At 37.7% G+C, this 144179-nt stretch overlaps 4 protein-coding genes across 4 annotated transcripts; 3 read left to right on the top strand and 1 right to left on the bottom strand.

Moving 5' to 3' along the window:
• Positions 1 to 58774: 58774 nt before the first annotated feature.
• Positions 58775 to 101445, top strand: LOC6034014. The gene is given in 8 exon segments (XM_038258870.1): positions 58775 to 59191; positions 83104 to 83586; positions 83589 to 86219; positions 86371 to 86455; positions 93233 to 93454; positions 93526 to 94046; positions 94164 to 94330; positions 98220 to 101445. Coding segments are annotated over 7 exon segments (6234 nt in total). The 5' UTR covers positions 58775 to 59191; positions 83104 to 83130; the 3' UTR covers positions 100372 to 101445.
• Positions 101446 to 108333: 6888 nt separating this feature from the next.
• On the top strand, positions 108334 to 111643 carry LOC6051017 (40S ribosomal protein S14). Its single transcript, XM_038260893.1, has 3 exons — positions 108334 to 108348; positions 111070 to 111489; positions 111635 to 111643. The coding sequence occupies exons 1-3, from the start codon at positions 108334 to 108336 to the stop codon at positions 111641 to 111643; spliced, it is 444 nt and encodes a 147-aa protein (XP_038116821.1).
• Positions 111644 to 112467: 824 nt separating this feature from the next.
• Positions 112468 to 122229, top strand: LOC6034013 (ATP-binding cassette sub-family B member 10, mitochondrial). Its single transcript, XM_038264437.1, has 7 exons — positions 112468 to 112970; positions 113037 to 113243; positions 113302 to 113786; positions 120891 to 121309; positions 121367 to 121466; positions 121530 to 121754; positions 121820 to 122229. The coding sequence occupies exons 1-7, from the start codon at positions 112631 to 112633 to the stop codon at positions 122087 to 122089; spliced, it is 2046 nt and encodes a 681-aa protein (XP_038120365.1). The 5' UTR covers positions 112468 to 112630; the 3' UTR covers positions 122090 to 122229.
• Positions 122230 to 124388: 2159 nt separating this feature from the next.
• On the bottom strand, positions 124389 to 137734 carry LOC6034012 (4-coumarate--CoA ligase). Its single transcript, XM_038262855.1, is given in 6 exon segments — positions 124389 to 124769; positions 124772 to 125839; positions 125898 to 126086; positions 126997 to 127207; positions 131928 to 132314; positions 137474 to 137734. Coding segments are annotated over 5 exon segments (1779 nt in total). The 5' UTR covers positions 132183 to 132314; positions 137474 to 137734; the 3' UTR covers positions 124389 to 124713.
• Positions 137735 to 144179: the final 6445 nt, after the last annotated feature.

Below are 144179 nucleotides of genomic sequence, written 5' to 3'. Positions count from 1 at the left end.
GCAATACAACGATAAAAGAATTATTAGCTTCTAAACAATCTAGTTATTGTGATCATTTTACATGACTACCATTTTATTTACAATACCTCATTTTAAAATAAAACTCAAAAAAGTATTAAAACCATGACAATTTAAAACATCGAACACAAGAAAGAGGGATGCAACAAAAAGTGCCATAGGGAGGAAGGGAGGTAAATTTTGGCCATACTTCATTGTTTGGAGAGAAAACTGCATTTTTTAAAAAACCTTGCAAAAAAACGGAACAATGAAAATAAACAAACGTAGGCACTGACTTAAAACACAACGTGTATCAACTCTTCCTGCAACATTTTGGGCATTTTGGCGCACCCAGTACTTAAAAAAACTAATTTTATCCCCCAATGTGGTTGGAGCCTTCCTCACTCATTACCAACAATGGCTGTATATAAATTTCATCTATTTTTTAGATCCGGATAAAAAAGTACCTACATAAATATCACTAAAGTGGCCATATATCGAGACAGGGTGGCCAGGTCTTTAATGTTTTAGACTCGTTGGAAAGGTCTTTTAAGGAAGGCAAAAATAAACAAAAATTTGTTCCTAAAGCCCTTTGTTAATTTAGCATGCGAAAAATAAAAGACTTAAAGAGAACTATTTATTATCACTTTCTTTGATTTTCATGCAGCACATTGAAAAATAAAAACAACTGTGTTTGGCTAAATTAACTGTGGAATATGCTGTCAATTCAGATACATTATATCGAGAAAGGTCGCTAACCTGCTTTTAAGGTTAATTTTAAAAGTTTGACCGATTTTATGAAACATTTATTTTTGAAACAATTCTCAATTTTGACTTTAGAAGTTTGTTTTCAAACTCAAACATGTTGACACAGTTTTCATAGGCAAAATTTGAGACGATATTTGTCTGATCACGCCTTCCATCGGACGGGGAAGTAAATGTTGGCCCCGGTCTAACCTAGAGGTTAGGTCGATAGCTCCAGGTGTAGGAGACGTCTCCGTTGGTCCTGTCTCGGTGGAATCGCTGGTAGGTAGTTGGACTAACAATCCCAAGGTCGTCAGTTCAAATTCCGGTCCCTGTAGAGCGTATAATATGATTTGATTTTTTTCATAAATTATGCCAATGCTAATTTTGTATTGTGTCCCCACTCCCCAATTTTCAAAATGTCTCCATACATTTGGAATCCACATTGTGGAGACAAAACGAATAATTAGGCTTAGTGATTTTTCACGCTCAAAATTGCAAATTTTACGGGGACCTCAATTTCAACACACCAAATTTCACGCAAATTTCGCGGAACGTGAAAAATGTTAAAATAACTCTGAAAATCTTATGTTTAAATCACAGGAACTGCCTTTTTGCTTCATTATATATTATTTAAATAAACTAAAAACAATTTGAATAAATTTGAATCTGACACAAAAAAAATCTCCTAATTTTCTGAAAAGATTCCACCTGGTTTATGGATGGGCTCTATATATATTTTTAAATAAAATGTATGGCATGCGTATTCTCATTTATTAAACTGTTTTTTTAATATTTGACTAATGAAGCTAAAATTTTTTTGTGAATTTGCTTCATTTTACTGAATTTTATATCAAAGCAAGATTCAACAATCTTGTCCAGCCAAATTAAGTTCAATAATTTGAATAATAATATTATTATTTTTATTCGAAATGAAATTTTCAGCATTTGTTTTTATTGTTCTTGCTCTTGTTAGTGCTTTAGTTATAGAAATAATTGTTCCAAAATAGATTATGATGCAACACACAGCTGAAAGAAATTTCATAACTCTGTTATGAATTGCAAAAAAAACTGATTGTATCTTGATTTTTCACAAATAAATCCGAATTGAATTGAAAAAAAATCAAAATAAATAAAAACAAAAAAGTAGCTTTTTTCTAACTTTTACGGGAATTATCCACCCGTATAATCAAATATCGTTAAAATTAAACAGGACTCAGAAAAATCAGAAAAGTTTTAAAAAGTAGATTTCAAAGAAAAAAAATGCCCTTTATTTCAATTTGAATAAAACAAAGCTTGATTATTTTAATTTCTTATGAAACTATACCTTTGAAATAAAATAGCAGTAAAATTTTTGTTACAGCGAATGAAAATATTACTAAACTAACCTAAAGTAACCATCTCAACGTCCTTCCTCAATCTGATACATGGTGTTTTACTAACAGGCTATCGTTTCCAATAAATTACAAATTACTAGCCTTAGTTAGTTTATAAAAAAAAAATTGAACAATTCTTCAAATGGTACATATCAATCATTTCAATTGTAAACTAATAAAATTTACTTAAATAGTCTGAATGGGTAAAATATTTATCATGTTGTTATTTTGAAAAAAAAAATATATATTTGAGAAAATTGAAAAACTTCACGTTACGCCTTCTTCAAAATCGTCTAAATTCACTAACCCTATGTTAGTAATTTAACCAGGGTATTTCTGCAGTAATTTATAAGATTATTTTTATTCTTATTTGAGTTTGATAAATCATTTTGAGAAAAATAGTTACAGTTTCCTACAAACATAAAATTTCACGGGATTTCGCGGAAAAAGCCAAATTTCACGGATTTCACGCTGTCCGCGAAATCGTGAAATTTTATTAACCCTACGAATAATTATTGCTTAACCCTGTAACGCCACCCAGTCAAATCAATCCGAATTCTGAAACGGAATCTAATTAGAATCGTACACAAATGCCGTTTCAAACGCAACAACCGGTTCGAACACGGAACCGGTTGTTGCGTTTGAAACGGAATTTGTACACAATTCTAATTAGATTCCGTTTCAGAATTCGGATTGAGTTAATTGGGCTAGAGCTGTTTGTTTAGCGTAAAATTTAAAAATGGTTACATTTTGATATAATGCTTCAGACAATTTCATACTTTTACCCAAAAACATTGGGGTACGACTATGTACGACCCCTTTCATTTTCCTGGTCCGAGGTACCCCAATTGAATCTTGATTATCTCCGGTAAAAAACACTATATTTGTCTTCCATCTGACCATTACCTCTTAGAGCAAAGTTTCACGAAAATCGAAAAGGGGCCTGGGTTAACATTCTCCGATGTTGTGTGAGTTGGCGGACAACTACCCATCGAATCTGTCCCCAGTCTAACCTAGAGGTAAAGGCGTAACAAAAATATGAATATGCGTTTGACATCTGAACTAAACATTGTTCCATAGCAGGTGACTTGCCTTGAACATTTTAGAGCAATTTTGCCATCATGAAAGTTTAATTAACAAAAGTCATATTGAAAAGTATTTAAATTTTGTAAAATCCGTATATTTATACCAAAAAACTTTGTATTTTTGGTTAAATGAGGTTAAAACTCTATAAATATGCCGAAAATCACTTTCAATTCATGTTTTGAAAGATTTTCATATATTTTGAAAAGTTTAATGAAGAAAAATCGAAGTGTCTCATTGTTATCCATGGGCTGAAATGAGTGGGGAACGATGAAACAGCCCTGAATTCTGGGTATATTCTTCATTTTGGGCAAACTTAATGAAAGGACATTGTAGCCCAACTCAAGCATGAGCATGAGCATGAGCACATGACTGCCAATGAGCTGCTACTCCGTTATTGACGGATCAGCTGAAGTTACACAATGAACCAACAGATGAGTAGTGGGAGCTAATCATCCTCACTGTATAACCCCTGAAGATCTAATCTAATCTAATCTAATCGAACGCAAGCGCAGCCAGTCCGAAGAAAGCATCCTGGAAGAACTTGGGGTTAGATTACGCCCCAAGTTCTTTCTTGTCAATATTAATTATTGCAGTACACTTGAGTAACCCCGAAGATGTATTGCATAAATTAAAGCGGCCAGGCCTACTGCCTTGCATTAACCGCAGAGACAGATTCTGTGAACGGAGCACATTTCACAGAATCTATAGGGGAGGAAGGATGCGTGGACATACCGTACCAAACGCTCCTGTTTACAGTTTCATATGTGTTTTGTATAATGTGTTAAGTGTAAAATATAGTGTGGTTATATAATCAATTATATATAATAATGCAGTATAATGTTCATTTAATAAAATCCTTTCACCTATATATAATAACCACGCACCCAAGCACACAAACAGCGACACAAAAGAAATGAAAATGAGCATGCAAAAACAAGACAGCGCGTCCCCGTGGCCAGCGCACTAATCTCACTGTATAACCCCTGAAGATCTCTGCTTTAAGTCAATACCGGCGCCCTCATGAGTTATATATTTCACTAGAAAGTTCGTGTAAATCTTTGTCGAGACAAAATGATGCATAATTAATACAGAAGTTTTCCAGAAGAGATGCAGACACTGCTTAAGCAATGTGGCAACCGGGCGATACGCATACAAGGGGGTGTGGCTGCCAATCCCCTGCGTGGTCAGATCAAAATCCCTACGCACTCTCGCGCGTAAGCAAAAAGACCCGGCCTTTTTGGTTATGCAAAAATCACCCTTTTTAGTAGCTACAAAAAAAACATTTTCTTGGCATGACTTTAAAAGTACTTCACTAAACAGAATAAAATTTAACAGGGTCTTAGAGGACCCCAAAACGAACAGAATAAGGCAGATCGGGCCAAAATCGGTTCAGCCAGTTCTGAGATAATCGTGTGGAAAAAATCATGTCTACACACATCCCCACAGACGTTTGTTCAGAAGGTATATAAGGAAGGAAGGTATATCTAGGAGTCGTATTTAAGAAGATCATTTTTCGAGTGATTTTATAGCCTTGCCTCAGGTGAGGAAGGCAAAAATGGTTGAGATTGTTCATCTACACGTCCTTCAAGTGCTCCAAACTAAAAATAAAGGAAATGTTGATACAATTTGGAGAAAAACGAATAGGCTTCATCCATAAAGTACGTCACGCAAAAATCAACCAAAATCCCTCCCCCCCCCCCCCCCTTTGTCACGATTTTCCTATACTTATAACACGCAATGTCACACTTTCTCATACCCCCCTCCCCCCTAGTGCGTGACATACTTTATGAATGACGCCATATTAGTGTCGGAGCTGACGGTGGCTAATACGGCTTTTTGAAAACTCACTCGAGTCAATCGCCATACCCCCTCCCCCCCTTAAAGGTTTCCACGTGGTTTATAGATGGTCCCTTAACTATGAGTAAATTGGTGAGAAAATCACTGCCAAAATTTTTGAACATTTTTCAAACAAAACAATGGCGTTGCAATACAGGGATTTATTACGATATTTTTACAAAGGAAATTCATGAAATTAATCTATTTTTTTCATAATCTAAAAGACACAAAAATACCTAAACTATTTTATGACATGTTTTTTTCAGTAAATCTGATATTTTATTTTCCTTTTCGAAATTTAAAAACAAAACGATGTATTGAAAAGAGTCAATTTCTGAAATCTTGAATTTTGTTCAAACTCAAAAACCAAAAAGTTAATCCATGTTTATAATTAAAAAGCAATAATAATTTTCTTCGTTCTCGAATTCATAAACATAATTAATGGTTCTGTTAATGGATGCTTTTTTTCTTTTTGATAAAAAAATAAATAAAGATAAATCATATCGTTTTACTTTTGAATTTTAATTGGGATAAGAATAGTGGAACAAATAAAAAAAGAAGTTGACTTTATACAGCCCTGAGCTCCTAGGTGTAGATTTATGTTTAAAAAATAAATTAGAAACTTTGGAAAATATGTCTAAATATATGCCAACCAAATAAAAATAATAAAATTTCGCTAGCTCGAGGTTCAGCCATATAACTCGGAGCACTGGTTTTCAAATCTAGGAATCGTTTATTCTATTAACTAATGGGGAGAAAGTTCAAAAACTTGCTCAGCAGTTTGAGAGTGCTCATAATTTCAACTTAAATGTTTTGAGTCCTATTGAAGATCAAATTTCAATAGAATTTCAGAATATTGTTGAACAAGAGTTTTCATTAGATGAAGTTTTCAATACGGATCTGAATAAAATAGAATCTATTATCAAAAAATTTAAAAATATGAAGGCCCCTGGATGGCATGGCATTTTGCCTTCCTCACTGAGGTAAGGCTATAATCCTGCTCTAAAAATGAACTTCGTATAAAAACGTCGTAGACCCACCTTCATGTATACATATCGACTCAGAATCGAAAACTGAACAAATGTCTGTGTGTATGTGTGTGTGTATGTGTGTGTGTATGTATGTATGTGACCAACAAACTAGCTCATGTTTCTCAGCACTGGCTGAACCGATTTGACCCGAACTTATTGCATTCGACTTGGTTTAGGGTCCCATAGATCGAGTTTTATACAGATTGAAGTTTCGATAAGTAGTTCAAAAGTTATGTATAAAAATGTGTTTTCACATATATTTGGATCTCACTCAACTGTATGTAAACTATGTCCGGGTCCATCATCCGACCCATCGTTGGTTAGGTTATCAAAAGACCTTTCCAACGAGTCCAAAACATTGAAGATCTGGCAACCCTGTCTCGAGATATGGCCCCTTAAGTGATATTGATGTACTTTTTTGAAGCCGGATCTCACTTAAATGTATGTAAACTATGTCCGGGTCAATCATCCAACCCATCGTTGGATAGATTATCAAAAGACCTTTCCAACGAGTCTAAAACATTGAAGATCTGGCAACCCTGTCTCGAGATATGGCCCCTTAAGTGATATTGATGTACTTTTTTGCAGCCGGATCTCACTTAAATGTATGTAAACTATGTCCGGGTCAATCATCCAACCCATCGTTGGATAGATTATCAAAAGACCTTTCCAACGAGTCTAAAACATTGAAGATCTGGCAACCCTGTCTCGAGATATGGCCCCTTAAGTGATATTGATGTACTTTTTTGAAGCCGGATCTCACTTAAATGTATGTAAACTATGTCCGGGTCCATCATCCGACCCATCGTTGATTAGGTTTTCAAAAGACCTTTCCAACGAGTCCAAAACATTGAAGATCTGGCAACCCTGTCTCGAGATATGGCCACTTAAGTGATATTGATGTACTTTTTTGTAGCCGGATCTCACTTAAATGTATGTAAACTATGTCCGGGTCAATCATCCGACCCATCGTTGGATAGATTATCAAAAGATCTTTCCAATGAGTCTAAAACATTGAAGATCTGGCAACCCTGTCTCGAGATATGGCCCCTTAAGTGATATTGATGTACTTTTTTGTAGCCGGATCTCACTTAAATGTAAACTATGTCCGGGTCAATCATCCGACCTATTGTTGGTTAGGTTATCAAAAGACCTTTCCATTGAGTGCAAAACATCGAAGATCTGGCAACCCTGTCTCGAGACATGACCACTTAAGTGATATCGATGTACTTTTTGGAAGCCGGATATAAAAAATAGATGAAACTTGTGTACAGCCATTGTTGTGAGGAAGGCTCCAACCACATAGGTGGATTAAGTTAGTTTTTTACATTATGATTAAAAAATTACCAGAAGCATCTTTGAGTACCTTCGTCAAAATTGATTTGATTCAGCACATTTTCCCAGTAGTTGGAAAAATGAAAAAGTAATTCCGATTTTGAAACCGGACAAAAATCCTGCCGAAGCTTCAAGCTATAGGCCCATAAGTTTGCTTTCATCTATTAGAAAGACGCACATTAAGAAGACGTACATGGACATTGTGTGATTCAGCCCAGTACACACTTTAAACATATAACGTCATGATTCGAAATCCGGACACTTAGTAGCATATCATTTTTGTTATAGCTGGCAAAAAATCATGTAATAAGTTGGAAATGTAGAAATATCATCAGGATATAGTATAAACAGTCAGATTAAAGAAAATGCATGCAAAGTATGTCTTTTCTAACAATTTTTTATCACAATTTGAAAATTAAAATCACTTGTTGTGCTTCGAATCCCGGACACTGATAAAAACTGATTCGAAATCCGGACACTTTTGCTTCGAATTCCGGACACTCGATTTAACTTATGAATTGCACAAATATGGACTGAAATGTTAGTGAAAGGCATTCTCTAGCTCTCAAATAAGCTGTTAAAATCAAAACAATTGATAGTTTATATAAAAATTTGTTAGAATTTAAGAAATCGAAACCACACATTTCTGCTGTGCCTTCCCGGTGCTTCGAACGCCTATGAAATGTTTCAAGTGAAATGTTTCGCATTTTTGGTAAATTTTCAATTTTATTGTATTTAATTGTTTTGACATTAACTATAGCGTTCAAACAAACTTTATATAAAAGTTGATATTGGAATTCATCAAATCACACAGTTTTGAGATTCATAATGCGAACTTATATCCAAATAATTGATAAAACAAGATGAAGTGTCCGGGTTTCGAAGCGTCCGGGAATTCGAATCATGACGTTATTTCATGAGAAAATATTTAAAAAATAAATTAAATTATATCAATTATATTTCCCCGATATAAGGCATTTGAAAAAAAATAGACTTGTTCAGCGATATTATTTAAGGATCAACACTTTAAGAGTTTTGTAGAGAAATTGTAAATGTGGGGTAATCGATATATCTAATAAATTCAATGACTCGTATATGCAATGTTGCATATACGAGGCATAAAAGCGCCGGTTTAACTGAATTTCAAAATTGGTAGCAACTTATTTTCGATACTTTTTGTCAGCTTGAAATGTTTTCAGCACGACACTTTGATTTGTTTTTATTTACATACAAAATGAGCATGTTGCGTTCCAAGCTTTTTCCAAGTTCCAAGATTTATATAATAGTTGATAATGTTTTTAAAACATAATTAATTTTGTGAGTTCAATCACAATAAAAATGCTTCGAAAACATCATGGTATCTGATAAATATCTTGAACCAAAAAATAAATTAAACAAAAAAATGTCAACGCAGTGCACGCAATTCCATAAACAAATTTAAAATTAAAAAAAAAATGAATTAACCTGAATTATAAAAAAATTGAACAATAAATAAGTTCGTAAATTATATTAAATTTTTTGACAACTCCGACTCCAGCTCCGACTCCGGGTCTATCAGTCTCCGGCTCCGACTCCAACTCCGACTCCAGGTCCCCAAAAAGACCCGACTCCACCGACTCCGGCTCCGACTCCGACTCCACAGCCCTGCTGATAACATACATGTAGAGTACGATCCGTCAAACAATTTTGGATAATTTTTACGATATAAATCGGAAAATTAAACCGTTTCAATTTCGCAATCGAGCAATTCCAGCTCAAATCGGGAATTTGTCTGGTACTTTTGTACCCGACCCTCTCCGATTTTAATGAAACTTTTAAGACATGTTATCCTAGGCATATATAAGCCATGTTTGTGTATATGGAGCCAATTGTACTCAAAAATTACATTTGAGAAGGGCGTAAGTTATTTAAATATTTTTGTATTTTGTAATTTAAAAATTACTGTATCTCGAAGCCGTTGCTTCGTATCAAAAAGTGGCCAAAGACAAACTTGTAGGAAAATTGATGGGCTTTCTGAAAAAAATACACTGAAAGAAAAATACACGCCAATTTTATGAGAATTTTCAATTTTCAAGTTTACAAGTCAAATTTTAAGGTGATGTCACGATTTTTTTTTCGTTCAAAATTTTTGTGACCTCAAACCTTTATGTCAAACACTGTCAAATGCTTTTTCTATGTCTAGAAGAGCAGCGCCAGTAGAAGAGTCCTCAGATTTGTTGCTTCAAATTAAATTTGAAACTCTCAACAACTGATGAGTAGTTGAATGCCCAAGGCGAAATCCAAACTGCTCATCAGCGAAAATTGAATTTTTATTAATGTGCGTCATCATTCTATTAAGAATTATCCTTTCGAATAATTTACTAATAGATGAAAGCAAACTAATGGGCCGATAGCTCGAAGCTTCAGCAGGATTTTTGTCCGGTTTCAAAATCGGAATTACTTTGGCATTTTTCCAACTACTGGGAAAATATGCCAAATCAAAACATCTGTTGAAAATTTTGACCAAGCTACTCAAAGTTGCTTCAGGTAATTTTTTAATTAAAATGTAAAAAATACCATCCTAACAAGGGGCTTTCATATTTTTAATTTTTTTGATAATAGATTTTATTTCATTCAGATCCGTATTAAAAAACTTCATCTGATGAAAACTCTTGTTCAGCAATATTCTGAAATTCTATTGAAATTTGATCTTCAATAGGACTCAAAACATTTAATTTGAAATTATGGGCACTCTCAAACTGCTGAGCAAGTTTTTGAGCATTTTCCCTATTAGTTAATAGAATATTATCACCATCAAAGTGGCCAGATTGGTCCTAAAGTGGTTTTGGAGATCATGGATGAGCTTGATTTTGCAAATGAGGTACTTTGACATCGATATTGCCCTGTCAAAAATTGTCCTCCAATAATCCCGTAATTTGGCATATTCCGGGTTTCACTGGAGATTCCGGGACCGGTTCCAAAGTGGCCAGAATGGTAGAGAAATGGTCTTGAGAATCACGAATGAGCTTGTTTTTGAAAATTATGAAATTTGATATGCATGTTTACTTCACCAAAATATTCCCTAAAATGCTCCACAATAGAGCGTAATCCAGGTTTCACCGGAGTACCTGGGACCGGTTCTAAAGTGACCACATTGGATCAAAAGTGGTCTTGAGTATAATAAATGAGCATTATCTATCATTCTGGCATGGATTTGACATAGATTATGATTGAATTTTAATAACTGCATGTAAAACATATAGTAAAAAGAAGGCTGAAAAAAAGTTGCTCCTATGGTTTCGGGAATAACTTAGGGTAAATGCCTCTATTTTTTTTTTTTTTAAAGCAAAATTATCTAGAGATCTGTCTGCATCTTTTGCTGTTTAGATATCGAAAATCCGTCCATGGATGGGAGTTTGAGTGTTAATGAAAATTCAATTTTCGCTGATGAGCAGTTTGGATTTCGCCTTGGGCATTCAACTACTCATCAGTTGTTGAGAGTTTCAAATTTGATTCGAAGCAACCAATCTGAGGGCTATTCTACGGGCGATGCTCTTCTAGACATAGAAAAAGCATTTGACAGTGTTTGGCATAAAGGTTTGATTGCGAAATTGAAAAGGTTTAATTTTCCTATTTATATCGTGAAAATTATTCAAAATTATTTGACGTATCGTATTCTGCAGGTATGTTATCAGAATAGCAAATCTGATCAATTACCTGTACGTGCTGGCGTCCCTCAAGGAAGCATTTTGGGTCCAATTTTATATGTTTACAATATTTTTACTTCTGACTTGCCTGATTTGCCCCCAGAATGCCAGAAATCACTTCGTCGCCATCGTGCTAACTTGTCGTACGTGCATTTTGGGCCAAATTGAGTTAAGAACGTCATTTTGTGCAGCTCACGATGCCTCACCTTTTGACCTTCACAGATCCCCAAAATTCGATTTCAATCCTGAGATATTCAACAAAAACCGAAAAAACTCCGTACATTTTTGTCACTTTACATATGAAAGTAGTTTCAATCTTGTCGTGCTATCTTGTCACTCCATGAAAATTGATGTAAGTGCGACAAAAGGCCAAAGGGATTTCTGGCCAGGAAAGTCAGGATGCGTTTGTCGCACGTACAAGTTAGACTACCATAAACATTTGTAATTATAACTCGGGATTCCAGCAACCAACTTCAACCAAACTTTGGGACAATGCACAGAATGGTGAGCCAAACCAAACGTGTTTGTTATTGTTTACATTGCGTGCTCTCGTTTTTGAATATTCAAGGTAAGACATTAAAACGCGTTTTTCTCGGAACGTCAAAATGGCGGGTGCGACAAGATAGCACGACGACGTCGACTTTTTGCTGATGATACAAGCATCTACGCTTAAGGTAGAAGCATTCGTGTCATCACAAGAAGATTACAAAAAGCTTGAATATTTTCAATTCTTGTTAGAAAGAATGGAAAATTACTCCAAATGCTACAAAAACTCAATTTATTATTTTCCCTCACAAACCAAGGGCTGATTTTCTTAAACCAAAAATTCATCACGTTGTAAAGATGAATGAGGTAAATTTAAAGTGGGAGGATCAAGTGAAATATCTTGGACTTGCTTTTGACAAAAACCTTACTTACAAGGATCACATTGAAAGTATACAGGTTAAACACGGAGAGACCGTGCCCAGAAATTTTAACAATTAAAATTGTTGATTTTACTTTCGTTAATTTTAACAAAAACGTACTTGTTACTGCCAATATTCCGTTAGAATAACTAAAATTTAGTATTAATTTAATAACCTGTTTGTTGAAAATGCTAGAGGCAAAAAGCTAACAGATTTCCCGAACTCGAATGAACGTGCTCGACTGTTAGCTTTGGTTTTAGGAAAATCAAAAATTTTGTTGGTTGAATATAATTTACATTTGGTTGAATATTTAAAAGATGAACTTGGGTTTGTTTACGTCTGTCATTTGAAGTCAGGATTCGAACGAGAGCGGTCGATTTGTTGAGTTTGTGTTGTTAATTATGAAGTGAGAGGATGTGAAAGGTGAAACTTACACTATTTAGCTAATGTTGAAGTGGCACATCAAAGTGTTGCAACTGGGGAGGTGGAATTGGTGAGTAGGTTTGTTCATGATTTCTTTGCAGGTGATAAACTATGAAGAGCAAGAGGACGATTTGCCATGAGGACCTCCAATGCGAGTGAGTTGAACATGTTAGAAGAATGTTTGATGGAACGAGAGGGCAATAGAAGGGAAATGCGGGCCGACTCTTCACGGATAGAGCAGCTCGGGCAAATTTAACAAAATGTTGGTTAATCCAAGTAAGTATGGGTTTATTTTTGCACAATAATTTATCTAATGTGATTCTTATTAGAAAACTGAATCATTAAAAAGCTTCGTGCTTACGACGGATAAAATCTTAATGAACCATTATTTTTTTTCCAGAATCATCAATTATTAAATACATAGAAATGCCATGTGTAAGCAACATAAACAACATAAAAAAAGAGATGAAGTAAAATATAAAAAAAAATAAAAATATATAAAATATATAAAAGAAGATAATTATTCTCTTGAAAGTTTTGATGCAAATACGACTGCTCAATAAACTGGTAAGTAAAACTCAAAATATTTTTTTCAGGAATCAAAGTACGTTGAATAAATTGAATCAAATGCAATGAAAGTTTGTTGCCAAAAGTAATTGTTAAATTAATGCAACTTTGGTAAGTAGCATTATTGATATTTCTTCTTTCCTCAATATAATTTCATTTATTTACGTTCCTTTTTTCAGTTTATAGCCGAAATTAAGAATTTTGTATTAAATTAATGTCAAATCCATTGTTAGAATATCCAATTACATCAAAATGAATTATAGTTCAAATCATAGATGAAAGGAACTCCAAAACTCTATTAGGTTATAAGAAACACGAAATTGTAAATTGATTATTTACTAATAAACACTAATTGAATTGAATTGTATTACATTACTAATACATTTTACATGTCTATTTGCAGCAAAAGGTTCACTTTAGTGAAAATTCTGTTTCCAACCACAAGAAAAATAACTAAACCTGAGACCATTGTAGATGATGATGACTTATCGGATGATTTCACAGTGATGGTAAGTGGATACAACACTTAATTTTATACAACATAATAAAAATATAAGCTTAAAACATGGTGAAAATTTTGCTCGATTTCTATTTTTCAGGAATTCATGTTAAATTAATCATCTTTTTTAAATATGTTTAACAAAATTTGTAATATGCTTTTCATTATTTTTAGTTAAATGCAACGTAATTTTTTAAAACATTAATCAAACTTTACATGCTTTATAACAACAGTTAAAAAAAAGTTTTGTTTTGATGCTTTTAACAGTAACTTAACAAGTTCATGCAAAAAAAACAAATTAGTACAAAACGTTAAATTTTTAGGCAGAATAAATGCGAAAATAAAAACACTCAGCATTAATTTGTGAGGCATTATTACAAAATTTACTGCAAATTCAATAAAAATATCGCTAACAACTGCTAGTTATTGACTACATGTACGAATATTTTTCTGAATTCAAGTAAGACAATAGTTAAAATATGAAGTGTACGGACTCGGACTAAATTATGCACGCGTTTACTATTAAACTATAACTTTATTAATATTAAGAAGGGTTTACAAGTAACGACTTTACACGACGACGGTCGGCAGGGAAAGAGATCGACTCGAGATCTGCTCGTGCTCTCCAGGCCTTGTGCTATAAAAGCTATTCTCAGTACCTACAATAATGATACCTACTGACAATTAGGATTCAACTATTGGCAATACTTTTATAGTATACGAGGGATACTACATCTCTCCCACGACAAACTAAGACTCACCACAGTTTCCGGATAACTTTTTGAGTGACTACTGACGACTGACGACATTATGAAACGTTTCACTTGACTCCAGATCTGGTTAATTTTTCTTGCTAGCATTTTGACGACGACTTGACTTTGACGACTATTACTGACGACTGCTACTGACGACTCGACCTTGAATTTCTTTTGAAACTAAGACTATTGCTTCTTCTTCGACTCACTTACTTCCGAGCACATGTTCAGACGAAGTACTTCCACGCTTTCTGACAACTCTGCAACGCGGCGATCCTCGTTTCGGCGGTCATCAGTTTCGAACCAGATTGCTCAGACTCACCTTCGCAGTATGTAGAGATGTGGCCTTTCCTTCCACACGTGTAGCATTTCCAGTCACGCGCCGGACACGTTGCTGGGTTATGATGGCGTCCACACAGGAAGCATGGTCCGAAACCACGACTGTTACTCACCTGACCATCGCCTCTCCTTCCGCCCGTAGACTGTTGACCACTTACCTTTTGAACTCTCGCAAACCTTACCTCGGACTGGCTCAACATTTCCTTGTTCTGGTTCAGGGCGGCCTCGTAGCTCCGAGCAATGCTGCAAGCCTTGTCGAAGGTCAAGCCGAACTCCGTCAGCAGCTTCTTCCGCAGGTTCTCGTCGTTGACCCCCGACGAACTGGTCCCGCAGAGCATCGGACAGGAAAGTCCCGAACTCACACGACTGTGCTTTAGCTTTGAGGTTAACCACGAACTCCGCGATTGTTTGGGACGCGAGCTGTTCACACTTCCCGAAGGCGTATCGCTCCGAAACCACGTTTGTCGTCGGTGCTAGGTGCGCCTTGAATAGTTCAACCAACGCACTGTACGTCTTCTTACGGGGACTATCGGGAGCACACAACCTTGTGGCCAAAGTGTACAGACTTGGACCGGCAACCGTAAACATCACTGGCACTTTTAACTCTTCCGAAGTTTCATTGACCAAGAAAAACATCTCCAGACGGTTCTGGTACTCGTCCCAGTCTTCACCAACCACAAACTGTTCGATCTGTCCAAACATACCAGTCCGGATGACCGGGGCTTGGCTACCTTCAGCTGTTGGTTCCTCTTTCGGCGGCATGTTTCTAGGTTATGTTCACCGCACCACGTGTTCACTTGCCGGACGTTTTATCACTTTTTGCACACGCGACAACCAAAATAATCAAAACTTACTTACGACTCACTTCGTTTATCTTCGTCGCCAAGTTGAAGTGTACGGACTCGGACTAAATTATGCACGCGTTTACTATTAAACTATAACTTTATTAATATTAAGAAGGGTTTACAAGTAACGACTTTACACGACGACGGTCGGCAGGAAAGAGATCGACTCGAGATCTGCTCGTGCTCTCCAGGCCTTGTGCTATAAAAGCTATTCTCAGTACCTACAATAATGATACCTACTGACAATTAGGATTCAACTATTGGCAATACTTTTATAGTATACGAGGGATACTACATCTCTCCCGACAAACTAAGACTCACCACAGTTTCCGGATAACTTTTTGAGTGACTACTGACGACTGACGACATTATGAAACGTTTCACTTGACTCCAGATCTGGTTAATTTTTCTTGCTAGCATTTTGACGACGACTTGACTTTGACGACTATTACTGACGACTGCTACTGACGACTCGACCTTGAATTTCTTTTGAAACTAAGACTATTGCTTCTTCTTCGACTCACTTACTTCCGAGCACATGTTCAGACGAAGTACTTCCACGCTTTCTGACAACTCTGCAACGCGGCGATCCTCGTTTCGGCGGTCATCAGTTTCCGAACCAGATTGCTCAGACTCACCTTCGCAGTATGTAGAGATGTGGCCTTTCCTTCCACACGTGTAGCATTTCCAGTCACGCGCCGGACACGTTGCTGGGTTATGATGGCGTCCACACAGGAAGCATGGTCCGAAACCACGACTGTTACTCACCTGACCATCGCCTCTCCTTCCGCCCGTAGACTGTTGACCACTTACCTTTTGAACTCTCGCAAACCTTACCTCGGACTGGCTCAACATTTCCTTGTTCTGGTTCAGGGCGGCCTCGTAGCTCCGAGCAATGCTGCAAGCCTTGTCGAAGGTCAAGCCGAACTCCGTCAGCAGCTTCTTCCGCAGGTTCTCGTCGTTGACCCCCACGACGAACTGGTCCCGCAGAGCATCGGACAGGAAAGTCCCGAACTCACACGACTGTGCTTTAGCTTTGAGGTTAACCACGAACTCCGCGATTGTTTGGGACGCGAGCTGTTCACACTTCCCGAAGGCGTATCGCTCCGAAACCACGTTTGTCGTCGGTGCTAGGTGCGCCTTGAATAGTTCAACCAACGCACTGTACGTCTTCTTACGGGGACTATCGGGAGCACACAACCTTGTGGCCAAAGTGTACAGACTTGGACCGGCAACCGTAAACATCACTGGCACTTTTAACTCTTCCGAAGTTTCATTGACCAAGAAAAACATCTCCAGACGGTTCTGGTACTCGTCCCAGTCTTCACCAACCACAAACTGTTCGATCTGTCCAAACATACCAGTCCGGATGACCGGGGCTTGGCTACCTTCAGCTGTTGGTTCCTCTTTCGGCGGCATGTTTCTAGGTTATGTTCACCGCACCACGTGTTCACTTGCCGGACGTTTTATCACTTTTTGCACACGCGACAACCAAAATAATCAAAACTTACTTACGACTCACTTCGTTTATCTTCGTCGCCAAGTTGAAGTGTACGGACTCGGACTAAATTATGCACGCGTTTACTATTAAACTATAACTTTATTAATATTAAGAAGGGTTTACAAGTAACGACTTTACACGACGACGGTCGGCAGGGAAAGAGATCGACTCGAGATCTGCTCGTGCTCTCCAGGCCTTGTGCTATAAAAGCTATTCTCAGTACCTACAATAATGATACCTACTGACAATTAGGATTCAACTATTGGCAATACTTTTATAGTATACGAGGGATACTACAAAATATAGCTAGAAATTCGGCCCAGCCTATATCGTTAGATAATTAAAGAAAATATATATCAACACTTACATAAATTATGTCTAATTAAGAAATGTTTTGTTATAAAAATACTAATAATTTGCTGCATGCAAAAATATTTCGGTTGATACAACGAAAAAAAATTGTTGAAAAAAAGTTGAAAAACATTTCCCAGCCAGTCTTCAACAGAATATTCCACAATATTTCAGCTGAAAACAAGAAATTTTTAGTTAATTTTCTGAAAAAAATATTCTAGCAGTCGACTGCTAGAATTTTTTTTCGGCCATTTAACCAACAAAAATGGCAATTCCAAGTATTTTTTTAGTTAATTTTAATTATCGGTGGTCAGCAATTTCGGGTTAACAAAATCAACAATCGATTGTTGAAAAAAAGCTGTGTAAAAAATTAACCCATACTTTTAGTTAAATTAACCAAGATTTTCTTAGATTTGCCCCGGCCGGTCTCTCCGTGAATGTAACAAATATATTAAATGTTTGTATCCCCTTATAAACAGGAATTCTAGACTTTGTCTCAAGAATAAACTGTTAATTTATAAACAAATTTTCAGACCTGCCATGCTTTATGCTGTGCCGATCTGGACAAGCTGTTGCTTAACCAGGAAGAAAAAACTTCAGAGGATTCAGAACAAAATGAAAATGATTCTGAAACTTCCTCCCTGGTTCAGCACCAGTGAACTTCATCAATTAGCCGAATTTGACACTTTGAATGTTATGTCCAATAAGATAATTGATGCATTTAGACAAAAACCATTGCAGTCTTCAGCTCCATTAATCCGCTTATTATATAGTTTATAAGTTAGTTTTAAGGTTGCCCTTTTCCCTTTTGTACATGTAGGACCTCCTACATTTGAAATCACTGAATAGCGAAAGCTACAATAATTCATGAATAAATGAAAGTTGCTAGTATTTAAAATTAAACAATAATATTTTAACTGAATGAATGTACATGGAATAGAAAATCAAAATAAATATAAATTTAAAAAAAAATGTAGGAATCGTGAGTTAGAACCGTAGCTGAGAAAAAAAATTAAGGCAAAAGGATATCAACACCCAAAGTTAAAGAACGAGAGGATAGTCCTCACGAAAAGAAACGTGAGGAAAGTGCTATTTTGCGAGAGTATAGTCCTCTCGCGTGTTCATTCGTTCATTGGAACAGTTCATCCTATTGAGTGGCTTATATGGACACATGACCGCCACTTTGTCACCGAACCACGGTGGCACGGTTCAATATGCCGAAGGTCTTGGGCTCGAGTCTCGGTACCGGTACTTTTTTTTTGATAGATGAACTTTTTTTGAAGATGAACCCATGAGTAAAGTACTCTCGGTAATTTCGTGATTTATCCTCTCAGTTCGCACACAGTACCATTTTACTACCGAATCGTGCTCTTTATTCTCTCGTATGCCAATGCCCAGTTCTGGGTGAACTAATAATAAATTTCAGAGTGTTCACTAGATATCACACTAATGATTTTTTCAAGAGTTTTAAAATATACTCTAAAAAATCTGATGGATCTGTTTGTGAACTCTCAGTTTTACAATTAAAAATAATTATTAAAAATTTGAAAAATAGTACACAAGGCTGGTTGTTTTTGTGTAAAAAAGAAGAGTACACTTTTTTTCAGCACAAAAAGAGTACATGCACTCTTAAAACAGAACTTCTGGTAACAATAAATGGGGAGAGCACCCAAACCTTTTTTTACTCCAAGGAACCTTCCACCCTAGAGTTCAAACTAACGACCTTTGGATTGCGAGTCCGATCGCTGCCAGCTATTCCACCGGAGCAGGCTTGGTTTGGTGTGATGTTTGTACTTTTACGGGAGAGACGCCTTCTACACCTTGAATGACTTAACGGCCTAACAACAACCATGGCTGGGACCGACGTTTTACTTCCCCATCCGCTGGAAGGATGGAGTAGATGGGAATCGAACCTATGGTCAAACAAACTTTGAGAAATATTTGCAGCAGCAACATATTTTGAAAGCGAATTTAAAGTCACAATGATAAAATGAAATGGATTCGAGTTTATGAATTTGATTAATTATCTTGCAAAATGGTAACCATCCATTTCTCCCCCTTTCACCATCAAATGTATCTTTTCCTGTCGGATTTTTCCTGATTTATTGACGGCACTAGTAAGGTTTGTCATTTTTAACATGGTTACTCTGCATATATATGCCGGGACCCGTGGTGTAGGGGTAAGCGTGGTTGCCTCTCACCCAGTCGGCCTGGGTTTGATCCCAGAAGGTCCCGGTGGCATTTTTCGAGACGAGATTTGTCTGATCACGCCTTCCGTCGGACGGGAAGTAAATGTTGACCCCGGACTAACCTAAAAAGGTTAGGTCGTAAGCTCAGTCCAGGTGCAGGAGTCGTCTCCCTGGGTCCTGTCTCGGTGGAGTCGCTGGTAGGCAGTTGGACTTACAATCCAAAGGTCGTCAGTATGAATCCCGGGGTGGATGGAAGCTTAGGTGTAAAAAGAGGTTTGCAATTGCCTCAACAATCAAGCCTTTGGACACTTAGTTTCGAGTAGGAATCGCGCAATCGAGAACGCCAAGGCAATGCTGTAGAGCGAATAATTTGATTTGATTTGACTCTGCATATAAAGCCTACTGAAACTTTTATCAAAAAGGTTTATTTCTCAGCATAAAATGTTGTTTTAAGCATAATTTTTGAACAAAAATATTGTTATGCCTTCCTCATAGAAGAAAGACTATAATCCTGCACTAAAAATTAACTTTTTTATTATGAGCTCGAAGACCTCGAAAGATCGACTCCATCAATAGGCTAAATTCCAAATTTAAACTCATTTTGACCACGGTTCTAAGTTCTTGAAGTTTCGATAAGAAGTTCAAATGTTATGCATAAAAATGTGTTTTTGCCTAAATCGGGATCGCAATCGTAAGATCTTTCCAGCGAGCTCAAAACGTTGAAGATCTGACAACCCTGTCTCGAATTATGAACACTCACTATCAACACTATCCACTATCCACTACTGTGTACACACTATCCACTATCCGAGTACTGTTTTCTTCCGGACCTAACATACTTTAGATAAAATTTGTATCCAAACCCATCATATTAGCCAAGTGAGGAAGGCACCAACCACCAAAGTGGAATAAGTTAATTTTTTTAAATCAAGTGTGAGCAAAAACCTTCCATCGATTCCCATCTGCTGCAACCTTTCATCGGATGAGGAAGTAAAATGTCGGTCCCGGCCTTGGCTGTTAGGCCGTTAAGTCATTCCAGGTGTAGGAGTCGTCTCCATGCCATAAGTACAAACAACACACCAAACCAAGCCTACTCCGGTGGAATCGCTGGCGGCGGTTGGACTCGCAATCCAAAGGTCGTCAGTTCAAACACTGGAGTGGAAGGTTCCTTGGAGTAGAAAGAGGTTTGGGTGCTCTCCCCATTCAAGCCTTCGGACTCCTAGGTTCGAGCAACAACTTGCAATAGAGACCACAAAAGACCCGGGGGTCGTTAATGTGGATGGTTTGATTTTTTTGTGAGCAAAAACCTACATTGATGCATTAAACTTATTTTTGAATCTATACCGTGCTTTATAACACCAAATTTGATTGAAAGTTCATATAAAAATGATTGGATTCTGAACTCAGGACCATTATACAAAAATGGGGTTTTTTGGTTTTCCCGTTTTCAGGAGATCTTTTTGCGCAACTTTTATTTTACGAAAACTATTATTTTCTTGTTTTATGTGCCAAAAATCCTCAGAAAAATGCAACATCATTTGTAGATGGCGCCTATGTGAAGGATAAAAGAAGAATCTCAACCATACTGACTTTCCATGGTCAATGTTGTTGGAATAATTGATGTTTTAATTAGAATAGGAAATAATTTTAAAATCACTGCTATTTTTCAGCTTAGAATGCATTTAAATTCATAAGATAACTCTAAACGCATAAAAAAAATTCATGAAACAACTCTAAACGCAGTCTGCATGCATCAAATTAATCCCATTGCACAGTGGTCCAGATCACAAAATTAAGTGGAAAATGTATTTTCCGAAAAATGGTTAAGTTTTGGAGCTTTGGTGTCTTCAGAAGAGTTGTTGCATATGGAAAGGGGCAACTTTTGGTTTGGTTGAAAACTAGGGTGGTTCACGATTAGGGTGATTTTGGAAATCTAACTTTACAGGAATATTTTTGGGAATTTTTTCGTCTTCTAGAAAGTTGACAGGCTTGCCAATCCAACCAACTTTGTCGAAGACACCAAAATTTTATCTCGTAATCTACGCCTTCTACGACCAAATTTATAGAAAGCATCTGAGCAAACCTTCAAAATCGATTTTTGGTCATATTTTGAGTTTAAATGATAATTTTACATGGAAACCCAAAATATGACCAAAAATCGATTTTTCGACACTTTGGGTCAATTCTGAGAGCAGATTCAGATTCAGCGGGCAAAATTACATGGAAAAACATATATTTGGACAATTTTCGAAATTCGTTAGGGTGGTCCCATAAGGTTTTCCCTTGAAAATTAGACTTTTTCAAATGAAGATATCTCGAGTTTAAAGAAAAACATCCCTGAGATTTTTTCAGCGTTTGTAGTGCTGAATCTCTTCTTTCAAATGCAACCTAGTGCTTAAAATTTGGCTTGCGCCTTTTCGAGATATTTAAGTTTTAAATTTGCATCTTTTTTACCTTAAAATCGCTGTAACTTTTGACCTTTAAGTCCAAATTGACTTGTCAGATAATAAAAATGTTTGTTTTTTAGAGCTCTAAAAGTGCCCCGAATACCACTTTTCTCTAAAACTTAACCCTGAATTTTCACGTTAAAAAAACTGATTTTTGAAGGTTTGCTCAGATGCTTTCTATAAATTTGGTCGTAGAAGGCGTAGATTACGAGATAAAATTTTGGTGTCTTCGACAAAGTTGGTTGGATTGGCAAGCCTGTCAACTTTCTAGAAGACGAAAAAATTCTCAAAAATATTCCTGTAAAGTTAGATTTCCAAAATCACCCTAATCGTGAACCACCCTAATTTTCAACCAAACCAAAAGTTGCCCCTTTCCATATGCAACAACTCTTCTGAAGACACCAAAGCTCCAAAACTTAACCATTTTTCGGAAATTCTATTTTCCACTTAATTTTGTGATCTGGACCACTGTGCATTGCTAGAATTAACCTCCGTGCGACCCCTCCGCAATCATCCTTTTATAGGTAAATAAATAAATTGTCACACATCGTCGCCGCAGCTCACCATTCAGCGATTGAAAGTTGAAATTATCAGGCCCCTTTTGCGAGACTACTGCCAGCGAGCGGTATCTTGTGAAACACAAGCCTTGTTCGGTCTTTGGCACGGCACACGTTTTCCGTTCACTGCCTGTGCCAACAACAGCAGACCAGAGCAGGCCATGGATGTATCTCTCTCGTGGTTTATATACTTTTCAAAAAAACATGTGCTATGAATGATCCACGGCCGGCGTCACTCACGTTTGAGCTTTGCTTCTTTCTTTTACTACTTCTCAAGAACCTCCACGAGAAGAAAAGGAAAAATTAACCCTTCACCCTCCGGCCAACGATCACCGCGTGTGAATGGTGGTGATTCATGTGAAAGTTTTATTGAAATATTCATACACACGGTCATTCGCTCATTCATACTTGATTTCATCCACTTTCAGTCCGAGCGACGACCAACGCCGCCATAATCGTCAACAACATCCATGATGTGGCCTTTCGATGTGCTGTCCGTCCATCCGTCCGTCCGGCTTCAAGCACACATGGACACAGGGAGCAGAGCACAAGTTCTTATCTCGTTTGTATTATGGTTATATTTATAGTCATTCAACCTCGCTTAATATTTCAACTGACGAATACAACCTCAAATATCTGTCATGATCACAGATAGATCAAACATTCCAAAACTTCATTCAAGTTTGCAAATCTCTCCCGAAAAATTTCAAAAGAATCATTTCCTTCCCAACTCGATTCGAAAGTCGCGCTCGAGCAAAAGGGGAAAAGCCGTTTTGTTAACAACAAAAATAGCTCAACTTATTATGTACGTTTGGCTTGCGACGTGCTTATTTATTGCCTTCTACCCGGCAAACACTTATATACCGGTTCACTCTACGGCTCTGCTGCTAGTCGCGTTATATACGTTCGCTTTCTGGGTTGTTTTGTAGCAACACTCACAGCTCGCAGCTCTCCGATTTGAACATTTTTCTTTGCCACAGGGCAATTATGGGAGCCACGTTTCCTTTATAGCTCATTCCGAGAATTTTCCATGCTAATTTTTCCGGGGTCTTTACAATTTTTAAACTCAATAATATCACATTTTCGCTCAACTTCGTCCAAAAACTCCTTGATTTTTCAGTATTTTGCGAAAGAAGAGTATATGTCTTCGGGTATAAAATTTTATTTAATCAACAAGTCTCAGGAAAAAAGCATGAATTTCCCAAGGGTTCCGTTCGATTACAACTTATAAAAAGCGCTTTCAGCTGCTATCAAGTTTAAAATAGCTTATTAGGAAAAGAACAACTTTGCATTCCCCAATGAGATAAGCCTTTAATTCTGCTCTGAAAAAGAACCTTTTTACAAAAGCTCGGAGTTTCACCATCATGTGAATCTTGTAAGTCACCCATTTTTGGTTAGGAGAGAAAAAGGCACTCGGACAAGTCACGTAGTCGCCTCGTAAGCGGTAGATCGGGGTGAAAATTCCGGCCCGAACCAGCACAACTGGTGATAGCTTCCCTGCTGGATTCTACTGCTTAATAGAGGGAAGGTAGTGTATAAGTGTCAAAAGCTGGACCATGCCAGACACCTTAGGGAGACAACCTACACGCAGAAGGCTTATCTAATTGATAAATAAATAAATATTGTTCTGATGACGTTAATTTATCGTTTTGATAAATTTCAACCGTCAAAACGACAATCATTATTTTTTGATAAACATCTTGATCTTTTAAAAGAAGTTCAGGATGCCTCAGCCACTTCTGTTCTTAATACTACTTGTTTCCGTAGAAAACGGCATCTTACAAACTATTGGGAACGACAACAGAGTCCGTGATCAAAACTGAAAGTACACCTCAGCTACGCTGGAGAAATCGGCGAAAAGAAAATTAGTATGGTTAAGACCCTCTGCAGAGAGCAAACAGTTTTTTTTTCAATTTCTGGACAGAAAATAAGGGCCAAATCTAAACAAGATAGCTTTTTGAAAAATGGCTTTTAAGTAATTGGTCCAGTTAAATCAAATCAAAATCAAATTATTCGCTCTACAGCATTGCCTTGGCGTTCTCGATTGCGAGATTCCTACTCGAAACTAGATGTCCGAAGGCTTGATTGGTGAGGCAATTGCAAACCCTGTTTTTACACCTAAGCTTCCATCCACCCCGGGATTCGAACTGACGACCTTTGGATTGTTAGTCCAACAGCCTACCAGCGACTCCACCGAGGCAGGACCCAGGGAGATGACTCCTACATCTGGATTGAGCTAACGACCTAACCCTCTAGGTTAGACCGGGGCAAACATTTACTTCCCCGTACGACGGAAGGCGTGATCAGACAAATCTTGTCTCAAAATTTGCCACCGGGACCTTCTGGGATCGAACCCAGGCCGACTGGGTGAGAGGCAACCACGCTTGCCCCTAAACCACGGTCCCGGATAATTGGTCCAGTATAAATACCAATTAATTAGACGGAAATGAAAACGGTGGTATTGAAATGGCCTTCTTTAAATCGCCCAAAGTAATTATTTTTGTGAAATGTAGCAACATTAAATATTACCCCAAACCCCAAAAGACGCGCGCACGGTTCTGGGCAATGGGCTTACCCGCCTGACCGGGTTCGGGGCAGTGGCGTTCAGCGAAATGGCCATACAGGGGGGAGGGCCAAACACGTCAAAAGTTATTCCAGGGGAGTTTTGAATGACACCATCTCAATGTAACTAACAAGAGAACCTGAAATCCACATAAACACGCTAATGCTCGTAAAATTCTCGAATGTCATATTAGGGTGTAATCTGGTTGTATGGAAAAAAAATAAAATTGTCCAAATTTAGTGAGCACAGCAACTTTACGGTTCTTTTTGAGGTCGCTAGCAACGCCCTAAAGTTTGGGAACGATTGGTTAAGTCCCCGCTTTGCGCAAAGCGGTTCATTTTTGTATGGAAATTAGTATAAGGAAAATCATTTTTTTTTGGATTTTGATATTCCAAAAATCCACGTTTTAAACTACATTACAACCGTATTCATATTCGGCTGCTCTGGAATGTGGTCTACAACTTTCCCCAAGAGAGTATAAAAAGTTCCTATAAAAAGATACAGCGTGTTCAAAACTCTTCTAAAATATGTTTTTTAGATACAGCGTGAAACGTGGATTTTTTTTAAATATCGAAATTCCATAAAATGATTTTTATTTTTCTATTTTTGATCGCCGAGTATTTTTACTTTCTTTGTTTAGATTGATATTTTTCGGCGAATAATAACACAATTTTTAAACGTTTTTTCTTACGTTTCGGCCTACTTTTCTCCTTTCGGCCATCATCAGAATCTGTTTAGAACAAAATTACAAAATGTTCCGATAAGTGCAGTGCTTCTGGGGACGCGCAGTCCTGTTTTTCACAATAATTTTTGTCTCTTTTGTGTCGCTGTTTGTGTGCATGAGGTGATTGGTCATTATAATTGAACAATGACATCATAAGTGCAGTGCTTCTGGGAACGCGCAGTCCTGTTTTTTCGCGATAATTTTCGTCGTAAATGATCGTAAAAATTTATTCCAACTGGCAGTTTTAGTATTAACTCATCAAACTATCGACTTTATGAAAAGTAAAGCGTCAGTTATTTACTATTTTTGAAATTTGCTCGCGTTATCTAAATTGTAAAAACAGTAAAAATATACTGATAAGTCCAGCCCATAGCACTACTGCTCGGCTGGCACGCGCTCGATAAAAAAAAAACTTTTTTAAATTATCAACTATCTATCTTTCCGCAGCCGGCTGCCTAAGATTTAAAATTTTCAACCGATAAACAAAATGCTCATGGTCACATCACTGCCACTCGTGAATCCTGACCTCAAACCCATCTACTAACCCCTCAAAACTCATGTGATACTTTGTCAGAGATGCAGTCAATTGGGCGGTCTCTATCACTCAAGTATCTGACTAACATTCCCATCCACTTCCCCGTGACCCTACCACTGGTCGTGGCCGGCGCCGGTATTGATCAGTATGATAGGGGCCTGTGAGAAGTTGCGAAGCGAGGAAAGATAGCACCCACTCATCTTCCACGGCTCGTGGATGTAACTTCTGGAGATCCTGGTCAATAACGGAGTAGCAACTGCGGGCCTATGCCTATGCTGGCACCTATGCTTATGCTTAAATTCCATAAAATGATTTTTCCCATACAAATTTATATGGAAAATGTAATCGCTTTGCGCAAAGTGAGGAATGAACCAATCGTTCTCAAACTTTGAAAAGTTGTTTAGAACCCAAAAAGGAACTGAAAAATTGCAGTGCTGGAAAATGGATTTTGTTATTACACCCTAATGTCATGTACTATTGGCCAGTTCGTTCGGTTTCATGCTGGTCAAAAGTAGGGAAAAGTGTGACAAGACGACCATATGGGTCAAGAGGAACAATCACTCGAACGATCATTATTCTTACAATTTCCAATATTTCCAATATGAGGAAATGTTACTAGCAATGAAATTAGTTAATTCTTCTCCCACATAACCACCAAAACGACGTAAACGCCAAAGGACACAAGATTGAATGTTGTTTTTTCAAATCCTTTGTTTTCTTATAACATTTGGAAAGCCCAAAATAAGACTTGGGGTTCGTTTTAAAGTTCATTTTATCAAAATGCATTTTTCCTAGATCAGTATTTATTTGTGTTGAGAGCTTTTAAAAAATCTTGTTCAGGCGGGGCAAGTGTATCATATGGATTTTTAAGTATGGAAAATACGAATTATTGCAACAACGTATTTTATTGGGAAATAAATTAATACATAAAAGTACTAAAAACTAAAAAACACATTTAAAAAAAAAATGTCCATACAAAATAAAGCGATAATTTACTATCTAATTTTGTTTCGTAAAAAATATCAAAATATTAGTAAAATATTATTATTTTATCTAAAAATTAAAGTTACATTTCAAATACATTCTAATCTGATGTGTTATCAAACAGTTGAATTGTTAGCAAATTAATATGTTGTTTCATTCAATGTTTCTCTTGCCCCAACGGGTTGTTCGTCTTGCTCCACTAATTGAGTACACCCAAAGGAAAAATATATCTCAAAATCTGCAACATTGGATTTGCTGCAGAAAATGTCATATTTTATAACATTTTTTGCAGCAAGCCCGTAGATCATTTTTGCCCGCGTGTAAAAATTTCAGCGATCTGCAGTTCTCACCAACACATATAAAGCTGGCCCGTCCCCGAGCAACACTCCAAAGAGAAGAATATGTTGGTGCTCTTTCACTCACTTTTCATCAAGCGTCCATGGCGCGGTGGTAGCGTGTCGGATCAATAATCAAGAAGTTGGTGGTTCAATCCTCGTTCTGCTAAGTGTTTTTTTTGTGAAATACAACCAAAAAGTCGTCGGTAATGTCGATAATTGTCGGTAACGGGCAAAAATGTCATACTCCTATATCGCAAAAAATGCATGAGGACAGATTTCATGCAGATTCTGATATACTTTCATGCCGCCATGCATCACAATCATGCGACTGCCAGTTGGGTGTAGAACGCACGGAAAATCAATGATTTTAAAATCAATTTTTTATAGTACAAAACATTTTTTTATAAAATTGTTCTATCGAAGTCTTAGTCAAGACGTGAAATAAGCCGATTATCAAAAAATTTGACTGATTTAATTACGTTTAAGTTTTAACGAGCATTTCCTTAGCTTGTTATACTTGCCCCACCTTCCCCTATATCAGATTGCACTTTTGCGCAACCCCTCTAAACTTCAAACCGCTGATACTTTTTTGTTGAGAATGAATTTGGCTTGATATTTGGGGTGATATTTAGAAGTAAAATTTTTCATCGTGACGTTTTACGGTTCGCGTCACTGGTAGGCAGTTGAACTCACAATTCAAAGGTCGTCAGTTTGAATCCCGGGGTGGATGGAAGCTTAGGTGTAAAAAGAGGTTTGCAATTGCCTCAACAATCAAGCCTTTGGACACCTAGTTTCGAGTAGGAATCTCGCAATCGAGAACGCCAAGGCAATGCTGTAGAGCGAATAATTTGATTTTTGATTTTTTGATATCTTTTAAGCGATAATAGCTATCTAAGTTTTTCGTAAAGCCATCTAAAAGTAGACATTCCGAAATACTTATGCTGAAAATATCACGAGCGAACACCAGCTATTTGACATATACTTTTAATCAGTATTGTGTATAAGAGGTACATAGCAAGCATATAAGAAAACACTTTTTGCTAAAAATAATCATCAATAATCATGATCAAATCGGATTAATTTGTACCCTTTTACAAAGTTGTAGGAAGTTGAATTTCCTAGAAGAATCTCACACAATTCCCATACAAACTTCAACGCAACAAAAATGGTGGTTTCCTTGCGTTGTAACATCACGGAAATTCTCAATGTTGTATTTTTGCGAGTATTTTACCAATGAGCAATTCTCTACCAAAACCGGAAATGGATTTTATTTGTATTTTTTGATTTTGCTCAAACTTTGTGGGGGCCTTCCCTATACCCAAATATGCTATTTTGTGTCATTGGTTCACCCATACATGTCTCCATACAATTTTGGCACCTGTCCATACAAAAATGGTATGTAAATATTCAAACAGCTGTAACTTTTGAGTGAATTTTTTTACCAATTTGGTGTCTTCGGCAAAGTTGTAGGTATTGTTGAGGACTTTTGAGAAAAAAATAGGTACACGGAAAACAAATTTGAGGATTTTTTTATCAACTTTTTTTTACTAAAACTCAATTTCCCAAAATACCTATTTTTTGATTTTAGAGATTTTTTGATATGTTTTAGGGGACAAAAATCCGCAACTTTTGAGCCATAGAGAAACATGGTCAAAAAATCTGCCGCCGAGTTATGATTTTTTGAAAAAATAGTGATTTATGGAAAAAATCGAAGTTTCATGCAAAAACAAGTTTGACATTATTTTGAATTTGCAAAATTGAATTCGCAATCGAAAAGTACTTTACATATTTTTTGATAAAGGGCTCCGTTTTCTAGATATAGCCACCGAAAGTTTGATTTTAGCGAAATATTTGCAGTTTTTCAATTTTTAAAAATAGTGACCATGAGTGACCATTTCTAAAAATATTTTTTTTTGAAAAGTTCAAAATTTGCTATAAAATTGTCTAAGAGACATTGAAGATTGGACCTCTGGTTGCTGAGATGCAGCGGCTTAAAGAAAAAGAAACACGAAAATTGAAGTTTTCTAAGTCTCACCCAAACAGCCCACCATTTTCTAATGACGATATCTCAGCAATTAATGGTTCGATTTTGAATGTTAATACATGAAACAATCGTGAAATTTTCCGATCTCTTCGAAAAAAATATTTTGAAAATTTTAAAATCAAGACTAACATTTTAAAAGGGCCAAACATTGAATATTACGCCCTGTACTTTTCGATTGCAAATTCAATTTTGCATTAAAAAATAATGTCAAACTTGTTTTTGCATGAAACTTCGATTTTTTTCCAAAAATCACTATTTTTTTCAAAAATTCTGAGTTCAATTTGTTGGGTGGTGACGCGCGGTCAATTATGTGGCATTGTGTGTGAAAAGAAAAGAATTTTATTTCGTGTCTCATCCTGGTTGGCTTGCCCACAAGCAGAAGAAAATCAGTTCAATTTGTTGGGTGGTGACGCGCGGTTAATTATGTGGCATTGTGTGTGAAAAGAAAAGAATTTTATTTTGTGTTTCATCCTGATTGGCTTGCTCAAGTCCTTCCTATATCATCGTTGATCGGGAGGCACGACGTCGTGTGAATTGTTGCATTAAAATAAGTTTAAGTATTACTGTAAAGGACTGTAAAAAAGTCCTTCCTATATCATCAATGTCGTCTGGGTAATCGTGATGAAAAATTACATTTATTCAGTATTTAAATACCTGTGCGCGAGTGTTTTGGTGTGCTAATTAGAAAGACCTTCCCATAGCACCGTTGCTCGGAAGGCTCGCCGACGGGTCTGTTATGAAAGTCCTCCCCATAGCGTCGTAGCTCGGGAGGCATCGAAAGCCAATACCTTATCCTACTAACCCAAAAAAATAATCACGTGATGCTTGAAGGAGATGCTGTGGATTCAACGGTCTCAAGCGGTATCAACAAGTATATAGCGAAAAACTATGTGCTTGATGAGTCTGCAACTTCAACTATCGGACTAACATTCCTCCCTTTTGTTGAACTGCAGGCTTCTTGGGAGGGCGCCGGTATTGACTAATAAAGTCGGGGTCTTCAGGGGTTAAACAGTGAACGGATGGTTGGCTCCCACTGATCATTTTTGATTCATTGTTTAACTTCAGCTGATCTGTCAATAACGGAGTAGCAGCTCATTGGCAGTCAACCATGCTCATGCTCATGCTCATGCTCATGCTCAAATCACTATTTTTTCAAAAAATCATAACTCGGCGGCAGATTTTTTGACCATGTTTCTCTATGGCTCAAAAGTTGCGGATTTTTGTCCCCTAAAACATATTAAAAAATCTCGAAAATCAAAAAATACGTATTTTGGGAAATTGAGTTTTAGTGAAAAAAAAGTTGATAAAAAATCCTCATTTTTTCCGTTTACCTATTTTTTTCTCAATAGTCCTCAACAGTACCTACAACTTTGCCGAAGACACCAAATTGATCAGAAAATTCACTCAAAAGTTACAGCTGTTTGAATATTTACATACCATTTTTGTATGGACAGCTGCCAAAATTGTATGGAGACTTGTATGGGTGAACCAATGACACAAAATAGCATATTTGGTCATAGGGAAGGCCCCCACAAAGTTTGAGTCAAATAAAAAAATACAAAAAATAAAAATGGTCGATTTCGTAGAGAGTTGCTCCAATTTCAATCTACCTAGTTGCAATCGACGAAAAATTATGATCAGTTTTGAAAACAAAAAAATCCTGACCACCGATAATGTTTGATAATATATGAAAGGTTTTATGACACTTTTGATTTTTTTTAATATGATGTGACTAAGACTCCGATTTCCTCTTCAGCCTTCAAAAATTTAGCGACCTGATTTGACCTATTCCAGTTCCAACTCCACAGCCCTGTTTTTTGGTAAATTACCGTGCAAAAATGTTTAATGTAAACAGGTGGCAAAAAATTGTTACAAAATTCAACAATTTCATTCAAAACAAATCTAAAGCATGCTATTGAACAAAGTTGTTCAAATATTTTGTGTGAAACTGACGTTTATTTTAATGCAAATGTATGCTCAATAAATATGGGTCATTCCAGCTGAAGCGGAACAGCATTTGAAAATTACCCTCTCCGATCCTGCTCAAATTTGGCAGGGCTGTTGATACTATCGAAACATGCAAGAATCCCGAATTTCATCAAAATCGGACCACCCCCTCAATTTTTGTACCTCCCCAAAAAATCGACTTTTTGGCGATTTTTGTGCGAAACCCCTATTTTCAAACGGCGATAGCACAAATCTTAGAAGCCGTATCTCAAAACACCCCATCTTATTTTTTTTTATTTGACCTTACCATCGTGTTCCCCGGCCAATTTTACATAAGAATCACTTATCGACAGAAAGGAATATGTTTCGTTCCAGAGATATCGAATTTTAAAGTTTTTAGTATTTGAGATTACCTACATTAGCTTCATTCGCCGCATATACTAGAAGCACTCAGGAGCGCTATTCAAAAATTACTACTACGGCGAATTTTTCGATTTTTTCGAAAAAAATATTATGAAAATTTTTAAATCAAGACTAGCATTTTAAATGGGCGTAATATTCAAAGTTTGGCCCTTTTAAAATGTTAGTCTTGATTTTAAAATTTACAAAATATTTTTTTCGAAGAGATCGGAAAATTTCACGATTGTTTCATGTATTAACATTGAAAATCGAACCATTAATTGCTGAGATATCGTCATTAGAAAACGGTGGGCTGTTTGGGTGAGACTTAGAAAACTTCAATTTTCGTGTTTCTTTTTCTTTAAGCCGCTGTATCTCAGCAATTAGAGGTCCAATCTTCAATGTCTCTTAGACAATTTTATAGCAAATTTTGAACTTTTCAAAAAAAATATTTTTAGAAATGGTCACTCATGGTCACTATTTTTAAAAATTGAAAAACTGCAAATATTTCGCTAAAATCAAACTTTCGGTGGCTATATCTAGAAAACGGAGCCCTTTATCAAAAAATATGTAAAGTACTTTTCGATTGCAAATTCAAAATAATGTCAAACTTGTTTTTGCATGAAACTTCGATTTTATCCATAAATCACTATTTTTTCAAAAATTCATAACTCGGCGGCAGATTTTTTGACCATGTTTCTCTATGGCTCAAAAGTTGCGGATTTTTGTCCCCTAAAACATATCAAAAAATCTCGAAAATCAAAAAATAGGTATTTTGGGAAATTGAGTTTTAGTAAAAAAAAAGTTGATAAAAAAATCCTCAAATTTTTTTTCCGTGTACCTATTTTTTTCTCAAAAGTCCTCAACAATACCTACAACTTTGCCGAAGACACCAAATTGATCAAAAAATTCACTCAAAAGTTACAGCTGTTTGAATATTTACATACCATTTTTGTATGGACAGCTGCCAAAATTGTATGGGTGAACCAATGACACAAAATAGCATATTTGGGTATAGGGAAGGCCCCCACAAAGTTTGAGCCAAATCAAAAAATACAAATAAAATCCATTTCCGGTTTTGGTAGAGAATTGCTCCTATGTAGTAATCCAAAAAATCTAATTTCTAAATAAGGAATGCAGGCAATTTTCGTAGAATTTAGGAATTTGGTACTTTTTTTTGTTTCAGTTTATGGTCCCCTTGGAACGAGTTGTCAAGAAAATAAGACCTTTTCTGTCAAGGAGGGCGATAAAGTTATGGCAGCCTTGTAAGTTTTAGAAAGATATTCAAAGCTTGATTCGGAATGTATCAATAAAAAAGGGTTACTTTGTGTTGTTTGTGAAACATTCTACAAATGATGATTCATTTTTATTTCAATTTACTATTTGTGGTTTTGAGTTCAGGACCACCATTGACAGTTGACACCATCTACGACATTATCCAACCGAGACTTTTATTTTTCAAATAAATTTGTACGGATAAGCTCATGACTCATGACAAAAAACATCGTTCCGACTGTTTTTTTTTTGCGTTTGCTTTCACGCGGTTTTTCCAACATGCTTTTTAACATTTATTGGATACGTTCATTGGTTTTAAAACATGAAAAATATGTTGGAATATTTATGCAATTACGAGTTTTGCTTTCCAGTACCACCTGGGATGCCTTGTAGTGTCCCCTACGTTCCCTTTGCTAAGCAATGAATTCCAGAAGGAAAAAGATCACCAGTTGTGTTGGTCCGAGCTGGGATTTGAACCCCGATTTAACGCTTTACGAGGCGGAAGCGTTACCCACTAGGCTACGTGGCTTGGCCTTTTTTTAAGGCCTTTGCAAATATGGTGTGAGTGTTGCAAATAACTTAGTTTCTATCAAAGGTTTGGGGAATTTCCCCTAATTATCATCTTTTACTACTAATCCCGAAAGATCCGGCTTTCAAAAGGTCGCAAGAAAGTTTGAATCATTTGAGACAGGGTTGCCAGATCTTCAAACATTCATAAACATTTGGAATGTTTTTCGATTACCGAATTAAACGAAGGATCGGAAAAAGTCGACATCGGGGTATCCCTCGATTCCTTAGACAAAAATTAGTAACTGTGCTAATTTTGAGCCAAATCGGTTAAGGTTTAAGAGTCCCTACACCCAGAACTGGGCATGGGCATACGAGAGGATAAAGAGCACGATTCGGTAGTAAAATGGTACTGTGTGCGGACGGAGAGGATAAATCCCGAAATTATCGAGAGTACTTTACTCATGGTTCATTTTCCAAAAAAGTTCATCTATCAAAAAAAAAGTACCGGTACCGAGACTCGAACCCAAGACCTTCGGCATATTGAACCGTGCCTTTGCCGTATGGGCCATCATGGTTCGGTGACTAAGAGGCGGTCATTTGTCCATATAAACCACTCATAGGATGAACTGTTCCAATGAACGAATGAACACGCGAGAGGACTATACTCTCGCAATATAGCACTTTCCTCACGTTTCTTTTCGTGAGGACTATCCCCTCGTTCTTTAACTTTGGGTGTATAGATCGTTGAAGTTTGTATTGGAAAAACAGCTAAAATGTAGGAGCAGATAGTGCAGGTCTCACAAAAAATTGTCCAAAACTGTGTTTCTTGCAGGAAATTCAATTCCAAGTCCAAGGATGCAAAACGCTCCGATTTTTTTTAGTATATCCAAAACTGGGCAGCAACATCCGAGAGAACAATGGCCTCGAGTCGAGAGAATAATGGTTCCATTCACGGACACAAAGAACACGGCTCGAGATGGGTGAATGAATTAATCTCTCGAGGTTCATTAGCAAAAAAAAGTTCATCCCTCAAAACAAAAAAAAAAACAATGTACAAAGTATATGTACAGTCATCCCACATATTCGGAACGGTTTCAAAATCGGCCAATGTTCAAAAAATCATAGAAAATCGATAATTGAACTTGATGATTCGCTTTTACCTTCATTTGAAAGCTTTTCTTGCGATCTTTCGAATGGTGTATCGAACATTTGCAAATTTTAACTTTTATATGAAGTTTTTGAAGAATTACTTCGACCCTTGAAATCCACAAATTCGGAACACTTTTTTCTTACGAATGTAAACAAACTTTGGATCTCTCCAGGAGGACATATTTATTACCAAATAATGTCTTCACACACTGAAACCAATGAAACTCAAGCTTAGTGATGTTTTATACATGGTTTGATAACTTTTTTGTGAAAATATCAGTTATATTCAGGTGTTCCACAATTGTGGGAGGCACAATAACATCCCACAATTATGAAACAGGCCATTTGGAGGCAGTGTTTTGATGCTCTGGACAAAATATTCTTGGAATGAAGTTTTTGTTCAAAAAGTAATAATTTTACTAGTGAAATAGCAAGATAATGTCCAAATGAAGGTTCTAAAAATAGTAAGGTCGACAGAAAAGCTACTTTTTGCATGCTATTGACAAATTATCATAAAAATGTTCCGAATTTGTGGGTGTTCCGAATATGTGGGATGACTGTATATAAGGGTGGGTACGGATTTTGAAAAGTTCTCAGATCAAGTTCTGGTGTGGTTCCCCTTGTAGGGCATACCCATAGGGACTCTCACGCCAAATTTCAGCTCATTTGGTTGAAAAGTGGCTTGTCTCAAGCGGGTTCAAGTTTACATGGAAATTACTATGGGAAATTTTGAATTTTCATTCATTCGCTCCTACAGGCCTGGGGAAAACATGTAGAAACTTCTAGGATGGCCAGAAATGAGCGGAATCGTCTGGAGAACAACTTTCCCTAAGAGACCAGGTCGATTCGTTCAACCCCCATCGAGCTCAACGGCAATACATCCGAAGTTTTTGGAACCTAAGGTTTTCCCCAGAAAAGCATCAAATTTTTCTTAGCATGCTAGGAATGCTTGATGAACACCGCGACGCCACGTGTCAAACAGCTACCACGTGATTGTAAAATTTGCACCATAACAGTTTTTTTTCTTATTTGGAGGTTCAGAATACATCTGAATAGTATCCTGATCACTAGGGTTAGTGAAATTTCACGATTTCGTGGACAGCGTGAAATTCGTGAAATTTGGCTTTTTCCGCGAAATCCCGTGAAATTTTATGTTTGTGTGAAACTGTAACTATTTTTCTCAAAATGATTTATCAAACTCAAATAAGAATAAAAAAAATCTTATAAAATACTGTAGAAATAAACGAGTGAATACCCTGGTAAAATTACTAACATAGGGTAAGTGATTTTTGACGATTTCGAAGACGGCGTACTGTGAAGTTTATCAATTTTCTCAATTTTTTTTTTTCAAAATAACAACTATTTAAGTAAATTTTATTAGTTTACAATTGAAATGCTTGATATGAACCATTTGAAGAATTGTTCAATTTTTTTATTTTTTTTTATAAACTAACTAAGGCTAGTAATTTGTAATTTATTGGAAACGATAGCCTGTTAGTATAACACTTTGTATCAGATTGAGGAAGGACGTTGAGATGGTTACTTTAGGTTAGTTTAGTAATATTTTCATTTGCTGTTATAAAAATTTTACTGCTATTTTATTTGAAAGGTATAGTTTCATAAGGAATTAAAAGAATCAAGCTTTGTTTTATTCAAATTAAAATAAAGGGCATTTTTGCCTTCCTCACCTTACTGAGGAAAGGCTATAAAATCACTCGAAAAATGAACTTCTCAATTAGACCTCCTAGACCCACCTTCATGTATACCTATCGACTCAGAATCAAATTCTGAGCAAATGTCTATGTGTGTGTGTGTGTGTGTGTGTGTAGGGATGTGGGTCTCTGCACCAAAAAATATGCACTCGATTATCTCGACATTGGCTGAACCGATTTTGTCCGTTTTGGCGTCATTCGATCCGTCTTGGGGTCCCATAAGTCGCTATTAAAAATTATGCAGTTTAAGTTATGCTAAAAAAACAATTTTGACTAAAGTTCGGAAGATTGTAAAAAGGGTGGTTTTTGTAAGAAAACCTGTCATGTTATACATTTTCAGAAAGGTATTTGAAAGACCTTTCCAACGCGTCCAAGACATTGAAGATCTGACAACCCTGTCAAAAGTTATAAGCACTTAAGTGTTATTTATGCACTTTTCAGAGGCCGGATCTCAGATATGTTGATGAAACCGTTGTCCGGATCTCTCATGCGACATATCGTTGGATAGATAATCAAAAGATCTTTCCAATGCGTTGAAGACATTGAAGATCTGACAACCCTATCAAAAGTTATAAGCACTTAAGTGTCAGTTATGCACCTTTTGGAGGCCGGATCTCAGATTTTTTGATGAAAACGTTGTACGGATCTCTCATGCGGCATATCGTTGGATAGGTAATCAAAAGACCTTTTCAACGCGTCCAAGACATTGAAGATCTGACAACCCTATCAAAAGTTATAAGCACTTAAGTGTCATTTATGCACTTTTTAGAGGCCGGATCTCAGATATGTTGATGAAACCGTCATCCGGATCTCTCATGCGGCATATCGTTGGATAGGTAATCAAAAGACCTTTTCAACGCGTCCAAGACATTGAAGATCTGACAACCCTATCAAAAGTTATAAGCACTTAAGTGTCATTTATGCACATTTTAGAGGCCGGATCTCAGATATGTTGATGAAACCGTCATCCGGATCTCTCATGCGACATATCGTTGGATAGGTAATTAAAAGACCTTTCCAACGCGTCCAATACATTGAAGATCTGACAACCCTGTCAAAAGTTATAAGCACTTAAGTGTTATTTATGCACTTTTTAGAGGCCGGATCTCAGATATGTTGATGAAACCGTTGTCCGGATCTCTCATGCGACATATCGTTGGATAGATAATCAAAAGATCTTTCCAATGCGTTGAAGACATTGAAGATCTGACAACCCTATCAAAAGTTATAAGCACTTAAGTGTCAGTTATGCACCTTTTGGAGGCCGGATCTCAGATTTTTTGATGAAAACGTTGTACGGATCTCTCATGCGGCATATTGTTGGATAGGTAATCAAAAGACCTTTTCAACGCGTCCAAGACATTGAAGATCTGACAACCCTATCAAAAGTTATAAGCACTTAAGTGTCATTTTTTGCACTTTTTGGAGGCCGGATCTCAGATATGTTGATGAAACCGTCGTCCGGATCTCTCAAGCGACATATCGTTGGATAGGTAATCAAAAAACCTTTCCAACGCGTCCAAGACATTGAAGATCTGACAACCCTATCAAAAGTTATAAGCACTTAAGTGTTATTTATGCACTTTTTGGAGGCCGGAAAACGTTGTCCGGAACTCTCATGCGACATATCGTTGGATAGGTAATCAAAAGACCTTTTCAACAAGCACGAATTGGATTGGGGATCTGGCTACCCTATCAAAAGGTGTAAGCATATAAGTGCCCTGCAATATGAAGACTATCCAATCTAGTGGTATGAATAATGAGTCAAATTGATAAAACACTGAAAAACATCGCCCTTTTGTGTCTATTTTGGATAGCAACATTTAAATGTGAGGAAGGCACCAACCACCCTAGGGTGGATTAAGTTACGTTTTTTTCTTTGAAATCAACTTTTTAAAACTTTTCTCATTTTTCTGGGTCCAGTTTAATTTAAACGATATTTGATTATTTGGATGGATAATTCCCGTAAAAGTTTACAAAATACCACTTTTTTTTGTTTTTTTTTTTAAATTCAATTCGGATTTATTGGTGAATGATCAAAATACAATCAGTTCTTTTGCAATTCATAACAGAGTTTTGGAGTTCCTTTCAGCTGTGTGTTGCATCAAATCCATTTTGGAACAATTATTTCTATAGAGCATTCTACGTGCGTATGTATTGCGTGTACGTACGCGAAAATAAAGTGAGGTTAAAATTTTTTTTTTTGCCAACCTCCTGTGGCCGAATGGTTACGGGTTTCGCCTCATAAGCGGAAAGTCATGGGTTCTTCTCAGGGTGGCAGCCTTAGGTTTAAGTTTAGAGGTAGCAGCAACCGTATGAGTATAAAACGGTTGCTTCACGTGCTCTTCAAGCATGTGATCGATCTTGGGATATTCCTTTGCGCCTCTTCCCAAAATACTTTCATCGTGTCTTCGCATGTAAATAATGCCCAGCCGATCGGTATTGCACTGCAGTCCAGTCGCATTGTCCAGATCAGAGCAAAGGGAACACCGCAAGAGTAGCGCCGCAAAAAGACAATTGTCTTTACAAGACCCCGCGCGGCAAATAATAGCTGCTGGGAAGAGCTTGAAAAATGACACAAAAAATTGTCACCGCGGTTCTAGCGATACATAGCGCACAAGGCACAAGGAATGGAGTTTACAGCATCTGGATGGAACAGCACTTTTCCTCTCAATAGGAACTGTGTTATAGATCTAGAAATGCTTAATAACAGTAAAAATGGGTAACACGATACAATAGTTCTTGTAATCAGGATTCCGTGTCTTAATACTCAAACAGAAAAAAAAGAGGTTAAATTTTGTCAGCCAGCAAAACCAAATGATGCGCTAGTGTGCGTACGCGAAACGTCATAAAGCTCTATAACTAAAGCACTAACAAGAGCAAGAAAAATACAAACAAGTGCTAAAAAATTCATTTTGAATAAAAAATTTAATATTATTTTTAATATGCTAAATGTCGCAAAAAATTCAAATTATTGAACTTACTTGCTGGCTGGACAAGATTGTTGAATCTTGCTTTCAAATTCAGTGAAATGAAGCAAACTTGTGAAAACTTTTTAGCTTTATTATTCAAATATTAAAAAACAAAACAATTCAATAAATGAGAGTACGCATGCCATACATTTTGTTTAAAAATATATATAGAGCCCATCCATAAACCAGGTGGAATCTTTTTGGAAAATCAGGAGATTTTTTTAATGTCAGGTTCAAATTTATTCAAATTGTTTTTAGTTTATTTAAATAATATATAATGAAGCATAAAAAGCAGTTTCTGTGATTTAAACATAAGATTTTCAGAGTTATTTTAACATTTTTCACGTTCCGCGAAATTTGCGTGAAATTTGGTGTTTTGAAATTGAGGTCCCCGTGAAATTTGCAATTTTTGAGCGTGAAAAATCACTAAGCCTACTGATCACCATGAATGATAATTCTATGGTTAAAAAAGTAATAAAAAGTATTTTTTATAGGCGATGATAGTCCACGTGGTAGCTGTTTGACATGTGGCGTCGCGGTGTTCATGAAGCATTCATAGCATGCTAAGGAAAATTTAATGCTTTTCTGGGGAAAACCGTTGGTTCCGAAGACCCCGGATGTATTGCCGTTGAGCTCGATGGGGGTTGAACGAATCGACTTGGTCTCTTAGGGAAAGTTGTTCTCCAGACGATTCCGCTCATTTCTAGCCATCCTAGAAGTGTTTACATGTTTCCCCCAGGCCTGTAGGAGCGAATGAATGAAAATTCAAAATTTCCCATAGTAATTTCCATGTAAACTTGAACCCGCTTGAGACAAGCCAGTTTTCAACCAAATGATCTGAAATTTGGCGTGAGAGTCTCTATGGGTATGCCCTACAAGGGGAACCACACCAGAACTTGATCTGAGAACTTTTCAAAATCCGTACCCACCCTAATGTATATGCAAAGTGCTAATAACTTTTGATTTGAAAGTTCTTTCGATTATCTAACTAACGACAGGTCGCATGATGGACCCGGACATCATTTTTATTGAAATATCTGAGATCCGGTCTCCACAAAATGTATGAATTACACTTAAGTGCTAATAACGTTTGATAGGGTTGTCAGATCTGAAAAGTTTTGGGTTCTTTGGAAAGGTACCTTTCTAAAAATGTATAACAAAACGGGTTTTCTTAAAAAAAACACCCTTTTTACAATCTTCTGAAATGTATAGTCAAGATCGTTTTTTTAGCATAACTTTTGAAGTACTTAACTAAACATGCTGATTTCAAATAGAGACTTATGGGACCCCAAGACGATCCGAATGACCAAAACGGTCAAAATCCGTAAAGTCAATCCGGAGATATTCGAGTGACAATTTTTTGTCCACTCACCTACACACATCCACACAGACATTTGCTTAGAACATGGTCTTGGTGGTCAAATTAAGAAGTTCATGTTTCGAGTGATTTTATAGCTTTTCTAAGGTGTGGAAGGTAAAAATAATGTAAAACTTTTAATGGAAATTATAAAATTCAGTTTCAAATTGCATTGAGCAAAAATTATTGATTAATATCGCCGATGCAAATATTTTACAGGAGTTACAAAAGTTTTTGTTTGATTTTATAGGATTTTTCTTCAGAAAAAGCAACCACGTGGGCCCTATCGATTGAATCGGCCCTAATCGACTCAAGCATGCGAAATATAAAGGACATAAAAAATACTTTCCACTCCCAAAGGGAATTAAATCCAGAAATATTGGTGGTAGTCACTTTTCATTTTACCACTCATTTTTGTAAATGACAGTGCCACTCGTCTACTAACCCCCTCAAAACTCCTGTGATACTTTGTCAGAGATGAAGCTGATTGGGAGGTCTCTATTCTCAAGTATCGGACTAACATTTCCATTCACTTCCCACTGATTCTACTTCTGGTGGTAACTATGGGAGGGAACTTGCACTTGAGGTACGATAACAGATACTGTGCTTGATGCTTTTATTCAAAACCGGTGACAGAAATTGGCCGGACTCTTAATAACTGATATCTTCAATTTTACTTTACAAAACCGTTATTTTTAACATTACTTAAGTTTGTTTTGTTGAGCAATCGATTTTTGTAAGTAATATTGCCTTCACGCATTTTAATCACTAAAAATTAAAAAAAGATACAAAACCTAAACAAAACTTCTTATCTGTGTATTTTTTGTGTATCGCAGTGTTGAATACAATTGACATCTCATTTTCAGAAGAAATATATTGTCGAATGCCACCGGTGAGGCACAATAGTTCCAGAATTTCCCATTTTCATCCTGTCGTCGTTACATAGATTTTTCAGCAAATAAGTTTCAGATTGTTCAACAATTACAATCCATTATTCAGTTGTTTGAACAGGCTTTTTCTTAACAAACAACACTATTTCAAAAGAAGAACGCAACTTTATTCTTGTGTATGTGTGTATGTATGTATGTATGTATGTATGTATGTATGTATGTATGTATGTATGTATGTATGTATGTATGTATGTATGTATGTATGTATGTATGTATGTATGTATGTATGTATGTATGTATGTATGTATGTATGTATGTATGTATGTATGTATGTATGTATGTATGTATGTATGTATGTATGTATGTATTTGAACCCCCCACGATGTGTTTTGTAGAACAAACTAATTATAAAAAAGAGGAACTAAAGTGAACCTAAACTGATACTTTTTTATGAAACTTGTTAAGAAAACTGATCTTTACAATGTAATTGATTCTAAATGATTTAAAATGTAATGGTTTTATATGGCAGAGGATTGAAAATAGTTGTTTAGGGTAGCGTAGTCATCAATGAGACACTTTTGGTTTTCAACTTTCAATGATTTTTTGTATTTTTATCATCTGCATTTTTCTATGAGCTTTTTGTTACATTTTCTTTCTATTAAAGTGTTCTAGCATTGACCAAAATATGAGATCGATCTGATGTCTACAGCCAGAGTTATTCAACTGTCTCATTGTAGACGCACTTGGCAGAAACAATGAGACAGGTGGGGAACAATTAGACACTCTATAAAAATCAAAACTTTTCGAGCTAAACATTATGTTTTTGTGTTGTATCATTGCAGGTGACTTGGCTTAAACATTTTAAAGCAATTTTGCCAACTTGAAACTTTAATTAACAAAAGTTATACTAAAAGTATCTAAATTTTGTAAAATCCATATATTCATGCCAAATAACTTTATATTTTTGGTTAAATGAAGTTTAAACTCAATAAATATGCCAAAAATCACTTTAAATTCATGTTTTGAAAGATTTACAAAGATTTTGAAAAGTTTAATGAAGAAAAATCAAAGTGTCTCATTGTTACCCATGGGCTGAAAAGAGTGGGGAACAATGAGACAGCCCTGGATTCTGGGTATATTCTTAGTTTTGGTCAAAACTGATGAAAGGACATTGTAGCCCAACTCATTCCCTATGAATAGTCGAAAGAAATCTGAAGAAAAAATAGTTTTTGTGTTAATGGCAGCCTATGAGCGAAAGTGTAATTTTTGTCCATAATTTACTTTTACACCCCAGAATCAAACATTTATGATTAACTTTGCAAGGGAGCGTCCATAACCAAAGCCACTATTATGGCAAACGTGTATCAAGTAGACACACCTTTCCCCCAAATATGAGCCTGATTGGTTGAAACTACGACTTGTGAGAGCCATTTTATCATTGTTCCCCGTGTCTCATTGATGACTACTCTACCCTATGCAACAAGTTGCAAAAAGAGGATTTTTTCAGCACGAGTCGTACATTTATCCAACGAGGTTCACCGAGTTGGATATATACGAAGAGTGCTGAAAAAATCAAGTCAATTCCAACAAACACTGAGTGAAATTTTAAGTCAAATTTTCATGTATTTTGTCAATAAATCTCTTAAATCAAAAAAATGTTGAAAAGTGTTACTATTCGAAACAAGTGCTGAAAAGTTCAACTTTTCAGCACCCATTTGAGTGCTGAAAAGTAGAACTTTTCAGCATTTATTTTGAAAAGTGTTGCTATTCGATTCTGTTATTTTTGGTACAGAAAAGTAGGCTATTTCGTCGTTCAAGAATGACAGGAAAAGTGAATAGTTTCATGACGGAATTGAAAAATTAATTTGGGAAGCCTATTAAGTAATAAACAGATCATTATTGAAATGTTCTACAGTTTAAATTGTTCATTGCTGACATTTATTTCCGGGCAATGTGTTACTGTATAGCGAATATCGCAGAGGTCCCTTAGCAGGTTTAATTGATGGCAAACCTATCAACATGCATGATTTCATACCTGAATAAGTCACGTGATTGCAAAAAAACTCTGAAGTAAGCAAAGCCGTACCATACTGGTTTTGATATCCTGAAATGACACGTGGTCGTAAATTTCGTTGCGAATGCTCCCCACAAATACAACTGCACTACAACTGTAAACATAAACAAAGAAGAAGCCTATGTTCAAGCTCATGCGTGAAGTTTTCTTTATTGTTCGTAGACTAAATGATGGGCGGCCAACAAAGGCCTGAACCAGAAAAATAACCGAATCGAAGTTCCGAGATAATGTTTCTTTGAAGCGCAGTGATAATGTCAGAGTAAGATTATTCAATATTTGGCATGTGCCATTCATAGTTACATTTTTTGCAATTCCAAAAAACAAACACTGAGTGAAATTTTAAGTCAAATTTTCATGTATTTTGTCATTAGTTATTGATAATTCGTCGCTAACATTTCAAAACGGTCATAAACATAGTGAACCACGACTGTGAGGAAGAGCATGTTATGACCAGTGCTGTTAAATGTTTAAATTAACGACGTTTAACTTAACGGAATCGTTAAAAGTTAACCTAAACGTGAACGCGAACGGAGCCTACGTTGATCTTAACGAGAACGTGAACGGAGCACGTTAATTAACGTCGTTAATCAACGCGTTAATCCTTCTGAGGCCCCGACTATGAGAGCCTGTATCTCCCAAACGGTAACATCTAGCGGGTTACTTCCAGTTGCATTTTACGGACATTAACTGTGACTATACGTTCCCGGTGAGATAATTTGTCCAAAATTACCACCGGTTCCGGCAACGGAGCATCCGTCAAGCATGTTTTTTAAGGCTTTTGTCTTTCAATCGACATTTGAGCCAATGTTATGAAACGTTGTTTGTAGTACATAGGTACACTGACTACCTTGGGCCAGTTCAGGGCATCTGTGGCCACTCGGAACCGATTCCATGGTACCACGCAAATGGTTCCGATGATTGTGATATTCAAAAGTCGACATGTTGCTTATCAAATTTAGTGAAATGAAACTCATTAATCATCTATTATCATGCCGGTGTCCTTTGACCCGATCGGACCACTCCGGAACCGGTTACCGGAGACCGGAGGAAGTGTAGTGAGTATAGGAAAAGTCCTTTCATGCGACATATCAAACTTCATGAAATTGAAAATTATAACCAATGAAGGCCAAACTGACGTCATCAGGGTTGATCCTTCCGGAATCGGCTGAACCGCAAGATCGACAAATTTTCCGCGTGAAATATTGGCGATTATGCGATCGCTGGATGCGGATTTTGTTTTGCACCGCTTCACTACAGGTTCCGACACCTGCTGACGGGAACTTCACGTCGAGTGGCCGGAGGCCCCGCGGATGTTCCGATGGGGGGACATTTGCCGAACCGTAAGAGTTGGGGCAATATGGGTATCAAACTTCATGGTTTTTGATACTGGACATGAAATTTGGAGACAAAAAATTTAAGAACATTTGCAATAGAGCAGTTCTCTCAGATTTCGGTCATTCGATTTTTTTTTGTATTTTTTAATCCGACTGAAACTTTTTTGGTGTCTTCGGTATGCCCAAAGAAGCCATTTTGCATCATTAGTTTGTCCATATAATTTTCCATACAGTTTGTCAGCGAAATGGCACAAAAACGATGCATGAAAATTAAAAAATCAGTATCTTTTGAAGGAATTTTTTGATCAATTTGGTGTCTTGGGCAAAGTTGTAGGTATGGATACGGACTACACTGGAAAAAAAATGATACACGGTAAAAAAATTGTTGGTTTTTTATTTAACATATTGTCACTAAGACTTGATTTGCAAAAAACACTATTTTATTTTTTTCTTCATTTTTTGATATGTTTTAGAGGACATCAAATGCCAACTTTTCAGAAATTTCCAGGTTGTGCCAAAAATTCTCGTGGCGCGGTGTTTAGCGGCTTCGGCTGCCCTAAGTAACTATGGGGCGCGGGTTCGATTCCCGCTTTATCCTCCTGGCCTTCTATCGGATGGGGAAGTAAAACGTCGGTCCATTTGCGTTAAAGAGGTTTTAGGTGACTCACCACAAATAACCTTCGGACGCCTGAAAATGAGCAGAAACTTGCAACAGAGCCCACAAAAGACCCGGGGATTGCTTTGCTTTTGCTTAAAATCTTTGACCGAGTTATGAATTTTTTAATAAGTACTGATTTTTTCATAAAATCGAAATATTGGTCGCAAAAATTTTCCAACTCTATTTTTCGATGTATAACCAAATTTTCATTTAAAAAGTACTTTAGTGAAATTTTGATAAAGTGCACCGTTTTTTAAATATAAATATTTTTAAATACTGTATAATAGACTGTGGTTTGGTTGAGCGTTTTAGAAGAATGCATTACTATGAATACAAAGAGATGAGTTGTTCCTTTTAATTCCGCTATGTACTTTAATATCTCTGGAGTTTTTTTTTAAAGGACCAATAAACCAAATGTTCAGTTTCTGCTTTTTGGGTGCTTTTTAATACTCCTGACTCAAGGCAGTTCTAAAAACACCCAAAGAGCAAAAACTGGAAATTTGGTTTATTGGACCTTTTTAAAAAAAAAATTCCAGATCTTGACTTATACGTATTTCGTCTACTTCTTGCAGACTTCATCAGTGTTCTGTTCTCGACGAGTCATCTCTTTGTATTCACTGTATCATAGAGTTTTTCAGCCGGAGGCTGATTCAATTCTTACAGTTTGTGAAAAAAGAATTTACACCCATTGGCCACTATGCACATTTTGTGATGAAACATTTAAAAAAAATATAATGTTAACAGAAACCTAGTGCGTTTCGTTTAGATACCCATGCCAAACATTTTGATACAAAAAGCTCATGAAAAGATGTTGTTGTTGTTATTGATTTTATTAGGGGAACTTTAACTCTATGGGTCATTCGCTCCCGATATGAAAAGACGATTTCTATAAAAAGTTCTATAACAAATACTTTTACAAAAATCAAAAAACGTGCAAAAAAAGTTTGTACACCTTTCGACAAATTATCAGAAACAAAGTTATTTGTTTACAAATCACCGTAAATCCAGTCTTCAGACTCCATATAGACATCCTTGACTGATTAAAAAAATAATTTGGATTGAGTATAAAGTTTACTCACTACTTACTATAACAGATTATATAACTCTGGAAATTCTATATAAAACTTATCAAAACTTAATTTTTCAAACTTTTAATTCAACTAAATGTGAATATATTGCAATTGAGTCGCTAAATAAACATTTTGGAGTGGGTATAACAACGTTTTGGGGGTCTTTTTATCGATAGAATAGAGTTTTCGTTGGAAATTCGTACCAATCCGGAATTACGTTGTCGGAAAATACGCCGGCTCCGAATCAGTCTACGATTCACTAATCAACCTATGTGGCTTCGGAAAGAGCATAAAATTTCCGATCTTTTGATACCCAAACTAGGTGTTTTATAAAACCCACGTTTTAAAATACCTGAGCAAATGGCATTTTTTGGACCACCCTATTTCGGATAAGAGCACCCAAATCGCAAAACAAAAAAATACGGGTCTAATTATTTGGGTCACTCCAAAGTTGATATAACGTCGATATAACTTGAAAACGGTGCACTTTATCAAAATTTCACTAAAGTATTTTTTGATTGCAAATTCGATTTTACATCAAAAAATCAAAGAATGAAGTTGAAAATTTTTTGCGACCAATGTTTCGATTTTTTGAGAAATCAGTATTGATTCAAAAATTCATAACTCGGTCAAAGATTTTTTGCCCGTTCAGGAAATTTCTGAAAAGTTGGTATTTGATGTCCCCTAAAACATATCAGAAAATAGATAAAATTAAAAATAGTGTTTTTTTTGCAAATCAAGTTTTAGTAGCCACCGTGTATAATTTTCATTCAGTGTAGTCCTTATTCATACCTACAACTTTGCCGAAGACACCAAATCGATCCGAAAATTCCTTCAAAAGATACAGATTTTAAATATTCATATATCATTTTTGTATCGGCAGCTGCCAAATGCGTATGGAAAATGATATGGATAAACTAATGATGCAAAATGGCTTCTTTGGGCATACCAAAGGCATATAAAAATACAAAAATCTAATGACTGGAATCTCAGAGAATTGCTCAGCTGCAGAAGTTTTGTTCAAGAGCAAGAAGCTTTTGTTGCAGAAAAGTACGGGAACGCTCTACTACCGATTTTGTGCAGAATTCTGCCGGCACAGGAATATACCTACTATTTCTACTGACAAAATAGTCACTTTTCATACAAACAACTTAAAGGTGGGTACAACATGAAAACAATAATTTAGTTAATTTAATTTATTTTACAATTGATTTATCATGTGATAGAAAGTTTAATAGTTTGGTTGATTTTATTGTAGTTTTCAGAAAATCACATTTAATTTTACTAGCGATAAATAAGACGGTTTTTATTCTATTTTCGTCGTCTTTTCCGGCTATGTGATCAAAAAAATCTGTTCAATTCCAATAAAAAAATGTTTGATCATATTTTTAAAGAATTAACATTCATTACAATAAGTTTTTAAGCTGAGTTTTCAAATTAGGGTTATAGGATTTTTAATTTATTCGAACAGGAAAACAAAAACATTAACTTAAGATCGAAAATAGAAAACAAGAAATTTTCAAACCTCAAAGATCAATGGTTTGGACTTCGAATTTCTTATTCAATAATTATGAATTTGTTTCAAAAATGTGTGATATTTTATTCTTTTCTCTTCTTTATTTTTCACATTCAATTATCAGTGAGATGGAAGCAGAGTTATCTGCATTTTTTCGTAGAAATTTATAAAATTCATTTCTTTTACTGCATACCTGCAAGATTGAATTAAGTATCCTGATCCTGAATACATTTTTTTTATAATGCGCTTAAATAAATTTGAAAAGTATGCTTCATTACTTTTTTCAGCACTTGTTCCAAAATCATTATTAATAAGTAAATGTAATAAAAAGTATCCGGACCGCAACAGCTTTAGAAAAATCCTGCTCTAATATCTAACTAAATGAAACATTTTGAAAGAGGTGTGACACCACGAAATACACGAAAAAATGGTCAGTGACATCGATAAAAATTGTTATCTCATACACTTAACAAGTTTACTACAATTTATTACGTAATGCCTGGGATATATTTTTGCACGGTTCTATTAGGGGCAACCCATATACCTTGTTTTTTTTCAATTTCAGACCCCTACATTCTCTCTTGTGGACAGATTTCCATACAAAAAAAAAACACACAAAACAATAAAATATGCCAAACCACTGCATTGTATCCAAATTCGAAACTTTTAGGTGATCTTTAATATCTTGCCCCTATTCAAATTGCTGTCCTGATTTACTCATAATAAAGCTATTTGAAATTTCACTAGATGTAACCTTTTTGTAAAAAGCAAGAAAACACAAAAAATATTAAAAATATAGTTGTGTTGATTAAAACTAAGCGTCACCCCTAAGCCAAAAGCAGCTCCTACGTAAGACACTGTTGTACAATCTAGTGTGCCTATATGTTTTCCCTTTTTGTTAATTTTATTGGGTTATTTGAAATAAGTTCTCTAGAGAAAATGTAATTATTGTTCTTAAGCCTAATATGGGTAAATCGATCTCGGAAATAACTTGTACAACAAAATGTAACATAAATTCATTAACAATGACGTTTGCGCGTAAAAGCATTCAAATGTTGAACTTTGCCTACACGTTTTTTTGTAAGTTTATGGATAGCATAGCATAGCATAGCATTACGGGTCTGCACCACGCTGTAGGGGGTGCCACAATGGTCAATTCAATATTCTTAGACAATTTGATTGCTGCCAAATATAAAGTATCTAAGAACGTAAATTTTCACGCTGTGCTCCAAGGATACGCTCATACAGTCCCGTGGGGTTTTTGGTGGGGATGTTTTTGTTGTTCACTAGTGGCAAAAGTGCAGGAACCCATGCGACCTTTAAAAGTGAACGGAACATTTTTGGGAGGTTTGGAATGGGGGTTAGAGGAATTTCACCTGGCCGATGAAAATGCTTGAATGCATAATGTTTTAAATGATTTGGAAGTTTGTAACTGTAAATGTGAGTCTGAAGTGTATTATCTAATTAGCATATAGTTTTGTAATGATAATAAAAAATAAATATAATAAAATATAGTTAAAAGAATAAATATAATAAATAAAATCAATATGATTCCAACAAGCTGCAAAAAATAGCAGTTATTTAAAATATAAATGCTCCAGATGGTTCCCATGCTGTTATAGAAAATTTCGTTAATTTCAGCAATTTGATCGTATATGGTTTGCGGAGATGGTATGATACAGGAAAGGAATAGGATAAGGAATAATATGAACATTTAAATAAATCAGTTAGAAGATACATTTGCTTGTAGACAGTTAATGTAAAATAATTCCAGGAAGCTGTAAAAAATAACAATAATTTAAAAACTATCACTCCATATGGAATCACAAATAAAACAACAAAGACACAAGAATCCTAACACGCGGCTTCGGACCTTCCACAGAACTCCGTCCCAACTGGCATTTTTTGGCAGTCGCGAAGAGTACACCAAAACAACATTTTCTCTTAGGTGTGCAAAAACCTGAGTATTTTTTAGAAACACGCAGAAAAATATTTTGTAGAATCAGCCTGTACGAGGTTTGATTCAACAAAATTTTGTTGAATATAATCAACGCCGATTTTGCGTTGAAACAAACCTTGATTTTCTTAATACCACAAAAATCTTTTGTTGTTTTGAAAAAGTTGCTTTGACGTTTAGCGTTGATTCAACAAAAATCCGCAAAAATCAAATCGTTTTGTTGATTCAAATATGCCTTATTTTGCTGCGTGAACCCTTGATGTTTATATATCAAAAGATCGGGAGTTTTATTGCTGTGTGCGGAAAACTTTTTTTTAAAGATCTATCCTTGTTTTATGCGGTATCTAAAAATCAGCCTCGTATGGAAACACCATATCTTTCTTTTTAATTTTGATCAATTATTTTCAAAACTGATGATCAAATTTAAATGAATGAACTGGATAAAATAATTAATTATTTAATTTTGAAGGATATCTTTACAAAATGCTTGGAAATGTTTATAATTTCTCCTCTGAAATTAAAGTTGCATTAAACAGTGTATTAGAAAATCTTAATTGTATGTGAAGAATTTTCATTTTCTTTAAACGCGTTGCGTTCAGCAGTTCCCGTAACTGCGTAATCGCGGAAAATTTCTAACCTAACGTCACGTTCCAAGTAGCTTTATTAAGCAACTAGTAGGTGTAGCCGATACGGTAAAGAAGAGACGCTGCTGAAGCGATTTACTGTGAAAGAGAGCTCCACTGGCTGGGAGAGCTTTCGGTTGGAATGTTCATAAACTCATGTCTTTCTTGCACACCATAAGAATGCTAATCATCAAAGTATCGGGGAGACCGCGTAGTAAACGGGCAAGAATCTTCCGTTTTATGTTTTTCACTTCGGATTTCGCCGAACTGCGTCCGAATCCGAAGATGACGACAATGCTCAGAACGCTCACTGAGAGGGAGAGAGAGCTTTTTTTGTATTATTTGTAATTTGCTATTTAGCATACACAGACAGAAAGGAAACAGGTTTTTGGCATGTGATCAGAATGCAAAAAATATCAAATCTATCTTAAAATGGTCCATTGACAGTTGCAATGTCCACTGCGGAAGCTGCAAGAAGAAGAATCAACTTTTCATTTGTTATATTCATTTTCTTGACCGAACTAAACACAATCGCCGTGGTATCGAAATCACGAGAGAACAAAGAAAACGCGATTTGGAAACGGATATGGATGGGGACTCTTCGGTTTTCTTCGCAGTACCAGAGAATGTGTGTGCCGTTGTGCAGTGGAGTGCGTTTAGTACTGGCATCGTACAATTTTAAAGTATCAAAAGTGCTGTGAATATTTTTTTAAAACATAGTTAATAAATGTGACACTTTTTCTTCTGACGTCTTATATATTAGTATGCTTTCAAACTCAACAATATCGAATGAATTCCAGAAGTAACCGTAAAAAAGTCTAGATATCGACTCAGAATCAAATTCTGACCAAATGTCTGTGTGTGTGTGTAGTTGGATGATGATCAAAATAATTGCGCTCGTTTATTTCGGGACTGACTGAACTGATTTTGTCCGTGTTGGTCTCATTCGATCCGGCTTGGGGTCCCATAAGTCACTATCTATTAAGGATGATGTTTAGTTGTGTACTTCAAAAGTTATGCTTAAAAAACGATTTTGACTTGAGTTCGGAAAATTGTAAAAAGGGTGTTTTTTTTGTAAGAAATCCCGTCATGATATACATTTTTGGAATGGTTATTAAGAGGCGGTATTTGTAGATTTTGCTTGGTTTGTTCTAGAGGTCGTATCGAGGTGCTCCGATTAGGATGAAACTTTCAGCGTTTGTTTGTCTATACGTGATATTAACTCATGCCAAATATGAGCCCTCTACGACTAAGGAAAGTGGGGTAAAACGGGCATTGAAGTTTGAGATGCAAAAACATTAAAGATCTTAAAATTGCTCGCATTTCCGTAAAACCTGATCTTTTCCAACTCTCTTGGATTTAAAACGCCAACACTTTAAATAAACATAGATTTTTCCGAAGATTCCGAATAAGTAAAAATTGAGACCATCATATAGTCTAGAGGTGGGCAAAAAAGAGCGAGCCGCTCAAAGAGCCGATTCACTGAAAAGAGCGAAAGAACAAAAAAAGAACCGCGATTCTTTTTTAATCTTCGGTCTTTTCAAAAGACCGGCCCAAGATGGCATGATTTTTGTAATAAATATAATTTATTGAATTTCAAAAATAAATTGTATTAAATTTGTTTTTGAGAATTCAAAATGCAATTTCAAATATTTCAATGCCTATAAAAAAACCAAAAAAAAATTTTTTTTAAACAACTTGAAAATATTTTGCCACTTTACAACTGATTATAAATAAAAGTATTACCGGAATTGTGGGTCTCGTGGCGCAGGGGTAGCGGCTTCGGCTGCCGATCCCGATGATGCTATGAGACGCGGGTTCGATTCCCGCCTTATCCACTGAGCTTCTATCGGATGGTGAAGTAAAACGTCGGTCCCGGTTTCTCCTGTCTCGTCAGAGGCGCTGGAGCAGAAATCCCACGTTAGAGGAAGGCCATGCCCCGGGGGGCGTAGTGCCAATAGTTTCGTTTTTTCGTTTTCGGAATACAAATTTGACCATTTCAAATTGCATAATATCATCAAAAATCTTCTGAATAGTTTAGAAATTTTGGAAAAAAAATCCTTCTGTCCAAATTAAATTTAGCGTTTATAGACTTCATCGATTAAATCAGAATGTAGAAAAGAGTTCACAGAATGTTTTCTCCAAATAAAATATCAGCATTAGTTTAATTCTTGCAGAAATAAACGCAATTTTAAAATCAATAGCAATTTTTCCAACATCCTAGATTTAAGTTTGAATGCCATTCAATTACTCGAATGTTTAGGTTCGAGTAGAAATCTTGACATAGAGACTGACAAGACCTGTGGGTTTCAAGGACATCTTCTCGTTTACAGTTTTATTTTTTTATCAAATTATTTGTAAAAGTCCTGTGTGAAATAACTTTTGAAATCACACGATTCTTAAGAAAAAACATTTTGATCAAAATTTTGAAAAGAGCGAAAGAGCCGTTCAAAATAGCGGCTCTTTTTAATGAGCGAACGAAAATGAGCGGCTCCTAAAAAGAGCGGTTTTGCCCACCTCTAATATGCTCCATGAAATTCCCTAACTTTTGACCTATGGGAGTAAAGGTGTTGGAGGCTGTTGCGAAAAGATATTTGAGCATTACAAAAAATCATTTTTAACAATGATTTGCAAAAGCTATGAGAAAAAGTAAAACCAATCTCGAATGTTCATAGCCTTTACAACACCTTTCGAATGCAACTAAGAGATTTGAAATTGATGAAGTTTTACGAAAATGCGAGCAATTTTAAGATCATCATCAGGTTGACATTTTTACAAAATTTTTAGATAATATTCAACCTACAGAATTTTCAACATTCCAAAATTTAACTTTTATTTGCTGTGAACCCTTCAAAATGCCAAAAGTGTAAATATCAGAGCCAACCATCCGTTCACTGTTTAACCCCAGAAGACCCCGACTATATTAGTCAGACCCCGTAACGCGGTGGTCAAGGGGCTTCAACTGCTGATCCCTCATGTCGTCGCCATCGTGCTAACTTGTCGTACGTGCATTTTGGGCCAAATTGAGTTAAGAACGCCATTTTGTGCAGCTCACAATGCCTCACCTTTTGACCTTCACAGATCCCCAAAATTCGATTTCAATCCTGAGATATTCAACAAAAACCGAAAAAACTCCGTGCATTTTTGTCACTCTACATATGAAAGTAGTTTCAATCTTGTCGTGCTATCTTGTCACTCCATGAAAATTCATGTAAGTGCGACAAAAGGCCAAAGGGATTTCAGGCCAGAACGCGTTTGACGCACGTACAAGCTAGACTACCGTAAACATTTGTAATTATAACTCGGGACTCCAGCAACCAACTTCAACCAAACTTTGGGACAATGCACAGAATGGTGAGCCAAACAAAACGTGTTTGTTATTGTTTACATTGCGTGCTCTCTTTTGAATATTCAAGGTCAAACATTAAAACGCGTTTTTCTCGGAACGTCAAAATGGCGGGTGCGACAAGATAGCACGACGACGTCGATGTGTGCTGCGGGGCTCGGGTTCGATTCCCTACCATCTCCTCTGGGTGTTTTGTGTATGTCCCGTTTAGTTAGTAAATTCAGTCTAAAAAGACGGTGTGATTGTCCATTCAATACCGGCGCCTTCCCAAGAAGCCTGCAGTTCAACGAAAGGGAGGAATGTTAGTCCGATAATTGAAGTTGCAGACTCATCAAGCACATAGTTTTTCGCTATATACCTGTTGACACCGCTTGAGACCGTTGAATCCACAGCATTTCCTTCAAGCACCACGTGATTAGTTTTTTTAGTTAGTAGGATAAGGTAATGGCTCTACGATGTCTCGCGAGCTACGATGCTATGGGGAGGACTTAACATATATTCACCCGACGTCGAGCCCTCTGAGCCACGAAGCTATGGAAAGGTCTTTTTCAACACAAAAGAACTCGCGCACCACGCAACGTTTTTGCTGAATAAAAAAAAATCGAACGCGACACATCCGACGAACTCAACCAACAAGGTCTTTCCACAGACAAACAGACGTAAATCATTGAACTAATTTCGCTAAAATCCATCAATCACTAAATGCAACAAAAATTCAATAGTAACTAGCTCAATCTGGTGGCCAATTCTAAAATTGAATGTTGCTATACAAAAGAGAAAGTGAAAGTGTTAGTACACGCAATCTTTCATGTGGTAGTGAGGGTAGGGAAATTTGTTTACTAAAACCAACATGTGGGTGGAGCAGCAGCAAGGACAGCCGAGCTATTTTGTTTCAGGACAAATCGAGAATTCAAAATATAACAGTCAGCACCGAGGTCAGCACTATTGCTGCTAGTGACCAGCGTGACCGGTTGATTGGCTTCGGAAGCCCGGTGAGTGCGATCGGTTCCTCGCATGATCAGGACCAGTCTTCTCCGAGAGGCAGAAACGAACAGCAAGTGTTTTAATTTTCCTCTGCCAACAAAGTGTCCACTGGATAAGACTCTACCGACATGTAAGAAAATGGTTTTTTTTTTGACGAGTCAAATTGAATGTTTTCAAAAGAAGGTTCACCTCGCAGGAAGGTGAGGAAATTTTTGGGTGGCAGGAAAATGGTAAAGCCGTTATCAATAACATGTCTGGCGGAGATTCCCGATAGAAGTCAGATAATTTAGCCCTGAAATCATTACCCGGGCAGACGGTAATAACAAAATTAATAATATTTCAATAACAAATCCTGTTAAAATAACAAAAAGTGTTATTATTTTATCCTGAAGTTCAACTTCAAAAAGAAAAAATAATAACAGTTTCTGATAAAATAACAAAATTTGGTATTGAAGTGATATTATATTGAAAATGTTTAATAACACGCTAATAAGAGGAAATGTTATACATTTCAAAAACTCTCCTAATAACAAAATTTGTTATTCGTTCGGTATACTGACTTAGAAATAAAATTATCATAAATCGCACAAATGGAAATGTTTCTAAGTGTCCATAACACAATCTGTTATAATTTTTTCTTTTATTAAATATGTTTAGATCTTTGGGATAATTTTGTCTAATTTCATCGGGGTCATTATTTTGGTCATGAAAAAGCTAAAATTATTCTAAAAAGTTGAAATTTTGAAAGTTGTTTTTTTTAATTATTTGATATACCCCCTAAAGGACTTAGTTTAAAATGATTAGAACTATGGGTTAATTTTGACCAATTTTGTCAGGGTCATTATTTTGGCCATGAAATGGGGTCCTTAAGCTAAAATTATTCTAAAAAGTTGAAATTTTGGAAGTTGATTTTTTTAATTATTTGATATACCCCCTAAGGTACTTTGCTAAAATTGGCTAGAACTATGGGATAATTTTGACCAATTTCGTCGGGGTCATTTTTTTTTGGCCATGAAATGGGGTCCTTAAGCTAAAATTATACTAAAAAGTTGAAATTTTGAAAGTTGTTTTTTTTATTATTTGATATACCCCGTAAGGGACTATGCTAAAATTGGCTAGAACTATGGGATAATTTTGACCAATTTCGTCAGGGTAATTTTTTTGGCCATGAAATGGGGTCCTTAAGCTTAAATTATTCTAAAAAGTTGAAATTTTGAAAGTTGATTTTTTTAATTATTTGATATACCCCCTAAGGGTTTTTACTAAAATTGGCTAAAACTATGAAATAATTTTGACCAATTTCATCGGGGTCATTTATATCACCATGAAATGGGGTTTCAAGCTGAAATTAATCCGATAAAATTAACTTTTGAGAGTTCATTTTTTTTAAATTTTGTTATATTCCCTAAAGGAATTGATTTATTTATTGAGAATTTTTGAAGTGTGAATAACAAAAACTGTTATTATTTTCACAGAGCCAGGAAGTCGGAGCTGACGTTGAAGTTCGAGCTGGAGTGAGACCTCTGAGACTGCATCGGATTCATCAAATTTTCAGCAACTTTTACTTGGAGTCGGAATCTATGAAGTCGGGTATTTTTGGAGAGCTGAACGTCATATCCTGCATCCAGAGTCGGAGTTGTCTTCAAAGTATGGATTCAAAGTCGCTTGGAGGTACCCGACTCTGCAGCTCTGACTAGTACAGAGGAGTTATGGCAACTGCGGGTTTATTTGCAAATTACAAATAAACCAAAACAATAACTTTTTTTGTTATGGAGACATACCAGTTCAATAACATTTTTTGTTATTATGCTGCTCCACCTCTCCGCACAAAATAACAAATCTTGTTATTCCTTCATGATTCCTTCTGTGTTATTGGTTTGTTATTGCAATAACAACATAATAACAGTTTAAGTTATTTTTCGAACAAATCTTTGTTATTGATTTTTGTTATTTTAACAACTAATCCGATCATTCCAATAACATATTTCGATCTTCTAACAATATCAAAAACTGACCTTCCCAAGTTATTTCCGTCTGCTCGGGTATCCGATTATGCGTGCGGAAAACCACCCGTCGCGTTCCGTTCCCGATCTTACTCAATGCACTATCGTTAACATTATTTCGTTTTCGTTTAGCATTAGTCTTGATTGTAATGTATACCCGATTTTTTCAAATTCTAACACGAAGTTTGGATCAAGATGCAAAAAATCGTTGAACAATTTTTCTCTGCATGTCGTTTCTCATCTTTCACTGTCTACAAACAAAGGCAGAAATATTTTGGCGCGCTAGCTGAAACGTCAGTGTGATATGCGCTCTGACTGTAGCGCCATCCCTTGCTGGTGGACGTTCCGAAAACTTCATTTAAATTCAAATCAGCCGTTATATTCCTGATTGATGAACATAAAAAGAGATTTACGTCTGTTTGTCTGTGGTCTTTCTGTTTGCCGGATATGGCATTGGTTTTCGATGCCCCCGAGCTACGATGCTATGGAGAGGACTTCACCTGATTTTTTGAAAATTGTCGATGTTCTCTAACGCGAAAAGGTTTTGCAAAACATCTGAACTAGTATAAAATGCATTTTAAAACACTTTTTGCATTCAAGTGTTGAGACTATGGCTTGCTAGATGGCTTGTTATTTCATTTTTTATATTTTTTTGGCACAACAGCAACAAAGCTGTTAACAACAATATTAAATTAATTTCATTTTTTGAGATGAAATGGGTAGCTTTCCTCGACTAAAAAAACGTTCTTTTTGGTTATTTTCGTTCCTAACAAACTTAATAAAAATCTATTTCTGAACTCGACAGATAGCTTGCTATCGTCCTATCTTTCGTCTGCAACACATAACTTTCGTTAATTATGCTTATTTCCAAAAGCTTCTCGTTTTGATTTAAAGATAATAGATAATATATTATGAAACCTTTATTGTGCTCGAAGTTTCTTCGTTTGTCTTGTTGATTTTGTGCAACAATAAAACAATTTGAAGATAATTTGAAAAGCAATTTAATAGAGAAAATGCTTATCAATGATTTGCTATTATAATTTTCTATGAATTTTTTAACGGAACCAGAACTAGAACAACAAACAACAAAGGCTTTGAGGGGGAGCTTCTCCCTCGTTATCCTTTTCGATTACGGCTGGTGGCTGTACTGCTAAACGCGTCTTCCGCCACTGTGGCAGTGTCAAAATGAAAATACAAACATACAAACACAAGCAAACGGCACAAGCCATTTTTGCTGGTATCAGTGGTTTCTCTCTTTTTCTCTCGCGTGCCGAACCCCTCACACACACCACACGAGGAAAATGTGAAAACGTCACTTTAATACAAATTTCGCTCGGCAGCATTAGCGTAGTGTTAAATGAGCGTTCTGTTGGTGTAGAGATCTCGCTCTGTTGCAGCACAAAATCGTCCGTTTGTTGGATGGATTTTGTAGTACAAATTACGGTTTCGAACGGATACGGCCGTATTGCTTGTTTTCGCGATTCGCCTGTTCGCTAGTTGGACGTTTTATTTTCGAAAAGTTGGCTCTCGGAGTTTGTGCTGACGGCGATGGGATTTTTTCTTATGTACATGTGCCGTGCGTTGTTTGCATGTACATAAGCCAAGTGTGCCGAGTTGAGCACGTCGGGAGAGAGAGTGCGGTGAGAGACGATCGCGTCGCGCGGTGGCTTAGGGTGTGAGAGAGTGTTTTGGGCCATCCGCGGCACCAGCAACAGTGGCCAGTTAGCAGCACCTTTTGTACATAGCTGAAATATATCGGTATGTAAAACTTCCTTAGTTCAAACCTAGACAACCCAATAGAATAACAGGGCAGCGAATGACCGAAAGGTTAAAGCTGCCGGAAATAAAGTAATTAACAACAACAATAGAATAACAGGTTAATGAATTGAGTACTGATATCCACCAGCGATTTGATAACAACAAACACAAACACTAAGCCAACCAACTCGACCGAAAAGGAAAATGGGGTAGGACTTTCCTAACCTGCAACATTTCCTTTTTAGTCTTCATTTTCCCCGATTGCCCTTGAATCCTTTAGTACATCGAAAAAAAAACACGTACCACGTAAGAGGTCTTATTGATTATTTATTTGTAGGTCAATACTAGGATCGCAATCCTAGTTAGTAGCTTTCATTATGTAACTTCGAACCCCCAAAGTCGCGTTTTCCTTTTATTATATTTTCTCAAAAGTTTTATTATGATTCTTGTTGTTATTCTTCTCGCTTCCCCGTTTCCTTTCGGCTGTGTAGGTAAGCTCTTCGATGGCTAGAGTGTATCGCAATTCATCGTGCTTATATACCACATAGTCGTCGTGTGTCATGTCATTAAAATGCCTCCATGTACCCCAATAGTAGTCATGCTTTTAGTAGACCACAACAACCAGTGCCAGAGCTGTATTTCATTGTATTGGAGGAGAGTCATGGTAGGCCGAGAAGTTTTCACTCGTCGCTGTTGGTAGCCCTGCTGCTGCTGCTTCGCGTATGTGATTTTTTTGAAAGGTTGGCAGCGCCGATCTGTTAGCGCCGCCAGCTGAGATGTCCGTATTTAAGGGCCGGCTTTTCAGTGCTTCGCTGCAGACGGTTTTCCCAGCACTTGCGTAGTGGTAGCCGTGAATGCAAAAGCCTTTCCCAAACATAAGGGAAAGAGAGTTGCGGCTAAGAAACTTTGCCTGAACGGTGCTTACTTTTCCGATCGTGTGTGCCTGTGTGTATTGAGAGTGTTGTTCGTGTTCGGACGAGGTCGCTTTGTATGTGGAGCAGCATACTTCTTGTTCTTGCATCTTCGTTGTGCTGCATCTCTGCACTTTTTTTTTCGTTGCACATTTTCATTCAGGTTGTGTTTTCTTCTCTGCGTTTGGTTTCGTTTTGCGTAGTTACAAATGGCAGATGAGAATAATTCTCCTCTCGAGGTCTGCATCTGTACTCTGTTGTTTGTATTTTCCCTTACGTTTTGGAGAAGTTTCTACAGCAAGGATTCGACGCCGAATGAAGTTTGATTTAAAATTCTGTTTAAGTGTTGTAGTTATGAATGGATTGCACATTTTTAGCACATGCCTATCAAAAAGAAATCTGCCTTCCTTTGAGAGTGTTCTTTTATTACGTAACGCAGCGGTTCTCAACTTGGGGTACATGTACCCCTGGGGGTACCACGATTGGTCTCAGGGGGTACCGGAAAACAAACCCTGTAATGGATGGACATTTGAAAAATATCCAAAACACATTTTTTAAACGAAGTTTAATTCTCGAGTTTTCGCAAATCGACTTCTCATTGCACTTTCAAACTTGACTTCTCATTGCACTTTTTGACTTGGTCTATTCATACAAAAGTGCCATGATTTTTTTTCGAAAATCTGTCTTAAGATTGGATTTTCTTATCACCGAACTGTGGCAATGTTGTTAGTAAGGTTTGCATAGATTTTTTTTATAAATATTTTATTTTATATTATATGTGTTCAAAGTTAAGATAGCTGCTTGTAGTGAAAGACATACGAATTACTGATTTATTTTTTAAATAGCTTAAATGAAAAAAAAAAATCAACTTGCAATCTTTATGTTGTTTTATGATATTTTTAGAAATAGCTCCGTTTCAGAGTTTTTAGATTTTTTATATTTTGTTTTATTTCAAATTTGTTCAAAAGATTGGTAAAAGATTCAGATTTTTCCTATTTTGAACAATGTTTATCCGATCTTTCGTTGCATAAATTAAAATTTAGCTCTCATTCTGCCCCATTTTTTTAATTATTTATATCTTGGAAACTGTTGATCATTTTTTAGCGTTACGCAAATATAATTTATTTTTTTGCATAATTTGAAATCATATATTTTACTAAAACATATCATGTTTTTGATTTTTTGGATCAAAAAATGTTTTAAAAAATAAGAGAAATTTCTCAACTAACCTTTTTTCAGGTTTCTTTATAAAATAATTGAAAACAATTATATGTAACTTGAAAACAATGCACATCATTACAATTTAATAAGTACTTTTTGATGGAAATTTTAAATTAAAACTCAAAAAAGGTTTTTTTTAATTTTTAAGTATGAATTTTTGACAGTTTCGAAAAAAAAATATATTTCGAAATTGGTAGAAACCTTCAAATGTTTTGCCATTTTCAGTAAATGGAATATCTTATTAAATTGGTTTAGGCTGGTACAAATATTTTTAAAAGTTTTTGTCACCCCCTTAAAAATTGGCCCGAAAAATCAGGGGGCAAAAAAAATATTTTTACAATAAACTTCAAAATTTCAATGAAAATTTAAGTGCAACCAGCTGAAATAAAATTAAAATACATTCTTCTGCGTTTAAAATCATTTTTAGCATGTTTGGGTTTATTAATAAATCTTAAGATTTTTTGAAAATTTTCGATGCAAAATCTTTTTTTTTTTTCGATACAATTTTTGTTTTTGTCAGATCTCAGATTTTTTGAAAACTAATGATTGTAAAACAACTAAACTAGTGTAAAATGCATTTTAAAACACTTTTTTCATTTAAATGTGAAGACTATGGCTTGTTATTTAAATTTTCATAATTTTTTTATTTTTGCCCCCTTGACCTCGGCCAGGGCCGAGGACAAAAACTTTTTAATATTTGCATCGGCCTATAGGAAATTAAAACTGGAATTTTCAGGAAAAATATTTTTCTAATATTTTTACCAAAATTTTATCTTTTAAACTTCAAACAAAGTATTTGGGGATTTTTAAATAAAACATTGAACGCATTTTTGCTGAGATTCGCTTGACGTAATAAAATTAAATTCGCACATTTTCAATCTGAAATTTTGTAAGAATCACATTGTCAGCCAGTTTTTATTTCAGTAACAAATTTTAACGCAACTTATTATAAAGATTCATTTGAAGAAAAAAAACTGATTCGAAAAAATGGACCAAACAGATGTTTCCAAAAATCTCAAGAAACAAGCCTTAGGGACCATCCATAAACCACGTGAACATTGTAGGGGGAGGAGGGGGGGGGGGGGATTGACGATTGTCCAAGTTTTTTTTTGTATGGACAATTTGGGTTGGGATTTCCAAAAAAGTGTCCACGTGGTTTGTGGATCACAAAAAAATCGCTGTCTTTTTTATTATCTAGCTCTAGGAAAATGCTTTTTTTTAATTTAATAGACATAAACCATTCAAATTTGACTAAAAAGTAATTAATTTTTTTATTATAAAATTTTTAAGCCGAGTTAGTAAAACGAAAAAAATACAAAAATAATGTTTTTTCATTATTCGATTCTTCGAAGCCTCATACAAACCTTCGGATAATCCAGGCTTCGTATAATCGAGTCTGGACTGTATCAAATTGGTGGTTTTTTAACAATTTTCGAGAAAATAACTAAAAATCATTTCTCCGCAACGGCTGAACCAATTTTAGCTCACCTTGTTTCTAAAGAAAGGTTATTAGAGAAACAGCATATAATTCCATTGTGCCTCTAATGTTGGCATATCAGCAATTTGACGTTCAATTACAGCGTACAAAAAGCGTTTTCAACTGCGGCTGAAAGATAAATAGCTCGATAGGAAGTGAGCAAGCAAGTATCTATAAGTTTTACAAAATAAGTTGTTTACATAGTAAAAATGTGCACATTGAATCCAGTTAGGAGCGAGTGTTTAACCTGTCAAACATATGAGAATTTCTGCTAGTTAGTTTTTTTTAACAAAAAATAATACCTTTTGTTTGCTGCTATAAATGCTACAAATGAAAATTATATTTCACTTAATTTACTGATTATTCTTTTGGTGAATCCTTGTTCGGGATGTGCTTCGTTTTGAAGAAAATTTTGCAAATTCAATTTCTCAAACCTCAGTTAACAAAGGTACACTGGATTGTAAATTCAGCTTTTCGAAATTTATACAAATTAAAAAAAATGAATTCGTAATTTTTGCATTGAAAAAATTGTCTCAACATTCCTGTATTCTGTAATTATTCTACAATAATTCTTTTTGCGTTTATTTTAAGAAAATTTTTGAGTACCGTCAAATTCCAATGTTTTGTACACATTACTGAAGTTTTCCTTATGATAGACTTGTTTCTGACATTAAGGGGTTATATACATGTAAATCGACAAAAAAGTCAGAGGTTGATGTGAGCACACACTTAATTTTATTTAAAATCTGTTTTCAGGCCATTAAAATATACATTTCTATCTATCATTAAAACAAATTTGAAGAGATTTGGTTTTATCATTGCCGAGATATAGTTTTTTGAAGAAAGCAGTTCAAAAAACGGGTGCCACGATAACTTAACACTGCCTTGACCAAATCGGCTCAAAATTTTGGGAAGACTCGTTAAACCGGTCCTGTGAGCATGACGTAGGCCGATTTTCAAAAAACTTATATTAATATTATGTTATATTATTGTGTTTTTCATATAAAAAATCATCAGTTTTTGATTTTTGATTTTTTTTTTCAAAGCAAAATTTTAAAATCGGGCTTCGTCATGCACACGGATGTATGCATCTTGAGAGTCTTCACCCCAAATTGTAGCCAATTTGGTCCATCCCATCTCGAGATATCGTGGCACCCGTAAATCAACTCGATGTTTCGAGAAAAACGTTCAGAAAGTTTGACAGTCCGCTTTGCGCACGGCAAAATGTTGAGCCTCAAATCGTCTCTAACTAAGTTTAATTATGTAATATCTTCATGAAGCTTTCAGGAGTGATTGAAAATCATCATTATAGTGGAATCAATAATTTTTTGTAATATGACATTTTTTAATTTTTTACATGTATGTAGGATTTTATCATTTCTCTGAATATTTTTTCAAAGTCAGGTGTGACCTTAACCTGACTTAAAAAAAAATCAGAGAATTCATTAAATCCTAACTTTCTTAGCTTTTCTGCAACCAAGCAATTTCGTCAACATCTTTTGAGATCCCGAAAGCTAGTTCCATAAGTGGTACTAAATGCATGATGATTTCAATTGGATTTTAATCACACTCCTTCGCATCTATCGCTGATCTACCTCGTTCAGCTATTTTCTATACTGCTTTCTATTTGCGTCGCGCGTCGCTTGCATAGCCATTTGCGAAAAATGCTCTTCCACTTGTCTGTCTGGGCGGTGGAGCTGCTGCTGATGGAGACCAACCTGGGAGAGAGATTTATTCGAAGTACTTTTTTTCGTCTCTCTGCTGTCGGGGGACGGTAGCGATAATCGCAATAATGCCAGCTCAACACCAACATGAAATCAGGAAAAAGTGTAATCTGCATGAATGAGGCGCTGTTGTTCTCTACTGGAGAGAAAGAGAGTAATGTGTTTTAATTTCATTCCGTGCTACTACCCGATTTTCATATTCTAAGTACATGCTAAAGTGAAGAGAAAGGGGGAGATTTTCAATGGCTCAGTTGAAAATGGCACACAGCAACTGTTTATAGGGGTCTCTGAGCATTTGCTCGTGTGTGAGCTCGTTGACACTAGGGTGATCTGTACTACAAAAAGTGTCGAGGATCGATCCATGAATGTAAGGGTTCAACCAGAAATGACTTTTAAAACTCAAAAGTAAAGCAAGCATTCCAAATAACATCAAATATTTTTTTCGTAGAAATATATTTGGATGATCCACATTTTCTCAAAATATGAGAAAGTAAATTTTTCGGAAGGACACTCAACAAGTTGCAAACCAAATTTTAGCACAAGTCGTTCATTTATGGATAGATATAGAATAGATAGATAGAATAGATCAGTGCCTAAAAATAAGCTTTGCAACGAGTTGAACACTACATTTTTTGCAATTTTGAAAAACATTCTTTGAAATAGATTTTTCTAATGAAATGTATGTTTCCCCACTTTTATGTTATTTTCCGTCAAGATAAACTCCAAAACAGTATCGAAATGGATTAGTTTTATTTTTCCTAAACAAAAGTGGAGTAAATTTCCTATAGTACCTTACTAATTTCAGGCGAACCTTAGCGAAAAGAGATCATTTTTTTCCGGCGAAATTAATTTTTTTTCTGCTTATTGAATTTAAACTGGAGTATGTGTACGGTTGTTTGTGTCATGAGGACAAATTTGCAAAAGAAATATTATGCAATTAATATTTCTAATGATTTTAAGTTGCTTTGAAAATCTTTTAACTATTTTAAACTTAATTATTTAAAAAATTTAATCAAAAAAGTATCACAAAATATCATTGAATGCATACCGCTGCTGTAAAAAAAATTAAAAATATCTAAGTACCACGATGTTTTTCCTCAAGTTTCACCTTCTTTTCCGTGTTCCGAAAATTCATTCATGTTTTAAAATGTATGCATTAAAAATTTCTATCGATGGTTCGTGTGAGATAAAAAAACAATAAAATTAGTATTGATCAACTTTATAGCAACTTTGAGAAAATGGATCACTCTATTGATCTCACTTTTCGTAAATCTCAAATAGATATAGAATAGAATAGAACCCACAATAACAACAAAAGTTGATGAAAAAAAATAACAGCAAATCAACACAGAAGGAAACCCTAACTCAAAAACCCCAAATAATGACTGAAATTATTCCAGGACATCGTCCTCTAATTAAACAATAGAAACCGCTTTCACAATCATAGTGGAAGTGATCGTTTGAGATTGAAAGGAGTTTTAAGCGGCTGTAGTTAGGATCGGTAGAATGTTGCTATATTGTTAGTTGCTTGGTTAGTTGTGATTTAAAAATGATAAAATTGTCATTTCCATTGGTTCCAATAGTAGGTATTCAGTTCTTCAATTCTTCCACTTTGAAAAAAATACACGATTTTTAAACCATTCGATTCAAAATGTATTATTATTAATTATTATTTTTAATATCTTAATATCTTCAGCAATTTTCTATCATACTATCGACATTGGCAACCTATATTTTCTATCTATACAATACAATGTTTCAAAATGCAGAGAATTTAAAGCTAAATGATCACTAATCTTACATCTAGTCTCATTTGTCCTAACCTTATTGTGGAACTTGTTAAATTTGACCATTTGACCAAATTTGATCTAATTCAAACAACAGCGCTGCGTAATCGTCGCGTGTAGTTGGTAGTTGTGATGGGTCGTCTGGAAGACGCCCTAAGCAAGCAATACGACCATTGGCATAAGTCAGATTATAGGGTAGATTGTTATTCTCAAGGCAAACTATAGGGAGCTGCTCTGCCCATAATTGAAAATTCGGCTATAATGCCACATCAAGTATTCCGAGAAAAACGCGTTTTAGTGTTTGTCACCAAATCTCCGTCAATGCAATTTCCCATAAGAGTGGCATATTAGCCGTTTGGTTTTTCGCATCGGCAGCCAAGTCTATACACTATTTCAGTGAAATTCAAGGTCTGGAAGATGCGCTGGAACATCCTCTATCACCTGGTGCTAATATCTCGTTTTTGCCAAAAGTGGATATTAGCCGTTTTTTCAATGGTGGGCAGTGCTGTTGAGACTGTTCCCGTTAAACCCTTTCAGCTAACCCTTTTGAATCAATAAAAAAATGGTTTGTGTTGTTTGTAGAATCATTTTACATATAGTGATTAATTTATCATTTCAATTTACTATTTCTGGACCCTCAATTTAGTATACAGAAAAAAATATGGTAATATTCATTAGGAAATTGTTGCAGATTTTGTATTTATACACTTTTTTGCCTTCCTCACCTCACTGAGGCAAGGCTATAAAATCACTCAAAAATTGAACTTTTTAAATGAGCCTCCCAGATATACCTTTACGTATACATATCGACTCAGAATCAAATTCTGAGCAAATGTCTGTGCGTGTGGATGGACGTAGAATTTTTTTTCTCACTCACTTTTCTCGGAACTGGCTCGACCGATTTTGTCCGGATCTATGTTTTTGGATTTGCCTTCAGGTTCTTTAAGTCTTTTTTAAATTTCATCCGGCTTGGTGCAGTACTTTAAAAGATATGTTCGAAAAACTGTTTTGGTTGATACTAAAAAGGGTCATTATTTACATAATTTGAAAGCTCCGGCGGATAGCTGTCGGAACTTTACGCTCAGTGCACGCACACAAACACTGCATTGCTTTCAAATGGTTCATTAAATTTATCATACCTAGATGGCAGCACTCAGATGTATAGTGTCTTTACTAAGTAAGCGTTAGCCAAAGCTTTCGTAGTGTGTGGTTGCAAGGCTTTTAGGAGGAAGGCAGCAACCACCTTCCGGTGGATTAAGTAACGTTTTTTTTGGTAGAATTACTCAAAAAGAGGTAATATTCTACCAACCAAATTTTCAACCTTCGATAATTCAATTTTTTCTGTGTATTATTATTGACAGTCATTGCCCCAATAGCAAATGCCCCACCTACGACCTTACAACAATACGAAAATTATACGCTATAGTTTTTTGAATTTTTATATTTGGGTCATACAGTCTGTAACAAAAGTATTTACACCCCTTGGGCAGGCACTATGCACATTAGGGTGGCTCGAGATGGCCGATTTTAAGAACATGTTTTTTTCGGTTTCTTTTAGGCCCCTTAACAACCCCCTTAAAATTTGGGAGCGATTGGTTGCGTCCACACTTTGCGCATTGCATTTCAATTTTGTATGGGAATTAGAAGGAAAAGCCCTCTTTTTAACATTTTGCATTTTATCATTTTTATTCTCTACTAAATTTTTCAAACCAACACAATAGCGTAAAAATTGAGGAAAATCTCTAAAATTTTCCCCAAGAAAGTGTTGTGCTATCTTGCTCCTGTCAGACAATGCAGCGTGCTCATAACTGGTCTAAAACGTGATTTTCGAGCAAAAATCATGTTTTAGACCAGTTTTGACTAATTCCCATACAAAATTGAAATGCAATGCCCAAAGTGTGGACGCAACCAATGGCTCTTAAATTATTGGGTGTTATTTTGATTCCCAAATGGCATAAAAAAAACTTTGTTCTGATTTGATTTTATCTTTTTTTTTTAATTTTCCGTATAACGACAAGCCAGTCTAATGCGCATTTTGTGATGAAACATGCAAACAATCTAAAGTTTGACAATAACCTAGTACTACGTTTTGTTTGGAAACTCTTGCCGAACATTTTGCTACAAAAAACAAATACCATTACAATAAACAAAAAAGGTGCAAAAAAAGTTTGTACACCTTTCGAAAAATTAACATAAATACATTTATATGTTAACAAATCACCATAAATCCAGTGTCACAACTGCATATAGGCATCCTTGACTGATAAAAAAATAATTTGGATATTACCGTAGAAATGCTAAATAAACCTTTTTTCGCGGATATAACACTGACCCGCAGTCTTTGTATCGATAGAATTGATATTTCGTTGGAATTTTGTACTAACGTGGGTTTCATATAGAAACCCTAGATAATTGGGTATCAAAAGATCGGAATTGTTATGCCCTTTCCTATGGCACAAATTTGGCTTTCATAAAATTTTCTCCTCTACAACATTGCCGAAGACACCAAAGCCCTACAACGTCATCCAACAAAGTTAACATTTTCCATAAAAATCGATCAATTTACCCTTCAATTTCCCCGCTTTTAATAAGATTCCGCGTATAAATTATAAATAAAATGATAAAAACCGTCAAATTCAAATTGAGATACCTGAAAATAGACACCGATAGACACGGAGATATTTTCAGGACATGTAGTTGAAAGTGTGTTCTTTCAGGTACATTAATCGGTTTTGCGCCATTTTGAAAACATAGCAATTTGAAAATAGGCTCAAAATTAATTATAAACATTTATTACTCCTCAATGAAGAACCAAAACATTTTGCTGTCTTCGGCAAAGATGTGTAATTTTATGTCATAAACAACTCTTCACAACATAATAGGCTGCTAAAATGGTAACATTTTGATCTATCACCAAAAAGTGCTTTTTTGGACCATTTTTACAAAAATGGCTTATATCTCGAGTAAATTAAGGGCTACAAACTTGGCGCCTTCGACAAACGTTCATAAAATTTTCTCCTCTACAACTTTGTCCAAGGCACCAAAGACCTACAACGTCATCCAACAAAGGTAGTTTTTGGTTGACACCCTGAAAGGTCGTCACCCTGTATGTCAATAACTTTAATCAATCAAGTACAACAACTCTTCCGAAGACACCATTTGTCTAGGACGTCAAATAAAGGAGTTATCAATTTATTCCACTTAATTTTGTGCAGTGGTGGCCGAGGCAGTAAAGTGATTGAGATATTCTGTCATTGGTCATTGGTTCCATTCCATTAATTTTTCAATTGGATGTGGAAAACTTGATTTCTGTAATCCTGAAATATTTTGGTTCGCCTATCCGGGTTTTGTCTTGCGGTATCCTTCAAACAGCTTGTGGTACCCCCAGGGGTAGTTTGTTGAAAACCACTTGCGCTAGTTGAATGCGACGAAAGAATATTTTATAAAAACTACTCATGAAAAAATTAACATAATTGGCATTTATGTCATATTCAACATGTATCGTACGAATCGTCTATAAAACCGAAATGACCAACCAAAGTGATAAGTAGGACCATTCCTTCACTTAGTACTACTCCCTTCTGCAAAGTATTGTGCTTTTTTATCACTTCAAACAGTTATCTGGGATTTTCTTATCACATGATACCGATAAGCACCGGAGCAAGTATTTTCCAACACCCGCTAGCAAATTGTTCATTCTACCACCCAGCATCCCAAATTGACACGTTGTAATCCTTGGTGTGATGTGCCAACCAGAAATGCCAATCATGGCATCATTGAAAGTATTTTCCTTCCGCAAAGCTTCACTGATTTTTGGTGCAAGCTCATCCTACCTGATATATCAATCATGGTTTCGTTGATTCTTGTCATAAATCGTTTAACCATGATGGTGTAGAGCTTGAAACCGCATACTCCTTCGTTTGTGGGAGTAGATGAAATTTTCATTCAAAACATCGGTGTTAATTTAATATTGTAAAATAAAAAATCTTTCGATCTCATCCAAACCTCAATCTCCTCACCGGTACGAAAACAGTGGATCCTTCCGTTTCCTCCGGCTGTCAAACAGGAAAAAACTTTTCCTTAATCGACCGTGAATTACCTGTTTGCGCTTCATCTTTATTAAAAGTTTTCTTCCCTGCTGTCCCTTCACTCCTGCTACTCCGCTTTATGTAGGTGGAAAGCCCAGACACTAATGGTACCTGTTGAATTAACAAATTGAAAAATGTTATCAAATATTTGCGCAAGCTGTATTCTTCCGACATGATCGCACGCCCTCGCCAGGAGGGGTGAAAATGTTGCTCGAAAATCCGAGAACAATAAGAATTAGGGGCGCGATGGAAATCAATCAATTTAATGGTATTTCAAACGGCGTGTCGCCCACCGTAAGAAAATGGAAGCTTTTTCCACTGGTGTTTTTTCGCGTCTCGACGAAGGAAAGCATTGCAGAAAATCTATTTGTTTTTTATTCAAATTTTCCAGTTGCTGTTTTTCTGCGTTGGCAGCAACCCAACTTAGGGGACACACGATCCCTCTCATGGTTAGGGAAATATTTTCCTTCAAGTTTCGTTCTCTTGTGCTACCTTGAAATCCTTTTATTTGCACCAACAGTTTTATTGGTCTAATTTTTGATTACACCTTTTTTTCGCCGCCTGGTACCGGTTATGATAATTTTGTCATAAATCGATGCCTCTGTGCTCTCTTGTGCTAAGCTGGTTGATTTTCTTATCTAGTTAGCATAATAGAATATAAATGTTTAATTCCAGATTAGCACAGAATAGCCCTCCCAAATCAAGCCTATTGCTCCTAGGTTCGAGCAGAAACTTGCAATCGTCGCCGTCGTGCTACTTTTTACAAATTTTTGTTCAGCCTCCTTTTGCGTGTCAGGCCTAATTTACGATTTGTACCCTTTTTCGTCACTTTACAGTGATCAAAAAGGTCTTAAATAGAAGCTAGAAATGGGTTGACACCCTGTAGATGTGCCACCCTGTCTTCCAACCATGTCAAAATTTCTTGGAATAAGTAGCTTAACAACTTTTCCTAAGACACCAACGCTTTAAAAGGTCACCAGTAGAAGTTAGGGCTTGGTTGACACCCTGTAGGTGTGTCACCCTGCATGTCAATAATTTTAAATAAAAGCCACATTCATATAGAACAACTTTTCCTAAGACACCATTTTGCTAGGTTGCTTCCTTATTACGTTAAAAAATAAGATTTCGAAATACCTACCGAAGTACTGGCAGTGTTGGCAAGAAATATAATTTTCAGCACTTATTTTTAAATGCCTCTTTTAAAAACTCTGTATCTTTTTCCAGGAGCCAGATAGGACCATACTTTCTTCGGGAAAGTTTTAGAGGACATTCAGGAGTACACTTCTACGTTGTTAGTTTTTAAATTGAGTGAAAAATGAAAATTATAAAAATGAAAATGTAAAAAAGAGGGTTTTCCCATACAAATTTCCATACAAATTTGAATCGCTTTGCGGAAAGCCGGGTCAAATCCAATCGCTCCCAAATTTTGGGGGGTTGTTTGGGGTCCCAAATGGGACCGAAAAATGCCTGTTCTGATTGAATTAGCCTATTTTGAAATTTTCCCATACAACTGCAAGCCACCCTACTATACATATAAAATACCATATCATACATGCTCAGGCCACATACCCCCCCCCCCCTACATACTTTACATACCCCCCCCCCCTCACTCCTACATACTTTATGGATGGCGCCTAAGTAGATCATACTTGAGGAACTTATCATTTTGAAGCAGAAACTCAAAACCGACTTAGGGGAACTATGCCCATTCTCAGCCTGTTTCTATTATCGGCCTATCAGCACTTTGATCATGAATTACAGCTTTCATAAAGTGTTTTTGACTGTTCCAAAGTAATAAATAGCTCACGCTAAATGAATTTTTGAAGCTGAATTTGCAGTTATTTTCCTGACACGTGGTGGCTGATTGCCATGTGGCGTCCTCTGATCGAGGCTGCCTTCTTAGTGTGCTTTGATTTTTGTATCCGGTTCAAGGCAAGACCAAGAGCCTCGGATCGTCTCGCACCCTTCGGAGGAATTGTTCCCCAGACCATCCCCTAGGATCTCCATGGTATGCAAAAGTCGTCATTTGTTAACGGCTGACTTGTACAGAGCAATTTACCTAAATGCTCCAGTTTTACGGGTCAATTCCCATTTAAACTTGTTCCTGCTCAAGTCCAGCCAGTTTTCAACCAAATGGGCTGAAATTTTGGCATGAGCCTCCATTTTGAGTACTCTTTCGAGCAATCTCATATATTTTTTTATTTGAGCAACTCTAATTTTTTTTACCCGGGCTAAAGGACAGCAATGTTTTGAGCACATAGTTTTAAATTTGCCAATGGATGTACACATTTTGTTGGTCTGAGTTTGTTAAATCTAAAACCAACCAGAAAAATCAAAATATTGTGTTCTAACATGGTTAAAACTGCTGTCCCAATTCGCCCCAGTTGATGACACATAAAAAAGTGCTAGATTCCATTTTACGTTTTTATCAAAACACACGAAATTTGAACTCTTTAATCGTGGTTCCCAAATTTGTTCACGATTTTCCGAAGTTATTTTTTCCGTGTAACTTAAAAATCAGTAACTGATGCACTTTTGTTCCTATAATTCATCTCCAGGAACAACAACAGGAAAGCATTTATAGAGTCACGTAATGCCAATGTTAACCACTTTTGGGATCATGACGGGTCAAATTGAACTGCTGAACCGAAGTTGCCACCTATATCCAAAAGCATGTCCTTTCTAAGACAAATGTGTGTACAAAGCCCCTCCGAAAGGCGTCATAAAATGACATTAAACCTCGTGTGCGAGCAACCGCCCCAACAAGTCACGCTCCACAGTTTGAAGATGTGGGAGGGGGAGTCACGACCTTCCCAGGACGTGTTGCGTCGGCGATGACTCCGTCGCGTCCCCTCGTCGTGTCTGCTTCCCTCCCATGGACCATTGAGCAATACAGCACTGCCGTCATCCCCTTTTGGTTGGTCTCGGGCGGGATATTCCACCCTCTCTCCCTCTGTGTTGGCTAGACATACGTACGCCACTTTTAAGGGGATGCTCTTTTCGGCCTGGAAACACACAGGCAGCATCCATCCCATTCCCAACAGTACAAATTCAACTCGATTGATGGAAACGTAGGTCGGGTCGTGTGTGCAAGTAGTTGTGTACAAGCCTTGGGTTGTTTTCTGGGACTACGACACCCCTCTTCGCTTTGTGCGTCGCAGGGGTGGTGTGCAGTGCAGACTGTGTGGATTTTGCTGGTGTTGGTGCAAAGCCTGGTTGGGGATGATTCGATGGTAGGAGAAATTTATGCTTGGAAACAGGATGTACGTACTCGCTTTCTCCATCGGTTTGGATTTGTGTGCTTTTATGTGGTTCTAGTGGATTCAGGTAGATTAACATTCAAATCCTTTCTATATTTTTTTCAAGGCATTTTCAAACACCCTTATTGTGTTCATAGGTAAATTTGTATGTTTCTGGCTACATTTATGTTTTTTTTCATCAAGTATCTGGGGCAGTCGATTAAGAATTATGATATGTAACAGTTATATAATTTAATATTATTTAAAAATAAAATCAAGTAAGAAACGTTTAGACTGTTAGAAAATTAAAGACCACAGATAAAAACAAAAAATTAAACATGTTTTAATTTTATAATTTTCTGATTTTTGAGGAAGCTGGCTTGAAGCAAAAATTTAAAAAAAATATTAATAATGAAATAGGAGTCATGGTTTCAATATTTTAATGAAAAAAGTGTTTTAAGATGCATCATACAACTGTCTAGTTGTTTTGCAATAATTCGTTTCCAAAATATCTAAGCATTGGCGATTTTTTTTTCGAAAGGTTAAGTTTTTGCGGTGTTGTACATCAGAATTTCCTAAAAATTCAAAACATTTTTCAACAAGCCAAATATCCTGAAAATATGATATCAATGCAGAAAAATGCATTTTAGATTGTTTTCATTTGATTAGCCTTCTATGGAAAATTTGAAGTTTTTTGAAAAAAATTGTTTGCCCCCTGATTTTTCGAACTAATTTTGAAGGGGGGGGGGGATAGGGTGCTACATAAACTTTGAAAAATGAAATTTATTTGCAAGTTTATGTTATCTTTTGATTTTTTTTTAAATTCCGATGTACAAGTGCTTCGATATTTTCAAAACTAATGATTGAAAAACAAATGGACTGATGTAAAATACATTTTAAAACACTTATTGCATCCAAATGTCGAAACCATGGCTTGAAATAACTGTTATGTTTCTGTCAAAAGAAGTCAAATAGCAATGTATATTTTTCCGACATTCGTGTCTTTGTTGAATAAAGTTGTTCTATAAAGTGTTCTATAAAGTTTTCGTTTATTTAAACTGTTTGTACAAGTTTTTTTTTCAATAAAAGAATTAAATAAAATTTGGATTTGCCTAATACCTAGAAAATGTTCAGTTCTTAATATATTTTCGTCATATTTACATGACGAATGAGACATTAAAAATTTTGACTGGAAAATCCCTTCCCGGGCAGACGGCAATAACAAAATTAATAATATTTCAATAACAAATCCTGTTAAAATAACAAAGAGTGTTATTATTTTATCCTGAAGTTCAACTTCAAGAAGAAAAAATAATAACAGTTTCTGATAAAACAACAAAATTTGGTATTGAAGTGATATTATATTGAAAATGTTTAATAACACGCTAATAAGAGGAAATGTTATACATTTCAAAAACTCTCTTAATAACAAAATTTGTTATTCGTTCGGTATACTGACTTAGAAATAAAATTACCATAAATCGCACAAATGGAAAAGTTTCTAAGTGTCCATAACACAATCTGTTATTATTTTTTCTTTTGTTAAATATGTTTAGATCTTTGGGATAATTTTGTCTAATTTCGTCGGGGTCATTATTTTGGCCATGAAATGGGGTCCTTAAGCTAAAATTATCCTAAAAAGTTGAAATTTTGGAAGTTGATTTTTTTAATTATTTGATATACCCCCTAAGGAACTTTGCTAAAATTGGCTAGAACTATGGGATAATCATGACCAATTTCGTCAGGGTCATTATTTTGACCATGAAATGGGGTCCTTAAGCTAAAATTATTCTAAAAAGTTGAAATTTTGAAAGTTGATTTTTTTAATTATTTGATATACCCCCTAAAGGACTTTGTTTAAAATGGTTAGAACTATGGGATAATTTTGACCAATTTCGTCAGGGTCATTATTTTGGCCATGAAATGGGGTCCTTAAGCTAAAATTATTTTAAAAAGTTGAAATTTTGAAAGTTGATTTTTTTTTAATAATTTGATATACCCCCTAAGGGATTTTACTAACATTGGCTAAGACCATGAAATAATTTTGACCAATTTCATCGGGGTCATTTATTTCACCATGAAATGGGGTTTCAAGTTAAAATTAATCCGATAAAATTAACTTTTGAGAGTTCATTTTTTTTAAATTTTGTTATATTCCCTAACGGAATTGATTTATTTATTGAGAATTTTTGAAGTGTGAATAACAAAAACTGTTATAATTTTCACAGAGCCAGGAAGTCGGAGCTGACGTTAAAGCTCGAGCTGGAGTGAGACCTCGGAGACTGCATCGGATTCAGCAAATTTTCAGCAACTTTTACTTGGAGTCGGAATCTCTGAAGTCGGGTATTTTTGGAGAGCTGAAGTCGTCGTTGACGTCATATCCTGCACCCAGAGTCGGAGTTGTTTTTAAAGTATGGATTCAAAGTCGCTTGGAGGTACCCGACTCTGCAGCCCTGACTAGTACAGAGGAGTTATGGCAACTGCAGGTTTATTTGCAAATTACAAATAACCCAAAACAATAACTTTTTTTGTTATGGAGACATACTAGTTCAATAACATTTTTTGTTATTATGCTGCTCCACCTCTCCGCACAAAATAACAAATCTTGTTATTCCTCGATGATTCCTTCTGTGTTATTGATTTTTTATTGCAATAACAACATAATAACAATTTAAGTTATTCTTCGTACAAATCTTTGTTATTGATTTTTGTTATTTTAACAACTAATCCGATAATCCCAATAACATATTTCGATCTTCTCACAATATCAAAAACTGACCTTCCCATGTTATTTCCGTCTGCTCAGGTTGTGGTTGAAGCTTCTAGTCATTGAGTAATGTAAATTCTTATTGAACAGAATAACAACCACACAATATAAACTACGTAAACTTAGGTTTCTTAAAACGCATGCTAAATCTTAATCCCGCTTAAACTCATTTCCAAACAAGAAGCTTTTTTTCGACAACTTCCCAACTTTCAATCTGTTCCCGTTGAATAAACCTACTCATTTTATTACGCGTTAAAGTGTCATTATGATCCCTCCTGGCTTTTAATACAATTACCGGCATCTTTGCTCTGCCTGATTGATTCTACAATGACCGGAAGGTTCCCCAAGAAAGAAACACGAAGGACACCCATAACAATTACTGCAATCCCATGTTATCTTAATTAATTCTTGCAGCGGTACTTGACTCGTTGGTGGCGGTCGCAAGTAACTTTTTTTTTTGGGACACCAGACAGAAAAATAGCAGTATCCCCCCAAAACAAACCAAGTACATCGTGGTGGGTAGAGAATAAAAAATGGGTAGAAAAGAAGGGGACAAACCCGATTCTACGGGAAAATGGGGCAAACGAAGAGAGTCATTAAGAGAAGCCATCTTCTTTTTTTCTCATTAACTGAATGCCCAGCCGGTTAATTTAAAATAATGAAATTCAAATCTTGGTTGGGGTCTCTACTTTTGCTCCACCATCTTGACAAGGACACCTTGCGAATGGTCATTCCGCGCACAGGACCACCACGCGGGAAAGCCATCACCGGAAGAGGAGGGAAAATGCCAACGTGTCGTGGATGGAGTCATGGCGGACGGTAGTTTTTTTCTCTCTCTTTTTGGTTTTGTTTTCCCTCCGTGGCGCGTGGTAGAGGAAAAGATGTGCGTGCGTGGAAGCGACACGCAGCATAAAATATGTTCACCCTCTTCATTTCCCCCACCAGTGGTTCACAATTGGATATGGTGACATTGTAAAGAGAAAGTTAACATGACATTTTTATATATACTAGACGTTTTTTTACATTTTTTTTTAATTCAACAATATATGGTCAATAGGGGGGTACGTTTTTCAAAAAGTTCTTCGATCAAGTTTCAGTATGGTTTCCCTTGTAGGGCATGTAGGGTTGTAAACTGGCTGCACGCATCAGGGTTAAAGTTTACATGGAAATTACTATGAGAAATTGGAACTTTTTGTTCAAACGCTCCTACAGGTTTGGGAATATCACGCGCCAACGTCTGGTATGGTCAGGCCTAAGGGGAATGGTCTGGAGGACACTTTTCCCGAAGAGAGCACACGGATGCGTTGTACCTAGAGCTGGCGCATCGGCAAACAATCCGATGTCTCCGGATTCAACAGTTTTCCCTGAAAAAGCATCAAATTTTCCTTAGCATGCTTTGAAAGCTTGGTGCACACCGCGACGCCATATGTCATATGCCATTGGTTATGGTCAAGTCCTGCTAAGACGGGAGTACTAATACACCTACATAGACATATATTTTTTCAATTCAACAAACGATTATTTTAAAACATGAACCAAACAACAAAAAACCGTTGAAAATAAGTAGCTCAGATTTGATTTGGTTCGAGAATAGTAGTTTATGCAACAAGCTGCAAAAAGAGGATTTTTTCAGCACGAGTCGTACATTTATCTAACGAGGTTCACTGAGTTAGATAAATACGACGAGTGATGAAAAATCAAGTTTTGCAACGAGTTCCATACTACGTTTTTTGCAATTCGGAACAGAATTATAGGACAAATGTCCATGCATTGAGTCAATGAATCGTTCAAATAAAAAAAATGTTGAAAAGTATAACTTTTCCTAACAAGTGCTGAAAAGTTCAACTTTTCAGCATCCATTTCAGTACTGAAAAGTAAAACTTTTCAGCATTTGTTTTGAAAAGGGTTACAATTCGATTCTGTTATTTTTGGTACAGAAAAGTAGGCTGTTTCGTCGTTCAAGAATGACAGGAAAAGTAAGTAGTTTCACGACGGAATTGCAAAAAATCATATTATTCCATCGGGTACCATATCGTCGCTTGTGTAATATCTTGTGACACGTCCTATCTTTTTACAGCAGACGTGTCACATGATAGCACACAAACAACGATATGTTGACATATCAGCACCGTAACGTTAAACTATAGCATGTGAAACCCGGTTTAATCTGAAATCAAGAATAAAAAAACATAATGAGATTAGAATTAGATAAACTCTATGAATCGTAAAGGGACAGTTTTTGTAGATTTTTATCGGTTTGTTGTAGAGGTAGTAACAAGGCGAACAATTTTCAAGGATTCCGATTTTTTCGAAATTGAACACAAAATTGACTGTCTTGATGGCAATCATGGCCATAATAAGTTAACTATGTCAAAAGTTTGTTACAGAAAAATTAAGAGAAAATCTGCGATTGGCCTGAAAGTTAATACCGTAGGCTTATAGTCAACGAAATCGAAAACTTTTGACCTAAGAGAGTATGGGTGTTGGAAGCAGTTGCAAAAAATGTCGGGGTTTTAAAAATATAAATTTTCAACCTTTCAAATGCAGCAAAGAGTATTGGATTTCAACAAGTTGTATGAAATGCGAGCAATTTTGAGATTTTTAAGTGTTATTTGGATCTAAAAATTAAAGCAAACACTTTCTTTTGTCGTAGAGGACTGAACTCAAATTCTCTTTGTTGCATTTTAAGACAAAAAAACGCTGAAAGTTTCATCCAAATCGTGGCACCCCGATACGACCTGTGACACCCACCAGAAAAACTCGCTTTTAACCTGCCAAACATATGACATTTGCCCAAAAATATCAAAATAACTGATTTTGTATAGCTTTCTCTTGTTTGAAAATTGTATTTTATTTATTAACACCCAATTCATATGATATTTTTAACTCATGTACTAAAAAACTCTTCGGTTTTGTATTGTTTTGTTGTTTTGTAGAAATTTGTAAATTTAATTTAAAGTTTTTGTCCCCCTTCAAAATTTTCCCAAAAATCAGGAACTTGAATTGATGAAATGTGACAGGGATCACCTATTTTGCAGACAGCATCTAAAATTTAATGGCATCAGTTTTTTAGGGGGGGAGGGGTTGTCCACGAGCCATACAAAAAAAATCTTCATAAAACCTGTATGTTTAAAAATGTTACTTGGGATCTACCTGAATTTTGAGTACATATTTCAATTAATCCTAAGAAGCTCATCCAAGCCAAATCAAACAGCTTGCTATTATTTGTAACGTTTTGAATATTTTATTTTATATTAACAAACAAAATATTATGAATATATTTTCCGCAATGTTTTACTAGGGTGGAATCGAAAATTGTTTTCTTCAGCAACACATTTTTTGGGTCCCTTTTAGGGTCCCAAACAATCTCCCAAAATTTGGGAGCGATTGGTTAAGCCCACGATTGGCGCAAAGCGAATGAAATTTGTATGGAAATTACTATCGGGAAACACCGTAGAAGTATAACCCTGAATGTCCTGAACAATTCTCCCGAAGACAGAACGGTGCCAAATTGCTTCTAACAAAAGTTACAGAGCGTTTAAGAGAGACATTTCGAAATACTTGGTAAAAATCATACTTTTTGCCAACACTGCCAAGTCAAGCGGAATCTTTCCAAAACTATAATATATTTGAAGAATTGGGGTGCAACTAAACTAATTAGTGTCTTCAGAACACTTCTTCAGCGTCGATTTTAAGTAAGGTTCATCAAAATAAAAGAACAGTCATGTCTATTTTGTATTTCATGGTTCCTTAGGCAATGTTGGCAGAATATTTGAGATTTACTATTATTTCAAAACAGTACTTTTTTTTATGACGCACTATAGCACTATACTTTCTTCGGGAGAGTTGTTCAGGACATCCAGGGCTACACTGCTAAGGTGTTTGTTTCATAAAATATGAATTTTGTAAATTCAAAAATGTGAAAATGCTAGTTTCAACATAGTAATTTACATACAAATTTCACTCGCTTTGCGCCAATCGTGGGTTTAATCAATCGCTACCAAATTTTGGGGGGTTGTTTGAGACCCTAAAAGGAATCCTGAATTCTGCTGATTGGATTTTAATCATTTTCAATTTTCCCATATAACTAGATTCCACCCTAATGTTCCACGTGCGGCCTACGAATTATCTTAAAGGGGCGGGGAAGGGGGGTTTACAGTCTTCAAAAATAATGCATTGTCCTCATTTTATTCAATTAGTGTTTTATTAGCATTTAGTAGTTCTGCTGCAAGATGTAACATTTGCAATTCAGAAATTTGGAAAACCTTTTACCTAAGATCAATTCAAAAGCCAAGCAATTGCAACCAATTGTTGGAATCTTCCCGTAAACCGTTCATTTTCTATAACAAACTGATTTCAACAAAATAATTATAAAATATTTCATATTAAATTTTCATGAGTTGTGTGTAAATTAACGTTCACACCAGAATGCTACACCTTAAAATGTCAAATGTTTCTTGGTTTGATGCTTCAGCTTAAAAATCAATGAAACAAATTTTAATTTTATTATTTTCACATCAAGGTGTTAGTTTTATATTAATGCTCAAGCAATCAAATCATGTCATATTTCAGAATGTTAAACTATGTTTAAAAAATCGAAAAAACGTAAGAAAATCATGGAAAATCAAGTGTTTGTGTACTATTCTGACTTCAGAGATCATGAAATTCAAAAACAAAGTTCTCTGTTTATGATCTTGCCTCCACCATTTTGAATGATCTACTGAAAATGTGGCAACACCGGGGGATCCGACTCCACCGAAAAAAAGCAAACATCACCAAGGGATGAGGCTGTTGCTACTGCCGCGCTTGCTTTTCAGAACATTTTCCCCTCTGCTGCTGCAGAACCTTTCCATCTGCAGCTTTTCTTGCGTTGCTCGTGGTCGTGATCACAACATCGCTCAAGTGTCTGTGTTTGTGTTTATGTCTGCCGTCTGGCATGCAGCATAAAGCGGTCCAGTGAGCAACATATTGAGCATAAGTCAGTGTTCTGGGTGCATCCAACGCACTCTCTCTCTCTCTCCATTTCACACACACACACACACACAATTGCACGCACCGGCATTGCGAGAGCATAACATTTCAAGCAAAAGTAAGCAAATATGTTTTCAATGCTTCTCTCGGCTGCTGCGATTTGATTATTTTGACGCGACGCCGGTCAGAGTATGAGTGGAAGCGCCGTGCCGATGCCTGCTATGTTAAGCTCGTTTTATGATGAAGTATGTGCGTGCGTGTGTGTGTTGCTTATGCTCTCTCACACCCGTGCCATTATCGTCATCACCGTGTCGTCGTCAGATCGGGCATACATCATAAGCTCTCTCTCGGGCAGAGGTGTTTCGAGTGTGTACGTGTGACTTATGTTTATGCTCGAAAATTTGTACGTAGCAATCAATGAGCTTAAACGAATGCGCGCGCGTGTGTGTGTGAGGCCTGGCCACTGAATCAAACCCAGCACAACAGTACAGAGTGGTTGTCTCACGGTGGTATAATTTTGATTTAAATGTGGGTAGAATTATATAGGCAGGAAAATAATAAAATATACCGTGGCTATTATTATTGACTTCCATTTATAATTTTACATGCAGTTAAGATTTCGTTCCTGATTTTTCGAGCCAATATTGAAGTGGACATAAACTTTGAAAAATATTTACAACGGCTTTACTGAAAAGAAACTTGTTGCACTGCCAGATGAACCTTATTTGAACATAATATTTCGATCTGCTATCACTTATAGGACTTCTAAAAAGGACTTGTCCCTCCTATGTCATGCATAAAATATCAGTTAATAGAATTACACCATTGGAGATTTCGACGTATTATATCGATACAAAATGGGATACGCATTTTTCACATACTCATGGAGACGCGCGGTAATCTATGCAAACATATTTTATATTAGCTTTTCCAAAAGTGTATTATGATTGCTTTTACATATTCAGTATCAATTGAACAGAAAAATTGTTTATGATTTTGCTCAAATTAGTGGCAATTCTCATATGTTCGGCAGGCAACAAAATCTTAATCTTATGTTTATGTTGAAACAAAACTTTTGCCCGCTCGCCCCTTCCCACAGTGCGCCTCAGGCCAAGTCGTCCCCCACACCACCACCACTACCATTAAAGCCAGGTCGTCGTCGTGGTCACACCACACCACACTACACCATTCTATCCCGTTCCGTTCCGAACGGAGGCCAGCCGCGAATCGACTACGACTACGTCCCTTCAGTGTGGTGTGAGTGCACGTTCAGGTCGGAACGCGGCTCCGACGTCCCATAGCCGACCAAGAAGAGTAGAGAGTAGTACTACGTGAGGCAGGAAAATCAAGTACTGCCAACTTTTAAATTTATAATTTGCAAATTGTGGGATATTCACTGCTTCTCCTGTTGGACGAGCTTAGTGTTCGTGTGTGTGTGTGTGTGTGTGTGTGTGTGTTCGTGCATGCAACTTTGTTCGTGGCTTAGCATATGCTGCTGCTCAATTGTGGATCGTGTTTGTTGTGGCCCAAAAGGATAAGCGAGCGATTGGCTAAAGTTTCCCGATTATGCTTTCCTGCGCCACTTTAGTGCGAGTATGTTTATAAATTCATTAAACCTTGTTCCGTGGGGTTGAGTGTGTGTGTATGTGTGCGTGTGTGCGATGTACAACACTGTGTGTAATATTCATTTTCCGTTTTCTCTCTTTCTCTCTGGCCTTTTTCCACAGATCTAGTGCCTAGCTGTGCTTCTCAAAATGGCAACCCGTGAAAAGAAGCCCAGATCAGTGAATTCGGACTCTCCCACCCCTTCCCTCGGAGGTAGCGACTCGGCCCCCTCGACGCCCACAAGCAAAGGCAAAGGCGCTACCAATACGAGTGCTGGTAGCATGGGCAACACGGGCAGTGGTAGCGGCAGCGGAAGTAGTCGCGCATCCTTGAGCAGGCAAAAGTCCAAACAGTTGCTTCAGAATGCATCGGAAGACACGGCGGTCCAGTCTGGGGCCGCAGCGACGGATGATGTCACAGATGCTGCTCCAAGCACGACAAACCGAACAACTCGGGCCACAAAGGACGATTCCGGTGAGCAAAGCTCGAAGGAAAAGTCGACCGCCGCCGATCCAAAGGACTCGCCCAAGGATTCAAAACCGGCGGCCAGCACTGCTCGGAAGGGCGCCGCGGGCAAGAAAAAGCCTATCCGGGAGGAGGTAGAGGCACAGCCAAAACCACCATCACGGCACTCAAAAAGACCACCCTAATCAAACGCAAAACGAGACCAATCGTTGGCAAACCAGTACTGGGCAAGAAAGTGCTCGCTCGCAAGCAAATGAACGCCAAAGGCAAAAAGGAGGTGACCGTGACCGTGAAAGAGCAGGAAGACAACAAAAACACCAGCCTGCGCAACGGCAAACCGCGCGCCACCGACAGTCCCGTGTCCCAAAAGTCACGCAAAACGGTCGTCACACCCAAGGACAAATCGCCCAAGGATGCGACCTCGTCGACGCCAGAACCGACGTCCGCAATCAAGCTCGAACGTCGCCGGTCGGATTCCGTGTCCAAGTGTTCCGACGTGACGGATGCCAGCAGCATGCTGGATACCAGCACCAAGGACAACGAAGACGACAAAAAGGACGACACCAGCCTGTCGGAGATCAAGCGTGAAATCATGGAAGAGCAGGAGACCAAGTCCAAGATCCTCGACAAGATGGCAGAGACGTTCAACGAACGCAAGACTCCCATCGCCGCCGTCGTGGGCAAGGACGAAAAAACGGTCCGCCGAAGTGCCCGCCAGCGAAAGAGCACCGCCCGCGATCGGGACGATTTCGTTACGCCGAAGCTCAAAGTTCCCGCGGAAATCAAAGCTGAACCAGTGGACGGGGACGAAACGACCGCAGCCGCAACCGCCGCGCCCCTTTCCATCGATACAACGGAGAGCCCAACCGGCACGAAAGAAAGCGCCGTGCCCAGCGAAAAGGACGCCTCCCTCAGTCCGGAACTGGTCAGCGAGGGTGTGTCGGAGATCAGTGTTAAGGAGTTTTACAGTGAGCCCGCGTTTCTGGAAAACAATCTCGGCATCGAGCAGGACCCCAAACTGGGCGAAATTGTGCAAGTGCAGGAAAAGATCAAACTGGATAAGGGGGGAAGTGAAAGTGAGGTGGTGGCGACGGCGGCCAACGGTAGCGAAGAACCGCCCGCGGCAAGTGAAACGGTCGAACCAGCCATCGTTGTGGTCAAGGAAGAAAAGATGGAAGTTGAGGAAGAAGTTCCGACAAAGGACGATACAGTGAAAGCTAGTGAACCCATGGAAGTGGATAAAGTGAAGGAAATTATCGGTGCCGTCGTGGAATCGCCACCCGTGGCGAAGGAAGAAACATCCGGCAACGAATCGCCCGCGTCGGACTGGTCCAACGAAAAGGACACGACGACGTCGTCGACGCTGGGTGGTAAAGTGAAGAAGAACGATTCGCGCTCGGATTCGGACGGCGAACGGCCACCGTCGTCCAAACAGAATACTCCGCGTGCGACGGCCAAAGGGGGCACGGCAGCGCCTACTGCTGCTGGCGCAACCTCCAAGGAGCCAAAGCCCAAAACACGCAACGTCAAGGATAAGAGCAAAGAAGACGAGAAAGCAAAGGAAGAAAAGCTTCGCCAGGAAAAGCTCCGCGTCGAGGAGAAAGTTCGCGAGGAAAAGCTTCGAGCCGAACGGCTCAAGCAAGAGGAAGAAAAAGAAAAGAAGATGTTGGAGAGCAAAGTGGCGGATGTTGTTAAAGTGACCGCAGCAGCACCGGAAGTGGACGGAAGTGACTCAGCTGGTAAGCAGGATCCGCCCAATCCCGTCGAGGAAGTGGTTTCGATTGTGGAGAAGGTGCTCGCTCCGGTGACCGTCACGACCACCCTCAGTCTCACCTCGGCCGATTCTCACCTGGTTCTTTCGGTAAAATCTACCGAATCGATCGACATTGTCGACAAACCGGACGTGGCCAAACTTAACGCGCTCGCGCTGGAAAACCTTCCAGCCATCACGTTTGTCAAGAAAGAGGCGGTCAAGGACGACGCAAAGCTGGACAACGTACAGCTCAAAGCGGAGCTGGAAATTGTCCCCATCAAGGAAACTACGGTGGCCGTGGAGGAGAAACCGGTGGAAAAGGAACCCGAAACGACGTTGCACATCATTTCGAAGAGTGAAAGCGCTGCAGCGGCCGTTACGGTTACGACAGTTGCGGCGGCGGCAGCAGAGGCCATCCCAGCGACCCCACCCGTAAGCATCATCAAAATACAGACTGAAAAAGATTCGACAAATTCCGCTGTTTTCAAAGAAAACCAGGCGGAAAAGCTCGAAGTGAAAGCCCCAGAAGCGGTTAAAAATCGCGATCCGATCGAAAAAGTTCCTCCCGTGAACGAAACCAAGACTGCAGAAGCTGTACTACGAGTGACGGAGGTGCTTCCGGCAGCGGTCGCGGCCGGTTCGTCGACGGTTCTCCAAGAATCGGAAGACATTGCAAAGCAAAAGGAATCCCATCTGAAGCATCTCGGCCTGCTGACCCACCAGGCGGCCAGCGAGGAAAAGCAACGGCGGAAGGAGCTGCAGGATCTGCAGAAGCCGGGATCCGGCGGTAGCGGCTACAGCTCCTCGTCCAGCAGCGGCAAAGGTAGCGGAGGCAAGTCAAGCCGAAACTCCGAATCTACCGGAACGCTCAAAACTGTGATAAAACTTAATCGAGGTGAAAAGCGCAAACGACTGCCACTGAAGATGACCCTCCAGAAGGGCAAAGGCAAGGGCGCGGAAAAGGACGGAGCGAACGGTGGCGACGGAAACGGTGACGCGTTCTACATCATTCAGAACGAGGTGAGATAATGTTCCTTTCCCCCACATAACTGTGCACAAAGCAGGGTAATAAAGTGGGATGTTGCTCACCTGTTGCAAACCACCCCCCATTTCGCTATTCTCCTTACTTATGGCTTTTTCTTCTATTCTTTCTCCTTCTCCTCCCGCACAGACCGATCATCAGAACCAATCGATGACCGACTCGACGGGGGCGACCGCCCAGGGACGCAAGGGACATCACCGATCCCATACCACCGGTAAGTTTAGACAGCATCGCCGACAATCTTTTGCTTTTCTTTCGGTTAATCGGTAGGGCGTTGTGGGGCGAGAGATAATTAAAATAAAGCGACACCAATTTATTCAGTGCTATCGTTGGAAATCGTGGGCTTCGCAGGGGATTTGATAAGTTGGAAGCTGAGGGCATAAAACTTAACAATTATGCGGCTGATGTTGGGATAGATCATTCTATCATTGGATGTTTTACATAATTACTTCGTTGGAATGCACAGCCATACTCTTTTAAAAATTTGAAATTGGTTCAAAAATGAATACATCAATAAGTTCATCAAAAAAGCGTAACTTACCGCGCGTCTCCATCAAACAGTTTGAATTACGCACATTTGTAGAGACGCATGCTACTGCACTCAAAAAGGATTTTCTAATTTGAAATTTATCTTTGATCAGAATATTTTGAGCCTAATTTAAAAACGTTATTTAATCCACCATTAGGTGGTTGGTGCCTTCCTCACATTTAGAGTGTAATGCTAGGTAATATCTGAGATCCGGCCTCCACTAAGTTCATATATAACACTTAAGTGCTTATAACTTGTGATAGGGTTGTCAGATCTTCAATCTATTAAACTCGTTGAAAAGGTCTTTTGATTACCTACCCAACGACAAGTCGCATGATAGATCCGGACAACGTTTTCATCGATATATATGAGATCCGGCCTCTGAAATGTTCATAAATAACACTAAAGTGCTTATAACTTTTGATAGGGTTGTCGGATCTTCAATCTTTTGAACTCGTTGAAAAGGCCTTTCGAAAACCTTTCTAAAAATGTATAACATGACGAGGTTTCTTACAAAAACCACCCTTTTAACAATCTTCCGGACCTTTGCTAAAATCTTTTTTTAGCATAACTTTTGAAGTACTTAACTAAACTTTATCATTTTCAATAGCGACTTATGGGACCCCAAGACGGATCAAATGAGACCAAAACGGTCCAAATCGGGTCAGCCAGTGCCGAGATAACTCAGTGCAAATTTTGATCAACATCCCACCACACACACAGACATTTGCTCAAAATTTGATTCTGAGTCGATATGTATTAGAGTGTAACAAAAATGACTTTTTGGCGGGCATTCAAGGGTTTGTTCCGGTTGGCATACTAAACCCAAAATATGAGCTCGATTGGACATAACAGGAGCTGGCGCTCCGCCCTTCAATTTTAAATGGAATTTAACCCGTAAAAAGATTTTTCAAAAATGTCACTTTTTGAGGCATTTTGCCATTGAAGCGTTTACCAAAGACATCACTGGCGTGTAGGCCAGATCCTTGCGCATCTTTTGGTATATATAACATTGAAATTTGGAGCACCCTGGAGCTCGGTACAAACCTTCAAAGTTTGGCATTTTTTCAAAAAATCGGTCCCGGCAAAAAAGACATGCGTCGCGCCTCGCGACGCCCTAGACGCCATTTGATTTTGCCGGGGCCGATTTTTCGAAAAAATGCCAAACTTTGAAGATCTGTACCGAGCTCCAGGGTGCTCCAAATTTCAATGTTATATATACCAAAAGATGCGCAAGGATCTGACCTACACGCCAGTGATGTTTTTGGTAAACGCTTCAATGGCCAAAATGCCTCAAAAAGTGACATTTTTGAAAAAATCTTTTTTTGCGGGTTAAATCCCATTTAAAATTGAAGGGCGGAGCGCCAGCTCCTGTTACGTCCAATCAAGCTCATATTTTGGATTTGGGCTTAGTATGCCCACCGGAACAAACCCTTGAATGCCCGCCAAAAAGTCATTTTTGTTACATCCTAATATGCAGCAATTCCCCACGAAAACAGCATGGAAAAAAAACAAAAGTGCTCGGATCGGGCTCAAAATTTTTCTGGGGGTTCCCTGGCCGAAATAATTAGACCCGTATTTTTTTGTTTGGCCATTAGGGTGACCTACGCCGTGTTAGGGTGGTCTGAAAAATGGCCATTTTCGTCGATTTTCGCAAAAACCACTTTTTTCGAAAAATCATAACTCCTCGCCATTTTAACCGATTTCAATTGTCTTATACGCAAATGAAAGGTGATAAGTTGGCCTTTCAAACAAAAATAATAAGAAATTTCAAAAATCTAGCCTAACATATGAAAAGGGCGTATGAAACTTTAAAATGTCGTTTTGATTAAAAGACGCAACTTTTGGTATCCAGACATGTATAGGTCATCGCTGAAATTTTTAAGTTATCGCAGTTTTTGTGAAAAAAGTTGATTTTTTGCCAATTTCGTCATTCTCCGGTTTTTGCGCGCGGCGCGTCAGAAAACACGGATTTTATTTTCAAAAAATCATATCTCGGAATCCTGTTAATGAACTCCTCCCATTTTTTAGTATGTTATGTAAAAATGTCCGGGGAATCCGATAAAATTATTTCCAGACATAGGCTCTTTGGTCCAGACACCGTCAAAACGGCATTTTAAAGTTGCATACGCCCTTTTCATATGTTAGGCTAGATTTTTAAAACTTCTTACTATTTTTCTTTGAAAGGCCAACTTATCACCTTTCATTTGCGTATAAGGCAATTGAAATCGGTTGAAATGGCGAGGAGTTATGATTTTTCGAAAAAAGTGGTTTTTGCGAAAATCGACGAAAATGGCAATTTTTCAGACCACCCTAACACGGCGTAGGTCACCCTAATGGCCAAACAAAAAAATACGGGTCTAATTATTTCGGCCAGGGAACTCCCACAAAAATTTTGAGCCCGATCCAAGCACATTTGTTTTTTTCCATGCTGTTTTCGTGGGGAATTGCTGTATGTATACATGAAGGTGGGTCTAGGAGGTCAAATTAAGAATTTCGTTATTCGAGTGATTTTATAGCCTTTCCTCAGTAAAGTGAGGAAGGCAAAAAATGGGAAAATGCGATGAACAGTTTATGGAAATGGTTTTATTTCCCACCAATTAGGCTGGTACAAATTTTATTTGAAGTTTTTGTCATCATTTTTGACAGTTCAAAATTGAGGTCGTTTTCCGAACCACTATTCAACACCCAGTTTAGTACATAAAGCAAAAAAATTTTTTTTGCATTTTTTTTATTTTCGTCAAATCTTACTTTTTTTGAATACTGATGATTGCAACACAACTGAATTGCCGTTCTACCCATAACTGTCCCATGTTCAAAAAAGTGCAACTAAGAAAAACTCGATTGAATTTTTTCGACCGATTTCTGTGTTTCTACGCATAATTGTCCCGTAGGTTCCTATTCGCCGTATGTGTTCCTAATCACCCCCGTTAGCAGTTTATCACCCTTATTTGTGAGTCTCTTGCTATACAACAGGTAAACAAGACATAATGCTTCGTAAAACTAATGATTTCGTGATAGAAAATACTTTGTGGGACAATTATGCGTACAAGTTCAACGATGGAACAAACAGACTTGGTGTTGTTTTTGATGAGTTTCCGAACAAAGTATCAGATTTTATGTGTTTTTCTTAAAGTACACATCAGACTGAACTTAAAAATGGCATAAAGTCAAAATCGTCAAAAACTGACATGGGACAATTATGCGTAGAACGGCAGTATAGACGGTCGAAAAGTAAAAATTAGTCTGACAAATCAAATGTGACGTTTGGGTGCTTTTTAATTCAAATACGATCTAAATAGCGAGCATTCGAATAAGCGGACTATCGAATTCAAGAATCCGCTCTGTATTCAATTTGCAATCGAAAAGTACTTTATAGAAATTTTGCTAAAGTGGACTGTTTTTGAGATACAGCCACTTAAACTTTAATTTTGACTTAAAATAGTAATCCCTTTTTCAAGAAAGGTTCTGAAAATTTCCCAAATTTCGTATAGAAAACATTGAAGTTCAAATCTTTGGTTACTAGGATACAGCGGATCAAAGAAAAACAAACAGGAAATTTGAAGTTTTCAAAGTGTAATGAGTGAACTATACCACAAATAGTGTTCACTATATGGGAAATTAGTTGTTGGGCACACCGATTTTATTAGGGTATCTACAACTACTAAAAGATCTAAGTAAAGTAAATTGAATAAGTTACTTAGGAAATTACGTAACTTACGGCCGTCACCTACAATCAACATAGAAAATTTGCTGGGCGTTGCTATGCAGTTACCGTAAATTTTGGAATTTTCCAATCCATGCGTCAAGTTTCTAATTTGATTACTTTTCCATTGATCAGATTCATTTACATTGCTTTAAATTCTAAGCTAAGCACAATTTTCTAAGTGGTTGTAGATAGTCCATAACAGAGGCGCCGACTAGTCCATAATGTTGGGGGGCTCGGTTTTTTTCCGAAGTCGTTAGGTGAGAGTGGCGATTTGATGTTTAAGTTTATTGTATATCACGAATTTTACCAATTTGAATATTACGATGTGATAAGAGTTTTTTCATCCGGAATCCATTTTTTTTCTTGAAAAAGATAATTTATTAAAACGTGATTGAGAATATTTATTGGGGTAATTTTTTATATGTTTGGAAGGCGAATTCCTTCTAATTGGCATATTCTCACTTATTTTTCAGAAGTAACAGTCAATAATAAAAATGATCAGGTATTTAAAATTCAACAACACAAATATTCTAAAGATGAAAACAAAAGTAAAAAGCAAAAAATTTGAACTTTAGAAATTGAAAAATACACATAAAAAAAACAACATTTTTTTGAAATCTGCAATTTAGAAAAAAATAACAGAAAAAAAAATAAATATTCCAAAATTTTAATTTTTTTTAAAAACCCTAGGGTTGAAAAAAACTCATGGCTTAAAAATGTTAAGAAATCAAAAGTTGAAATTCAGAAATTTAAAAAATCAGAAATTTGGAAATTATAATCAATGATCAAAAAAATCGAAAATTTAACATCAATTTATTTGTTAAGAATTTAAGAATTTAAGAATTTAAGAATTTAAGAATTTAAGAATTTAAGAATTTAAGAATTTAAGAATTTAAGAATTTAAGAATTTAAGAATTTAAGAATTTAAGAATTTAAGAATTTAAGAATTTAAGAATTTAAGAATTTAAGAATTTAAGAATTTAAGAATTTAAGAATTTAAGAATTTAAGAATTTAAGAATTTAAGAATTTAAGAATTTAAGAATTTAAGAATTTAAGAATTTAAGAATTTAAGAATTTAAGAATTTAAGAATTTAAGAATTTAAGAATTTAAGCATTTAAGAATTTTAGAATTTACGAATAACCAAAAAGATACACATACGGTTTTTAATAAAATCAAAAAAAGCATGATGACAATTTGATACTACCAAAAATTTGCATTTTTTAAAAATGAAATCAAGAAAAAAATTACCTAAAATTACTCAAAGAAATATCGAATTTATCAGCATTTTTTAATATAAAGCTGTCATCAAATGACCATTTTGAAAAGTGTTTCAGTTCATTTTCGCTAAATCCTGATCTACAATGGCAAATCGCAGAATGTTGCGTCTGAAAACTTGATGATTGTTTTGGCAAGAGTTTGCGTAAGTTTGCTCTTGTATACTAAGCTTGCTGGTTTTCCTTCCTAGTTAGCATAAGAGAGCGCAGTGGTATAGATGAAACGTTGTCGATTTAGAAAACAACAAATGTTTTTGAACTATTTTACAGATTGCTTACAAGAATTCTATCCAATTCCAATTCAGTTTTAAATATTATTTTCAATTATTCCTGTGATTTTTTTGTAATATTTAAAATAAGAATATTTTTCTTCCAAAATTTCTGGGGGGGCACAATGTATGGGCTGCCCCCCCTGCCTAATTTTAAGGGGGGCAAAAAGTACCGTGCCCCCCCAGAGTCGGCGCCCCTGGTCCATAACCAAAACGGCCTCCCCCCATTTGCTAATGCCAATTCTCAGCAACTAATGAAACATGTGCTAAATTTTCTGATCTATTCGAGAAAAAAAAATATTTAGGAAATTTTGGACTCAAGTTGGAAGCAAGACTAACATATCAAAATGGCGTGATATTAAAAATTCTGTATAGTTCACAATTCTTTCCAAATATTTATTTTAACCCCTGAGCAAAATATAGATTTTTTTACGTTTCACCTTACCAATTTTTACTGACTTGACCAAATTGAATGAAATTTGAATTGGAATCAGTAAACATCATAAATAACACCGAGCAAAAATTCATTTAATAGTTTTCGAGGAATTACTATTTGAAGTAAAAATTTAGTTGTGCTCTGATGCAACCATCGGCGTTAATATTTTTAGCAAGCTTTTTTTTTTCTTTCTGTTTTTTTTGTAAAATTTTGAAGAAAGAGAAAGTAGAGCCAAAACCTTCGAATCAAATTTGCATTAGTCTAACACGCCATAAGGAAGCACGTCTCTGAGCGAATATTCCTTGTGGCAAATCAGCACCACCCCCAAAAACGACCGGATCTAACCTTTCGATCTTCGTCTACCGAGAAGAAACAATGCCACGAAGTGGAAAGCTTAATTTCCTATCAAAATATTGAATTTATAGGGTATTAAACGCTGACCTTTTCTTCTCCCTCCCCCGTCAGTTTCGTCCACTTTCCCCGAACTTGAGTTGTTGTCACGTGGAGCGATTTTCTTCGATTGCGCAAATATCCTTCCAAAAGGGGGAGAATTCTAGAAAGCGTTTTCGAATAGGGGGGTAAAAACCCTATAATGAGTGAGGTGGTCTGGCAGGAGAAATTTAAGAACAATGTTTCAAATCAGTTTCGGGGGAGGGGTTGAAAGTGATGATGATTTGTTGATTTTTCATCCCCGTCTAGCTTGGTGGATGGTGCTTCTCATTAATTTATGTAATTGCCTAACTAAGTTGTTTTTCTCTTCCTGTTCCGACAGATGGTGTAAACCTACCGGAAGTGGTCACCGAAGCGGTTGTGGAGAAAGTAGTCCAGAAAGCCCCGCTAGTGATTCCCGAGAAGGCGTCCTCGTTCAACGTCCACCCGGAACGGCTATGCATGGACCAGTGTTTCTACTGCGGGGGCAAGTTTGGCCTGTACGACACACCGTGCCACATCCGGGCCATGAAGTCCACCGAACGGCAGCAGAACATCCTAGCCAGTAAGTGTTTAGTTGTTTTGAGTTGAGGATGTTTCCTAGTTTCTTATTGTTTTGTGATTTTTCAAAAACAGGCGAAACAAAAATCAAGATCGACAGCTGCCTGTGCGATGCCTGTTTCCGGCACGTGGACCGAAAGGCAAACTGTCCGTCCTACCGCAAAAAGACGGAAGCCAAGTCGCTGTCCCTGGCCAAGATGCAAAGCAGCTTGGAATCCGGAGCGGACCGGCAGGGCCAGTACGAATCCAACCAGAAGGCGGGAGAAAGCTCCGGAACTGCACAGCAGCAACCTTCCCCGCAAAAATCGGAAACCGGCGGCCAGGAATTGCTGGACCAAGCCGATGCAAATGTGGTCCAGGGAAGTTGCCACGTGGCAAACTGCGCCGCAAACGCGTGCCACACCATCCGCCGGAAGTGGCTGGTCAAGATGAAGAAGACCATCTGCAAGATACTCGAGATTAACCTGGACCAGTCAAACGCGGCAATGACGCTGATTCCGATCTGCGATGGTCACTACGAGCGGATAAGCCACCTCATGGTCTGCGCCATGTGCCAGCGGCGGCTACCCAAGAATCACATCTACTACATAGTTAATGTGAGTTTTCCTCTCTTTCCACCAACCTCAAACGAAACCGACAAACTGTTGAACATTTCCAACTCTAACTGATACTCGCTCGTTCTCTTTTCATCCCACCCACTTAAAAAAAAACAGGAAATTCCACAATTAGAGCGACTCATCCAGGAGCAGGGAATCGCCATAAAGCTCGGCAACTCGACGCTGGTGGTGTGCAAATTATGCAGATACTATGCAAATTTACTGCTAAAGCCGCCGGATGCAAAGTCCCAGAAGGCGCAGTTTATCAAGAACTACAACCGAAGGTGAGTGCCGACGAAAGTGGCCGGGAAAGTTTTAATTGGTCGCTTAGCGGTTGTTTGGGGGGTGTTAATTTCGGGCAATGTTTTGGCTAACGGAACACGTTAAACGAAATCTGGTGTGTCGAGGTTTTTAATTTAAAGCATTGAAATCTGTATTGTTACGGAAACTTTCGATTTAATTTTTGATATTTTTTCTTCGAAAGTTGCACAAAAAGTAAGAAATTTATTACAATCAAATATTTTCAAAATTTTAATTTTAAAGGCTTTAAAAACACATGTCGAGTCTTTCGCAAAAATGTTATTTTAATGTTTGTATAATTTGCTTTTTATCAGCCACCCCTTACGGTTGTCTTTAGAAAAGTGCTTTGCAAATATTCGAAAATTTGTATTTATAAACAAGCCCATTTATGCTGAAAGAGATTATCTACGCAGGAAAATGGATATATAATATATATACATATTATGTATATACATATACCACGTGTATACTTTTTTTGAAAAGGTCCTATTGACATGAAACACAAAAGCTTACAGGACCTTTTAAAAAAAACTCTAGAATTGTCAATAAAAAAAACTTTTTGTATGAAGCGTGGACAATCGCCAGATCTGCGATCAAATTTAAGTAAAATTAGAAGAATTGATTGTCTATTCAATTACAAAATCTTTTTTTTTTTAATATTTCTTCATCGTCATTTTGGCCGCAATCTTGGTTTTAAAATTCTAAATCACTTTGGCGTAGTTTAGAGGTCATAATTAAGCTCGACAATCAAAAATAAGACAACTTTTTTTTTTCTTCTTCGATTATCTGAAGTGAAATTTTTCCGAGGCCTTCGGATAATCGAGTCTTGGCTGAACCATTCTAGTTTGTTGGAATATAAAAAAAATATATATATATACAGCAATTCCATTTGAAAAGAGCCTAAACCAAAAAAAAAGTTCTCCGATCGGGCTCAAAATTTTTCTGGGGGTTCCTTGGCCAAAATAATTAGACCCGTATTTTTTTGTTTGGCCATTAGGGTGGCCTACATCGTGCTAGGGTGGTTCAAAAATGGCAATTTTCGTCATTTTCGCAAAAACCACTTTTTCTAAAATCATATCCGCGCCATTTCATCCGATTTTAGCTGTCTTAGACGCAAAGAAAGGTGATGAGTTTGGCTATTTGGGAAAAATAGTAAAAGTTCCAAAATCTAGCTTAACTATTGAAAAGTCGTATGAAAACTTAAAATGGCGTTTTGACCGTGTCTGGACCAAAGAGCCTATGTCTGAAAATATTTTTATCGGATTCCTCGGAAAATTTCACATAACATATCAAAATTGGCGATGTCGAACCGTACGTTTTGGAGATACGATTTTTGAAAATAAAACTGCGTTTTCGACGCGCCACGCGCAAAAACGGGAAAATGACGAAATCGGCAAAAAATCAACTTTTTTCACTAAAACTGCGATAACTTTAAAATTTCAGCGATGACCTATACATACATGTCTGGGTACCAAAATTTTCGTAATTGAGGGACGCAACTTTTGGTACCATAACATCTATAGGTCATCGCTGAAATTTTAAAGTTATCGCAGTTTTAGTGGAAAAAGTTGATTTTTTGCCGATTTCGTCATTTTCCCGTTTTTGCGCGTGGCGCGTCGAAAAACGCAGTTTTTTCAAAAAATCATATCTCGGAAACGTACGGTTCGACATCGCCAATTTTTTGATATGTTATGTGAAATTTTCCGAGGAATCCGATAAAATATTTTCAGACATAGGCTCTTTGGTCCAGACACGGTCAAAACGCCATTTTAAGTTTTCATACGACTTTTCAATAGTTAAGCTAGATTTTTGGAACTTTACTATTTTTCCCAAATAGCCAAACTCATCACCTTTCTTTGCGTCTAAGACAGCTAAAATCGGATGAAATGGCGCGAGATATGATTTTAGAAAAAGTGGTTTTTGCGAAAATGACGAAAATTGCCATTTTTGAACCACCTAGCACGATGTAGGCCACCCTAATGGCCAAACAAAAATACGGGTCTAATTATTTTGGCCAAGGAACCCCCAGAAAAATTTTGAGCCCGATCGGAGAACTTTTTTTTTTGGTTTAGGCTCTTTTCAAATGGAATTGCTGTATATATATATTTAAAAAAAAAAACTTATCAAAAATCCATCAAACTTTGAACGAAGTTGAGGTGCACGAACATTTTTTTTGCGGAAATTTTGGACTTTTTAGTAACATGTTTTTTAAAATATCTAGAGTTTTTTTCTGAAAAGGACCAGTTCAAAAATAAAACTCTAGATATGTTTAGTAGGGTGGTTACGGATTTTCAAAAGTTCTCAGATCAAGTTCTGGTGTGGTTCCCCTTGTAGGGCATACCCATAGGGACTCTCAGGCCAAATTCCAGCTTATTTGGTTGAAAACTGGCTTGTCTCAAGCGAGTTCAAGTTTACATGGGATTTACTATGGGAAATTTTGAATTTTCGTTCATTCGCTCCTACAGGCCTGAGGGAAACATGTAGAAACTTCTAGGATGGCCAGAAATGAGCGGAATCGTCTGGAGAACAACTTTCTCTAAGAGACCAGGTCGATTCGTTCAACCCCCATCGAGCTCAACGGCAATACATCCGGGGTTTTCGGAACCAACGGTTTTCCCCAGAAAAGTATCAAATTTTCCTTAGCATGCTATGAATGCTTGATGAACACCGCGACGCCACATGTCAAACAGCTACCACGTGGACTAGCATCGCTTATAAAAAATTACTTTTTATTACTTTTTGAACCATAGAATTAAAATTTATGGTGATCCTAATGCTATTTAGCTGTATTCTAAACCTCCAAATAAGAAAAAAATGTTATGGTGCAAATTTTACAATCACGTGGTAGCTGTTTGACATGTGGCGTCGCGGTATTCATCAAGCATTCACAGCATGCTAAGGAAAATTTGTTGCTTTTCTGGGGAAAACCGTTGGTTCCGAAAACCCCGGATGTATTGCCGTTGAGCTCGATGGGGGTTGAACGAATCGACCTGGTCTCTTAGAGAAAGTTGTTCTCCAGACGATTCCGCTCATTTCTGGCCATCCTAGAAGTTTCTACATGTTTCCCTCAGGCCTGTAGGAGCGAATGAACGAAAATTCAAAATTTCCCATAGTAAATCCCATGTAAACTTGAACTCGCTTGAGACAAGCCAGTTTTCAACCAAATAAGCTGGAATTTGGCCTGAGAGTCCCTATGGGTATGCCCTACAAGGGGAACCACACCAGAACTTGATCTGAAGCTTTTGAAAATCCGTACCCACCCTTATGTTTAGTTCAATATTTGGTCAAATTAATGTTAGGGCCTTAAAAGAAACTTTGTCTCGCTTCAATTGATGTCCATATTAAATTTGGAGCTTTACTACTACTTATAAAGTTACCGTACAGGACTGTGCGATGTTTTTAGTGCACTGTATTCGATCAGTGTACGAAAAAGATATGATTAGTGACCAGTAAATTGACAGATACTTTTTCTGGTAAAGTAAAATTGCAACTGAATTATAAACTTATTACATAGTAAAATTTTACATTCGAAATGAGTTAACACCCTTACTGTTTACCGGACGACAACGTTCCTTACAACGTGATTGTGAATCTGATAATGCTCAAATGTACATAACCTCAACGAGTTCTTCAAAATGTAATAACCTCAAAAGCCTACCAGCCAGCCGGTGCGTCTATTTGACGCGGAAACTTATTGACTCTGACGCGTCAGTGAAATTATGTGGTTTGTTTTCGTGTTTTCTCGGCTGACTAGACGATTTTCTTTAAGAAACCACGCGTCTCCACCGCAGAAATGGAACGATGGAGACGCATGGCCTTGCACGTTCTCGAGTAGTGGTGTTTATATTTTGTTTTTTCTTTCCTTTTTTCCAGACTGCTACAGTTCTACGAGCGCGACATGGAGCCGCAAGAGCAGATCGTCACCAATCCCGACATCATCATATCGGACGGTGAAGAGGACGAACCACTCGAGGTGGTCACGGTGACCGATTCGATTTCGCTGCAGCGTCGAAACCGCCACGCACGCAAATCCACCGACCTCACCATCATCGATACCGGCAACTGCAGCAGTCAGGTTGGCGATCTGGACGAGGTTACGATCACGCCAGCTCCCAAGCTGTTGGCCAACATCAGCGGAAACAGTTCGATCGTACTCGACACGGATCTGTCCTTTGAGCAGCCACCGTCGGCGGAGAAGCGTCGCAAGAACGACGATGGGTTGGACATGACGAAAGCCCTCAAAGCCAACCCAAACATTTCCATGCGCGAGCTGTTCCCTGGCGAGGAAGAGTTGGGCATTCACATCAACATCCCGTTCAACACGGCCGCGACGCGGACGCCCGAAGGATGGGCCAAGGTGACGACGACATTGCAGTACGACGACTCGACGCGGTCTATGTGGGAGGAGCTGCAGAAGCCGTACGGAAACCAGTCAAGCTTCCTGCGGCATTTGGTGCTTCTGGAAAAGTACTACCGAAATGGCGATCTGATCTTGTCGCCGCAAGCCAAAAACAATGCCGTTACGTACTCGGAGGCTGTGCAGAGCCGGTTGCGGTCGTTTGATAACGTTCCGACGCCTCCGCCAGTATCGGTCATCGACAAGAGCAGCATCATGCAACAGCAACTTGGAAACGCCCCGATCACCATCACCCCAGCGGCTAAAACGAGGACAAAGTCCTCAACGGAACCGGTCAGCTTGCTAAAGTCGAATAATCCTCACCTTGCCGGAGGAGAGTCCTCAACGAGTTCCATGAAGCGAAAGCTTTCCACGGATGGTAAGCAAAAGTCCAGCAGCTCGGGCAGCGCTAAGACCGACTCCAAAGTGATCAAGCTAGATGAGACGAGTGTTGGGCCCAGCAACAAGGCGACCAATCTGGTCCCACCCGAACTGATAAGCATCAACGCAAAGCAGAACGTCACAATCACCACAATTCCTGCAAACACAAAACCGTCGACGGCCCAATCGACTCAACCGCAGCAGCAACAGCAGCAGCAATCGCTTCTTCAGCCACAACAGTCACTGTTGCAACCCCAACCCCAGGTTAAGAAGTCGCCGGGACCCGTCGGAACGCGAGAGATTATAAAGCTTCCGGATCAGCTGACCGAAGCCGAACGGCGAGAAACCTCAAAACCGTGGCGCCCAACGCTCATTCCGATTACGCCCGGCAGTGCCGAGGCCATCAAGTCTGGTCCTCTGTACCAGACGGCGGACGGCCGCAGATTACCGAAACTTGTCCAGGTAATGTCCGGCGGCAAACCGTACCACATCTCAATAAACGACTACAACCGCATGTGCATCTTGCGGCGGGAAAAGCTGCTCCAGCAACAGCAGCAACTGTTCCTCCAACAGCACAAGCGACTCCAGCAGCAGTCACCGCCCAGTTTGACGGCGATCAAAACGACCAACCCAAAGCCCTCGGAGAACCCGCCGAAAATGGTTCAAATCCCCAACCAGATCCTGGAGCAAAACTCACTGATTCCGATCGCAAGCAACAACAACAACAATAACAGCTCGGCGAAAGCCAATGGACCCAGCAGCGAACTGCAGCAGCTGATCAAGACCCGCAAACCCAACAGCAACACCAACAGCGCACTGGTTCCACCTCCGTTGGCGGCCAACGCGGCGAGTGCCTTCTTCAAGAGCGCATTGGGCGGCGCCAAGCCAATTTCGTTGCCCAATAGCACCAGCGTATTCTCGATGCCCGCTCCGAACCAACAGCCGGTCCCCGGGGAAGCCCCGACGCCGCCCACTCCCTCCCAACTGGATCAGCTCATCAAGCTGAACAACTTTGTCAGCCAATCGCAGCTGAGTGCGTTTGTCGCAGCGGCAGCGGCGGCGGCGGCTAACACGGCACCCTCCCTCCTCGGCGGCGGTGGTGGCGGCGCAACCAGTGGCGGATCCATCCTGATGGACTCGGCTGCCGCCCAGCTGCTAAAAATACCAAAATCCCTTACTGTGATACCACAACAGAAACAAAGATCCTTGTCACGTGTCTCCTCGAACGAGGACCAAAGCAGTGCCTAAGCGAAACTGAAATCAATGATACAAGCAACAAAACAAAACTGCACACTAAACATTTATTACTAAAAAAAAGCAAACAAAACAAACGAAAAAGATTACAACTAAAGCGAGGAGAAAGTCACTCGAGTTTTTTTCTAAGATATATCTTGTACTAAAACCAAGCAAAACCTTTACGAACTTACCTACTACAACTGGAAGCAAAGAATTTAATCAAAACAGCAGCAGCAGCAACCGGTTCCGGCGAGTCCGGACCAATCAATTGCTCTAGTCACTTTGGCTTGTCTTTAATTACACCCACACACAAACATGCGATAATTTTCCTTCCTGCGTTTTCGTTCCCAACATGATTGCAATTATTGATGGAAGAAGCACTGATCGAACGCCGGCCAACATTCCACCAACACCGTGTGTTCCGAGCATTCGCAGAACCGACGCCGCCAAAAGAAACACTCATTTCTACACCCAGCCAGTGCAGCAAAAGAGTAAATGATTTAAACATTTTCTTTCCGAAGAACAAGAGGAAGACAAAACAGACCTGCCCTCGCTGAGGGGGCAGACTTTGTACGGCTTAGTTGCGAAGATTTTAATTTAGTGTCACATGATTATTATTATAATTATACTATCACTACAAAATAACTTATTAGCGCGAGGATATTTTATTGTAACAGTAACAGCTAATGTACTACATACACACACACACTCATATAAACACAGCATCGCATTCAAAATAATTTGCAGTAGCGCGTAAGGTTTTTCGTTTCCTATTCCTATTATCCCACTTTACGTTTTTCCTTTGGCACAAAGGAAAATGCAACACTTACTCTTAGGCAAACCCAAGTGGGGTCTACCTTAAAATTACTGCTAAATTATTGAAGGACTACACTACACACTTCTCATTTGGACACACATTCATTTCTGCAAACTATTTTTGTAAGAATATAAACAACAACAAAAAAACATTGAAAAAGTAGAAATAATGCACTTATCTACGATGTAAGTACCTTCCGGTTGAAGATTACAAAAAAAATAATGTGTTGGATTTACAAACAAAGAGAGAGATACGATTAATGAAAAAAACGTTATAAAAAGAAAACATATGAGATAGTTGACTATTATTTAAAGGATTTTAGGAATCAGAGAAATAAGGAATCATATTTTATCACACTTATCAGTCTAGAATAAGAAAAGTACATGAATAGACATACGCTTTGAATTAAACATGTATAAATTTGAAATAAACTTCAAGGTATTCACATGAAACATAATAGTGTATTGTTTTGTGTTTGAAAGAACCTGGAAACAAAATAAATCAATGGGTTTGAATGTCTATTTATAAATATAGGTTTGATATATTTATTTTTGCAATTCCGTCGTGAAAATACTTCCTTTTCCTGTCATTCTTGAACGACGAAACAGCCTACTTTTCTGTACCAAAAATAACAGAATCGAATAGTAACACTTTTCAAAATAAATGCTGAAAAGTTCTACTTTTCAGCACTGAAATGGGTGCTGAAAAGTTGAACTTTTCAGCACTTGTTTCGAAAAGTATCACTTTTCAACATTTTTTTGATTTGAACGATTTATTGACAAAATACATGAAAATTTTACTTAAAATTTCACTCAATGGGTGTTTTTCGGAATTGCAAAAAATGTTGTATGAAACTCGTTGCAAAACTTGAAAAAAAAAAAAAAAAAAAAAAAAACTTGAACCTCGTTGGATAAATGTACGACTCGTGCTGAAAAAGCCCTCTTTTTGCAACTTGTTGCATAAACTACTATTTGGGCCATATTTCTAGAATAGCCTAATTTTGGTAAACAAACATAAAATTCAGGCTTTAACTCAAAATTTGTAACTGTGATCAAGTGGAAAGATAAGCTACTTTTCGAAACTAGCTTATAGGCCTGTACGCAGCTCTTATGAGTGAGTTTTTCACCAATGTGTCACAGGTCGTATCGGGGTGATCCGATTTGGATGACACTATCAAGGTTTGTTTGTCTATGCATGAAATGAACTCATGCCAAATATGAGCCCTCTACGACAAAGGAAAGCTTGCGGAGCTTGAAAATGTTAAAAATTCTAGCATTTTCGTACAACTTGATGAAATCTAGTCTTCTTGGTTGCATTTGAAAGGTCTTTTTTACAATCCCACTGTGAAATTGTCAACTTTCCTGTTCTTCTGGAGAAACGAAACGGCTTACTTTTAACTACCAAAAATAACAGATTTGAAAATCAACTTGAACTTTTCAACACTTATATCGAAAAGTAACATTTTTCAATAATGTTTGGCATGAAACTCCATTCAAAAAGCGTTTTTCGGAATTTCAAAAAATGTTGTAAGCAACTCATTGCCAAACTAGATTTTTTCAGCACTCGTCGTATTTATCCAACTCGGTGAACCTCGTTGGATAAATGTACGACTCGCGCTGAAAAAATCTTGTCTTTGCAACTTGTTGCATAAACTACTATTAAAGCATTTCAAAAAGTGACATCAGGATTCGAAAAAGGTTTCACTTTTTTTCATAGCTTTTGCAAATTACTGTTCAAAATAGATATTTTTGCCGTGTAAGCCAACCAAATGGGACTTTTTTGGCTCAATTTTAACATATTCGAAATCCTTCACCGGTTCCTTACGAAGTGCGTACACTGCTTGTGTCAAAAAATAAAATTGCTCAAATCTAAAAGTATACGAGTTACCCGAAAGAGTACTCAAAATGGGCGAAACTATTGGCACTACGCCCCCCGGGGCATGGCCTTCCTCTAACGTGGGATTTCTGCTCCAGCGCCTCTGACGAGACAGGAGAAACCGGGACCGACGTTTTACTTCACCATCCGATAGAAGCTCAGTGGATAAGGCGGGAATCGAACCCGCGTCTCATAGCATCATCGGGATCGGCAGCCGAAGCCGCTATCCCTGCGCCACGAGACCCACTCAAAATGGGCATCCAGCCCAAATTCCACCCCATTTGGTTGAAAACTGGCTTGCCGGTAGCAGGAACAAGTTTAAATGAGAATTAACCCGTAAAACTTGAATAATTGGGTACATTGCTTTATACAAGTCTGTCGTTGAAATTTGACGATTTTTGCATACCATTTGGTTTAAGGGGACGGCCTGGGAAACAATTCCTCTGAAGGGTGCAAGACGATCCGAGGCCTAGCAGCAGATTCATTCCGGCGTCGCTGAAACTCTCATGGTCCCAGCAAAATGTACAGGAAAAAATCAAAGCACACTAAGAAGGCAGCCTCGATCGGTGAACGCCACGTGGCAGGAGGGTATATCCAAATTCAATTTCAAAATTACATTTAGCGTTTTTTAAGTGTTTTTTTTTTGCAGAAACATCTTATAAAGTGTTATATCATTGACAAAACCACTTTTAAAGCCGAGCAGTCTGTGATTAACAGAGCAGCGAGTCAGACGTGCGTCCCTCCAACACCAAATAAGTGCTAAAAAGTGCAGAAAATGGCTCACGGCAAGAAAAAGAGGCGGTCCTCACCAGCAGGATCGGCAGATTTGAAGAAGTTAAAGAATGCTGAAGCGCTACATGCAAAGCCAGGCACTGGCAGGCAGTTTGAGTAAGGACGCTCAAAATTCGTATGGGAACCAGTTTGCCACCCATTTTTGTGAAAACATCGTCATCGGATTCGGTGCGAAAGTGGCTGACCGGGTTTATCAAATCTGGTGCTTTACGAGCTTCCATTTGCTTGTGTGCTGATTGACTCAAAATTCTGCTACCTACCAGAAAGGATTACAACTACGTTCGTGATATCCTGAACAACACAAAGATTGAATACTACAGCCATGACGATCCAGGTAAACGCCCCGTGAAACAGGTCCTCCGAGGCCTGTACGACATGGATGTGAATGTGCTGAAAGAAGAGCTCAAATCTCTGAAGTTGAACGTGATCGAAGTCTTCAAGATGACGAGACACAACAAGGACATCAAGTATCGTGATCAACTGTACCTGGTTCATCTCAAGAAAGGATCGACAACGCCGTCTGAGCTGAAAGCAGTTCGGGCAATTTTCAACATCATCGTGTCTTGGGAACGTTATCGTCCTGTGCACCGTGACGTGACACAGTGTTCGAACTGTTTGCAGTTTGGCCATGGTGGAAGGAACTGTTTCATGAAGAGTCGTTGTGCAACCTGCGGAGGTGAGCACAAAACTCAAGCTTGCGAAACAATCAACGAGAACATCGAAGCGAAATTGCTTCAATTGCGGTGGCGACCATTCGACCAAGAATCGAAGCTGCCCAAAACGAGCTGAGTTTGTGAAAATTCGGCAGCAAGCGACGACGAGACACCAACCAAATCGTCGCAAAACCCCACCAACATTCACGGACGTGGATTTTCCTGCTTTGGCGTCACCTGGAGAGGGATCTGTTCGAGTGGTTCCAAATCTGCAGCCATTGCCGTTGAATCAGCGGCAAAAAGTTGCAGAGAATACAACACCTCTTGGCTTCAGTCAGCAACCGAGGGAAAACCAACCAGCACCAACGGATGAAGGCAGCAGTGACCTGTTTTCTCCACAAGATCTTCTGAACATTTTCATCGAGATGACAACAACACTGCGTGGGTGCAAAACTCGCCAGGAACAAGTAAGAACGCTTGGAGAATTTATCTTGAAATACAGTTCGTAGTTTACTCGTTCTATTGATTTTGAATAATTCAAAGAATTGTGTATTTTAGTTTTAAGTTAGGATTAATTTTTCAAATATTTTTTTCTTTTTCACCCAAATGTATGCCAAAAAGTAAAACAATTTGAATTAATAAATGAATGTAAACAGTTAATAATAAAACGAAATATACAACAAAGATGAAGAGCATTAAGCCATACCACTTAGCATGAATAAGAAATGTAATTATTTTAAGAATGTTCCATAAAGACATATTTAATTAAAAAAAAAACTTTTAAAGCCAAAATTAGATAAGCCCACCTGCCACGTTTGAAGGCCACATGGTTTTTGTACCAACTCTTAATCAAACATTTTCAAATTTCGAATTCAACGTACTTGGGTTCGAAAGAAGGGTCCAAATGACTCGTACAATTATTTGTTGTTCATTCTAAAATACTTCGTGATTTTGAACAATTACACGGAAAACTATCATTAATTGATATAAAACCAAAATTTCAATCAAAACGTCGTCATCAGGGGTGACATAGAGCCAGGGGGTAAGATTGGGTCATACAAATTTCAGCAATGTCATGACTGATGACGGTGTTCAACCTTTTTTGGAAATTGATTGATTTTGAAGGAAAACCTTAAATTTGCAATTTTTAAACATTATTGTTCAAGACTGCCCATTTCAGAAAATATTTTTCAAAGAGTTAAGAAAAACTCCATTGATTTTAAATAAGGCCGTTGCAAATATTTTTCCAAGTTTATGCCCCCCTCCAAAGCAAGCCCGAACATTTCCAATAACTTTTACAACCCTCTCCAATCCCTTCATAGTCCTTCCGTTTCCACAATTAAAGTTTAGTCAACTGAAAACCAGTTGAAATACATTTTCCTGCGTTTATGATCATATTAAGCATGTTTGAACTCCTTAAAAAACATTTAGATTTTTTACGAAATACCAATGTACAGTCCCCCAAAAAGTTTTTATTTCATTCTGAACGGTTCATTCAATAATACCACACAACATCACAAATAAAACAAACCACTCTATCGACGCGTTTTCTCGAAAAGGACTGTTGACCAAAGAAAAATGAAGGTACAAAATCCCCACCAAATAATGCCATTGAATTTTTGTCGCAACAGATGTTACCTTACTGATTGTTCCCCTAGCGTCACCCACCGCAAGGGACAGGGAAAAAGAGCTTCCGGAGCCCGCCGCTTGTGATGTTTTCTGGCCTGTCGGCAACACGTGCAGAGCCAACTCCCCAACAATGATTGCTCTTATCTGGCTCTGCTCCGTCTGTGTGAAAGATAAAAATGAGAATATAACGATGTAATGTTTAAAGTTTCCAACGAAGATAATGTGAAAACGGAAGGACTATGAAGGGATTGGAGAGGGTTGAAAAAGTTAATTTTAATGTGCTCAAAAGTTTAAATGAACTCATAATTGGTAATAACATTAACTTAATATTGAGGTCTGACTGTGCTAATCTTCAAATGAGCATAATGAGGGTCAAATGTTCGTATTTCCTTAAGTACATGAGTTTTTTTTATAAAATCATTGATTCATCGTACAAATTCTTCAATTCCCAGCACGCATTTTTTGTTATTATTTTTAACTATCTCCTATGTCTAACAAATATTCAAATCTCGGATTAGTTTTCTAAAAGCCGTAAGAGCCATTGGTAAACAAAGTCCTTTTTGCATCGGTATTCGACCTACTTACGAAAAACCATAATCAAAAATGCTTGAGATTGTTCATCTACACGTCCTTCAAATGCCCCAAACTAAAAATAAATAAAATTTTGTTTAATTTTGGAGAAAAACGAAAATTATTTTCAGATGTCACGGTGGCTCTTACGGTTTTTTGAAAACTTACATTTAATGTTTTCTGAAGTTCTGAATCACAAGTTCTCTATATAGTTTCATTTATTTAAAATCCTTTTTTTGAAAAACGAACAAAATAAAAACCAAAAACATACCTACACATTAAGCGACCTTTAGCCGAGCCATAAGTAGCCAAGCGTAGGCGCTTCCGCCTCGTATCCATACTTTGATCCTCAATATTTGAAACAGATATTTAATTTAATAATCTATCTTATTGAAAACAATTTCACAAGTGTGAATGTGATTTAAAATAGTATACTGTTTACAAGTAAACTTCGTCAAAAATTTCATGAAACATTTTTGAAATGAACCTTGAAATTTGAACGTTTCACTAATGCGGAAAACTGTAAAAATGCAAAAATATAGGTATTTCATATAAATTTAAAAATCTTTTATGCACTCATTAACCACCCACCTGATTCAGGCTGACCAAAATTTATTAAACTATTATTGGCATTGGAGGAATAATTGTTGAAATATCTCTTTGCAAGGTTTTAAAATGTTGCAATTTTTTGAAAAAAATTCCAATTTTTCATATTTTTTTAAAATATTTTTACAAAAAAATATGTGACAATACTAGTGCATTCAGTTAAAGACCATTTTTCATTTTCAATAGGGATTGAGCTTGCATGACAAGTGTGATATAGGGAAGAGTAGGGTGAAATTTTCATCGTGACGTTCTATAAATTTCTGCTGGCTCAGATAAAGACCGATTCTTAGTGAAACTACTCCAAATTTCCACTGCGTTCAATTTTCAATGATATTTTCTAATTGAAAGATTAACTTAGAGTGTAGAACTTCAAAATGGTTTTTATGCGTTTCCTTCCCTCAATCGGCAAAAAATATTGACCCAATAATTGTTGCAAACGATTGAATAAGAGCAAAGTTTTTTCCCAAGTGGTCCGAATAACCCGTTTTTTTTATTAGAAAGGTCTAATGATTTTGGGCTTGGGTTTTTAGGGAAAAATATATTGGGGTCCGAAAATCTAGCCTTACATTTGAACATTTCATATGAAAACAAAAAACGCAGTTTGGGATCGTGCATAAATCACGGGCCTTTATTTTTGATTTTTTAACTATTTTATTTTGGGTGTAAATGCTATGGAGTTATCTTAAGCAACCATGCGTACCCACGTGTATCTGTTGGGGTAGCAATTAGAGCGTCCAATTTCCCGTCCCGGGAAAAAAATTCCAGGGAATTCCCGGGATTTCCTGGAAAAAAATATTTCCCGTTTCCCGAAATTCAAGCGGAAGCATACATTTTCTTAACTTTTTGGAACCAATATTATGAAAATACTCTGAAAAAAAAAATATTAAATGAAAAAACTCAACATTATTTTGTTCAATTATATTCATTGTAAAGTTCGTACATGTATCAGATTATCAGAAATTTTTATATCAACATTTATTTCTGATGATATTATTTTTTGAAGCAACTGGAAAAAGGTTTTGCATAATGAAAATGATTTACTACAATGTAGGTATGATTATTTATAGAATTACTGGTGTTATTTCGTTTTAAAAACTTATAAACCCCTTACTGCCAAAGTAATGTAGAGAGTTTGTTTTACATTATTGTTTACCATTATCAAATGAGATGTACGTACAATTTGAATCATGTTTTTGTGCCATGAAACATCTTTCAAACGAAGTCAATTATAAACCTGAAAATTATATGGCATAATAAAACCTTAAAACAAATAATAACAATGTTTTTCCATACTAATTCCCATACAAAATTGAAATGCAATGCGCAAAGCGTGGACGCAACAAAAAGCAAATTAATCCACTTGAATGACTCCCGGGTCTTTTGTGGTCTCTGTTGCAAGTTTCTGCTCATTTCTAGGCGTCCGCAAATGGACCGACGTTTTACTTCCCCATCCGATAGAAGGCATGTAGGAAAAGCCGGGAATTGAACCCGCGTCCCTCAGTAACTTACACCCAGAACTGGGCATCGGCATACGAGAGGATAAATCCCGAAATTATCGAGAGTACTTTTCTCATGGTTCGTTTTCCAAAAAAGTTCATCTACCAAAAAAAAGTACCGGTACCGAGGCTCGAACCCAAGACCTTCGGCATATTGAACCGTGGCTTTGCCGTATGGGCCACCATGGTTCGATGACTAAGTGGCGGTCGTTTGTCCATATAAGCCACTCATAGGATCACCTGTTCCAATGAACGAATGAACACGCGAGAGGACTATACTCTCGCAGTATAGCACTTTCCTCACGTTTCTTTTCGTGAGGACTATCCCCTCGTTCTTTAACTTTGGGTGTAGGGATCGGCAGCCGAAGCCACTAACCACCGCGCCATGAGACTCCTGTTGACGCAACCAATCGTTCCCAAATTCGCCTAAAGCAACCGAAAACAACATGTTCTGAAAAATTGACCTTCTCGAGCCATCCTAATACCTAAATAATCGGTGCTGTAGTGGTAAGCGTGGTTGCCTCTCACCCCTGTTCGATCCCAGACGATTTCGGTGGCATTCTTCAAGAAGAGATTTGTCCGTCGGATGGGAAAATAAATGTTGGCCCCGGTCGAACTAGGTTGGGTTAGTTCGTTAGCTCAGTTAAGGTCGTCTCCCTGGGTCCTATCTCGGTAAAGTCGCTGGTAGGCAGTTGGACTCATAATCCAAAAGTCGTCAGTACGAATCCTGGGGTGTATGGAGCTTAGGTGTAAAAAGAGGTTTGCAGTTGTCTCAAGAATCAAACCTTCGGACACCTAGTTTCTAGTAGGAATCTCGCAATCGAGAACGACAAGGCAATGCTGTAGAGCGAACAATTTGATGTCGCGATATTTTTTTTCTTATTTTACTCTATCGAGAAATTAAAAAGAGAGATGTGAGCCGGTAACATGGAGTGAAACTTTCGCAGCTTTCATGGTAAACTTAACAGCAGCTTGACAGAAAGTTTAACTCCATGTTGCACTTTTAATTTCTCGATAAAACAAGCTTAAAATAAAAAACGTTACTTAATCCACCTTTAGATGGTTGGTGCCTTCCTCTCATTTATAGAGTGATTACAATCCCCTAAAGTGTCCACATGGTTTATGGATCTCCCCTAACGTGATCGCAGCACCTAAGAAGTCCTAATAAAAAAAAGCATAGACTAATAATATATAGATATGCCACTCCCCTGTTGGAGCTGGCGACACTACCGCCACGCCACGTTTACACCTGGTGGCAATTCACAGGTACTAATTTCCCCTTCGGGAATGTTTGAAAAAGTTGCTCCCTCGAATTTAAGTTCAGTGTTGAGTGGGTTTAGTTCGATATCATAGCAACCTAAGAACCACTAATTTTGTTGACATTGTATCTGTCAATTCTCGTGCCGTTTTCACCTGTCGTAGAATCGCCAACTCCGTGGATTGTCGATTGAGCAAATCTTATGTCCGGAAGTTAACCAAAATTTGGATCTGTCGATCTCGCCATCAGCAGTAGCATCGATACTCCAAACAACCTCAGTGAAGCGGTCGGCGATGAAAGCAGAATCGATGGAGTATTGGATGAAAATGAAGCAAATGAAATGGACGAAAATAAAATCTTGATGTTTGTAGTTAAATTTTGTCAGCAAGTGCAGGTGAGGTAGTATACAAGTTTTATACAAATTGTCATCACAAAGGTCCAACTTCCACAGACCCCGCGGGTTGTGTTCCGTCCAACTTGATGTTCGATCGCGTACAAGAAGCCGAATTCTCCAGTGACCGACCTGGGTGCTGCAGAATTCCAACAGAAAAAGCTCCGAGGGGACCACTTCTGGTGGAATCAACTGTGGCGAAGCCTGCAACAAGAACCAGTAGCCCAAGAATCGCTGCTTGTTCATTGAAGAGGAACGAGAGCGCGATGCCAATCAGAAGCACATGTCGGATTTTGCCAACCAGCACATGTCGCTGCGACCCACGAAGCCATCCACAACTCGCTTCTCAAACTGCAGTGCCAACCGAGGTGCCAACTGTCGTTGAGATGGCAAGAAATAGTGCAATAGGAAGACATTTTTTGTAAACAATTTCAAATAAATGGTTAAGGCAAAGCTAGGAGATTGTTTACAGGCTAAATAATCCTTGATTTTCACAATACATTGACAAATTCATTGACTTATGCTTATGCTGTTTGCTCATCTACTCCTATCACGGCTCGGGGTTATTTTTGAATTCCAGGTCACTTTCAGGCTTCGGATGACCACCCGGGCGGCCATGCTAGCCCAATAAACATGTGCATGGCTCCCCACAAGAAAAGAAAACCTTTAAGGAGGAGGTCCAGGTGTCACACGGACAGAAGGATCGCGACGGCTGGATCGTTTCCGGACTGGCCCACATCTACGCCAGCTTCAACGACACATTTGTCAACGTCACAGATCTGTCTGGCAAGAAAACCGATCTACGGCGGCATTTAAGTCAAGGTCAATCACGACGAGTCTTGCCCTACGCTGCTCAGGATGTCGCCGAGAAGTTTTATTTGCTGGGGATCACCGCGCTGCGCATTAATTTGTCTAAGGAGGAAATGGCACTCCGTGCCATGGCCTGTTCGTCGATGAAAATTGGCCGAATCGAGGACGTGACGTCAATCCCGTCCGATTCGACCCGCCGTAAGCTAGGTCACCGCGGTCCTTTTTGTGGCACTGTACGAATTTCCATTCCACACTCAAAAAATGTAACAATTGAAGAAATTCGGAATAAAATATTTGGTGACACTTTGTTGTCAAGAAGAAAAACCAATTTGAAACAGGAAAGTGTCATGAGTACTACGATCTTGTTTACCAATTTAGTACCTGTAACTTGACTGTGGTGGCGCTCGGAGCGCTAAAGGGGTGTCGCCAACTGGATGTATGGAAAAATCCCGAAGTGAGACATCTAGGTAATTAATAATCTAAGAAAAAAGTGACGAGTAAAAAAAATAGACTTACTACAGACGTTTTGTCAAGATTATACAGACACCGCCTTTCAGGAAAATGGCATCCCTCTACAAGGCTTTTTACGTGGCGATCAGACGGGACCATTTGAGGTTATGTTAATTCAGACCATTTTTTAAACTGCTTGTAATTTTAGATAGGTAAGTCAGATTTTGAAAACTCTTAATCCACAAGAAAGGTCTTCTCATATGCTTTCTAAAAATATGTAACATGTGAGGGTTTCATGAAAAAACCACCCTTTTTACCATAATTTTAATTTAATATGAAACAGTTTTTTTAACATAGCTTTTTAAATACATGATAAAACTGCATAAATTTAATTAGCAACTTAGGGGACGTTAAGACGGATCGATTAAAACCATTCCGGCCAAAATCGGTTGAGCCTGTGACAAGATATTCCAGTGACATTGATTTGGTACACATGTCTACATACAGCCAAACACACAGACATTTGCTCAGCTGGTGATTCTAAGTCGATATGTACAAATGAAAGTAGGTCTAGGAGGTCTAACTAAAAAGTTCGTTTTTCGAGTGATTTTATAGCCTTTCCTCAGTAAAGTGAGGAAGGCAAAACAAACTTTTTTCACAAAATCCTTGCATTCATCTGCACCGCGGTATATCATAAACAAATGTCCGTGTCTGACAGCTCTGTTTGTTGCGTCCACCCCCCGCCTCCTGCTTTTACCAGCCATCACCCACAGAACCAGTACCAAAACATTACAGCTCTCTTGCCTTGCTGCTGCACGAATATCACAACATTTCATCAGTGCGATTCTCGACGATGCACGGTCAACACGGTCCGGTTGTGCATGATTCTTGTTAGTTGTGATTCTAGTTAACCCGCGGACCAACATGCAGAGCATAGTTATTCTGAATGGCCATCGCCAGCTGCTGCCGGGCCTGTGTCGCCGCTCCTTCCGAAATGTTCAGCTTGCGTTACGTCACTACGAATCCATGCCACGGCGGACCTCCGCTGGTCACTTGCGTGTGACATCTGCATTTCGTAACGCCACCCCGCTGAACCTGCGACGATTGGTACGGGGAGCAGCGACAAGTTCTTCCGCGGCAAGCGATAATGCTCCATCATCACCACCTGTTGAGAAACCGGCAAAGGCCACAAAGGTCGCGTTGAAATCTACGGACGTGAAACGACTGCTAGAGTTTGCGAAACCGGAACGATGGAACATTGCGGGTAGGATGGTGATACAAAGCTTCTGGTTGTAGGTATTATCTTGCTGATCGATTTCGATACTTACAGGAGGAGTCAGCTGCCTCATGATTTCGTCTGCCATTACGATGTCCGTACCGTTTGGTTTGGGGAAGATTCTGGATATTATCTACTCGACGTCGGCTGAAACTGGTATTGCAAAGGAAAAACTTGACCAATTTTGTCTTTTGCTGGGCGGAGTATTTCTTCTCGGAGGGTTGGCCAACTTTGGAAGAGTTTACCTGTTTAGTAACGCTTGTAAGACGTTATACAGATTGAAAAACTTAAAATTGACATGTATTCTTTCGTTAAACAGCTCTGCGAATAACGAAAAACATCCGTTCAAAAGTATATAGCTCCATGCTGAACCAGGAAGCGGGTTGGTTCGATCAACGAGGCACCGGTGAGCTGGTTAATCGGTTGTCCTCGGACACATACCAGGTTGGAAATTCTCTCAGCATGAACCTCTCCGATGGACTGCGTTCCACGGCAATGATCCTGGCCGGGGCCGGCATGATGGTTTACACGTCACCCCAACTAGCCCTTGTCGGGATGTGCATTGTGCCGTGCGTGGCAGGAGTGGCCGTCGTTTACGGCCGTTTCGTGAGGAACATTACGAAGGAACTCACCGACAAGTTCGCCGACGTCATGAAAGTGGGCGAAGAAAGACTGGGCAATATTAAGACGGTGAAGATGTTCTGCAAGGAAATGTACGAAAAGAAACTGTTTACGGAACAGCTGATTGATGCTCTGAACATTGGCTATCGGGAAACGAAAGCCAGAGCGACGTTTTATGGAATGGTGAGTAGAGATTCGATATTTTTTTACTTCAAAGACTTAAATACCAAGCGTCTCCACTGAAATTTACAACTGCTATAACTTTAATGGAAATGCATTCTCACAATTATCGGGTGAGTTTGCAAATGTTCCTAACCAAATTTTAGAAACAAAGTCGTTTCAAATCGGTATTCAATCAATTTACAAATATTAAATATCAAAAAAGTATTGACTTTATTATCAAAAACGTTACTTAATCCACCCTTAGGTGGTTGGTGCCTTCCTCACATTTAGAGGGTAATGCTATCCAAATTAGATACAAAAGGGCGAGGAGGTTCGAGATTACCAAAAAAGTGTCCACGTGGTTTATTTTTTTTTCAATTCAATTAGTGTTTATTAGTAAATAATCAATTTACAATTTAGTGTTTCTTATAACCTAATAGAGTTTTGGAGTTCCTTTCAACTATGGTTTACACTATAATTCATTTAGATGTAATTGGATATTCTAACAATGGATTTGGCAAGAGAAGGAAAAATAAAAAAAAAACCTTCGAGATTTGCTAAGGAAAAGGATAGAAATAGGAAAAGCTTAAAACTAAATCACAGTTTGTATTGTCTGTTGACGTCGAAAAACTTCGCTGCACAAGGCAGCTTATCCGTTGTAGATGTACTTCATCATCAGCTCACTGAGAGCTTGGAATTGTTCTGCCTTGTTTCGGCAGGCACGAAAGCGCGTGAGCATCTCTCCAGCAAGGGCGAAAAACTCAGGAAGCGTGAAGAGATCATCACCAGTAACATCAGCTTGTCCCGGGGGAGTACCAACGCCAGAAGCGGCTACTCTAGCGTATGAACCTCCCCAACCGGGAGGGAACGCTGGTTTGGTCGATGGAACCGCTCCGCCGCCAGCTGCTGCAGCGTTCGAGCTCAAAGTCTTCGGAGGTTGGCGGGACGCTGGCGCTTTCTTCTTCTTGTCCTGCTCCTCGAGGTACTTTTTCCGCGCGGCACAGCCACGGAAATTCGCCGTGTGGTTTCCACCACAGTTCGCGCACTTGACGCGCGCTTTGTGCTGCTGGGCGTTTTCCCCCAGCTGGTCTTTCCGCGGAAGATTGCACCTTTCGGTGAAGTGGGTCTCACCGCACTTTACGCACCGGGGCGGAAGATTGCAGTTTCTTGAACCGTGTCCGAACTTTTGACAGCGGTGGCATTGCGCTGCGTCGGTCGGATTTTTCGTGTAGAATCGCCACGTCACGAAGAAGCCGTCCAGTGCTTTAATCCGCCGTAGATCCTGGATTTTGACGGACCCACGATCGAAGTACAGGAGGTACAAAGTGTACGTACCTGTCACTGTAGTCGATTTCGAGAGCACCTTTATCTCTCGAGGCTTTACCTTGACGCCCGTCAGGTGTTCTTCCAGGTCGGAAATCGGGCGGTCCGGATATCCCTGAAGGACGATCTTCACTGGGACCTTCTCTGCAGGGTCAAATGTGAAGAATTTGAAGTTTCGCAACTTCAACTTCTTCACCACCAAGTCGAAATTCAGTTTGTTATGTGTAATAACTTGCACTGACGTTTTACCTATTTTCAGACAATATTGGAGGCCCTCAAGCAACTCGTCAACATCGTCTGTCAGCGTATCCAAAATAAAAATTGGAGGTGGACGTCGTTCCTTCGGAGAGTTACATTTTTTCTTCTTTTCTTGCTTGCGCGCAAGTTCATCATCGTCATCGTCGTCGCTAGCACTGCTGCTGTCACTGGCGGTGTTGTTTTCTTCTCCAATCAGCATCTCAAATTCGTTGCTGGTGGGAACGTTGGAAGTGGTTGTTGTCGTGGTGCTTGTGGACGGCTGCTGCTGCTGCTGGCCGGAAGTGCTTCCGGATGCCCGAGTCGATTGTCTCGTCCGTACAGGGGACTCACGTGGACGGTATGACACGTGTAAAAACGATGGATCGGTGACGTCACTGGGCACGCTCCCGTGCGCGATGGCGGTCGATGCGGCGTTGGTGTGTTTACCTTTCTGCACTCTGCCGGTAGATGAGCTTCGCGGGTTTTCGAGGCCGCACTCGAACTGCCACGGCCACGGCCGGCCCTTGGCATGCTGGAGCAGCAAACTCGCGGGTAATCACGGTAAATTACGGCGAAAAAATCGAAAAGTTTGAAGAGCTCCGAACACTTGACTGTTGCTGGCTGGTGTTGCCAGTCCCGATGTCCACGTGGTTTATAGACGGTCCCCTAGCTAATTGCTGGTCACTTCAATCTCCACTTTGATTCCCAAGTCCAACTAGGATTTTTTATGTAAATGACACTGAGGACGAATTGAGGGAGCGGCCGTGGCTGGTTACGGTGTTCGCTTTGTAAGCGAATGGTTCTGGGTTAGATTCCCATCTGCTCCCAACGAGAAAGTTAAGAACACATAAATTTGAAATGATGAATATAAACGAAAAATCGCGACTTTCGCTCGAGGCGGGGTTCGATCCCCCGTCCTTTGGATTGAAAAGCAAAAATGCTAACCACTAGGCCATGACGACTTGGTGAGCGTGGACTGCAATTAGGAATACTGTTACAGAGAGCGAATTGTGGCGCTTATAACCACGGCAAATAGTGTCCAGGGCATTCGTGGAAATACAATAGGGACGTGGCGTTACATCGTGCTGCCACCTGTTTTTTTAAGCGCAAGAGTGTAAAAGTGCTGAGTCATCGTCTAAAAATAGACGGCGTCCTATCTCGCCCAGCAAAATGAAGTCGATAAAGTAGTCGGTTTCGATGCGAAAAAGTGGAAAACGTGGTCTAAAAATAGCGACGCCATCCCCCTATGTCCCATCCCAGAGGGTCCCGGAGTATCAAACCTTCTCAGCATGGTGCTCCCAACGAATACAACCAAATCTCGGAGCGTATGGTGGTGTGTCCCCACGCTTCTTCCTCCCCTGTCGATTCAGAATTGTGTTGTTGTTCGAACACTCTGTGCTCAAACTCAACCCAATTACGAGTCATCTCTGCGATACGGCTTTACGCAGTAGGCCTGGCCGCTTTAACGCTTGTGATGTTTCAATGCATTCCGATGTAATGGCGCATTACAAATGTTAATAAATGACAAGAAGAGTGCTAGGCGTCATCTAACCTAAGGCACTCTCCAGGATCCCTTCGAAAGATTGGCTGTGCTAGGGTCTGATTAGATTAGATTAGATTAGAAATGACACTGAGGACGAACAATTGGGAACCGATATATGGTCGGATTTTCACCGGAATCATTGTTCCGGCGGGTTCAGTGAGAGTCTCGCGTGGCTAAATATCGACAGAATTGGTTTTTCTATGATACAATACTGAATTGACCACATGACCCATGTTCCAGAACCTAGATTAGGATTGGCCAAGATGACAAATTTCATGACAGACCACGATTACGACTACGATTACGTTTAAATCAACGATCAACGACAGTGATGATATAAACGTCGTTAACAGCATTGATTCATACCATCAGATTGGGTAGTCAGATCTTAATAATTAAGGTCATTTAATCTTTTGAACTCGTTGAAAAAGTCTTTTAATTACCTTTCCAACGACAGGTCGCATGATAGATCCGAATAACGTTTTCATCAAATTATCTGAGATCCGGTCTCTAAAAAGTTCATAAATGACACTTAAGTGCTTATAACTTTTTATAGGGTTGTGAGATCCTCAATATTTTGGACTCGCTGGAAAGATAATTTGGATACCTTTCTAACATGCGGGGTTTCTTACAAAAACCAACCTTTTTTACAATCTTCCAAACTTTCGTTAAAATCGTTTTTTAGCATAACTTTTGAAGTACTTAACTTTATAATTTTCAATAGCGACTTATGGGACCCCAAGACGGATCGAATGAAAAAATGGTCCAAATCGGTTCAGCCAGTGCCGAGATAACCCAGTGCATTTTTTTATCAACATCTCACCACACACACAGACATTTGCTCATAATTTGATTCTGAGTCGATATGTTTACATGAAGGTGGGTCTAGGAGGTCAAATTAAGAATTTCGTTTTTCGAGTGATTTTTTAGTCTTTTCTCATTAAGGTGAGGAAGGCAAAACATGAAAAAAACTAGTTTATATTGAGTAACAGAGCAGAATCATAGCCTGTTCAATGAAACATTGAAAAAAAAAAACACAAATCTCCTGCGTTGTAATTTCGCGCTACATAGGGTACGTTATCCATTAGTGGACCCCTTTCCTATAGTGGACCCTCTGAAGGGTTTTTGATGAAAAATTCAATAAAATCACAATTTCAAGCGTGTTGTTGTCTACAAATCTTTTATTTGGCATGTTCAGCATCATTTAAAACAATGTTGACTGACATTGAATTGTCCTTTTCACCAAAATAAGTGTTTTTAGTACGACATCTGAAATCAGCCATGGCCACTAGCATTTTCACAACAAAACTGCATTTCTATTTTATGATTGAATTAATCATCCAATCATTTTTTGACTGATTATTTAACTTCAGCAAGTCGAAATAATGTAAGTTTAAGTAACTTTACTAAAATAAAACGAAGAACTGCTCATTTTCGAGCAAAAATTAGGGGGGTCCAATATAGGACAACGAAAATCCAAACTTTGCCAAAAGTGGACCCCTGTTAATTTAACTTACAAAAAAAAAGAAAACTGTGTATTTAAGCAAAAGTTTCTCTTAAACATACAAAGAATGCTTGTTGTAATCAACTTAAACGCATATTTTTTTTCAATTATGAGTATAAATATAGCTGTTTTCATGTTAAAAGTACCAAAAATGCTAAATTAATCAAAACTATAGTTCACAGTAAAAAAAATCATGGTAAAATTTCATCTAAAACGGAGTACATCTTTTATGTCAGAAAAAAGCTTTAATTTTACCTCTAATAATGTGTAATTTTACATCTGGCAGACGCTAGGAAAAAATATCTGTAATCCTAAAATAATATCAAACCGGCGATAGTTATATCTAGCTTACTAAGTCCGCGCCCCAACCCGCACGGCTAACTCGCCGCTGTGAAAACTGTATGATCAAAGCCAATGTAGCTCTATGTGCTCCGTACATTGTATACTGTATTTACTGCATATACGGTACATAGAGGTACATTGGCTTTGATCATCCAGTTTTCACAGCGGCGAGTTGGCCGTGCGGGTTGGGGCGCGGACTTAGTAAGCTAGATATAACTATCGTCGGTTTGATATTTTTTTAGGATTACAGATATTTTTTCCTAGCGTCTGCCAGATGTAAATTTACACATTATTAGAGGTAAAATTAAAGCTTTTTTCTGACATAAAAGATGTACTCCGTTTTAGATGAAATTTTACCATGATTTTTTTTACTGTGTTGATTGTACTTAACTGAAGCATCATAAATGCAGTTTGAAATGATATTTTATAATAATAAATCAATAACAACACATTTTTTTAAATAAACATGCGTGATTTTATCAGCAACTGTAAACAAATCTATTATTTAGTTTCGGTCAACCATTTATGTAATTAATATGGAAAAATTTGCATCAAGATTACTTTTTTTAATTATTTTTATGTTTATAGTGGTTTTTGAAACGTTTTCTCTGATCTTATTCGGAAATAAATGTTTTTAAATGTCTGTTAGGTTTTTTGTTGTTTAAAGCCAAATTTGTTAACAAAACATATTTTTTTATAATGAAAAGTGAGCAAAATCCATCCTTTATTCATTATATCTATCATTAGACCTACACCATGCATCAAAACATCAAATATCGGTTAAATTTGGTATAAAAATAACAATTTGCCTATAGTGGACCCGGGTCCACAATCGGATTATGGACCCGGGTTCACTATAGGAAAAGGGGGTCCATAACAAGGCAAAAAAACTTTTTTTTCAAATGGCTATTTTTCTGCTCAAAAACAAATAACTGATGAAACAAATAGTCAAAATTGTTCAAAAGACTTCAGATTTCATTGTTTTGTACAAAGGGTTATGAAAAAGTGCTTAAAATATTGAAAATTTGTGAAAAATGTGCTTCGGCTCTACTAGGGGGTCCACTAATGGCTAAAATACCCTATTTTGTTGTTAAACAGCAACCAAAAGGTCTTTCAGAATCTGTAAAAAATTGAGTTACACCCGAAAAAACTGAAAAGGAATCGTCAACCCGTTGTATCGTCACGACACGGCAGATTGTGTCAACAACATTAAGGTGTGAATTTTATTCACGTTACTATATGTATTTGAACTCCAGGACGCTTTGCAATCCGGAATTTTAAATTGTTCCACCAGCAAATTGGACGTAACTTCACTCAATAATTGTTAAATTTGCGTCATGAGATGAATTTTCACATCTCCTTCTACATCAATATTGTTTGGTTACTGTAAAATTTGTATAATTTTTCGGTCTATCATCATGATAAAGCTGATGTTCTAAGGGATTGCCTTGCAGCACTTAGAAAAAAAAAGTATACTGAGGTCCACTGCTGTAAAACATATCAAACAAAAGTCATAAAAATTTTGTGATGAAACATGCGGGAAATTGACAAAAAAAAACGAAGTTGACTTTATAGCTGTCGGCCACAATTGCTAGTACCAACCACTAGTGTTTTCTTTTTATCTACAAGGACTTCGCCGCCCTGGGCTCCTAAGTGTATGAAAGTATGGCACGGAGCGACGGCGCCAAGTAGCCATTTTTAAAGAAACAAATTTAGAGCGCCCGCCGCGGGATTCAAACCGACGACCTCTGAATTGTGAGTCCAGTGCGCGGTCCGATTGATCCACACGGGCGCGAAATTGACAATTTGACAAAAAAAACTAGTACTACGTTTTGTCATAAAATAATAATTTCTATACAAATTTACAAAACAAATAAAAAAAAACAGTACAAACAAGTTTGTACACCTTTCAAAAATCAACAGCAAGCAAGTCTCAAACAAAATTTTATTTGAACTCTATTTTGCAAACTTCTATTTGATCGAATGTCGAATTACTACCATACAATTGCTTAATAAATCTAGATTACTTTTTCAAAACAACCAATGTGCCATGGGTTTCCTATGTACATAGGATCTTTTGAAAAAGTAAGCGAGAAATATTTTGGAGTGGATATAAAAATGAATGGAAAATAGTGATAATTAACTTGAAAACATGCAAATAATAATATCATTTCAGACCGGCCTCTCTGGCAACATCATCATCCTTTCGGTGCTGTACTACGGCGGAACCATGGTCAGCAACAGTGAAATGACCGTTGGCGCGCTAACATCGTTTATCCTGTACGCGGGATACACTGCCATCTCCATTGGAGGCCTTAGCAACTTTTACACCGAACTGAACAAGGGCGTCGGATCGGCCACCAGGCTTTGGGAAATCATCGACCGGAAGCACACCATTCCAGTCGAGGGTGGACTCGAACTGCGGCAGGCACCCAGCGGAGAAATTGTGTTCAACAGTGTTCATTTTAACTATCCTAGCCGGCCCGATGCGGCCGTTCTGAGCGGGCTAAGTTTACGCATCGAACCGGCCACATCGACTGCGGTTGTGGGCAGAAGCGGTTCCGGCAAGTCGACGCTGGCTTCGCTCTTGCTACGGTATGCCTTTGGGTTGGGTTTAAAGTGTTGGATAAAAGAACTCTTTCCTATTTGCAGATTGTACGATCCCAATTCCGGAAGCATTCAATTAGACGGTCACGATCTTCGTGAACTCAATCCCATGTCTTTGCGGAGTTACATTGGTGCCGTAAATCAGGTCTTCAATAATATCGGATGAAATATTTTAGTATAATTGTCACACACATTTTCCACTTTTCAGGAACCAATCCTGTTCAGTGGATCAATTCGCGAAAACATTCTGTACGGACTGAACATGGGCGATCGAGTTTCGGAAAGTACGTTCGAACGAGTTGTTCGCGAGGCCCACGTGCACGAGTTTGCGCAAGATTTTCCCCAAGGTCTGGACACGCTTGTCGGTCAACGGGGAGTCATGCTGAGCGGTGGACAGAAGCAGCGGGTGGCGATTGCGAGGGCAATCATAAGGGTAATGTTAATTTTGTGATCTGCGATTAGTGCAGTCTCCCTGATCAGATTTTATCCGTATTACAGAACCCCAAGATTCTAATCCTTGACGAGGCTACCAGCGCACTGGACGCAGTTTCGGAGCAGCTGATCCAGGATGCGTTGGAGAACTTGACGAAAAACCGAACGGTTCTGACGATAGCGCACCGGCTAAGTACGATTCGAAACGCGACCAACATTGCCGTGCTGCAGGATGGTAAAATCGTGGAGCACGGAAACTATCTCGACCTCATGGCGATGGAGAAGGGTATTTTTAAGGAGCTCGTCCAGCGGCAAACATTCTCGACGACGGCGTGAAAATTGAAAGTTTTTTTTTTTGTATTTCTAGCGTAATAAAAGAGTCGTGTGCTAAGTAAATTAGGGAAACGGTACTTGTTGTGTTTGTAATTATTACAATTTGTTTATAATAATAAAAGAATATTGTTAATAACATTTGACAATTCTTTTGTATTTTAAGCGGTAAATGCACTTCGGAAGGAACCGGTCAGGTAAAAAAAACAAATGGGCAGCATCGGCAGCTAAAGCACGGCAGAGAGGGCGAAGAAAAGCCCCAAAAATCGCTCCCTCTCCTTTGTTCTACTGTTCGTAAAGCAGTTTCCTGACCCTTTTCCTTCCGATCTGCGTACTAGCCTTTAATAGTGAATGACAAATCAAATTAGTAGTTACAATGAGATTAACACTGGAGAAGTTCGAGCGGTAACTGCAACTCACTGGTTCTCGGGCATAACTGATTGTAAGGAAGTTTAGATGATCTTAAAACTTTTCAGAACTCGATTTGGTCAAATCTCATATTTTGGCGATCAAAAATTCACGATTTTTATTTATGTGCTTTCAGCAATTTTTTAAATTTTTTATTATTATTTTTCATTTTAAGCCATTTTTTTTTTAATTTTTTATTATTATTTTTCATTGAAAACCAAAATTATCACCATTCTTTTGCAATGGGGCAAGCTAAAATTAGTCCAGCCGTCCCAAAGGTATGCTTTATTTTTTTTCTAAATTTGCGTTTTCGAAAACCTTCTAAAAACGCAAAATCTTCTATATATATGAAAAATTTCGACGGTTTTGTTCGAACGCGAATCAGTTCAATACAGAGCGTCGTATCGAGGTGCTTTTTGTTGCGTTGGGTTCGTAAAAGTCCAAGGAAGGTCTTTACGCCAAAAAGTGGCAACCTTGGCCACTCTGAAACCGATTCCGGAAAATCTGCAGAAAAGCTGCGTAAAATCAAATTTTGATCACAGGAGGCTGAATTGGCAAACAAGCAAGAAACGTCAGGAAACCAAAAAAGGGCAGGACGAAGTTTGCCGGGAAGAGCTTGTAATAAATATAAATAAACCTCAGGCAAAGTTGTAGCGTTTGAAGATTTGATTTGTAAATTTTGAGTAGGATCCACAAACAATGTATTAAACTTAAGTTGAATAACATAAAAATACCCCTCTTTGGGCCACTAAACGTACCCCGCCACCTCACTCATACACAAGAAAGGCTGCCAAACCTGAGCACACGACCACACGCGCTCGATTTCCGGTCCGATCGACAAAAGCTGAGAGCGAACTTGTACGGGAGAAAGGTGCGAGAAGAGAGAGCGTGGAGATCGTGAGAGTTTCTTGGGGTAGTTCGGCTTATCTGTTGTTCGGTTCGGCAGTTCCTCCTAACCTGAGTAGGCGAACAGACGCGTTTTGGACGATCGGCGCGGATAACCTGTCAAAACCGACGCAAAAAAGGAAGACTTTGGGGGAACCCTGGTGAAGCGCTCAACGCGAACCGAATTTGTTCTGTTTTTGGCTAACAAAAAGGCCGGCGGCGATTTTTCTTTGGGAACCTGGTGCAAGCCCCATCTGACCCCGGGAGCTGATCGTGCGGCTTGAGGCCGCAACACGAGGCCGCAAGGCGACCTGTCGGCGAGTCGTGTCGCGCAAGAACCAGCGGCGGCGGACAAAAATCGTCTGGTTCCGGAGGGCGAACGGCGGTGAACATCGGTCGCCGAGTGGCCAGCCACGTGGCCGCGGAGCGGTGCTGGAGGACGGGGACGGAAGAGGGTGAGCGTGAGGAAGAAACGGTGTGGTGCGCTGACGGGAAAAGAAGGCCATGAGAAAAGTGGGAAGAAGATCACGTGTGTGATGAAAGAGGCAGAATAAAAGGTTTTGTGGGGCAAATTGCCATTTGTTGGTGTTGTTATTAGAAAGAGAGACTTTTTGCAACAAAGTTTAAGCCAAATCAGGGCAATTTTGATTTGGACCCTGCTGGTTTGACATGGAATCGCAGTCGATTGTACTCTGTGATGGATGGAATTTGAGTAAAATTAAACTACTATAATAGTTTGCCAAATAAAATACACTAAAACCCCCGATTACGCTCAGGCGTTACGCTTTGTATTTCGTCGATTTCTCTGAAACGACGCAACATTTTTGCAATCTTTTTAAAGCAATTTATACGTCTTGTGCAGATCTATAAATTGATTTCAAAAGAATGTAGAAACATTACACTGTTTTCGAGAAATCAACCTAACAAAAAGCGTAACGCCTGAGCGTAATCGGGGGTTTTAGTGTAGCACTGTTGTATACCTATAAAGTAAATAAAAGAAAAGTCAAGAGAGTTTGTATTTGAAAAGGTTCTTTAATGATATCTTAAGTTATTATTGCATTGAGAACATGAATGAGTAACAAAAACTTGTTCTACCTTGAAACTACCTTCAGTAACAGCTATCGGTGAACGGGATACCATTATAATCAGACTCAAAAACAATCTACAGGAAATAAAAACATTACTGTGAAACTTATGCTAAAAATTATACTGAAGTAGGCTCACACAACCTTAAACAACAGATCAAAAAGTTTGCCATAGCGGCTACACGGATGCACAGAAATGTGAGGAATGATCTACAAACGTTCGAAACCTAACCATTAAAAATAAGTGTCCATTCAGGAGCAGTACTCCTCCTTCAGTACGCGACGTAGAATCTTGCCGGAAGGATTTTCGGGATTTCCTTGATGAACGTGACTCCTCCTTCCAACTTTTTGTACACAGCCACCTTGCCGGCGACAAACTGTTTCAGCTCTTCATCGGTTATTTTTGCGTTTTGTTTGGGAACAATGAACGCTCGTGGAACCTCTCCAGACACGGGGTGAGGTTGGCCCACCACTGCGGCATCCGCAACGGCCGGGTGGTCACGCAGAATTTCTTCTAATTCTGCCGGTGCCACTTGGAAGCCCTTGACCTTGATCAGTTCTTTCAGTCTATCGGTAATGTAGAACTCGGCGTTGTCGTCGTAATGAGCGATATCACCCGTTCGGAGCCATCCACCCTCGGTGAAGATATCGTCCGTGGCCTGTTTGTTGTTGTGGTAGCCCTTCATGACCTGCGGTCCACGAACCAGCAGCTCTCCACTTTGGTTTGGACCAAGTGCGGTGTTTGTGGGATCGTTCAAATCGACGATCTTTGCCTGAGTCCTAGGCGGAGGTGATCCCACGGAAGCGTAATTGTTGCTTCCCAGAGCGCCAATCAGAACCACCGGTGAGGTTTCGGTTAATCCGTACCCTTGAGCAAACACAATCTTTGGAGCCTTTGCAATGAGCTTTTCTGCATCCAGTGCCCCCATCGGAGCCGCCCCCGAGAAAATATTCCTCACTGTTTCCATGTGCTGCGGTTTCACCATATCGTGATTGCTCAGGAACATGATTATTGGAGGAACTGCGTGCAGAACCGTTCCCTTGTGTTCGGTCAGTGCTTTCAGGAAGGTATCTGGTCGAAAGGCGGGCAATGTGACCAGTTTGGTGCCTTTGGCAAGCTTCGAGATCATTGTCACCGTGAGGCCGTAGATGTGGAACATCGGAAGCACACAGGGCAACACATCCTGGAAGGAGTCGGTTGTCGGAAGCACCACCGAACTTTGGCCGGCCTTGACCGCCAACATTTCGCTGTTGGAGACGATGTTGGTGTGAGTCAGCTCGACTCCCTTTGGCAAACCCGTCGTGCCCGAGGAATACGGCATGAAAACCACATCGTCCGGATCTCGGCTGTGTCGCTGCAAGCTGCTAAAGTGAACACCTGAAACGAAGCATACGAATCAGTAGTTGAACTCATATGAAATTCAAAGGTTACTTACCGGAAGGATTAGCCAACTCGGCGAAATCGATTGCTCCTTCCGGCAGGCTTTCCTCGGTGCTTGTCTTCAAGCACACGATGGGAATGTTTCGCTGGGCCAGCTTGGTCGCTTCTTTTAGCACCGAGTAGTTTGATACGGCTCCAAACAGGATTTTGCTGTCGCTGTCCACCAGTTGACGGCTGATTTCCTCTATAAGAAAAAGAAAACAATTTACTAATTTAGTAATTCAATGCGGATAAATACTAATTAATGATTCTTAATTTAATTAAAAGTAATGTCAGCGAAATGTAATGAAATCTCTGAAATCTGAGTTCAATTTTCATCTTTTTGTTATGCTTTGGTTATGCTGATGGTTATTCATATTTTTAAGAATTTTTAATTATTTTGAAAACTACGGGAACTATCGATATAATTTTGATTCATCCCTTAAAGAACTATATAGTAAACAGAATAATTTACGTCACGGTTTGATTTTTTTACAATCATATTTTTGCAAGATTGGATCCGTTAGTTCGACAATTTTGAAACAATAAAACAACAACTTCTTTGGCTGTTGTGCACTCGTATAATCTTGTTAATTTAAATTCAACTTTCTTGTGTTTTATTTTGATTAACCGTTTTAAAGTTCCCTTTGTACGTGTGATTTTTAGTTCCTAAGTAAAACCTTTTTTTATTTAAACATCGAACAACAGCATTTTCCAAGGCACAAAATAAAACAGAAACGTAATTTTATCATTCGAATACTTTGAACGAAATCTAAGATTGCTAATTCGGCCAGCGTAATCAAAATACAAATTTTAGGTACATTTGGCTTTTGGAGCAATCTGATAAACAGTTCAACAACGCGTTATCTTTCATTGTACAAACTGTCTACGACGCCGGGTTTCCTTCTCGCGCTTTCTTATCGCTATCACTTTTTGACACACGTTTCACACCGAACTGATCTTTTCCTTATTTTGATTGTAAAATATTGTGCCGGGTTATTGATTGCTTCTCCAATCATGTGTAGCTCCCCCCCAAAAACGAGCAATCTAATCTCGAATTGCTAGGAATTAGTCAACTCTAACTGTATGGCATACGCTTAATTGCACAGTCTTACCGGCCGTGTAAATTGGGTTGATTGTCGTGATGACCAGTCCCGCCTCGATGGCCCCAAAACAAATCAGCGGAAATTCTGGAACATTCGGCAAGCATATAGCCAGTGTGTTTCCAAAGTTTAGCTTGCACTTTTGCTGCAATCGGATTGCCAGGGCGGCACAGTGGTCTCGAAGTGTTCCGTAGGTGTAGTTTCTGCCCGTTACGCCGCATACCTGGAATGGTTCAAATTGAAAAAGTGATAACAATATCAGTTTCTCTTTTATTAGATCATCAATAGCAAAACTCGACATTATTGAAGTTGATGTCAGTAAACGCTTCAGTTTCGTCTTGGTATGTTAGATTTGGGCTCCTTTAATACGTTCCAATCGTCAGAATGGAATTTTAGTGAATTTTCTGCCAATAAATAAAATTGTAAAATTCGGGAATGGAATCATGTCAGCGACGGATTCCCCTTGCGTACAGAATAAACGTGGGTCTGCGCTGCCGTTTTACGGCGATATGATGTATACGCCATTTTGGACATTTTCAATTTTATTGTACAGGCTGATAAAGAATCTTAAAAGCTACCTCCTGACGAAAGAATTTTTCAAAAAACTGCTCTGGGGCCCATTTTATTAAGCAAACAAACAATGATGTATACGCCAATTTTACTCATCATGATGTATGTATACATTGAGAATTGATAGAAGTCAAATTCAATACTGTTTGAATGTTGATTTGAGGTTTTGGGACCAAATCAAGATTGGGCAATATTTTATTACATTATTTCGATTTAATTCTTAAGGGGACGTCCATTAGGCATCATCCATAAAGTACGTCACGTTCTGAGGGAAGAGGGGGGTTTTGAGAAAGCGTGACGTTGCGTGTTAAAAGCATAGGGAAATCGCGACAAAGGGGGATGGAGGAAATTTTGGCTGATTTTATTGTGACGTACTTAATTGATGACACCTTATCCACATCCACGTAGACACTTTTTTGAAAATTCTAGACCCACCCACCTCCTTTGCTGACAATTTTTCATGCAAAAAATGTGTTTATGGAGCATAGACAATCGCTAAGGGAGCGTTATTTTATTACGTAACGCAAAAAATCGGATTTCAGACCCCCTTGTAACAAAATTTCCATACAAATTTTAAAAAATGTATGCAGCGTAACACGGCCTCCGACGCCCCTCCCCAACTGCGTTACGTAATAAAAGAACGCTCCTAATACCTTCCCCCTTAAAGTATCCACGTGGACAATGCATTACGGGATCCACTCAGCTATCAAAATAGCAGGTACAAAAAATAAAGCCAGCTGAGCAATTCTCTACGAAATCGGTCTTTTTTCTTCAATTTTAATTTTTGTATTTTTTAATCCGGCTGAAACTTTTTTGGTGCCTTCGGTATGCCCAAAGAAGCCATTTTGCATCATTAGTTTGTCCATATAATTTTCCATACAAATTCGGCAGCTGTCCATACAAAAATGATGTATGAAAATTCAAAAATCTGTATCTTTTGAAGGAATTTTTTGATCGATTTGGTGTCTTCGGCAAAGTTGTAGGTATGGATACGGACTACACTGGAAAAAATGATACACGGTAAAAAAAATTGGTGATTTTTTTATTTAACTTTTTATCACTAAAATTTTATTTGCAAAAAAACACTATTTTTAATTTTTTTTATTTTTTGATATGTTTTAGAGGACATAAAATGCCAACTTTTCAGAAATTTCCATTGTCCGAGTTATGAATTTTTTAATCAATACTGATTTTTTCAAAAAATCGAAATTTTGGTCGTAAAAATTTTTCAACTTCATTTTTCGATGTAAAATCAAATTTGCAATCAAAAAGTACTTTACTAAAATTTTGATAAAGTGCACCGTTTTCAAGTTATAGCCATATTTAAGTGACTTTTTGAAAATAGTCGCAGTTTTCATTTTTAAATTAGTGCACATGTTTGCCCAGTTTTGAAAAAATATTTTTGAAAAGCTGAGAAAATTCTCTATATTTTGCTTATTCGGACTATGTTGATACGACCTTTAGTTGCTGAGATATTGCAATGCAAAGGTTTAAAAACAGGAAAATTGATGTTTTCTAAGTTTCACCCAAACAACCCACCATTTTCTATCGTCAATATCTCAGCAACTAATGGTCCGATTTTCAATGTTAATATATGAAACAATTGTGAAATTTTCCGATCTTTTCGAAAAAATATTTTGGAATTTTCAAATCAAGACAAACATTTTAAAAGGGCGTAATATTGAATGTTTGGCCTTTGTGAAATGTTAGTCTTGATTTGAAAATTCCAAAATATTTTTTCGAAGAGATCGGAAAATTTCACAAATGTTTCATATATTAACATTGAAAATCGGACCATTAGTTGCTGAGATATTGACGATAGAAAATGGTGGGTTGTTTGGGTGAAACTTAGAAAACATCAATTTTCCTATTTTTAAACCTTTGCATTGCAATATCTCAGCAACTAAAGGTCGTATCAACAAAGTCCAAATAAGCAAAATATAGAGAATTTTCTCAGCTTTTCAAAAATATTTTTTTCAAAACTGGGCAAACATGTGCACTAATTTAAAAATGAAAACTGCGACTATTTTCAAAAGTCACTTAAATATGGCTATAACTTGAAAACGGTGCACTTTATCAAAATTTCAGTAAAGTACTTTTGATTGCAAATTTGATTTTACATCGAAAAAAAGAAAATTTTACGACCAAATTTTTTTTGAAAAATCAGTATTGATTAAAAATTCATAACTCGGTCAGTGATTTTTGCACAACCTGGAAATTTCTGAAAAGTTGGCATTTTATGTCTTCTAAAACATATCAAAAAATAAAAATTAAAAATAGTGTTTTTTGTAAATCAAGTTTTAGTGATAAAAATTAAATAAAAATCACCAAATTTTACCGTGTATTATTTCAGTGTAGTCCGTATCCATACCTACAACTTTGCCGAAGAACCAAATCGATCAAAAATCCTTCAAAAGATACAGATTTTTGAATTTTCATACATCATTTTTGTATGGACAGCTGCCGAATTTGTATGGAAAATTATATGGACAAACTAATGATGCAAAATGGCTTCTTTGGGCATACCGAAGGCACCAAAAAAGTTTCAGTCGGATTAAAAAATACAAAAAAAATCGAATGACCGAAATCCTAGAGAACTGCTCAGCTTTGATCGATCAATGTATACATACATCATTGGGCAGGAAAAGTAGTGATTTTTTATTGCTTTTTTTTACGGCCAAATGATGTTTGTGGTTTAAAATCGTAGAGAATAGGAAAAAACAAGAAATTTTATAGGGGCCACATTTTTATTGTAATTTTTAACAGTTTCTACAGAGCAGATCTCAAATTAGTCATTTTAAATTGAAATAATGAACAAAAACTGAAAATCGTGTCTACAGCAAAATCACCTCAATGGCGTATACATCATATCGCCGTAAAACGGCAGTGCGGGAGTCTCTAAAATAAGGAGGTGGAAATGGGTGGACAACGCCCAACTGGACATGGTTTCTTAAGATGATTCATTAGGGTGGAATCTTTAGGGTGGAATTTTAGGGTCCCAAACAACCTCTCAAAATTTGGGAGCGATTGGTTAAGCCCACGATTGGCGCAAAGCGATTGAAATTTATATTGAAATTACTATGGGGAACCTAGCATTTTCACATTTTTGAATTTACAAAATTCGTGTTTTTTTTTTGTCTTGAACAACTCTCCAGAAGATAGTATGGTGCTAAAGTGCGTCAAAAAAGATACAGAGTTTTCAAAAGAAGTGTATTGAAATAATCAGTAAAACTCATATTTTCTGCCAACATTGCCAAAGGAATCAGAAAATACAAAACAAACATGATTGTTCTTATATTTAGATGAACCTTACTTTAAATCGACGTGAAGAAATGTTCAGAAGGCATTATTTAGTTAAGTTGCACCCAAATTCCTCAAATATATTATAATTTTCGAAAGTTTCCGCTTGGTGTTGGCAAAAAGTATGATTTTAACCGAGTATTTCGAAATGTCTCTCTTGAACGCTCTGTAACTTTTGTTAGAAGCAATTTGGCACCGATCTGTCTTCGGGAGAGTTGTTCAAGACATCCAGGGCTATACTTCTACGGTGTTAGTTTCATTAAATAATAAAACATGAATTTTGTAGAATCAAAAATGTGAAAACGCATATTTCCCCATAGTAATTTCCATACAAATTTCATTCGCTTTGCGCCAATCGTGGGCTTAACCATTCGCTCCCAAATTTTGGGTGGTTGTTTGGAACCCTTAATGACATAAACTTCAAAAATGTCGGGTTGTGTACTCCCAGAACTGAGCAGCAATCGTTCGAGAGAATAATGACCTCGAGCCGAGAGAATCGTGGTACCATTTACGGTCACAGAGAATAGTTAATACTGAATTGCAAAGAGTGTCACAATGAGACATTGTTCCTGTTAAAATAAAAACTAGAAATATAAATATTGTAGACGTTTTTTAAGTAAGCCAGCCACTTAGAATGCAAAATTTTGTGTTCTATCATTCCGTATAAATGTTTAGATGGAATTAAAAAAATGTGTTTTGTTCTGTTTTTAATGACTGTCTCATAACTAGCTAAGCTAGTATTTTATTTTCCCTTATCATCGCAAATAATTGTCGTGCAAATGACCAGTCATCTGTGTCAGCTTCAAACCTTTCCTGCACTGATAACTGAAATTTGTTTGAAGAAACGGCTGCAAAAAAAAATATGTCAAGATGAAAACAACACTTTTGTGCCTCCCAAACTGGGCAAAGCAAAACGGCAAAACGAGCGAGGATTGCGCTCTTTGCTCCGTGGCAATGAAAACAATCATGAGATTAAATTTTACCGCCTTGAAAGCGCGAGGGTCCAAAGTGCAACAACTGAAACATGTAGCCCCCGGTTTGCACATAACATCACCACAATCTTCCACACTTACCACGGCCGTTTTGTTCGTCCACTGGCTGAAGCTGTCCCAGATGTAGTTTTCAACCGTGGTGTAGGGCACCTGTAGCGATTTTCCGTAAAGCGAATTTTGCTCCAAGCCGTTCTCCAGGGGAAAGATAGATTCTTCTAAATATTTGATCTGACTTTTTGTACTGAGCAGTTGAACACATTGTTTGCGCCACGAGCTCTTCACTGCACTGGTTGCGTTGCTGAGCCGCGCCAGGTGAGAGGTTGCTCCGCGAATCATGATTTTATGAATGTTGTCTTTCACTGGTCGATATCACTTGTGTTTGTATATGCTTAGCACTATTGTTCGCGATCAATATTGATATAAAATATTTGATATCTGATTTGGTCGTATTTGTTGTATGTGAAAGATCTGAAATGAAAGATAGAAAAGTCTTTATTAAGCAATCTTCGTCATATGCTTCAACAACAAAAGAAATGCGGCTTTCCTTCCCAGAGTTCTAAAAATAGCTTTAAGACGATCTTGTTTGTAAACATCCTTAATATTTGAAGACTCTTCCTCCCTCCAGCGACGATGTCCTTCCCACCCCATCCAGAAAAGCGACCACAAGTGGCGTCGTATTTTTCCATTTCCCCTTCCCTTGCTTTTGCGTTTTTTTTATACCTGATGCCTTTCCGGGTCGGATTTTCCGATTGGCCGTGAGTGCGAAATAAAATTTTAAATTATTTTCGCCAGTTGTCCTTGCTTATCTTTCCGCGCGTTACCTGGCTGAACAGAAGGTGGAAATGTTGGTTTGATTTTTCCGTTGACCTATATTCGAACAAATCTATATTTTATTTTAACCCTCAATGTCTCCGAAATTGAATAAGATTTTTTTTTCTGATTTACAATTCTTTGCCAACACTAATAACAATGTATTTTTTATTTACAAATTTTTCTTCCTATTTTTATTTTTTGTTTTATCAAAAGATTTACGAATAAGTCAAGTCATATAAAGAACGATGCCAAAAAAAGGATCGCTTCAAATAAGAAAATGTATTTTGTTATCCTTGGTGTTATTGATGTACAAGTTAAAATGACAACGACAAATAGCCTTAACAGAACCGCAGTAAGCTCCTCAAAACATCAACTTAATTCAAAACAAACTTATCGGGTTAAACATTTCTGCCATTGAAGTAAATCTAAAAAATTGCCAATGTACTCTTAACCGGTAACTTCCAAACTCTTTTACCACGCGTTGAGAGCATTCCCTCTTCAGTCTTATCAGTCCTCGTATCAGTCTCTTTTGAAGAGGTAACTGCCACCATTGAACCCAATTTGACCCACTCTGTGTGTAAAGTTCTTGCTGGCTATTGCCATTATAGCAGAGGCTGAGCACATCCTTGAAATCGAGCACTAACCAACGCAACACAGGCTTCGAATAGGAGGACTTGTCGGTAATTTCTTGTTGGCGCCTCCGGGTCACGTTTCGCATCTTGTGGGCGGAGTATGTTTGTAAACGGTAGTCGTTCAACTTTTACAACAATGTATAGTGCATTTGTTAGGACGAATCATTGAATTTAACCCACCGGCAGTCGCGTACGTGTTCTTTGTACACAGTTTGTAAGGACACTTGTAAGAAATGCGAAAACACGCGACTTCCCGAAGGTTGAAGCTGAAACGTTCAAATCACCACGGCCAAAGAACGTGCTGAAACGGCACTAATTCGGTTTGTTTATTGTATCAACAGATTAAAATAAAAGCTTTCCCAAAGCTAGCAACCGCTGCACATGTGATGTGATGTGAACTTTGAAAACAGTGTGTACGTTCATTTTACATTTCTGAGTGAGAATAACACAAAATGTATATGAAATGCTCAAGATATCTTTCATCTGCAGCAATTAATTTTTTTTAAACCTTTTCTATCACAGCGTGAAATTTATCTCGCCTTCAGCAATATTCTCGGCGTGTAAGCCGATTCTCGTGTTTGTTTTTGGCAAATAAGAAACACTTCCATGATGGTCGTCAGGCTTGTTCACCTTCGTTCAGATAATCAACGGCTTCCGAGGCAGAAAATGGCGGGTGCATTAAGCGATGAATGCTGCCAACTTTTGCCGACGCTAACATTTTTTGATGATTTGTTTATTCCTCTTAAATGTGCTTGGCTGTGCTGGTTTCGAGTAACGATGGCGCACGTTCCGAGCTTTAAAATGTGATGGAAAAATATCCTTAGGCCAGCGTTTTGGGCTGGAAACATTGATTTTTTGTATTACTGGAAAAGAAATGGTTGATTTCTTTTCAGGATAATTAGTATTGCATGAATATATGGATAATGGAGACGCATGGATTTTCATAACTTCTAGATCCAGAACAAATACTGAGAAACGATTTAAACTGAGCTTATTTTATCCTAACTTTTTTTAAATTTACATTGAAAACATATGGTTATAGCCACGTATCTGATTACTATTTTTAAAAATTCTAGTAGCTGCTTTTTTTAGTGACATCGTTCAAAAATCAAAAGAAAAAGAAAGTTTAAAAAAATCAAATTGTGTCAAAAACTGAAATGCGTAATTTAAAAAAAAACGAACACTAACAAATATGATTTAAATATTAATGTTAAGACAAATCAAGACTAAGGTTTCAATTAAATCAAAACTTCCATGATTTTCAGTGGTCAGCTACAGCAAAGAATAGTAAAGTTATTGTTTATGCAATGTTCAATTTTTTTTTCTCGCGGCGTAATATTGAATATTTGGCTTTTTTGAAATGTTAGTATCGTTTCTAAAATTTTCAAAATGTCATAAAATTTCACAAATGTTCCTTTTGAACATTGAAAATTGGACTATTAGTTGCTGAGAAATTTGCATTAGAAAATGGGGGATGTTAGGATGAGACTTAGGCCGTTGCAAATATTATTCAAAGTTTATGTCGCCCCCCCCCCTTCAATAGTGGTCTGAAAAATCAGGGGGCAAAAAAATATTTTTCCAAAAAACTTCAAAATTTCCATGAAAATAGAAGTCAAATCAACTGAAAACAATCTTAAATGCATTTTTCTGCATTAATAATCATATTTAACATGTTTGGGCTTGTTTAAAAATGTTTTGAATTTTCATGAAATTCCAATGTACAGCATCTCAAAAAAAATATTTTTCGCAAAAAATAAAGTTTTAGTCACTACTTAGATATTTTGGAAACACATGATGGCAAACAACTGGACAGGTGTATAATACATTGTAAAAGACTTTTTTCATTAAAATGTTGAAACCATGGCTCGTAATTTAAATTTTTATACTTTTTTTGGTTCAGAGTTATACACAATAGTGGTAATTACTGTTACTATTTTTTTTGTGAGAAATTGAGTGACGTAAAGCACATTTCTAGACTTTTTTATATTAGGTCTTATACACATATAAAACACAATAGCTTATTGGACTTTTCCAAAAACACTCTAGATTTGAACTCATAGTTTCAGAAACTGGCCTGGATACGTTGGTTTGTTTACTGATCTAACTAATCTGTTTGACATTGAGTGAAATAAGAGTTATTTTCCAAATTAAAATAAACCAAAGCACTCATCTGGTAGATGCATGACTGATGAAACTATGGAGGTAATCATTTGATCGTAAATTATTGTTCGGACAAAATAATGTGTGCCACTGCTTATCACTGTAATCACGATACTGTGTCTACGACACGAGTCATGCCTGTTGCTCTTGACTGAATTGTGACTGAAAAAAATATCTTACTTGAGCATTCAAAATTTAATGAAATAAAGGACAAATATATACAAAATCTTCAACAGTGGATTTGCTGCATAAAATGTTACATTTTACAACAGTTTTTGCAGCAAGCTCATAGCTCAATTCTCGCTTACTTTTTCAAAAGGTCCTATGTACATAGGAAAACCATGGCGCATTGGTTGTTTTGAAAAAGTAAACTAGAATTTTGCCCGTGCGTAAACATGTCAGCAATTTGCAGTTCTCACCAACACATATAATGCTGGTGCGTCCTCGAGCAACACTCCAGAGAGAAGAATATGTTGGAGTTCTGTCCCATATCATCCAGTGTACATGGCGTGGTGGTAGCGTGTCTGATCAACAACAAAATGTTGATGGTTCAATCCTCGTATTGTTCAGATTTTTTTCTGCGATACAATCTAACAGTTTAAGAAATAACTCCAATGTTTTTAGAATTATCACGTTTAAAGATCAAAAAATCAAACCATCCACATTAACGACCCCCGGGTCTTTTGTGGTCTCTATTGCAAGTTTCTGCACGAACCTAGGAGTCCGAAGGCTTGAATGGGGAGAGCACCCAAACCTTCTTTTTACTTTAGTTCCACACCAGTGTTTGAACTGACGACCTTTGGATTGCGAGTCCAACCGCCGCCAGCGATTCCACCGGAGTAGGCTTGGTTTGGTGTGTTGTTTGTACTTATGACATGGAGACAACTCCTACACCTGGAATGACTTAACGGCCTAACAACCAAGGCCGGGACCGACATTTTACTTCCTCATCCGATGGACGTTTAAAGATATTATACTTGATTCTTTAACACCTAAACGCCCAAGCTTTCAAGGGGGAATTTCCATACAAATTCCCCCTTTTTCTCGAGTTTGCGAGTTATTAATAAACAAGCTCATTAAAAACCTCAACTCAATCTCAAACTTCGGTAAGGCTAAAAATGATTCCGATATCAATCTTCATAACACTGATTGTTGTCCACTTTCCATAGAGCCACCCCTCCGATAATTGAGAATGTTGTTTTCTGCAACCATTGCCCCCTTTGCGATACAAGTGGTTATGGTCGGTTAACCAACTCAAGCTATGCGCTCGGCTGATATTGCCCTGTCCGGACCTATTAAAGGCGATGATAAGCGGTACACCGTACGGCAATGCAATGGACCGTCGCCGTCGTCGGTCGAGTCCAAAGTCCAAAGTTTTCTCTGGCTCTCCTCTGGTGTAGGCAGATGTCATCTCCTCCCGTATATTTACTGGCGTCAGAAACCGGTACGCAAGCGAGCAGCCTCACACGGGCACGGAGGGAAAAAGTAATGGTTGATGCAGACTTTCTTCTGCAGTAAGAACACATTCGTTTCTCTTGGTGTGAACGACGGCATCGAGAGTATTTTTTGCTGGTCGTCTCTTTTGCATCATTTTCATTCATTTTGCCGTAGTTTCGGTTCGGTTCCAAAGTCCATTCAAGAAGGAATCGCTACGCTCCGATGTTTACGAGTTGGTACACAAATCTTCGAGGTCGTTGGCGGTTTTATACTTATGAGAAAAAATCTTGCATTTGGGCCATATTTTCATACATGTGCTAAAAATAGCAAGATTTACTACAGCGCATAATCAGAATTCAGAACAATCCCACAGTGCAACAAACTCGAAAATCGCGCCTTGCACAACTGGGAGTGGGTTGATGTAGGTCATTGCATTTTAGCTCGATTTATGCGGAATTAAACACTTCGATCTCTTCATCTTCTCTCTCCTTGTGTCCTATGTGTAATAGCAAAGTTTTCCAGCACTCTTTTAACTTAGTAAGTTTCCACAACTGGTGGTCGACACTAATTAAATCATCTATTCACCTTGTTACCAAACAGTCTGCCGAAGAAAGCTAGCTCAAACTTCCACACCACTGGATAAAATTAAAAAAAAAAAACGTCGCACAGCTAATAACACAGCTAAAACCACCAGACGAAACACAAACGACTTTTTGGATCAAACCGAACAAATCCGATCGCTCGATCACCACTCTAGTAAACAAAAAAAAAAACCGGTGAACTGATGGAAGACCGTCCGTGAACTAAGCCGACAGTCGCTCAGAAATGTACATATAAATATAACCCCCATTGGTTGCACACATCACAGTCACAGTGGCGGTCTAGTGTGGAGTACGGGCGCGCGCTCAAGAGAGAGCAATTCGCGCGCGCCAAGTAGTTTATCATCGGTGCTCAAGACTGTCGGTGACTTTACGATTTTGCTTGAAGCTGTCTTGTCAATGTTAAAAGCTTCTAAATGTATTTAGAGTTTACATTGAATAGTGGGGGCATGACGATCAACTGTTTGAGTAATGCACTACCGTCATCTGAGACGAATCGGGACAGCTGTTTTAGCAATGTTGCAGCCTAATATTTTGATATTTTTGAGTGGTTTCTGGTAGTCCAGATTCAGAGCAACAAAATGTGTACATCCATTTCCAAATTTGAACCATTTAACTGCTCTAAGACGTGCCATCCCTATTCAGACAGTAGTCTCGATTCGCCCCAGATGACGGTACCAAAATAAAACTTGAAAATATTTGAACGTGTGTAACTAGAAATTATGATTATAAAAATATCAATCTTTACACCAATTTGCCATTGTTATGAGAAAAAGTGAAACCAAACTAAGATCCTTTAACTCTTTTACAACCCAAACGCGCCTCTAGGCGGGCTTCGATCTAAAAATTCGCCAAAAATCCATTTTACTACCATTTTTTGATCTTTAACAAGCATTGGAAAGAAGAACTCTTAATATTTAAGAAAATTTCAGGGTTGAAAGTAATATTTCTAGATTGTATTTTCAAAACCACCTATCCGTCATGGGTTTCCTATGCAGATAAGACATTTTGAAAATTTAATCTAGATTTGTAGTATACCAGACTATACCTTTACACATTTTAAACAATTCAAATGATAATGGTATCATTCTAAGGTAAAAATTGTGAAAAACAAGCAAAAAATAAATGAAACAGTGGCTGTAAAAACATAATAAAAAAACAATATAGAGACCATAGGTAATGATAAGAGGTGATAGTATTAGCCAAATAATATCAGAAGCAAACATACACTAAACAAGATAATTGCAAATATGAATACATAAAGTGAAACAAGAAAAACATAACAACAAGTAATGTCTTTCATAGAACACAAGTTCCTTAAAATGACTTCCACGGAAAAACTACTTCGAAAAAAATGGGCATAAGAGGATTAATTCCTATTTAAGTGCACTAAAAGACCTTCAAAAGCAACAAATAGTATAAGTCAAGTTTGACATATAGACAACGCATAAGTTGGAGTGTATCCAGGTTTTTAAGCGAAAATGGCGTTCGAAAGGTGAACGCCCGAAATGTCAAAATCACGCAGTGGTACCAACATTATGAAAAAAGTGTGCCATGGCATGGCACACTTTCACAATTCATCATTGGTGCTACTGCGCGATTTTGACATTTCGGACGTTCACCATTCGAACGCCATCTTTGCTTAAAAACCTCGATACAATATTGCAAACTTCTAAAATAAACAGAGAAAATTCTTTTAAAACTCGCTTTCAAGCCACTTTACTAAGTCAAAACAAATTCATAAATGCCAGTAGAATGACAGCACAACGATGACTTACTATCAGTTGCAATACTTCCCACCTATTCACTTCTTCACTAATTACGTGTGCTCAACTATCGCTGGTAGACTGTCCGCTCTTTACACATATAGTCAAACCAGAAGGTAGCAGCTTCATATAAAATGATTGAACCCCCTATCACAGACACCGTTTGCTCTCGCGAGAAAAAGGGAACTTTGGCTCCCAAAACTAGCTGGTGGAGCGCAGTTTTGACTTGTAATCGGTTGAATGCGTTCGGTAACATGCTTATTAAAGGATGGTCCTAGTGCAGTACGTACAAAGATGTTTGCAACTTTTTATGTAGGAAAATGAGAAGATGAGTGAAAATAAAATGAGTGGAATTAATGGAATAGAATGTGGTCGCTGCCATTTTTAAACATTTTATGTCCCACGACTCTGACTGAGATTGAGGAAAGGGGGGAGCAAAAAAAATGCACATACTAACACAAACGTTTTTTAAACCACCCCAATAATTGATATATTCCTTTCAAAATAAATGTGTTTTGAATTCCATCCAATTTCACTTTTATTCATTACAGTTTCGATCGAGTTCAAACATGCTGAAAATGATTTTCTTGTGACATAAAATTGTAAAAATATTTGTAACTGCAATCTGGCAGTTTAAATGATAAAAACTCGTACACATTTCACCTTTAGGTTGGGGCCTTCCACACATACATATAGTGAATACATTCAATCGAAATTCCATCATTCCCACTTTTCATTTTCTACAAATAAAGATTTATTACTTATTTCTTTTCATAGGGAGTCATTCAATCATTCTGGCTTATCGGCAAGATCTTTTGATAACATATCCAACGATAGTTCGCATGTTCGATCCGGATAATATGCTCTATGAAAATATCTGCGGCCTTGGTTCCAAAAAAGTGTATAAAATAACAACATACAAATAATAACTTTTGATAGGGTAATCAGACCAATAATTTACTAAACTTCATAATTTTCAATAGGGACTTATGGGACCTCAACACGGATCGAATGAGACCAAAACGGTCAACATCGGATCAGCCAGTGCCGAGAAAATCGAGTGACATTTTTTAGTGCACACATCCACTTTCCTACACACACAGACATTTGCTCAGATTCTGAGTCGATATGTGTACGCACCGTTATAATGATGAAAAAAAGACAATTCTTCTGAAAATTTCCTCAGAACTTGACAGTCATATGAAGCCAAATCCATCATTATCTTGAAATAAATGTTCTTTGAAAAGCTGAAATTGTATAGATTCTATACACAGCAAAAAAAAAGTTGAATTTTGGAAGGTTGAAAATTTGGTAGGTTGATTATTCTTTTTTTTTTACATAGAAATTGTGTAAAAATGTTTCGACTCAAAATCTGTCACCATTTCCTGATGAATATTACCATCATTGTTTTCCCTGTGTAGGTTTTCTTAGAAATAGTCAGAATTACCATTTTAAATGGATGTATCTCGAGAACTACATCAGCAAACCTACTGAACTACAGTCTGAAAAGGGACAGCAGTTTTTAGAGCACTTAAAGCTTTTAAATATGGAAATGGATGTACACATTTTGTTGGTCTGAGTCTGTTCTAACCGAAACCAACCAGAAAAATCAAAATATTGTGCACCAACATGGTTAAAACTGCTGTTCCAATTAGCCCCATGTGTCCCGATTGACCCCAGTTTACGGTATCTCAAAATGCAATGCTGAAATTTATATTAGATTATGTTGGATTTCTTTAAAAACAATATCAAATGGAACATCTTTAAATGGCTTCAAAATCTAGGATTGCCATTTTTTCATTAAAACTGTTTTTTTGGGCACAGTGTATACACAGTAAAAAAAATTATGATAATATTATGTCAAAAAAAATGTGTGATTTTACCTCTGAAAATGAGTAATTTTACCACTTTTCTAGTGTAAAACCTTTCAAACTTACATTAATTTTTACTGTGTACGAAAAGGTGGGTCTAGAACAGCGATTCTCAACCTTCTTCTAGGCCGGTACCCACCACCATATAAATCAAGTAGGTCTGGTACCCCCGTTGAGAATCGCTGGCCTAGAAAACTGAATTTAAAAGTTCGTTTGTACAATGATTTTATAGGCTTTCCTCGGTACGGTCAGAAAGGCAAAACCAATTCAGCAATTGTAAACGTTCAGTGTATCCTGCTCACTTCGACAGATGTTAACGATGTGTAAGAAAGGTACCGTCAACTGGGGTGTATCGGGACTACAGTCTGAACAAGGACAGCATTAAATGCTTAAATTTAGAAAACGATGTACCGTAAAACGACTTTGATAGGGTTGCGATTTTTCCACAAAATTAAGAGTACAATTAAAATACGTACGGAATGGTTTGGAATCATACTGACCGTGGTAGAGAAGTGTTTAAAGTACCTCAAAAAGAACTTTTCATTAAATTTTGAAAAGTTTAAAATGTTAGTTAACTTTAGTTAAGAAAATTTTGATGAAAGTCATTATTTTTAACTTCTCAAAGTATCATGATTTTCTCAATGAACATGATTTTGAATCGGAAAACGGAATGCATTTTTGGATTCTTTAGACAATTTTCGATTAGTAAAATAAGTTTGTAAATAATAAATAATATGTGTTTTTGAAACAAAATTTAAAATATTCTTCAAATTGATAGGCAAGTTCAGTTGAACAAATTACATGTAAAATGTGAAAACTTGTGATTCGTGCTTCGAATTCAGTTAAAAATGTAATATGAATCGATAATTGTATAAACAAAACAAACAGTTTTAACAAATTTCAGTCAAACATTTTTACAGTTTTACCTAAAATGTATATGTATTTTCCTAAAAAAGCTTATAAACTTAGTAAACTAAACATAAACATTGTTTTTTTTTTCTTAAAAACTATGCCAGCGACTCTAGTGATGGTATATTTAACGTACAAATAATGTTTATACATCTTAAATATGATTTTAACAAGAAAAAATGTGACCATCAAAGTCACCCCGGAATTTAAACTAAGAATTTTTAGCGTAACTTTTTTTCTAAACACCATTGAAATTTGAGTAGGCCCAGTACATATTTTAAAAATAATAATCTTGAGAAAAACCTTACCTATTGGAAAATATTCCAAAAACAAATTGAAATCCTATCAAAGTCACCCCGGTTTACGATACTTATTTTGTTGTTTTGTGTCTGTTCTATCTGAAACCAGTCAAAAATATAAAAAAAATGTGCAATTCCCCATGTGTCCTGATTCACCCAGATGACGGTACATTGATTGTTTACATTTGGCGGGTCGTTTTGTTTCAAAAATAGTGCCAGATATTTACGAGATTCAATGTTTTTTTTAAGTTATTTCAATTTGTGGCGCATTGATTGTTTTGAAAAAGTAATCTAGATTTAATAAAATACACTTATATCACAAGGTTGTGTTTCTTGCATTGTTTTTTTTTTTGTTTTTAGTTATATTGCCTGTGTTTAGTGTAAAACAGTAGAAATATTTCACTCTTTTTCAAAAACAATTCTTCATGTACTAACTAGCTAACTTCTGCATAAAAACTTAATCCACCCTTAGGTGGTTGATGCCTTTTTCACATTTAGAGGGTGATATCCAAAATAGACACAAAAGGGCGGTGTTTTGCAGTGTTTTATCAATTTGACTCGTTATTCATACCACTAGATTGGGTAGTCAGATCTTATAATGCAGGTCACTTTTGTGCTTACAACTTATAATAGGGTAGTCAGATCTTCAATCCAATTCGTGCTCGTTGAAAAGGTATTTTGATAGGTCGCATGAGAAATCCGGACAAAATATCTGAGATCCGGCCTCCAAGAAGTGCTTAAATAACACTTAAGTGCTTATAACGTTTGATAGGGTTGTCAGATTTTCAATGTCTTGGACGTGTTGGAAAGGGCTTTCAAATATGTTTCTGAAAATGTATAACATGATTGGTTTTCTTACAAAACCACCCTTTTTACAATCTTCCGAACCTTAGTCAAAATCGTTTTTTTAGCATAACTTTTGAAGTACTTATGTGAACTGCACAATTTTGTATAGCGACTTATGGGACCCCAAGACGGATCGAATTAAGCCAAAACGGATAAAATCGGTTCAACCAACCTTGAGATAATCGAGTGACAATTTTTTGATCAACATCCCACCACACAAACGTACGGACATTTGCTCAGAATTTGATTCTGAGTCGATAGGTATACATGAAGGTCTAGAAGATCTGATTGAGAAGTTAATTTTTCGAGTGATTTTAATATGAAAATTTTTAAAAAGAAAACAAGCTAAATAATCTATTGACAATTTCAAGGCAATGTTACACGGTGTAACTAATTAGATTATTCATTTATATAAGTATTAAACTGCACTTTAATACAATTGGCACAGTTACTGTTAATAATAACCGGAAAATGTTTGATGATGTTCATGCTAAAATTAATGATTGCTTTTTCATTCAGAATCACAAAAAAGCGCATTTTTCGGGAATCAACAAATACTCAGACATCTTCTTGACTTACCTGTTTCAAAAAAGAACAGTCAATAGTGTTTCAAAAATAATTATCACTAAACATTTATTTAATTATTGTTGAATGTTAAACAAAGTGAAAATTGTAAACTTGTAGAAATTGCACCATAAAAATGTAAACAAATAGTTTTAGCAAAATGTTATTATCCTTGAAAACGCGGCGTAATACTCGACTACCTTTGGCTGCAACGGCATCGATAAGGCAGAGAAGGAGATGATCACTCTTTCAGGACATGCGTGTTTGCGTCGTTCTCCTAAAATAACCCACACACGTCAACAGCCCTTGCCAGTGTGTGCGTAGACACATGTTTGCGTGGCATAGTTTCATTCACGTCGGGTTTTGGCGGCAGGGTGATTGTAATTGTATGGACAGGTAGTGGTGGAAGGACGATGTTTTCGAAATTCCTTCTAGCC

The sequence above is a fragment of the Culex quinquefasciatus genome, chromosome 3, assembly GCF_015732765.1.
Source record: "Culex quinquefasciatus strain JHB chromosome 3, VPISU_Cqui_1.0_pri_paternal, whole genome shotgun sequence".
Lineage (NCBI taxonomy): Eukaryota > Metazoa > Arthropoda > Insecta > Diptera > Culicidae > Culex > Culex quinquefasciatus.
This window is presented reverse-complemented; position numbering and strand designations above follow the sequence as displayed.

Bases quoted from the DNA above. Each gene is read 5' to 3' on its own strand.
- LOC6034013 (XM_038264437.1), top strand. From the start codon at position 112,631: ATGCAGAGCATAGTTATTCTGAATGGCCATCGCCAGCTGCTGCCGGGC. The intron at 112,971-113,036 runs GTAGGATGGTGA...CGATACTTACAG, and splicing joins GGAACGATGGAACATTGCGG to GAGGAGTCAGCTGCCTCATG. The intron at 113,787-120,890 runs GTGAGTAGAGAT...ATATCATTTCAG, and splicing joins GAGCGACGTTTTATGGAATG to ACCGGCCTCTCTGGCAACAT.